General features: G+C 37.6%; 1 protein-coding gene across 1 annotated transcript; it reads right to left on the bottom strand.

Annotated features, from left to right (window-relative positions):
• Nucleotides 1-114074: 114074 nt before the first annotated feature.
• LOC145122671 (trihelix transcription factor DF1-like) lies at nt 114075-117011 on the bottom strand. Its single transcript, XM_079058232.1, has 3 exons — nt 116624-117011; nt 115316-116265; nt 114075-115232 (listed from the first exon to the last, which is right to left on the bottom strand). The coding sequence occupies exons 1-3, from the start codon at nt 116914-116916 to the stop codon at nt 114460-114462; spliced, it is 2016 nt and encodes a 671-aa protein (XP_078914358.1). The 5' UTR covers nt 116917-117011; the 3' UTR covers nt 114075-114459.
• Nucleotides 117012-144179: the final 27168 nt, after the last annotated feature.

Here is a 144179-nt window from a genome sequence, read left to right as displayed (position 1 = left end):
TTCCATCTGTTGATCCAACATCGTACGCACCATTGCCTGCACCCCAGCCATCGTGACTGTCTCAGGCTGCGGGTTATCGTTTCCGAATTCACTTTGCGTACTCGCCATTTCGATCTATACACCAATCGTAGGTGAATTTAGATCTTTATTTTCGATAGATGTTAAATCTTCGTTATTACTCTGAAACGTTTATATGTTAGTTCTAATATCGTAGTCATACGTTTAGAATCCTACACACATAAGGTTCCCAGATCCGGTCGGCAACAGACCATAGATCCGAACAAATAATGGCATATATGACAAACATATAACATTTAGCACATAAAAGCATTTTAGGCATCTTTCCTAAAATAAACTAGTGCTCGTGTCTAAAATATGGTAGACACTAATCTCACAATCATCACTTAGCATTCTAAGTTTAAGTCTAGAAAACCTACAATTTCTTAGTTTGCTTAAACTAATGCTCTGATACCAACTGTGACATCCCCTAATTTCTCGGCCAGAAAAGACCGATTTAATTTATGCTTTTTAAAATAAAATCAGAGTAATCCTTTTAAAAGATGTTGCAGAATTTGTTCCCAAAACAAAACATGATAAAAATTTATCAAAACCTTTCTTTAAGAAATATATATTTTCATTTCATATCAAAACCTCGGAATGTCATGTTCCGATACAGATCAAAAGCATAAACAAGACATTATAAGCCTTACAACAGTTATTTACAACTACTGGCCTATAATCCAAATATCACTCATCATCATCCGACTATGCTCGGGGTCCACTACCTGTAATATAAAAAGCTGAGTGGGTCAGGCTTGGAAGCCTGGTGAGCATATAGGGTTTTCAACCCACAATAAATAAATTTATTATACTTAAACATCAATCAATCAACCAAATTACCCCAACCCCATTATCTTATTTATTTCTTAAGGATTTACCCTAAGATTCAACTATCACTCATTCCTAAGGACTCATCCTAAGGAATAGGCACGAAGTCACATCGTCGCCAGGGTTTATACAACAGGCACTAAGTCCATAGCGGCCAAGGTTTATTCAACATGTGCTAAGTCCATAGCTCTTATTTATCGACAGTATTACTCACGGGAATCCCCCCCTGCAATACATGTCAATGGGTTTTTAGAGTACAACTGATGAACATATAGTTCACACACCCACAGGTTGCGAGCCTGCTAGTGTTCCACAGATCATCTAGAATAATCCATGATTGTCATCCATACTCTGCTGAATGACGGAGGCCAACGTTTGGGTAAGGACTTTTCTCATATTTCACCACTCACCCTCAACTCATGATCTATATCACTGATCATCTCATTTATCCAACTCACCTTTCATCACACACCCACTATTTCATCTACCCATGTTTTACCCAACATTTTTGTAGATAAAAATACATAAAGTTTAAATTATTTAAAAACCTGTATAAATCATTCCTTCAACATCCACCTCAAATAAACAAACAATATATATTCACACAGCACGTATTTTATATAAAATACTTCATATCTATGTGTAAGGTGAAAGTAACTACACACTCACATGATTTAATGATAATCGGGCAACACTTCGTTTCCTAAAACGATCGTTTCTAATAAAACCGAGAGTTTTATTGAGAAACCGGGCTCTGCAAGGGTCGGGCTTCGAAACCGAAAAGATAATTTTCTCGGGCTTCTCGGGCACTTCGGGACATGTTTTGGGTGCTATAATTGATACCGGGGCTTCGGGAGATGTCAAGATAGTAAAAATATTGAAAAAGGGGTGAAAAGAGACAATTTTCCAAAATTACCCGGGAGGTCTCGCACCCTTCTATTTATAGGTGCGAGGCTCCTGATCGGACAGCTGGGAGGAAGCCACGCGGCAGCAGATGCGAAGAGAAGTCATGTGGGTTGCGCCTGCGAGGGTCCTGCTGGAGACTTCTGATTGGACCGAAGTCTAGGGTCCGAGGAGGGGGTTCGTGGCACACCTACGAGGCTCGGACACGTCAGGAGGAGGCACGCGTCGGACTCCCATTGGACCGAAGTTCGGATGCGAGGGAAGGCGACACATCTCGCCAGGTGGCCTCGGGTGACTCAGCAGTTCGGACACGTGGCACGTTTTGAGCGAGGGTGACGTGGCTTTTCCGGGTGAAGCTTATCTATGCGAAATTTCTCGAATTTTGTGCCAAAATCTTCTAAAATTCATAACTTTCGCATACGAGCTCCGGTTTTGACGTTATTTATATGCACGCGTAGGTAAAATTACGCTCTACAACTTTCGTTTAGACTTCGTCGGCTAATTTTGAATTTAATTTTTATATTATTATTTTTAACAGATCGGGACAGGAAATCCGCTAAAAATTCATAACTTCTTCATCCGACGTCCGTTTTCGTCTGTCTTTTTACCGTTGTACTACTATTTACGAGATCTTCAATTGTCGTTTAGGTTGTATCGGCTAAAAATCACTCGATCTAAAATTCGAGTTTTTAGCTGTCTACTGCTAAGTCGAAACTTAGAAAAATCATAACTTCCTCATACGAAGTCAGATTTGGACGTTCTTTTTATACATACTCTCGGTTTAACGAACACTACGACTTTAGTTTAGATTACTAATGCTAAAAAGTAGTTTATAAAAAACTCACTTTTTACGACATTCGGCACCGTTCCGGTTTTGTCGCGAAACTTCGACAGGTCATAACTTCTTCGTTATAACTTGGATTCGACATTCTTTATATATCCGTAATCCTGTCACAACCACTACAACTTTCTTAATAAATATCGGCTTTATCTAATATTTATTTTCGACGCTCATTTTTACTCTTAATTAATTAAATCCTAACAATTAAGCATAAAACACATAATTCACATAATAATCACATAATTCCTATTCATTTCTTCAAAATGAGTTACAAATGTTAACCTAGACTATTATGTCAACATTAATGCCTAGCCTAGAAACACGGGCGTTACAAAATCAAACTCTTTGTAGTCAATATTGATTTCGAAATAAGAAGAGTGTTGAGAAGAATTAATTTCGATATGAACTATCAATTTTGGTTTGGAATTGGATCATGGTTATGAACGTAATTAGACTGATGTTGGCTTGAGAACGAAGGTGTGGATTCATGGCCAACAGAACAATTTTGGAGTCGATATTTGTTGTTTGGGGTTGTTGAAATTGAAGTCGGTTTGGACTTGTGGACTTGGAAAAAATTTGGAAACGAAATGGTTTTTGAATCATTGATGTCGAATCATTCCAGACCATTTCGATGTTGAACAAAGTGAATTCGCTTTTGGGGTCAAAGTCGTATTTTGATTTGGAGGTTAAAGTCGAATCGTCTTGGGTTGCTCAATTTTGAGGTCAAAATCAGTTCTTACATAAAGTCACTTTTGGATTGCGTTCGCATCTGTGGTCTCGATTTGATTGTGTTCGCTATATGTGGTCTCATTTGGAGTTTAAAGGTCGAACAAGCATCAATTTTGGTTGAAGAGTCGAAACTTGGGACTGTGTTGGAGTCATTCGATGCATTGGGATCGATTGACCTTCGCTATTGGTCACGATGCATTTTGGACTTCGATATGATTGTGTTGGGATAGTTTGCATCTACCATCGTGATTTGAATGTTCTTTATGGGAGATCAATTTTGACTTTGCTATGGTCAACACACTCATCATTCGTTATCTGGGTAACGCAGTGGGGAAGAAAGAAAACGTTTCATTTCGTATCCCTCAACTTTCAGCAAATGGACAATTTCTACACAGTTTCGTAATGGAGATAGAATTTTGTGAAGAATGTAGAATTTTTGTTTCGCATTTCTGAAGTTTCAAAAAATTGGCAGAAATTACCCAGTTTCGATATTGGGGTAATTTTCTGTGACATGGGAAGATTTTTCGAGTTCATTCTCTGCAGTTAATGTGAATTGACTCTTTATGCCCAGTTTCGCATTTGGGGTAAAGTTTCGCATTTGAAAGCTGTTTTGGCACAACGGGTCCTGGCAGAATTTGCAAAGTTGACACTTTATACCCATTTTTTGAAATTCTTGCAACCTTCACCCAATAGTCGAAAATTTTCATAAAATTTGGAAAATTTTCTTGACTGTTCGTGATTGTTTTCCGTGCAAGTTTTTCACGGTTGCATTTTTGGCACATATCGAGGGGGAGATTTGACAAGTTTATTCCTCGAGCGCTTCTCGTCCTTTGTGGTTTTTATAATCACTTGTTGATTATAAAAAGGCGGAGAATGAAGAAATGGTATTCGAAGCTTCTCGGGTATACGTTTGCGGATTTGAAGACCGGTGTTACTTCGAGGGGGAGTTGGTCTTGATCGCACGAGCTCGTTTGGAAACTGAATCTGGGACATCCAATCCTAAATTTGACGGGGAAAATGTTAGGGTGCAAAGTTCTCCTTGGATGTGGATTGTAGGATTACCCTCTTGTATTGTGTAATGAGTTGTCTTTCCTATAAATAGGAAGTGAGTGACACTCATTTATGTAATAAACTTTGGAGAGATTAGATTAGTGAGAGCATTTTTACATTACTCACTTTATAATGCTCACTTGATCTAATGAGAACTTAACTGTATATTTACAGCTTGTGTTCATATTTCTGTAATGATTCACTTGATCTTTATAATTCCGTACATGACATCATAATTAGGATCACTACATTAGGGACCAAAAATGCAATATAATAAAATTATAGAGTCCAAAATTAGAAGTACCTTAACATCGGGATGTTACACTAATACTAGAATGATAGTTGTTTTTGTAAGAAAACTCAAGTAAGGGAAGGTAGGAGTCCCAACTCCCACCGAAATCGATGACACAAGTCCTTAGCATATCCTTGAGCGTCTGGATGGTCTGCTCACTTTAACCATCAGTTTTAGGGTGATAAGCAGTGTTGAAATGTAGTCTCGTATCCAAATCCTCATGAAATCTCTGCCAAAACCAAGAAGTAAATCGTACATCACGATTAAATATGATAAAAACCGGTACACCGTGGCGAGCAACAATCTCGTGCACATACACATCAAACAATTTATTGGCCAATGAACTCTCTCGCATGGCAAGAAAATGTGCACTCTTGGTCAGGTGATCAGAAATAACCCAAATGGTATCAAATCCCTTCGATGTCCGTGAAAACTTGGCGATGAAATCCATAGTGATCTGCTCCCATTTCAACATGGGTACCTCCAAAGGATGTAGTTTTGCATGTGGCCTTTGGTGCCCTCCCTTGACCATCCAACAGGTCAAGCATCACTCCACATACCATGCTACCTCTCTCTTCACGCATGGCCACCAATAGCTTCATCTCAAGTCTCGATGCATATTCATGGATCCGGGGTGAATCGAGAACCTGGACTTATACGCCTCCTCCATCAATGTCTGTCGGGCCCCACCAGAAACTGGTAGCCAAACCCGACCACACTGGGTCATAAGCTCGTGACTATCCGTGGAAAATCTACCAGTCTGATCCCTGATCTTTTCCTTCTTCTAATTCCTCCTCCCGATTTCCTCGGGCAGAGCCTTCCTGATCAAATCCATAAGCGGTGAGTCGATGGTGATCCTCAAACAGAGCCCTCGAACAAAAGCACCAGCCGCCTTGCGGCTCAAGGTGTCGGCAACCACATTGGCCTTCCCTGGATGATAAAGAATCTCGCAATCATAATCATTGACCTCGTCAAGCTACCTGCCCTGCCTCATGTTCGGATGAAGCTAATCCATAAGATATCTCAAACTCTTTTGATCCGTGAAGATGGTACAACAGACCCCATAGAGATAGTGTTGCCAAACCTTGTGGGCAAGTACAACAACCCTCAAATCTAAGTCATGTGTCGGATACCTAACCTCATGAGGTTTCAGCTGCATGGATGCATACGCAATGAACATGACCCACTGCATGAGTACCGCCCCCAAACCCATGATCGACGCATCATAATATACCACAAAATTCTCAACACCCTCAGGAAGGGTTAATATTAGGGCCTCACATAAATTCTATCTTAGAGTCTCAAATGCGGCATGCTGCTCAGGCCCCCACCGAAAATCCACACTCTTCTTCGTCAAGCGAGTCAGAGGAACAAAAATCTTGGAAAAATCCTTAATAAACCTTCGATAATAACTTGCTAACCCTAGAAAACTCCTAATCTCAGATGGAGACTTTGGGACCTCCCACCGCATAACTGCCTCCATCTTGGCCGGATCGAATAGAATCCTATTTTGATTGTCGAGGTGTCCCAAGAACTAGACCTCCTTTAACCAAAACTAACACTTGAAGAACTTGGCATAAATCCTCTCCCGCCTCAGTACCCCAAGTAACTCCCGAATATGCTCCTCATGGATCCCTAGTCTTGGAGTAGACCAAAATATCATGAATGAAAACAATAACAAACAGTTCGAGCATTAGCTTGCATACCTAGTTCATCAAATCCATAAATGATATCGGTGCGTTGGTGAGCCCAAACGGCATCACCACGAACTCATAATGACCATAATGAGTTCGAAACATGGTCTTCTCCATATCCTCCACCCTGACCCTCATTTTATTGTATCATGACCTTAGATCAATCTTTGAGAACCAAGATGCACCCTGCAACTGATCGAAGAGATCATCTACCGTAGGAAGTGGGTAACGACAGATTCTTCATTGTCAACTTATTCAACCCCCGATAATCTATACACATACGGTGAGACCCATCTTCTTCTTCACAAATAGAATCAGTGCTCCCAGGGTGAATTGTTTGGTCAGATGAACTGCTTGCCCAACCGCTCCTGAAGCTGGGAGGACAACTCCTACATCTCTGGTGGTACGAGGCGATACGAGATACTAGCAATCAAGGCCGTACCGGGGATCAGATCGATCCAAAACTCCACCTGCCTCATAGGAGGCACACCGCGTAAATCCTTTGGGAAAACATCTGAAAACTCTCTAACTAATGGAACATCTAAACCGAAACCCTCCCCTCATCTCGAGTGTCAACCACATATGCGAGTGTCAGTCACATATATTCGTTTTTGTATACTGTTTAGTGTATACTTTTTTTGTGATCCATTCATTACATTGCTGTTGCAAAGAATACGATGACAATAAATAAAAATTATGATTAAGTATAATTATTTAGGGATAGTGAATATGTTCCTATCCTTATTATGTGAGATTTTTCTATGTTATGAACTTCTCACGAAGAAATGTTAGTCGATTGTGAGGCTCGAGGAAAAGTGTTAATAATCGAAAGGAAGTTTAAAATGAGATGTAGAAATTTGATGGTAACTGATAGCTCATAACAGTTTAGTATTGAAAATGGTTATCATTGTTGATAAATATATATGTGTATTGTAGTATAATTGTATGGGGCATTTATGCTAATATTGTGATAGTATAATGTACAACCATGCATTTTTATGCAATTATAATGGAGAATGTAATTCAATAGTTCTTCTTGGAAGGAATATAAGTTAATGGAATTCTTGATTATAGCACAAGACTTCAGGAGATTCCGGGGATGTAATCTTTTGAAGGGGGGAAGACTTGTGACACCCGGTTTTTCATAACAAGTATTATTTTATGAAATATAGATGTTATGAAAGGGGTAGGTGAAATAAACCCTAGAAAGGGTTAATTTTTAGAAATATTATTGAAGAATATTGTAGTTCGTGCGATGACGATTCCGTGGATATAAAGTTTGCTGAAAACGGAGTCCGTATGAGAAAGTTATGCTATTTGAAGTTGAGATGAAAGTAGGATGCTATTATGAGAAAGTCAACGGAAGTCAAGTCAATGGTCAACCTTTCATCACCATGACGTGAATCATGAGTGTCACTACGTGACGTTTGACTCCCACGACGTGACCAAGTGATTCTCACGACGTGAGATGCGATGAATCAACAAGAAACGTGGCGGGAGAGTGCGACGCGTTGCAGGACCAGGTCTAGACACTGCTCACGACGTGAGCTTATAATGCTCACAACGTGAGAGCCTACAGAGTATAAAAACGAGTGTTTTTGTGTCATTTGGAGGATTTTGACACATTTGAGCGGAGATGCTGCCCGAGAGTCGTTTACGTGATATTATACAAGTGGAGTTATACCGATATACGTGTCATATGGGCCGAGTTATGAGACCGTGGAGGTATAATTTACCCCGTTATTATGTAATTGTTTTATACAACATTATTGTTGGGATTGGATAGATTTGATTATATGTTATGTATATATACTTGTATCCGTGATATGGTGTTGTTACGAACCTGTTGGTGAGATTTGTAAGTAAATCTCACGGTAAAATAATTAGTTGGGACTGTCAGAGTTATAAACCCTAATCTATTGAAATGACCCGATATGGTAGATTTGGTTATTGGCTTATGGGGTTAAGCCTAGTATTAATATATTATTGTATTTAATGAGATTGGTGGCAAATAGTCACGGGGTGTAGTTAAGGGTAAATTATAACAAGTTCTAAGGAACTTGGAAATTGTTGGTTAGGTACCGGTTTGTGACGGACGGGAAAGCTGTATAGGTCAAGGATCGAAGTAGTGTGTCAACCAAGTGATCAGGTGAGTAACACTACTCTAACATCCATTGTTGTTGGTACCTGCACATTTTGGTATATGTGTATTGGTCATTATTATGACATTATATGGTACCTTAGGATGGTATAATTATTTGAATATGTTATCTCGGATATAGGAGATATGGTACTTGATTAGTTAAATTGGTTGTAATGAAATATTGATATATTGGTTTATATTTATCTCGGATTGGAGATGAAATATTGATATATATTGGGTTATATTTATCTTAGATTGGAGATAGTATCATTTGACAGGTTTGGGCTTAGTGCTTTACTAAGCATGGGATTATTATGCAAAAAGATTTATGTTGGATCTCTTAGGAGATATTGTGAATATATCTGCCTGATGGATTATTTGTTATTTGGATTATGTGTTTATGTTATTGTAGTTGTTATTCACTAATCCGTGAGACATACGTTTTTTGTTTGTAAATGTTTTGCAGCTTAAAGATTGTAGCGCCCGGCTCGATCCTGCGCTTGCTGCCAGCATGATCCTTGTGGTAGCTTCTTGTGCTCCAATATGCCAGTGTATACCAAAATGTTTTGTAAAATTTTTATAATTATGGAAAGTATTTTGGGGTATACCTGGTGTGAAAAATCTGGGCGTTACAAGATGGTATTAGAGCCGTGGTTTAAGTGAATTAGGTGATTATAGTAAATACCTAAACTTAAACCCTAAGGTGGAAAATTTTATTTGATTATACATGGTAGAAATAACTTGAAACAGTTGTATATATGATATATATATATATATATATATATATATATATATATATATATATATATATATATATATATATGCATATTGCGAGAAGAATTTTGGTGCACGATATGGTATCTGTGCTATGCACGACGTAATGGGTGTTGCGATTCGTGATGTGATTTGAATTAACTTATATGGTGAGATATTAGTAATAAAATTGTTTGAATAGTTAGAATTTTTGCAAAATATCAATTTGTAATTGTCGGGACCTTTTTCCCTATCAATTAAAATCGATCGCCATTGGGAGGCTGGACATTGGATGATATCGTGTACGAGAAGATGAGCGGTATTGCAGCAGACGACACGGTGTACATGGTATGTTGCGATGTACGGTTGTGAGGCCTACATCGGGATGTGAGGTGTGACGATTTGAAGTATCTGGTGCAGCGATTGCGATGTGTGATATAGTCGAAATGAAGAATAGCAACATACTTTGAACTCACGACGTGAGCATGGTGTTATCACGACGTGAGCATTAAGTAGACTGTTATAATTAAATTGTATAGATCACGACGTGATGAATGTAGATCACGACGTGAGGAATGTAGATCATGACGTGAGGAAGGTAAGGTCACGATGTGGCAGATGTAAGACCACGACATGAGAGTCACAAGGTGGAGAATGATCACGGTCACAACGTGATTTTAGATGGATCGAAATTTAAGTATTAAATTTTTTCTAGGGATGGTTTTCAGCTAAATGATTGGTTTTGGATGATAGGTCATGAAATTACTATGTAGGGTTGATTGATGTTTAGTATCTATCTTTCAACTATGTGAGCTGATAACTATTGACCGTGTTTGTGATACGATATTAGAGCCACAATGTGGCTGGAAATTATGAAGTTAAAAGTGTGCTCTGGATTGAAAGCATGATACTTAATATTAGTCATGATGAATTTGGGAGACGTGAGGAGAAATATTTTTGGGATATGAACCCGATAGAAGAAATTGATACTTCAGATATGAATTTTGGAGGTAGTAACATTTCTGAGATGAGTGGTGAAAATGAGTAAACTTTGTTTTACTTACAAAATTTGGATTCATATATTTGTCATAAAGTGGCAATGACATAAAAATGTTGGTGTTTGAAGTATCCTGAGAAAAATATGGAAATGAATGTAAGGATAACTTTAGTATTAGAGTTATCATGCGAATTGAAAGGAATTATAGTGTTATCTCGGATTGGAGATACCACAGAAACGGAAATACATACACATACCTACATAATTTTGATTTGGTGGTTATCTTGGTTTGGAGATACCACTGGTATAGGTATGATTTGGTGGTTATCTTGGTTTGGAGATACCACTGGTATAGGTATGATTTGGTGGTTATCTTTGTTTGGAGATACCACTGGTATGTGTATGATTTGGTGGTTATCTTGGTTTGGAGATGCCACTTGTACAGGTACGATATGGTGGATATCCTGGATTGGAAATGCCACTGGAACGTGACAGGTATGAAAAAATAGTTATCCTGGATTGGGGATACCAATGGAATGTGACATGTATGACATGATAGTTATCCAGTATTAGGGATACTATTGGAACATGAAACGATATGGTGGTAATCTCGAATTGGAGATACCACAGGAATTGAAAATATATGTATGTGTATAAGTGTATGTATGGTAATCTTTGTATCAGAGTTACCATGAGAACAAGGATGAATTATTAATGTCACTGGTTGACATGATGCCAGAAAGGTTGACTTTGAAATGTCACATATTGACAGCATAGTAAAAGGTTGCTAGGGTGAGAATGAAATGACAACTTCATAGTGTGAAGATATTGAGGAATAGGTGTTTGATTGACCTATTGGATGTATAGAAGATACCAGTATGGGTGGATTCACTATGTATCTGATTTACATTATGGTATTAAAGTCCATAATGGATTGGGTGAATTCGAGAAATTTTAATGTAATAAATTTATGTGAGTGATGAGATGTGAAAATGTGGTATTCACCGATATGATATTGGGTAATAATTGATAATTAACGGTATGTGTGATCTCGGATTGGAGATCATGGTGTGTAGTTAATTGATTTGGTAATAGTGAAATACTCGTAACTTGAAAGTAATCGTAAATCGAGTATCTGGTGATAGTTGAGAATGGTAAATAGAAATAGTTGATTTTAATTAAGTAGTAAGTGATTACTACTTGTTGCAAAGAATACGATGACAATAATAAAAATTAGGATTAAGTAGAATTATTTAGGGATAGTGAATATGTTCCTATCCTTATTATGTGAGATTTTTCTTTGTTATGAACTTCTCACGAAGAAATGTTAGTCGATTGTGAGGCTCGAGGAAAAGTGTTAATAATCGAAAGGAAGTTTAAAATGAGATGTAGAAATTTGATGGTAATTGATAGCTCATAACCATTTAGTATTGAAAATGGTTAACATTGTTGATAAAGATATATGTGTATTGTAGTGTAAATGTATGGGGCATTTATGCTAATATTGTGATAGTATAATGTACAACCATGCATTTTTATGCAATTGTAGTAGAGAATGTGATTCAATAGTTCAGGACTATAAGTTAATGGAATTCTTGATTATAGCACGAGACTTCAGGAGATTCCGGGGACAAAATCTTTTAAAGGGGGGAAGACTTGTGACACCCGGTTTTTCATAACAAGTGTTATTTTATGAAATATAGATATTATGAAAGGTGTAGGTGAAATAAACCCTAGAAAGGGTTAATTTTTAGAAATATTAATTATTAAAATATTATTGAAGAATATTGTAGTTCGTGTGATAATGATTCCGTGGATATAAAGTTTGCTGAAAACGGAGTCCGTACGAGAAAGTTATGGCTATTTGAAGTTGAGATGAAAGTTCAATGCTATTATGAGAAAGTCAGCGGAAGTCAAGTCAAAGGTCAAACTTTGACCACCACGACGTTAATTATGAGTGTCACGACGTGATGTTTGACTCTCACGACGTGACCAAGTGATTCTCACAACATAAGATGCGATGAATCAACAAGACACGTGGCGGGAGAGTGCGATGTGTGGCAGGACGCCAGGACCATGTCTGGACACTACTCACAATGTGAGCTTATAATGCTCACAATGTGAGAGCCTGCAGAGTTTAAAAACGAGTGTTTTGATGTCATTTGGACGATTTTGACACATTTGACCGGAGATGATGCCTGGGAGTCGTTTACGTGATATTATACCGGTAGAGTTAAACCGATATACGTGTGATATGGGCCGAGTTATGAGACCGTGGAGGTATAATTTACCCTGTTATTATGTAATTGTTTTATACAACATTATTGTTGGGATTGGATAGATTTGAGTATATGTTATGTACATATACTTGTATCCGTGATATGGTGTTGTTATAGACCTGTTGGTTAGATTTTTAAGTAAATCTCACAGTAAAATAATTAGTTGGGACTGTCAGGGTTATAAACCCTAATCTATTGAAATGACCCGATATGGTAGATTTGGTTATTGGCTTATAGGGCTAAGCCTAGTATTGATATATTATTGTATTTAATGAGATTGGTGACAAATAGTCACGGGGTGTAGTTAAGGGTAAATTACAACAGGTTCTAAGGAACCTGGAAATTGTTGGTTAGGTACCGGTTTGTGACGGACGGGAAAGCTGTATAGGTCAAGGACCGAAGTAGTGTGTCAACCAAGTGATCAGGTGAGTAACACTAATCTAAAATTCGTTGTTGTTGGTACCTGCACATTTTGGTATATGTGTATTGGTGATTATTATGACATTATATGGTACCTTAGGATGATATAATTATTTGAATATGTTATCTTGGATAAGAGATGTTAGCGCCAGGATCCTCGAAATATTCCGGATCCTCAAATGTCTAGGATCCTCAGCTACCTTAGGATCCCGATTATCACCGTTATTATTTTTATTAATATTTATAACGGTCATATTTTGTCCATAAGTAACACGTGTGCAAAAGTAGTCAAGGGAAGACCAATTCTCAACGAAGAATCATCTCAACTATGCTAAAGACCCAGAATACTTGGTCAAATAACGTTCGTGAAGCTGGTCATAGAGGATCCCGGAAATATCGTACATCTTGTTGGCTAGTTTAGACTATAAATTGACACTTGTATTTTGCACACAACATACTGTTTTTTACTAGAAGCTTACTCTACGAAATTAATCAATTGTTCATACTCAAATATTCTCTTTAAACATCATTTTACATTAATAAAATCATCAAGGCAGATGGTCATTATTACCTCCCATGGTTTTGTGTCGGAGATCCTAGCAAGGATCAAGGGATTTCCTTGTAAACCATTGCGTCACTTTCTTTTATCATTTACTATTACACAATCTGAACATCATAGCCTCTCATTCAATTTGGTTGATTAGTACTTGTGTAATTTTTGACCAAAACAATTTGGCGCCCACCGTGGGGCCGTGGTGTTCAAAATCCTCGAAAAAATCATGTCTACACAACCGGTCCTCTCTTCGTCCTCTGCTCCTTCCATTCCAACCAAAAACCTACCACCTCCTCCGAGTTGGCCCCCTACTCAGAGGAAAACGCCTGACACTTCCAAGAAAAGTACCCCCTCGATCGCTAATCCAGGAAGTTTAGGATCCTCAGGGATCCAAGATCTGACTGGCTCAGTCACTATTGCAGAGCTTTTCACTACGATAAGGAAAATGACGTAATAGGTGACCCAACATCAGGAGGAGAATAGAGCACTGCTCAAAGAAGTGGAGAGGATGAAGGCGGAATTTCAGAAATCCCAGGAAACAACGCCCACAGTTGTGCAACCAAGGATCCTGGACCTCGATAATGCAGGATCCTCAAAAAATCGCCTGGAGAACACGACTCCTACCACTGTGGCGTCACCCTGGGGGACAACTATGGACAACCGAGATCTATGATCAATGATCTCAATGAGCCTTTCAACACTCCTAGAAATCTTGATTCTAGTAACTTCTTAAGCAACAATACTATTAATACTAACTATACTAACGTTGATGTAGGAATAAACCCAAACATGGCCAAGGAACTTCAGCAGTTGAGACAAATGATCTCAAGCGTACCCGGGGTGGTCCAACCCATACCGGAAGCGTCTCCAACAAGTCACAAGATCTCGAGATTCTCTCCCGCAATAGCCGATACCGAAGTTCCTAACCGCTTCCAAACTCCTAGCATGAAGCTATACAATGGAACTACGGATCCTGAGGAGCACATAGCGTAATACCGAGAAAGGATGGAGATCATTCCCATCCCATGGCACTTGAAGGAAGCTTGCCTATGAAAAGGATTTGGCTCAAACCTTACAGGATCAGCTCTTAAATGGCTGCTAAACATTCCCCCATACTCTATTACTTCTTTTGCACACTTAGTCTATATCTTCAATAACCAGTTTTCTTGCAGCAAAACCTTCGAGAAGATCACTAGTGATCTTTATCGAGTGGTCCAGGATCCTAAGGAAAGACTTCGGGATTTCATTAACAGGTTTGGCAGGGAAGCTCTGAGCATCCCCAACATCGACATGGCTACTGCTGTAGAGGCCTTCAAGATGGGACTAAGGAAGAACTCACCCTTCTACGAAGACCTTGTGATGACCCCATGCAAAAGATTAGACGAAGTCAGGTGCCGAGATTTAAGGTTCATAAGGCTTGAAGAGGAAAAATAAATACAGAAGAGAAGCAACCCCTCAAGTCAATATGAGAACCCCAACAGGAAGGCCGAATCCTTGACCCAAAGATCCTAGAAATCGAAGCCCTATTCCAAACCGGATCATCACAGGGTTAATGCCTTTGAAGATGTAGGAGAAGAAGAGGAGCTTCCTAAGATCATGGACTATTGTTTTTCTGTGGATGTTTCAGGTATAATTCATGCTATGTAGGATCTTGGAGACAAAGCGAGATGGACAAAGAGGGACAACAAGTCCACCACTTGGAAAGACAAGTCCAAATGGTGTGCTGACCACAAAGACTTTGGCCACATGACGGAGGACTGCATAGTCGTAAGAAAAGAAATCAACTACCTCCTTAGTAAGGGACACCTGAAAGAGATCCTCAGGAGAAAAAGGGAAAAATCCAAGGAGAACAGCCAGGATGGTCACATGATCCTAGAGAAACCAGGATCTCCACCATCTGATGCTAAGATAATTAACGTTATCTCAGGCGGATCTAACATTTGTGGTACTTCTTATTCTCAGGCTAAAAGGCACGCCAAGGTCTCTAAAATAGAAAAGGAAGATAGACCACGAAAGAATACCATGATTCGTAGTAAAAAAGAAATCACATTTGACGAGACAGACAGGGAAGGAATTCAGGATCCTCACCATGACGGACCCGTGATAACATTGTACATGGCCAACAATTTCATCAGAAGGATCCTTGTTGATGGAGGATCCTCGGTCAATATCATACTCCTAGGCGCACTAAAAAGGATGAACATTCCATAATAAGAAATAATCAAGAGATCCTCGGTCCTCGTAGGATTTAGCGGGGAAATGAAACACATGATTAGGGAAATAAAGCTACCAATATACATAGAAGGAGTAAACTCTATACAAAATTTCTGTGTTATTAACACATTATGTTCTTATAATGTGATACTAGGTAGACCATGGATCCACGAGATGAAAGCGGTTAACATACCATTAGTGTGTAAAATTGCCTACTCCATGGGGAACAGTGAAGATTATGGCAGATCAACAAGAATCAAAAGAATTTTATAAGACCTCTCTAAAATCTACGACCAAACCTCAACAAGCATAGAAATTAAGGCAGGGGCACAACATGTCCTGGAAATAAAGGAACAAGATGTGAAGGAAGTGCCCCTGGGCATCGAGGATCCTGACGCTAAAATCCTCATAGGATCCTCAATGCCTGAGCAGATCGAGCAGGATTTATTGAATTTCCTAAGAACCAGAAGCAAGACATTCGCATGGAAACACGAATATATGACAGGTATAAACAAAAGTATATGTTGGATTAGGTGTCTAAGCCATAACTATATTTGGTATGTACTTGACCCGGTTGTAGAATGGTCCTTTTGGGTTGCCTTCACCAGAGCAACTTGACTGGATGAATAATGGAGAAAGAGGTTATTATGGTTCTATAATATATTATATGAATAATATGTTAAAAGAGAAATCATATTATTAACATTGGTCAAGAATTAATTTAGAATTAATTTTGTGGTCAAAAGAGGTTAATTGAATTAAGGGGACTTAACTTGTAATTATAAGATAATTTCATTTTGGGCTGAGGAACCCTTGGAAAGGGGTAGGACGAAATTGTATGGTAGCCCATAAGGATTTCGTCCAAGGGGCTTGATTCTGGAAGATTCTTCTAGGCTGCTTAGAGACTAAGCAACCAGATGAGGTCTTTGACTGAAATCCTAATTCCTCAGCTATATAAGGAACCCCCTGGCTCCCCAATTCGACTACCACTGGAACCATAGAGATCATAGAGCCGATTTTAGCCTTCCCCTCTCTCTCTCCAAGATCATCAAATTGCTTTTGGTGTTTGTGATTCATTAGAGGCATCGCATTTGAGGTGCTAGGTTTCTCAAAAGTTCAAGATCTTCAAGCAACAATCAAATGTAACTTTCTAACTTGTTTATTAGATGTTAATTTCGTTTTGTTGTATGCTAGATTAGGGTTTGCAAGTCTTGGACAATTGTTGCATGTACAAATAGAAAAACTAGATCCAAGAATTAGGGTTTGCATGAACACCATAGGAATGTTGTTTTGCTCATAACCCAACAATATTAACACTCACAAACTTAATATTGATCCTTCTTTCAGATCAATACATCGAAAGAGAAGGAAGTTAACACCTGAAAGGAATCAGATCATCCAAGAAGAAGTAGAGAAGCTCCTCAAGACATGAATGATCAAGGAAATGAAGTTCCCAAGGTGGCTAGCTAACGTGGTTGTCGTACAAAAGAAAAACAGCAAAAGGCGAGTGTTTGTAGACTACACAGATCTTAACAAGGCTTGTGCTAAGGATCCTTTTCCTCTATCGCATATTGACTCTATGATAGATGCGACGGCTGGCCATGAACTCCTGACCTTCATGGATGCTTCAACATGATTCCAACAAATCCAGATGGAACCATCACACCAAGAAGATACATCGTTCATAACACCAACATGTATATATTGTTACACCGTAATGCCTTTTGTTCTTAAAAATGCAGGTGCAACATATCAAAGATTGGTGAATCGGATGTTTAAGGACAAGCTGGGGGACACCATGGAAGTCTATATCGATGACGTGGCGGTGAAGTCAATGAAAGCTGAAGATCATCTCAAGGATCTTAAAGAAGCATTTGACATCCTAGATGAATATAATATGAAGTTAAATCCACTCAAATGCCACTTTGGGGTGAAGTGGGGCAAGTTCCTCGGATATATGGTAACCAAGAGAGGAATTAAAGCAAGCCCAGAATAGATCAAAGCAATCATCGAGCTGAAATGTCCATCTTCAACAAAAGACATCCAAAGGCTAACCGGAATGCTAGAGCCACTCAACAGGTTTATTTCAAGATCCCCAGAAAGATGTTGAAATAAAAGGTTTGAATGGACTGAAGATCATGAAAAAGCCTTTCAGGAGCTCAAAAAATACTTGAGTTCTGCACCGTTACTGCTAAAGCCCATAGACGGGGAACCACTCCTCCTCTACCTCTCAGTATCCTCAAACACAATAAGTGCTGTCTTGGCCAAGGGTCTTAACGGAGACCAACATCCTATCTACTATGTAAGTAAAAGTCTCATGGATCCTGAAACCAGGTACTCTCACCTCGAAAAATTAATTCTTGCCTTAGTAACTGCTTCTACTAAATTAAGACATTATTTCGAAACACACACTATACATGTAAAAACTAATTATGCTATTAAGAATGTCATGAGAAAACCAGAAATGTCAGGAAGGATGGCAAAATGGTCGATGAAGTTAAGCACGTTTGACATCAGATATGAACCAAGATCCGCCATAAAATCACAAGCATTGGCAGACTTTGTGTCTGACTTTAGTGATGATCTACAAAACGAAGTAGACATGGAAGCCAAGCAACTCTTAGAAGATGAACACCTGGGAAAATGGACACTGTTCATAGATGGAGATTCAAATAAAAAAGGAACATGGCTAGGGATCATACTAAAGTCGCCACAGGGGGACATCATACCCCAGGCAGTTAGTTGTGAATTCAACACTACCAACAACAAAGAGAATACGAAGCACTCATCATGGGACTAAAATTGGCTAAGGATATTCAAATTAGGGATCTTCAGGTATTTGTTGATTATTTATTACTAACCAATCACTTCAATGGATCTTATGCAGTGAAAGGTGAAAGATTAGCATTATATCTAGAGATCCTCAAAAAATTAGCTTCTGATTTCAAAAACTTTAGCCTAACCCAAGTTCCCAGAGAAGAAAACACAGAACCAGATGCATTAGCCAATTTAGGATCCTCCCTTAGGATCCCCCCCAGAGATGAAGATTCCTATAACCCATATAATAACCCCAACCATAGAAACCCTCTCCGACAAATCAGAAGATCCTAAACATCCGACCCGCGTAGCAGTTATTGAAGATCCTGACCCTAAGATCCTTCCTCAAAGGGACCCCGACGAATAGGATCCTCGAAGAAGTCCGCAATCATGGACCCAACCCATTATGGAGTATCTCCAAAATGTCACGATTCCGATAAAAGAAAAAAGCGAAAGAGCATTCAGGACAAGAGTCTCAAGATTCGTATTAAGAGCTACGATTGCTAGTCAGGTTGTGGAGTCGTACTTGCAATAATAGTTATTAGACTTATCCAAGTGGGAGACTGTTGGATTAGTGTCCAAGTCCATAACTATAATTGGTATGTACTTGACCCGAGAGTAGCATGGTCCATTTGGGTTGCATATCACCAGGACAATTTGATAGGATGGACTTTTGAGAAGAGGTTATTTATGATTTGTTAATATATTATAAGTTCTAATATATTAATATGAAATCATATTATTTAATTGGTATTGATCAAGAATTAATTTGGAATTAATTTTGTGATCAAAAGAGACTAATTAAATATAAGGGGTTGATTGGTAAATCATTCATTCTTATGGTGTGGGCCAATGATCCATGATTCCTTAGGTTGGGCTAAACCCATGTGACAACCCATGGATGATCCATGGAGGTTTAAAACCCATGGATCCTAAGGAATATGGAATGTCATGGCCATTAAGGCTTACATGGTGTAACCCTAATCATGCCGCACTATATAAGAAGCCTCATGGCTACCAAAATGGCACTTAAGTGGAATACTAGAGGCTGACCGATTTTGGTGCATGAAGATACTCTCTCAAAAGTCTCTTTTTTCCAAAGGTGTGTTGTGATTCCATTTGAGGTGCAACACTTGGGGCACTAAGTTCTTAAAGGTCCAAGGCTTCCAACTACAACAAAAGGTATGTCATCTAACTAGAATTTTTAGTAAAGATACTCCATTGTATGCTAGTTAGGATGATGCTTTGGAAATATAAAAGTTTGCATGTATATTAGAGAAATCATAGGTACAAAGCATCTAGGGTTGCATGTACACCATAGGAGTGTTAGAATGCTCAAAAATCCAACAGTTGTATCAGGGACTAGGGTTGTTTTCCTGTATACTTGATGCTAAATGCTTTAAAATGCTTTAAAAGTCGAATTTGTGCTGTCTAGACAGTAGACTCACTGAGTCCACTGGGGGACTCGCCGAGTCACCTCACAAATGTAACCAACTCTCCGAGTCAGTTCATGCACTCGACGAGTTGGTGCCCCTGACAGCAGTTTTTCGAGTTTTAAAGTTGGAATTGGACTAGGATCATTACCCTAAACTGTTTTTGAACTTATAAACCTCTTTTTGATGTGGTAATGATCATGCTTATCCAATTTATAAGATAATTGTCAAAGTTTCATGTTTTGTATTAGTTTATATGGTTAGGCTAATTACATGAATTTTTTTTTATATGAATTGTCCTGTTCTTATGAGTTTAATTTAGATCATTGACAAATTGTTTGATTTTGTAAGTTACATTAGTTGATCTAAATGTTTTTGATTAATTCCATAACTTGTCCTCAATTTATGGGAAAATGAAAAGTTTTCTTTTAGTGAGATCATTAAACTTATAGGGTATGAACTTGAAGAGTGTTTTTCCATAAATGTTTTTATGAACTCCATAACTTGTCATCAAGTTATGGATTTTCAAGAGTCTTTTCATTAAAACCTATATTAAACTCATAAGTTATGGATTCCAAAAGTTTTTGAATAGTTCAAAACGTGCCCTTAAGTTTTGGAATTTGTAAATGCAAAGTCTAACTTTTGAAACATTTAATTCCAAACCTTAGAATTCTAATGTTTAAAATTCTACCCTTATACTATTATAATATTATAGGTTTAATATCTATATATATGTATAAGAAAAAAGTCAGTCTTACCGTTAGTAGGCCTCATTCACGAAGCCGGTCTACAAGGGCGGTATAAGGTTAGTGCCTATAAAATGGTAGTTTAATGGGTGTCCACTCTCACCCACCGCTTCCTTGACTGGTGGAGGGTCGTTAGCCGAACGGGTAGGATAGGACTCTAATTCTCCCTTCATTAAAAGTATAATGATAAATATAAAGTAACTAAACACTTATAAATTCCCAAATCTTACTTACTTAGGAAAATGTGAATATGGTGCTAACCCATGAAATTGCACTTTGCACCTTTTTTAAGTCGTTAGTGAAGCATGTGTGGTTAACCGACTCACTAATCTGGACTGACAGTACGTGGAAAAGGATAGCTTGATGTTAATCATAGATCAATGGAGCGTGTGTGGTTAACCGACACATTGATTAGGTGGTTGTAACATTGGGTGTACCAAGCTAACTTGCATGGTTATTCACACCTTGTTTGTGATCCTCGACATCCCAGTCACAAACTTGAAGGGCACAATCGAGATTTAAACATGCCATTGAAAGTTTCAATGAATCTCAAAGGATCTAGGAATTTCAATTCACTTAAAATCCTAAAATTCTTTTTCGTTTTTCGTGATGGAAATTGGTAAATCGTGATTTACCTACCTTCAAATATTTTGCAATTGGATTACGGCATCCCTTTTCCAAATTGTAAAATATTGTGTTGCGTCCTAGCCTTAATATTTCATTTGGGTGTTATATTAAGGACTTAAATCAACTAACTTGAATTTCTCCCATTGTAGATGTCTAGTTCAGACAACTATGGTCTTCCCAAATCTTTTGGAACAAGCTTTCCTCTTAAAGATGATGTCCCGCATTTGGATCGTGGAAGTCATACTTCACTTCCTCCACCTCCTCCAATATTTCTCCCTAACCCACAAGTTCAGAGACTTGAAAAATTCAAGGTAACTCAAGCCCTACTTGCAATGAAACATCAAGATGGAAAGCCTGTATGTACTCACGTCTTGGAGATGAAGTCACAAATTGACAGGCTGAGAGTATTGGGTGTCGTTGTCTCGAGGAAGTTGGTGGTTAACTGGGTTCTTCAATCACTTCCCGAGTCATATAGTGAGTTCATTAAGGACTACTATGTGACAGACCACGACATGACCCTTATTGATCTTACCTATTTGCTTGTTGCTGCTGAATCAGCAATGATTTGGCGCACTGGAAAAGAAAATTTGATTGGAAGATCTACTCCCCAAACTTCCATGGACATTGACAATAGAAACATTGGAAGTCCAGAAAAGATTCCTCTTTCCAAGGGAAAGATAAAGGCTAAGTCTGAGATTGTCACGTGTACCATTGCCAAAGAGTCTATATGTTTCTATTACCAAGAGAAGGGGCATTGGTTGCGAAGCTGCCTGTAAAAAGGTAGAATCGAAAAGTTTGACTCTGCTTCGGGTTAGTCTATTGTCAAACTCTATTAAGTTCCTAATTGTTGATTCTTAATACATGATGTAACAAGGTTGCATTTTGATGTTTTGTAGGATCATGCAAAGGGAAGGAAGCTTAAAGGAAGAGTATGCTGAATCTGGTCGCGAATATGGATTTCAATCGCATGGTTCGATGATCGGATTTTTGAGCTGCTGCTTAGGAGTTATGATAGATTGCTAGGAAATATGTGATAACATAGTTTTCATTTGTAATTGCATTGTAAAGAAAAGTTTTTTCCGCATTTTATAAATAAATAAAATTTTGTTTTTATTTTCTTTTATTATATCTCCTTGCAATGGCATTTGTGAAAATTGATGTTTGTATGTTTCTGTGTTAGCAATATGAATTTGATTCTTTCGTTTGTGGTAGTGTCGAGTATTTGCCAAATAAGGAAAGATTCTCATCACCCAAGTTTCAATTGGACAAAAACTTGGAATCATGCAAGTTGTATTGTATGATGAATGAGAATTTTCATCTTTGGTAAATTAAGGCTAATTCCTTGTTCACATGTATATGTGAGTCAAGTGAAGGACTAGGGGATCGGGTACACTGGGTGTGCGCTGGTGAAGATCTACCACAAAGATCAATAAGACTATTCGTCATGATTTACTAAAGTTTAGTAAACATGGTTATGCTTACAAGTTTAAGTATAATTCTGAAACATTGGAAAATGTTCAATGTATGATAGAACGAATGAGAAGAATCAAATTAGGCAGAAAGATAAAAGTTTCTCCAATCTGAAAAGATGGGAGAGTACTTTAGTATCGTGTTTTATGATCATGTTAATGTTTATGGGAAAACCATATCACAGTTGATCCTCTAAAGACATCTTAGTGCATTTGTATTGCTAAGAAAAGGAATCGTGAATTGTTGAAATAGTTTAAATCAAGAAGATGAGTCATACTTCGTTCCCAAAACAAGTCTTAGAGTCATACTCCAAGATTGTAGCCTTGAGTGACATAATCTTAAGAAAGGTTTAAAAAACTTATCAAATGTAGAGTAAAAGTTTTCTACTCTTGTACATTTGAAATTGGTAAGTTGTGATGTTTTGGATAAAACAAAGACCAACTAAAGGCCAATTGTGTGAAGTGTTTGTCTTGATAAGAATCCGCAGTAACTTTTGAATATTTGTTTTGTCAAGGAATGATTCATGACAAGAGAATCTTATATGTCAAGAGGGCAGTGGGAGTCTTAAAGATCTTGGAAAAGCTTCAAGAACTAACCAAGAATAAACCTATTGTTAATCACTAGCACACGACTTGAGGTTTGTAACCTATCGTCTTAGCATATTCTTATTTCTATGCCAATTCCAGTTAAAGTTGACTATGTATGTGAGTTCTATGAGTTCTCAATTGTTTGCATAACAACTTAGAAGTAATGGTAGGCCCTTGTGCTGCCAAGTGGAAAGAAATTAAGATTGAACAAGTTCAGTTCATATATTTTGGATATGTCACTAACCTTGTCTTGTGATTATGGTCATGACAAATTCACATGGATAGGAACACATATACCATAAAATCTAAGTGTCATAAGGTTTCTCTCCGCTTCAAGAAAATGATCGTGAGGAAACGCTTTCGCTAAGTAGATTTTAAGGAGATAGAAATTGTGATATTTGCATTCTCAAATTCGATTATGATTACGACATCCCTCTTCATAATTCGAATTGTGAGAAATGGAAAAGGTCTAAACATTTCAGACTTATGGTTGTAAGTTCTAAAATTGTTAAGACACACATGTGAGCTATCTGAGGAAAGGTGTATGATTTTGAGAAGCCTAGATAAGGTCTTATCGAAGCATCAGAAATCTGAAATTTGGTAATGAAAGTCAATAAGTATTGATTTCTAGAAGTCCAACTGATTTCTAAATACATGTCAAAGCTAGTGGGAGCATAAGTGTTATGCTAATAATAATTATTATGCTAGTGGGAGCATAATTATTATGGTAAGTGTTGCAAGTTAGCAATGTTAATTATAGAAAACAAAGGTTTCAAGTCGCAGGGTTTAAAAAGTTGTTTTGCTATAATTAAGGGAGAGGAATTTATACTTCATTTCAATTCTAAAAGCTTAGATTGAGATTTTAATCAAACTTCGTCAAATATATATGAATGTTATGTTGGAATGGTTCAACATAAGGAAATTCTATATATGGAAATGTTAATTGTGTTCTCAAATTTGATTATGATTACGACATCCCTCTTCATAATCAAAATTATGAGAACATGGCAAATAGAAATATTATAGCAAAAGACTGATTGAGTATCATGTCTTTATGTTAGACATTATGAATCGTGTCCCATATACTTCGGGTATAGGATCAATTCATATACTATAATATTCTCGTATTCTAATTTTCCGAATGCCTAGGGCATTTAGAGGGAAAAAGGAATAGAACCGAATATGACTAAAGTGGTTAAACAACTGTTAAGGACAATCTAAGGCTCGCCAAAGATTGGTCGCTTAAGGACAGTTGGAAGTATAGTAATGGATGAACCATATTGACATTATTATGAATAGACAGGAGTCTATTAATAATGAGTTGTCATATGGAAAATATGGAATGTTTTCATATTGGGAGTTGAAGAATAGATGAAAAAGTTAGAAACTTTTATGCAAGAAGGATGTTCAAAGGAATGTACTTTGAATTTACGACTTCATTTCCATGGAATTGTCTTGTAAAAATCTCCAAAGTAATATTTTGTAATATCATTGGTCAAGTCTCTGTGACTTTGGGCACCTAGACATTACAAAAGAATCATTGCATGATAGTTTAGAATCTAACACTTTCTAGCAGTGACAAGAATTTGAAATTGTTACACTTGCAATAAGGATTTGGAATTTTGAAATGAGCATCATTGAAATGTTTTTCAATTGATCTATTTCACAAAGTAAGGACCATATGTAACACCGTAAATTTTCAAACAAATTTATCATTTTTAATTTCATATAAATGACATCAACACTTTTTACAAAATCTCAATATATCAATTGTCAAAACACGTGTTCACAGATATTTGAATAAAATCCAGGATCCTCAAAGCATAACTCTTTCTCTGGTGTGTACAATCAAGCCAGCACCTTCCGGCGATCCTAAGAGAACCTGAAATACATATCACATAACACGGTAAGCACGAAGCTTAGTGAGTTCCCCAAAATACCACATACAACACATACGCCACTCGAGGCTACAGTACGACCCTCCGGTCGATGTGTCTCAGCGGGACACTCCAGTCCCGTAGCTCGTTGGATTCTCTGGTCCGGTCATAGCTTGTTGGACCCTTCGGTTCGGTCTGTATCGTTGGACCCTTCGGTCCGGTCTATATCGTTGGACCCTTCGGTCCGGTCTATAACGTTGGACCCTTCGATCCGTTCTATAACGTTGGACCCTCCGGTCCGGTCTATACAACACATATCATACATATATCACAATGCACATAATCTCATACATACACATAGCACACAAGACCCTCCGGTCTACACATATATACCACTCTAGGTAATGTATAGTGAGAAGACTCACCTCGGATGGCGAACAGATCCTATAAATGCTGCTGCTATACTCCGGCTTCTATCACTAAGCCAAACCCACAAATAACCCCATTAGGATATAAGACAAACCTTCACCTTATTAGGTCTAAATATGGTCCACCAATCCGGTCCATAAATAATCCAAGCCCAATGGGCCCACCAAGGCCCAATACCAAATGGGTTCACAAAAAGTCCTCTAATGGCCCAACTATGGAAAATTGGGCCCAAACCCTCACATGGGCCTTAACCTAAACCCATCTAAATATTCTAGTCTACATGACTGCTCTTGGATGGCTCATCGATGACCCAAACACCAAAGCCCAATAAAAAGGCCCAACTCAAGGCCTAAGCAAAATTAGGGTTTTCACATAAAATGACAATTAGGGTTAAGTGTTCTCAGTTAACCCGTTAAGGACTTAGCCCATTAAGTCCATTATTCCACTAATCCATCATACAACTGAATCGGCATGAGTCATAACTTCAGTCCACTAGTCCAAACGTGGGTCCTAATACGCCCAAACCAACAGACCCAAAATTAGGGTTTATAGTCCAATAACCATCCAACAAGCCCAGATCAAGCATTTGGGCAGATTAGGGTTCACTATGCCAAGCACCACCCACTACCACCTCAGGTAGTGGTGGTCAGCGGCGGCCACCACCTCACGGTGGTGGTGGTGGGTTTTCCGGCCACAAAACACGCATACAGTCTCCAAAATGCCGGAAACAATGAAAACACTAAAACATACACCCATTACCATGCCCACAGCCACCACCCATGGCGGCTGGTGGTGGCGGAGGGTGGCAGAAAACAATAGTGGATGGCAGCCACCACCTGACGGTGGTGGTGGCGGCAGATTCTTTTGAATTCCAGCCGTGCAAACCCACGAGTACACATAGATACGATCCGAACACACAAACACATCCAACAAAGCCTCAAAGGCGGCAGACGACAAATAAAGGCGTAAAAGCGGCGGCCTAAGGCCACCGGCGACCCCAACCACTGTGTCCGACATGCTTTCACAACCAGAACAAAAGAGAGAGGAGGTGAGTGGCGTTTAGACTTACCGACAGCTTCCTCTTCGCACATGCCCAACACAGCGACGAATCAAAGTTTCACACTCGGTCTCGGTGGTTCTCCGGTTACGCACAACACCTCCGGCAGCAGGCGTCTCGATGGCGTCATTCGTCGGCACTGAAGCGGCGGCGACGGCTCTTGGCATAGCAACGGCGGCAGATGGCACTCCCATGGTGGCGGCTGAAGTATCGTGCCCTAGGGTTAGGGTATTCAATGTACCAGGGCGATGAACAAGCATCGAGTATAACCCGCGTCCTCCCTTCAAACTTTTGAACTTGTACAAGATCAGCCCCTCCTCACTAGATCTTCTTTAACTTTAATCCAGAATTTCCGTTTTAACCCCTCATTCCCTAAATTCATTACCATTTAGGTCCAAAACTTACCAAATACACCCTGACTTCTGAAACCCTTTTCAACTTAAATCCCGAACTTACACATTTAACCCCCAAAATCCAAAATTATATAAATTGGCTCCCCAATACCAACACCCCGCTAAATAATATTTATTTTAGGGCTATTATTCATTAATATATCTTTATCTACTTATTTATTTAATTAAATGGGATGTTACAATTCTCCCCCACTTAACTTCAATTTCGTCCTCGAAATCTTTCCTTACCATCCCCTACACACACGACAACTCGAACGACATGGCCACAAGCCCGAGCATAAACCCAACCGTCCAATCCGACAGAGCTATCTCAACCAACCACATGACCAAGCAACCACTATGTTCGCTTTACTCTAAGCTATATCACAACTGCTCCGTAGTCACGCCCCATTTCCGATCTCTGTCGTCTAATACCCACTAACTCCATGCGTGTTGCGGTCCTGCTCAACCCAAACGAACCACCCCTCCCAGGTCTAGATCATCAGATGCAAACCATAACCACTCAAAATGAAATCCATTAGTAATCTAGAATCTCAACTCATCTATCCTATACGCAAATAGGGCCAAACCCCAACTCATGAGTCTTATTCGACAGCATAATTAGAATAACTCATATCCAATCTGATACTCAACCTACGACCCGTGATCTGCGAATCTACGCGTACATTACTCTCAAATTCGTTCCGAATTACGACAACCTCTTCCCAATTCGAGATATAACGGATCCCGACCATCATGGAGACCCCAGTATCGCTCCTGGTCCGGCCACCAGGTTCCCAACGACTCAGTCGTCAAGGCTACTTAAGCCTAAGAACTCCTCTGTGTCATGCTCTGACTAGGGAATACTACGGATTCCCGTAGTCTTACGATACTCTCACACTGGCTCGTGAATGCTACAGCTCCCTGCAGGCTAACATCACTTACTCACTCATCCTTGAATGCTACGGCTCCCCGCAGGCTTACATCACTTACTCACTCACTCGTGAATGTTACGGCTCCCCGTAGGCTTACATCACTTACTCACCCACTCATAAATGCTACGGCTCCCCGCAGGCTTACATCACTCTCTCACTCGCCATGGGCTCTCCCCATGGTTTTTCCCTGATATTACAAAGTGATTACTCTCACCTGGATCCTTCCACTCTCTTACCACCCCACAATTTCACTATTAGGCCATTACCATATTGCGCTCATTGAACTCATGCTCCGTGCTCCATCATGGACAGGTGCACCCACCCTTTCCTGACGACAATTGTCGCAACAACGCACTTTCTCTCGATACAATTCACATTCCTGAACCATCCCTGACCGATGACAATTAGTTGATGGGTTCCCACTGGAACAATAGCCATTCGATACTCCACCTATCATATCATAAACTCGAGTCTCAAAATAATCCAACAACTTAGGGCATCATACTCGGACACCCCGATACACAATCACAGAATCTCACAGTGACTAGCTACAACCATTTATCTTCTTCTCGCACAACTCATAACCTCGGAATACTCTACTTACAAGTTAAAACACGGAGAAATCGTCAAGGACTGAGACACGTTAACGATCATCCGAAACCCCATCCTATTACTGATCAAAACCCATGCGAAGCTACTCATAATAACTCTGAAACTAATTGACAAATCAAGTGCTGCTCCTCCCGGAGTGTAGATACAATCTATACATCAAACTACCAAATCTCAACAATCGAAACTGGACCTCGACGAACCAACCGCCTCGAACTCAACCATTGCAACCCTGAAGAGTCCTTGACCACAATAAGATCCCTGAATAACGGCTACTCGCCGTGGATACACTCGTTCTTTCCTAGACATGTACCACATGCTCTATCTCGCTCTGTACCTCGTCTTGAGCACCAATAACCCTGGTCTCAGGAATCCGCATCGCAGGTCTCTATATCTAGTTCTCTAACCACTCTTGAACAAATCTCCGATCTCCTCAAAGAGTATCCGGTTCTCCCCCACTCAGGGTTCGAACCCTCACCAATTAGTTTACCAATAATCTATACCACTGACAACCTGCTCATGCTATAACCTTACTTCGCGGCAGACGTACTGCCCAGATACTCCGATGAAAGATCGTAACCAAAGCTACTCCACTGGTCTCACCCCCCAACCTCGAAAACCGAAAATCCCAATACTTATCCGGTTTCCCACATGAACAGAAATAGCACTACTCAGGTCACAGAAAATGACATCTCCACTATCGGCCGGTCGCTCAGCCCAGATCGTATTCTCCCATAACGCACCGTCCCTACTCATCCCTGAGTCTTGCGACTCCAACTGGCATCTCACCAACAATCCCTCGGAGCTAACTCGATTTCCCTCTCAAGGGATGTTCCACTAAAACTCGTTCATCATGGCCCTCTGGCCCCATACTCTTTCACATCTGATCTCAGTCTAGACAATCACCACGGAATAACCGGTAAAACCAGAAGCACTAACCGCCACGTGTCATGGTATTCAAACCATGTGACCACCTCTCGATCTGCTATGAATCATGGTACCCGAACCATGTTATCTCCTCTTAATCTTCTACGAATCACCGTGTTCTCTTTTCTCAATCCGCCTCAAATCATGGTGCTCGAACCATGACATCACCTCTCGATCTGCTACAAATCATGGTACCCGAACCATGACATCACCTCTCGATCTGCTACAAATCATGGTACTCGAACCACGACATCACCTCTCGATTTGCTACAAATCATGGTACTTGAACCATGACATCACCTCTCGATCTGCTACAAATCATGGTACTCGAACCATGACATCACCTCTTGATCTGCTACAAATCATGGTACTCGAACCATGACATCACCTCTCGATCTGCTACAAATCATGGTACTCGAACCATGACATCACCTCTCGATCTGCTACAAATCATGGTACTCGAACCATGACATCACCTCTCGATCTGCTACAAATCATGGTACTCGAACCATGACATCACCTCTCGATCTGCTACTTAGATCCTCCGGTATACTCCCTACATCGAGTATGGGTCCTCTGCTTTCAGTAGTACGGGCCCATACTACCTGCCACATCTACCCATACTCTCTACACGGACCATCCCAGAGTCCCTAAGTAGCTGTTCAACCTTCACAATCACCAATCCCGACACACGTGATCGCTTCCCAACGAAATGCTCTACTCTGTCAACGTACTCATCTAACTAAGGTCACTTCCTAGGCTCCTCCTAGGTTCTCACACTTCTCCGCCATCAGCTGCTGAGAAACTCCTTATGGTGCCAGTCATCTACCTCCTGAATATCGTCACATTCACTTGGTAGTTGACTCCCACCATCGGGAGTTCCACAAAGCACGAAGCAAGCAGCATTCGAGCATCGAATAAACACGCAAAACCCACTCTAGGTGATAACTCCACTTGCTCTACTCATACTCAAAAGATATCACCGAACTCAGCAACTCTACCCCTCGTGGGTAGCTAACTACTCTCTCAGTAGGTCCCACAAATGCTCATCTAGGTATCTCTCCTAGATTACTCCTCTACTCAAATCCCTCTCTAAAAGGATTCCTGCTGGATACTCCTACTCAGTACATACTCGAAAGCTCATCACAGATAACAGCAACTCCTAGGCTAAGGCATCACAAATCAGGCCACTCTAGTCCTAAAATATGAAATACCTAGGCAATCTCTAGCATGCATAATACCTCATAACATATCTCATAATACAAAAGTAAGGTTATTTTGGGAAATCACCGTTCGGGCTCTGGCTGATTGTACACACTGCTATTCCTTGTTTTCTCTTAGAAACTCTTGTTCACTCTAGGAAAAATCATTTCTTTGAAAAATTTTCTCAAATCCTCAGTTTGCGTCTAGATTTACCCGAAGGTGCATCCGAATCCCTCAAACCAAGGCTCTGATACCAACTTGTAACACCGTAAATTTTCAAACAAATTTATCATTTTTAATTTCATATAAATGACATCAACACTTTTTACAAAATCTCAATATATCAATTGTCAAAACACGTGTTCACAATTATTTGAATAAAATCCAGGATCCTCAAAGCATAACTCTTTCTCTGGTGTGTACAATCAAGCCAGCGCCTTCCGGCGATCCTGAGAGAACCTGAAACACATATCACATAACACGGTAAACATGAAGCTTAGTGAGTTCCCCAAAATACCACATACAACACATACGCAACTCGAGGCTACAGTACGACCCTCCGGTCGATGTGTCTCAGCGGGACACTCCAGTCCCGTAGCTCGTTGGACCCTCTGGTCCGGTCATAGCTTGTTGGACCCTTCAGTTCGGTCTGTATCGTTGGACCCTTCGGTCCGGTCTATATCGTTGGACCCTTCGGTCCGATCTATAACGTTGGACCCTTCGGTCCGGCCTATAACGTTGGACCCTCCGGTCCGGTCTATACAACACATATCATACATATATCACAATGCACATAATCTCATACATACACATAGCACACAAGACCCTCCGGTCTACACATAGATACCACTCTAGGTAATGTATAGTGAGAAGACTCACCTCGGATGGCGAACAGATCCTATAAATGCTGCTGCTATACTCCGGCTTCTATCACTAAGCCAAACCCATAAATAACCCCATTAGGATATAAGACAAACCTTCACCTTATTAGGTCTAAATATGGTCCACCAATCCGGTCCATAAATAATCCAAGCCCAATGGGCCCACCAAGGCCCAATACCAAATGGGTTCACAAAAAGTCCTCTAATGGCCCAACTACGGCCCAATTTTCCAAATTGGGCCCAAACCCTCACATGGGCCTTACCCTAAACCCATCTAAATATTCTAGTCTACATGACTGCTCTTGGATGGCTCATCGATGACCCAAACACCAAAGCCCAATAAAAAGGCCCAACTCAAGGCCTAAGCAAAATTAGGGTTTTCACATAAAATGACAATTAGGGTTAAGTGTTCTCACTTAACCCGTTAAGGACTTAGCCCATTAAGTCCATTATTCCACTAATCCATCATACAACTGAATCGGCATGAGTCATAACTTCAGTCCACTAGTCCAAACGTGGGTCCCAATACGCCCAAACCAACAGACCTAAAATTAGGGTTTATAGTCCAATAACCATCCAACAAGCCCAGATCAAGCATTTGGGCAGATTAGGGTTCACTATGCCAAGCACCACCCACTACCACCTCAGGTAGTGGTGGTCAGCGGCAGCCACCACCTCACGGTGGCGGTGGTGGGTTTTCCAGCCACAAAACACGCATACAATCTCCAAAATGCCGGAAACAATGAAAACACTAAAACATACACCCATCACCATGCCCAAAGCCACCACTCATGGCGGCTGGTGGTGGCAGAAAACAATAGTGGATGGCAGCCACCACCTCACGGTGGTGGTGGCGGCGGATTCTTTTGATTTCCAGTCGTGCAAACCCACGAGTACACACACAGATACGATCCGAACACACAAACACATCCAACACAGCCTCAAAGGCGGCAGACGACAAATAAATGCGTAAAAGCGGCGGCCTAAGGCCACCGGCGACCCCAACCACTGTGCCCGACGTGCTTTCACAACCAGAACAAAAGAGAGAGGAGGTGAGTGGCGTTTAGACTTACCGACAGCTTCCCCTTCGTACATGCCCAACACAGCGACGAATCAAAGTTTCACACTCGGTCTCGGTGGTTCTCCGGTTACGCATAGCACCTCCAGCAGCAGGCGTCTCGATGGCGTCATTCGTCGGCACTGAAGCGGCGGCGACGGCTCTTGGCATAGCAACGTCGGCAGATGGCACTCCCATGGTGGCGGCTGAAGTATCGTGCCCTAGGGTTAGGGTATTCAATGTAACAGGGCGATGAACAAGCATCGAGTATAACCCGCATCCTCCCTTCAAACTTTTGAACTTGTACAAGATCAGCCCCTCCTCACTAGATCTTCTTCAACTTTAATCCAGAATTTCCCTTTTAACCCCTCATTCCCTAAATTCATTACCATTTAGGTCCAAAACTTACCAAATACACCCTGACTTCTGAAACCCTTTTCAACTTAAATCCCGAACTTACACATTTAACCCCCAAAATCCAAAATTATATAAATTGGCTCCCCAATACCAACACCCCGCTAAATATTATTTATTTTAGGGCTATTATTCATTAATATATCTTTATCTACTTATTTATTTAATTAAATGGGATGTTACACCATAGACAAACATAGTGTGCATGCTTGGAGCATGGCATAACTATTGTTTAGACAAACACAGTGTCCATGCTTGGAGCATGACATAACTATTGTTTTAATTCAAGTATTAAGTTGATTATTCAAAACATTATACAATGAATAATGAGTAATCAATATGACTCAAAAGTTTTTTGGGCCATATAGGATTAGTATTATTCTTGTGTTTCACTTTGTATGTTTTGACTTCCCGAATAAATAGGTTATTCAAACCATCCACAGTCGATCATACTTTGGAAGTAGTTATTGAGGCAAGACTGTCATGAATGGGTCTGTAGAGGTGTTTTAGTCATAGCACAAGTTTGCTACAGTGTTCATGAGTGCTCCTGGAATAAGATTCGAGTATTGGATACAACCCACGCTCATTTGAATCACTTCATGGATTTTATGTCGAGTGATCATGAGACGATAATATCTTATATTCTTGAAACAGAGACATGTGAGTTCTAGTTGCGAGTCGGTTGCACATTGACATATGTAAACGCACCAGTAACTTGGTGTTATAAAACATATCGTTGTGTGTGATTTGATGAGTAAGTACAAGCGAGCATTTGAGTCGAAGTTTATCTGTTCCTTTTACCTCATGTGGATAAAAGCGATATCTGTGGGCCCCTCGATGATTTAGTGATGGCACCAGGCCTGGACTGATTTGATTTGTTCAATTAGCCAATCGTCATAAATCGAAAATCGGGAAAAAACAGATGGATAGAGAGAATGATTATAATCCATATCTCAGTCCATATGATATATAGAATGGAGGAATATATGATCCCTTATCTAATGGATGCGTCATTGACTAGGTCAGAGTTCGACAACGGCTTTTAAGAGCTACGATTGCTAGTCAGGTTGCGGAGTCGTACTTGCAATAATAGTTATTAGACTTATCCAAGTGGGAGACTGTTAGATTAGTGTCTAAGTCCATAACTATAATTGGTATGTACTTGACCCGCGAGTTGCATGGTCCATTTGGGTTGCATATCACTAGGACAATTTGATAGGATGGACTTTTGAGAAGAGGTTATTTATGATTTGTTAATATATTATAAGCTCTAATATATTAATATGAAATCATATTATTTAATTGGTATTGATCAAGAATTAATTTGGAATTAATTTTGTGATCACAAGAGACTAATTAAATATACGGGGTTGATTGGTAAATCATTCATTCTTATGGTGTGGGCCAATAATCCATGATTCCTTAGGTTAGGCTAAACCCATGTGACAACCCATGGATGATCCATGGAGGTTTAAACCCATGGATCCTAAGGAATATGGAAGGTCATGGCCATTAAGGCTTACATGGTGTAACCCTAATCTTGTCACACTATATAAGAAGCCTCATGGCTACTAAAATGACACTTAAGTTGAATATTAGAGGGCTGGCCGATTTTGGTGCATGAAGATACTCTCTCAAAATTCTCTTTTGTCCAAAGGTGCAACACTTGGGGCACTAAGTTCTTAAAGGTCCAAGGCTTCCAACTATAACAAAAGGCATGTCATCTAACTAGAATTTGTAGTAAAGATACTGCATTGTATGCTAGTTAGGATGATCCTTTGGAAATATAAAAGTTTGCATGTATATTAGAGAAAACATAGATCCAAAGCATATAGGGTTGCATGTACACCATAGGCGTGTTAGAATGCTCAAAACCCAACAGTCCATACCTTAGATGCTTGGAAGATCCTGAAGCTGCAGAAGTCTTAAAGGACATACATGAAGGAGATTGTGGCAATCACACCGGGGGCAGATCCTTATACTCCAAAATACTAAGAACAGGATACTACTAGCTAACCATGAAGAAAGATTCCTTTCTACATGCTCAAAAGTGTGATGCTTTCCAAAGACACAACAACATCCTACATCAACCCGCAGAACCTCTACATCATATTATCTCCCCATGGCCATTCATGAAATGGAGGATGGATATAGTAGGAAAATTACCAGTGGCCCCAAGAGGAAAAGTCTTCATGCGGGTGATGATTGATTACTTCCCCAAATGGATCGAAGCTGAAGCCTTCATTCAGGTAAGAGACAAAGAGGTAGTATCATTTATTAAACGTAATATCTTGACCATGTTCGGGATCCCTGCTGAAATCATATACAACAATGGATCCCAATTTATAAGCAAAAGGACAAGAGAATTTTGCACAAGTTGGGGAATCAAAATGATAATGTTCACTCCTATTCATCCCCAAGCTAATAGTCAAGCGGAATCTAGCAACAAAATCATAGTAAACAATTTGAAGAAAAGGTTGGACAAAAAGAAGGGAAGATGGGCAGAAGAGCTTCCTTTCGTTTTGTGGGCAGATAGGACCACTTCAAAAGTGGCCACATGTCAGACCCCCTATTCTTTGGTGTTTAGGATAGAAGCAGTAATCCCTACTGAAGTAGTGATCCCGACGACAAGATACTTGCTTCAAGACCAAGAGAATAACGACATGATCCTAGCACAGGATCTTGACACTATTGACGAGCTTAGGGATCTTTCCAAAATACACATTGCTAATCATCAACAAAGAATCAGCAAAGTTTACAATAGGAACATAAGAGTCATAAGGTTTCAAATAGGAGACTTGGTATTAAGGAAAACATTCCAAAACACCAAGGATCCTAGTGCATGAAAATTAGCTCCTAAATGGGTAGGACCATATCTTATATATGCTGAAGCAGGAAAAGGAGCATATTGGCTAGCAACACTCGAAGGAGACGTTATGCTAAGATCCTGGAATGCTATACACCTCAAAGCATACTACATGTAAGTAGGGTCGACTGATCCATAACAAAACCAAGGTACATATGTTCTTTACCTTAAAATTTTCATCGTTACTTATTTTCTCCTCGAATAAATTACTAACTTAAGCATCGGAGGGGCGTTGGATAAACTAACGCCCACCCCTAGCTAACGTTTTCTATGCAGAACAATGTACAGTTAAGGGTCCTCAATATTGAAGATTCGTAAACATAAGGATCCTCAAGGTTAAAGACCCTGAAACATAAGGATCTTGACACATGAAGATCTTAACGCCATATTACTTGATAAACTCCGTTATATTTAACAATGTAATCTTTAAACTATCATATACACAAGCTAGAGATTGATCATCTCTCCTACGCTTAAGGGTACTTAATCCCCTCTAAGGTTTAAATAGCTAATTACCTCTTTCAGACGAACTAAGGTTTATACACCTCGATTGGACGCTTGATATCTGACTGTGGGATACGGGTAAGGGGATCATTTCACGATTCAGTGGCTTGGAAACCCTCTTATCTTTGAACATAAGTTGAAATCCTTAAGGTTTATAACATTTTCATGTTATCCAAAAATCAGGATCCTACCCTAGTGATTACTCAAGGTTTATAACATTTTCATGTTATCAAAGATTGGGATCTTGCCCCAGAAACTACATAAGATCTATAACATCTTCATGTTCTCACACGTGGGGAATTTGTCCCAAAGAATACAATCGAATCATAACATTTTCATGTTATCATAAGTAAAGATCTTTCCCATGAGTTATATCACAAGTCGGGATCCTCCCCGCTATATAACATAAACATGTTATCCATCGAACCTACGGTGTTACACAAGAATTTTGTCAAAATCTATAACTTATACAGGTTATCGTAAGGAGAAATTTCCCATATGTGGTCTGAGATCCTCATCTTCAAGGATCTTCGACAGTAAGGATCCTTTCCCTTAAGGATCCTCATCAACCCTCATTGGTAAAGAGCCTCATTATTAGCAGTGAACCGAAGTTCTCTCCTAAGCTGAGATTTATCATCAGCAAATTTCAAAGCGTAAGAAAAAACTTGGAGATAATCAGGTTCCATCTATCCTTATTCTCAAAGAGCTTTAGATAAAGTTTAAGGATCATGAAATTTCCAGGGTCCTAAACTAAAATCATCTAATTACCAAATTTCAAATATGCCAGAAATGACCTGCTAAAGAAATTCTGTTTCAGGATTACTTGCAGGAACCGAGCTTTCCAAGATCCTAATTATTTAAGGATTTTAATATCATAACAGTCGTGCAGAAAAATCATGAGAGGGATATAAAAGGAAGATGCTACCATGTCATTCAAAAGAAGAAAGGGTTGCATATCAACCCAGCCAAAAGGTTAATTGTCTTACATCACTGACAAAAACAAAAACTATTCAAACCAATTTTTTGAAGGCCTAGACCTTAGTCTGGTCATCATTGGCCACGTACTTCTTCTCCCCTCCTTCGGTCAACAACAACATAGGATCCTAATTGGCGAAAAAAGGCTTATCGATCAGTTTAGCAAATTCCTCGCGCCATCCGTCCACGTCCCGGGAACTTGCATTTTCCACATCATCAGCCAGCTTAATCTTAGCATGCAGAATAGCTATCGCAACGCTTGTCTTTGCATCAGCAATCACCTCCTCGAGATTCGCGAGATGCTCTTCCTCCTTTTCGACTTTTTGTTTACTCAACAACTCCATCCTCTGGAGAAGATCCTCATTGGTGACTGTTGAGAGAAAAACTTAGAGACACACTTGAACAAACGTTAGAACAAGTAGTATTGCGGAATAGTTAATCTCGAAGGATCTAAAAGCTCAACAATAATATTAATAAGTTAGAGAGTTAGTTACGGAAAAGTAAAGTAATAGAAATGACAGCAATGATTATATCAAGTATACACTTAAGTTGATTCATAACATGGAATGCATTCAAACCAAGTTAATAAGGAAGATCAAACTTAGTGATTAAGTCACAGAAGACTTGCTCCGGAGAGAGGTTATAATCAGTTATGGTCTAGTAAGAATTGAGAGTAAGAAGTGATGCGTAGATAGAGGGATAGAAAAGATAACTTCAGAGAAATGTATTCAGAATAGATAGATACGTGTTTTTTTTAATACAAAGAGAATGAGCTCTATTTATAGAGACTTCATAACCTAAGTTCAGGAAAGTTGGTTGCACCTAAGGATCTTTCTTCATAACCTTCGGTAGGCATCGGTGCAGGATCGAGAGGTAGTAGATCAAACTTCTTGGCAATAGTGGGATAGATGTCTGCGTCGATTTTGGCAAAATCGCAGACAGTTTCCTTCAAAAAGGTATTGGCCCTTTCAAGCGCAATCTTCATTTTCGGGTGCTTTTCTGACTTGTTCTGAAACACCTTAGCAATGAGAAAGACTTCTTCTGGATTCATGCAAGGGAAGTTAGCTTGGGTGCGGACGTAGTCATGTTCTCTTCTGGTAAGGGTGTACTGGATGAAGTCAGCCTTCATGAACTTCCGAAGTTTGTAGTTCTTGACTGCGGATGGTCTATCGTTAGACCATATTTTCTCAATGGGAGAGGCATCCTTAGCATAGAAAAGACTAAGTCTCTCGAATTCCATTGGCAGTCTCTTGTGGTCTGGAAGGCTGCGGTCGAATGGCTCGAAAACTATGAAGTACTTAGCATTTGGGGAGATTGGAACATCAGTAGCCATCCGAAGGAGGTTCAGCATATGTGAGGTGAGGTCTGTAATCTTCATCCAGCAGTCTGCGGTGAGGTTTGATCCAAGAGTTGATCAAGGATTCGTCCATGATCGTGTCAAAACCGCATTCTCTCCATATTAGCTCAGCCAGTTTGGCTGCCTTCCAATCTTTCTTCCTTTGGGTGGTGGCAGGAGAGTCAGTTGAGCTTGGAGAGGACATATGCTCCACCAGATTTTTAAAGTGAGGAGGGGTCTCTGGCTTGTTAGGAGTGTTCTCCTTTTGTGGTGAAGTATGAGGAGGTGGAGTATGGTGAGATGGTTGCGGTGAGGGTTGCGGTGTACGAATTTTTTCTGTGATGATGGGGGGGGGGGGGGGGGCTCTGATGTTGAGAGATTGATTGATCGAAGTGATGGACTTCTTCTTCTTCACTTCCCCCTCTTGAGGAATGCAACGGAGGAGCTTCCTCAAGCCATTGTTTAAGGCCATCAACCTTGGCATAAACTTCTTGAAATTAAGCTTTGAGGGCTTCTGCCAATTGTTGATTGTTGGGGATGGAGGGGTTGAAGAGCAGCCTGTGAATCTCTTTGGTGAGTTGAAAGATTTCAGGACCGTGGAAGTTGGAGGACAGGGATCGTTGCAGTCTGTTTATGGTGGCTTGAAGAACTGAGATAGTGGACTCATACGCAGTGTGAGTCTCATCTATCAGTTTTTGAGACTGAGTGGCTTGATCCGCAATGGCTGCTTGGAGATCTTTCTTGATTGAGGTCACCTCAGAGATGAGGCGTTCCGCAGCAGCCATAAAGTCCTTGTGATCTGCTTTGCGGTTGTTGTCAAGGGACCGGATCCCCATTTCAACTTTGAGAGAAATTCTCTCAGCAGCCAAGCGCTCACGCGTTTCCAAGCGCTCTATTCGTTCGATCAGAGACTGCAGCCCTGGAGTGTCTTCTGGTTCCGGTTGAGTTGGCTTGACCACAGCTAAGATTTGATCGACTTTTGCTTGTAAGCTCAGAAACTCCTTTCTCGTGACCACATTCTTCTTCTTTTTCTTCTTTTCTTTGGGTTTAGAAGTTGAATGGTGAGAGCCACTGGATTCCTCATCTTTATCGAACATCATGAGGTCATCATCAGAAGGGCTGGGCTTATTTACCTCCTGAATGTCTTCATCATCAAGACCGAAGGTGGGAGCAGAACTGACCTCTATTGCGGTTCCTTCGTCTTGTGATTGATGAACTGTTGGAGTTGGAATTGGATTTGGAGTTGAAGTTACTCTGGAGGTACCTGCACCTTCACCAGTTGCTTGAGCTTTGAGGACTGTCTCAATCATCTCGGTCATCCAGTCTTGAACTTTGAGAATGGTGGCTACGGTATTGGCATTATCTATTGCATCTGCCCAATACTTAGCCACTGACTAGATTTCTTGCTCCTTCTGTTGCTGTTGCTTGATCTATTGCTCCTTGCGGGCTTGGAATGCCCTTCTGAAAGCGACATATTTCTTTATTTCTGACTCGGTTACCGGAGTGTAGCGTAACCATGAGTCGTTTGATTCATCGCCGTCAAATCCATGAAATCGCACCGAAGTGTCCTTCGGCTCCACGGATCCTTGCACGCTTGTGCTCACCGTGCCTAAACCACCTGCTGCGGATGTAAGCAGAGTAGGATTTCCTGAGCTTCCTTGGTCTCCTTGACTCGTGGTCAAGTTTGGCCTCGGCTCAGTTCTGGCATGGGCGGAAGAAGTGCCCTGCGGTTGGGAAGGTGTTTGTAGTGTATGGGTGACATTCAAAAGGATGGAGTGCAACTCCTCAGGGGAAAAGAAATGCAGTCGGGAAGCCCTGGAGACCTTAGGGCGTGCACCAGTGTCATCCTCTTGGGAGTGAACTGGGGGGAGTCTCCACGATGTTGTGAATCAGACTCATTTTCTGAGTCTGATTGGAAAATGTTGGTAGTGATGAATGGGTCTGCGGCCACCCCAAGGACTACCGGAGCCTTCTAAGAGGCTTCAGTATCGGTCCGGTCACGCATTTGGCTAGAGGTATCTGTTTTTCTTTTCTTAAGGATAGCAATTTGTTGCCTATCCTCATCAGAATCACTATCAGGTGTGGTTGCGGTGGGTTTGGTTTTCCGTTTCTTGGTGGGTGCGGTTCGTTTGGGAGCATCCTTCTTGGGAGTTCTTTGTTTCTTCTTGGTGGCCAATTTCTTTCTTCTTTGAGAAAGATTGGAGAGAGTAGTGGAAGAAGGGATTGCGGTACCTTCAGGGTTAATGATTGCGGATGGGTTCTGAAGAGGCGGGGTAGGAGGGTATTGGGCAATACCTTCCGTAGCCTCAATATGGTCTGAGACATCAGCAGTCTCAAGACCCAGAGTAGAAAGAATATGGGTGGGAAGTCTTCTAATTGGTCCAAAAAGAGATTGATCAGAAGATGGATTGTACCTTTTAAGATCCTTAGTGACAAAGAAATTGATGTCACTACCCATGTCGATTCCTGCATCCGCATGAAGATCTGAGATGCAGAGTGACCAGAACCTTGCAAAGGTGAGCTCGGTTGGGTTTTCCCTTGGGTTCTCCTTGGGAATGTATTGTAGAAAGTCGTCCCATAGGATCTGCCCGTAGTTTACATCGTGTCCTGTGAATATGCTCCATACCAACTCTAGAAGCTTCAGTCCCATATTGTCTGTGCCTCCGGTTCTGCCGGATAGACTGCGGATGACGAAGTGGCAAACGAATTGCCACACCGCAGGCAATTGGTTTTTCTTGAATTCCCCAATCCCCTTAATCTTCTTCTGGTATCCCATTTGATAAAGAGCATAAGTGACGTCTGTCATGGAGGGGGTGAAAATCTTGATGGAGGGATGAACAAGGAGATTTATGGCAGAAAGAAACTTTTCCTTGGACAGAATGACCAAAGAATCATTAACTAGGTTAAGATGAACGTCTTGGGGGTTTTCGGTTGGGCGATAAGCAGAGAATGCACATTTGAAAAGGGTTGAGATTGGGACAACATCTGTGAAAGCATCAAAGGGGCCAAACAGGGGGTGATTCTTCAAGAACTTGATCATCAGCTTGATCGGGGCATTGTAGGAGGGATGATCTTCGAACACTGCTCTGAAGTTGCTTGACGCGATCGTGGGTGTGAGTTGTCGTGAAGCAGATTCTGAACCAGTGGGGTTCACTGATCCAGATGCCTTTGACTGTTTCTTGGAGACACCAGATTTCACCATTGTTGAAGATTGAGAGAATGAGTAGAGAAACAGAGTTCTTGAAGGATTTGAGAGAAAAGATTCAATGTTTAGAAAGTGTAAAGTGATTTTGGGGAAGACGAAGGGTTTATATAGGTGGTGAATTGGAACGGTAACTGTTTTTACCCTAGGTAAAAAGAAAGGATAATGTAAATGGTCGTTTGGGGGGAATCTTTTGAATTGGCAAATAAATCTCAGCCACATAATTATGAAACGGTTTAAAAAGGTTTTTGAGATTTTACCAAAAAGGGATTTGCATTTAATGAAATGTCAGACGTGCATCAACACGTCAGGTGATAGAGTGGTGAGGGGAAAGGAAGTTGTAACGGATGGGACGTTCTGGGTAAGCGGAAAAGACAAATTAAGGATGTGATTATGGAAAAACGTTCTTTTTGTCATCATACCTAAAAATAGGTCTGACACAAGGTTTATTCAGAAAGAGAATGAGACAGTTTCTCAAGGGAATGTTTTTTTTGTTATTTAATATTTTATTTAATGAAGGATCATTAAATAGCACACAAAGATTCAAGGGTAGATGAAACAGTTGAGAAATTATCAACGTGATTGCGGATGGAAACTTTATTGCGGATGACCAGGTGTCATTGCGGATGAACAAATGTCGTTGCGGATGGGTATATTTATGAATGTAGTAGAAGAAACTGAGGAGAGCAGTTGTACAAAAGGTTAGTAATAACAAACACTAAGGACCCATGAAAAATAAGTATGATATATGGTTGCGGTACCTAGACTGCGGTACCAAAACCATCTATCATAAGTAACTTTCAGTTAGAACCGCAACGGAGACCAAGGATGGTCTGCGGTATCTATCAATTCAAGAAGAATTGCGGGTCGGGATTCGTCATTCCTAACATTTGCAGGAGGGTGTTAAGTTTTGTGGAGTCAAGCGCTTTTGTGAACACATCAGCAATATCTTCATGAGTATGGACAAAGATGAGTTCAATGTTACCTTTCAAGATGTGGTCTTTGATGAAATGATACCGTAGTTCAATATACTTAGTCTTTGAGTGCTGAATAGGATTATGAGAAATAGCAATAGCACTTTCAGAGTCACAATATATTTGTATCCGCAACATTCTGTATCCGTAGTCCATAAGTTGTGTCTTCATCCATAGGACTTGTGAACAACAGCTGGCTGCGGCCACATATTCAGCTTCTGCGGTAGACAGAGATACACAACTTTGTTTCCTTGAAGACCTGCTGACGAGTCTTCCACCCAAAAATTGACATCCTCCTGAGGTACTTTTGTGGTCTAATCTGCATCCGGCGTGATCCGCATCTGTGAAAGCTTGCAAGCTGAAGTCATTGCCTGCGGGGTACCACAGACCAAGAGATTTGCTTCCTTTCAGGTACCGTAGTATCTGTTTGGTTGCGGTCATATGTGACACTTTCGGGTCAGCCTGATACCTTGCACATACACCAGTTGCAAAGACAATGTCTGGTCGGCTTGTGGTGAGGTACATTAGAGAGCCAATGATACCTCTATAAGTCTTGTGATCCACAAGTTCTCCTGAAGGATCAGCAGAGATCTTATAACCGAAGGCCATGGGGACCTTAGCCGAAGAACAATTGTCCATTGAATATTTCTTTAACAGTTCGGTGGTGTATTTCTCTTGATGAATGAATATCCCTTGCGGAACTTGTTTCACTTGAAGCCCTAGAAAGAAGTTAATCTCTCTATTCATGCTCATTTTGAACTTGTTGGTCATGAGCTTAGCAAATTCATTCACCATTTCTTGATCAGTTGATCCAAAGATGATGTCTTCCACATATAATTGAACGAGCATAAGGTGGTTACCATTTGCTTTTCTAAATAACGTGGGGTCTGTTGGATTAATGTCTAAGTCCATAACTATATTTGGTATGTACTTGACCCGACCCGGCATGGTCCATTTGGGTTGCACTTCACCGGCACAATTTATATTGATAGTCTTTTGAGAATAGTATATTTATAATTTATATTAATATATTATAAGTTCTAATATATTAATATGGAATCATATTATTTAATTAGTATTGATCAAGAATTAATTTAGAATTAATTAAGTGATCAAAAAGAACTAATTAAATATGGACTCTTATATATATGGAATGGGCCAAGTTCATTTAGGTTGGGCTAAGCTTTCATGGATGGTCCATGGAGCTTTTAACCCATGGATCCTATGTAAATGAAAGGTCATGGGTATTAGGGTTTACATGGATGTAACCCTAATCCTCCATAATATATAAAAGGGTCCTTGGCTCACAAAATTGGCACAAGTGTGTGAAAATAAGAGTGGGCCGATTTTAGTGTGCATACATATTCTCTAAAGTTCTTCCAAGGTATTTTGGTGATTTGTGATTCCATTTGAGGCTTCCACACTATTGGGGCTAAGCTCTTAAAGCTTGAAGACATCAAGCTACATCAAAAGGTATGTCATCTAACTAGAACTTTGTAGTATAGGTGCTTCATAATATCCTAGTTAGGATGAAACCTTGGAATAGTTAATATTTGCATGTATAATAGAGAAAACATAGATCCAAGGTTTATAGGGTTGCATGTACACCATAGGAGTGTTAGAATCCTCAAATCCCAACAGTGGTATCAGAGACATGGGTTGTTTTCTGTTATATTGATGCAAATGTTTTATTTTCAAGTTGGAAAAAAAAGGAAAAAAAATATGACGTTTGTCAAATTTTAAGATAATTACTTGTTTTGTGAAAAACGAATTATTTGTAAAATTTGAATCATTTGTTATATGAGTTGAATTAGGTCAAATTTAATAAAAGATAAAATGATATGATTATTTTATTAGTTTTAAAAGTTTGATCTAAATGTTTTAAGGAGTTACAAATTTTGTCATAAAATTTTGGAGGTCAAAAGTTTTTTTTAAAGTTGTGATCTTAAGGGTTTTTGAAACTTCCATAAGTTATGGATATGAAAGTTTTTTTTAAAAAAAAAAATTTGATTCAAAGTTTTTATGGAGTTACAAAATTTGGTGTTAATGTTTTAAAGAATTCCATAACTTGTTCTTAAGTTATGGAACATGGAAAGTTTCATCATAAAACACCATTAATTCCATAAGTTATTGAATCCAAAGGTTTTCAAGAATTACAAAACTTGCCCTCAAGTTTTAGAATTTGAGAAAAGTTTTTTATGAAAAAAAGAATTGAATTCTAAAACTCTTGGGTTCATAACTTAAACAATTAATTAAATGGTTTTAATTTTGAGTTTAATAATTGGAATTATGATGTTTTGTTGAATAGTTCAAATTAACTCTTATGGACTTTATTAATAGTTAATTAAAGCGTTTAATTAAAAGAGTATTATTAAATCCATAAATATATGGTTTGAGTTTAATTAAATTAAAATTTTAGTTTAATTAATAGATTAAACCACCAAGTATTTTAAATGTCTAAAATACACCCTTATACTATTATAATATTAAAAGTTTAATATATTATATGTATAAGAGCAAGTCGACTTACCATTAGTAGGCCTCATTCACAAAGCCGGTGTATAAGGGGGGTATAATGTTACTGCCTATAAAATGACAGTTTAATGGGTGTCCACTCTCACTCACCGCTTCCTTGACCGGTGGAGGGTCGTTAGCCGAACAGGTAGGACAAGGACTATAATTCTCCCTTCATTATAAGTATAATGATAAATAGTACGTAACTAAACACTTATAAATTCCCAATCTTAGTTACTTAGGAAAATGTGAATAAGGTGCTAATCCATGAAATTACATTTTGCACTTTGTTTAAGCTGTTAGTGGAGTGTGTGTGGTTAACCGGCACACTAACCTGGACTTAACAAGGTATGCAAAGGGTAACTTAATGTTTATCATAGTATCATTGGAGCGTGTGAGGTTAACCGACACATCGATTGAGGGGTAAATATTAAGGGTACCAAGTATATTTGCATGGTTACTTCACACCTTGTTTTGTGATCCTCGGCATCACAGTCACAAAACCTGAAGGGCACACTCGAGATTGAAACATGCCATTGAAAAGTTCAATGAATCTCAAAAGAATCTAGGAGTTTCAAAACCAATTAAAACCTAATAATACTTTTCGTTTATCTTGGTGGAAATTGGTGAATCGTCATTCACCTACCTTCAAGTATTTTATAGCTTGGATTACGGCATCCCTCTTCCAAGTTATAAAATAGTTTGTTGGGTCCTAGCCTTAATATATCATATTGGGTGTTATATTAAGGACTTAAATCAACTTTACGTAAATTTCTCCCATTGTTGATGTCTGGTTTAGACAACAATGATCTTCCCAAACCAAGCTTTCCTAATGAATATGAATTCCCGAGTTTGGCTCATGGAAGTCATACTTCTCTTCCTCCACCTCCTCCAATTATTCTCCCTAACCCACAAGTTCAAGGTCACTCAAGCCCTAATGGCAAGCAAGGTCTATGTGTGATCACATCTTAGAGATGAAGTCACATATTGACAAGCCGGGAGAGTTGGGTGTCAAAGTCTTGAGAAAGTTGGATGTTCAATCACTTTCTAAGTCACATAGTGAGTTCCTTTAGGACTACTATGAAACAGACTATGACATGAACCTTAATGATCATATCTATTTGCTTGGTGCTGCTGAATCAGCAATGATTTGGAACGACAGTGAAGCAAATTTGATTAGAAGATCAACTTCCCAAAAACTTTATGGACAGTGACAATGGTGACACTGGAAATCCAGAAAAAGCATTCTCTTCCCAATGGAAAGGGATTGGCCATAGTCAACCCGGTTGACCAAATGGTAAAGAGAAAGGCTAAGTCTGAGATAGTCCCATTACCAAAGGGTCCATATGTTTATTTTGCCAAAGGAAGGGGCGTTGATTGCAAAGCTGCCAAATTTACCTAAGGATGTTAAAGTCAATAAGTTTGACTCTACATCAGGTAGAGCCCATTATCTAACTATGTTAAGTTCTATTCTGAGATCCTCATTACATGATGTGACTGGGTCACATGTTGATGTTTTAAGAATCAAAGAATAGAGAGAAATCTTAAAGGAAGTATATGCTGATTCTAATCGCGAAGGTGGATTTCGATCGCATCAGAATTTTGAGCAGTTGCTTAAGAAGTTATGATATATTGCTAAGGAATAGATAACGACAATTTTCCATGTGGATTGTAAGGATAAGTTTTTCCGCAAAGTTTTAAAATAAAAGAAAATTGTTTAATTTTGTTTATTTGAAGTATCCTTACAATGGCATTTGTGGAAAATTGTTGCTTATATGATTCCACTGACAGCAATATTGGAAAATGGATTTGATTCTTTCATTTGTGGTAGTGTCTAAATTTACCAAATCAGGAAAGTTCGTCATCACCCAAGTTTCAATTGGACCGAAACTTGGAATCATGCAAGTTGAATAGTATGATGAATGAGAACTTTCAAGCATTGGAAAATCAAGACTAATTACTTGTTCACATGGATGTGTGAGTCAAGTGAAGGACTAAAGGGATCGAGTACACATTCTTGTGCACTGGTCATGTCCACCACAAAGCTCGTTAAGACTATTTGATTTACTAAAGTTTAGTAAATATGGTTATACTTACAAGTTTAAGTATAATTCTGAAACATTGGAAAAGTCTCAATGTATGGCAGAACGAATGGGAAGAATCAAATTATGCAGAAAGATAAAAGTTTCTCAAATCAGAAAAGATGGGAGAGTACTTTAGTATCATGTTTGTGATCATCTTAATGATTTAGAAATCATATCATAATTAGTCCTCTAAAGGTCATCTTAGTGCATTATTATGACTAAGAAGAGGAGTCATGAATTGTTGAAATGGTTAGATCAGGAAGATGAGTCATACTCCGTTCCAAAACAATTCTTAGAGTCATACTCCAAGATTGTAACTTGAGTGACATATCTTAAAGAAAGGTTTAAAACACTTGTCAAATGTAAGAGTAAAAGTGTCCTACTCTTGTACATTTGAAATTGGTAAGTTGTGATGTTTTGGATAAAACAAAGACCAACTAAGGCCAATTGTGTGAAGTGTTTGTCTTGATAAAGAATCTGCACTATCTCTTGAATATTTGGCAAGATAGTCTTATATGTCAAGAGGACAGTGGGAGTCTTAAAGATCCTAAAAAGAATTTCAAGAACTAATCAAGAATAAAACCTGAGGTTCTTCACTAGCACACGACTTGAGGTTTATAACCTATCGTATTGACATATTCTGTGACCATTCCAGTTAAAGTTGGCTTTGCATAGGAGTTCTAAAAGTTCTCAATTGGTTGCATAACAACTTGGAATCAATGGCAGGCCCTGTACTGCCAGGTGGCAAGAAGTTAAGATTGCATAAGTTCAGTCCATATGAGTTTGGATTTGTCATTATCCTTGTCTTGTGACTATGGTTTTGACGATTCACATGGATAAGAACACATACACCATAAAATCTAAGGGTCATAAGGTTTCTCTCCGATTCATGAAAATGATGGTGAGGAAACACTTCCACCAAGTAGATTTGAAGCAGATGGCAAAAGGTCTAAACAATTGAGACTATGATTATGACATCCATTTTCATAGTTCTGAAATTGTTTAGACACACATGCATGCTATCTAAGGAAAGGTGTATGATTTTGATAAAGTTTTATCAAAGCATCTCGTATCAGAAATATGAACTTTGGTAAGAAAGTCAATAAAGTATTGATTTGTAGAAGTCCAGCTGATTTCTGAGTACATGTCAAAGCTAGTGGGAGCATAAGTGTTATGCTAATAATCATCATGTTAGTGGGAGCATGATAATTATTGTTAGTGTTGCAAGTTAGCAATGTTAATTATAGAAAACAAAAGTTTCAATTCGTGAGGCTGCAGGGATTGAAAAAGTTGTTTTGCTATAATTAAGGGAGAGGATATACTTCATTTCAGTTCTAAAGGCTTAGATTGAGACCTTAATCATCTTTAGTCAAGAATATATATATGAATTTCATGATGGATTGGTTCAACTTAAGGAAATTCTATATATTGCGTTCTCAAAATTCGATTATGATTACGGCATCCCTCTTCATAGTCAAATTTTGAAAACATGGCAAATAAAAATATTGTAGCAAAAGACTGGTCTAGAATCATGTCTTTATGTGAGACATCATGAATCGTGTACCATTTGCTTTGGATACAGGATCGATTGCATGTGCTATAATATTTGTCATTTCTAAATTTTTCCAAATGCCCAGAGGCATTAAGAAGGGAAAAGGTCTAGAATTGGATATGACTAAAATGATTAAGCAATTGTCGAGGACAATGTGAGGTTTACCAAAGATTCGTTGCTCAGGGACAGTTGGAAGTATAGTGCTAATTTTGGAAGGACCATATTGACATATTCTGAAAAGAGGCATCTCTTATTCAGAAGTGATAGTCAAAATGAGACTATGGAGTTGTCTCCATAGGTGGAAGTTATCTGTGTAAGATTAGAAAACTTAATGCAAGAAGCATGTCCAAAGCAATGTACTTTGAATATGAGACTTAGTTTCCATGGAGTTGATCTCCATTGGAATACCTTATAATGACTGTTGACAAGTCTTTGTGACTTTGTACATATTCATTACAGGAGGGTCAGTGCATATAAGTTTAAAATCTAAACAGATTTCGATAAATGATAGGAATTTGAAATTCTCATATTTTTCGATAAGGATTTGGGAGTGTGAAATTAGAATCATTGAAATTATGTTCAATTGGTTTATTTCACAAAGTAAGGATCATAGACAAACATAGAGTGCATACTTGGTGTATGGCAAAGCTATTGTTTAAGAAAAACATAGTGTACATGCTTGGAGCATGGGACAACTAGTGTTTTTAATTCAAGTATAAAGTTGATAAAACCGAAACAATGAATAATGAGTAATCAGTATGGTGATAAATAAAAGTGTTTATTTATATTCATAGGGTTTGATACCATATTTGATTCATTTATTATTGTGTTTCACTTTGCATGTTTTGACTTCCAGAATAACTAAGTCGCTCTTCCTGAATGATTAAGTTATTCAAACCATCCACAGTCGGTCATATGTTGGAAGTAGATATGAATCAAGACTGTCATGGGTTGGTTTGTAGAGGTCCAAGTTGGTGGACAAAGTGGTGCTACAACCCTCATGAGTGCTCATAAGTTCTAAGTATTGGATTCAACCCGCGCTCATTTGAATCATTTCATGGATTTTATCACGAGTGATCATGAGACGATAATATCTTATATTCTTCAAACCTAGAGATATGAGTTGTTACTATGAGTTGGTTATACATTGATTGCACGAAAACGCATTTGGTAACTCGATGTTATAAAACGTGCCTTTGTGTATGATTCAACAAGTAGTAGAACAAGCCATATGAGTCGAAGTTTATCAATTCCTTTTACCTTCGGGATAAAAGCGATATCTGTGGGCCCCTCGATGATTTAGCGATGACACATGTGAGTGCTTGGCCAAGCCAGGATTGATTTGATTTGTTCAATCAGTCAGTCATCATAAATCGAAAATCGGGAAACAACAAATGGACAGAGAGAATGATTATAATCCATGTCTCAGTCCATATGATATCTAGAATGGAGGAATATATGATCCCTTATCTAATGGACAAGTCATTGACAAGGTCAGAGTTCGACAGCGGCTTTAAGAGCTATGATTGCCAGTTAGGTTTTGAAGTCATACTCAATAATAGTTTTAGACTTATCCAAGTGGGAGACTTTTGGATTAATGTCTAAGTCCATAACTATATTTGGTATGTACTTGACCCGACCCGGTATGGTCCATTTGGGTTGCACTTCACCGGCACAATTTATATGGATAGTCTTTTGAGAATAGTATATTTATGATTTATATTAATATATTATAAGTTCTAATATATTAATATGGAATCATATTATTTAATTAGTATTGATCAAGAATTAATTTAGAATTAATTAAGTGATCAAAAAAGAACTAATTAAATATGGACTCTTATATATATGGAATGGGCCAAGTTCATTTAGGTTGGGCTAAGCTTTCACGGATGGTCCATGGAGCTTTTAACCCATGGATCCTATGTAAATGAAAGGTCATGGGTATTAGGGTTTACATGGATGTAACCCTAATCCTCCATAATATATAAAGGGGTCCTTGGCTCACAAAATTGGCACACGTGTGTGAAAATAAGAGTGGGCCGATTTTAGTGTGCATACATATTCTCTCAAGTTCTTCCAAGGTATTTTGGTGATTTGTGATTCCATTTGAGGCTTCCACACTATTGGGGCTAAGCTCTTAAAGCTTGAAGACATCAAGCTACATCAAAAGGTATGTCATCTAACTAGAACTTTGTAGTATAGGTGCTTCATAATATGCTAGTTAGGATGAAACCTTGGAATAGTTAATATTTGCATGTATAATAGAGAAAACATAGATCCAAGGTTTATAGGGTTGCATGTACACCATAGGAGTGTTAGAATGCTCAAAACCCAACAGGGTCAATCAGTCCTCTCTTGTACCCGGATGAGACAAGGAATTCAGAATGAGTCTCATACCATGCTCTTGGGGCTTGCTTCAGACCGTAGACTGCTTTTTCAAGCTTGTAGCAGTGGTCTGGGAATTCAACGTTTTCAAAACCTGGAGGTTGCTGAAGGTAAACCTCTTCTTTTAATTCCCCATTGAGAAAGGCACTCTTAACGTCCATTTGGTGTACCTTGACGTTCTTGTGGGCTGCGTATGCTAGGAAGATCCGGATAGCTTCCATGCGTGCTACCCGAGCATACGTTTCATCGTAGTCAATGCCTTCAAGTTGACTATACCCCTTTGCAACTAGCCTTGCCTTGTTTCTGACTACTGCACCAGATTCATCCAGCTTGTTTTTGAACACCCATCTAGTGCCAACAATGGTGTGACCACGTGGCTTCGGAACGAGCTGCCAAACTTTGTTTCTTTGAAATTCTTCTAGCTCTTCTTGCATTGCAGCTATCCAGTCCGGTTCGAGCAATGCTTCTTTGATCGTTCTGGGCTCTACCGAGGACATAAATGTTGCGTAGTGGCAGTGGTCAGATAGGTCCTTGGAAGATCGAGTCTGGATACCTGCGGATGGGTTGCCAATGATTTGACCTGGTGGGTGGTCCTTCGTCCATACGTGTAGACGGGGCTGCGGTAGAGGGAATATTTTGAATATCAGAAGAATCTGCGGTTGGAGATGGCAGTTCCCCCTGGACTTGAGAACATTCTGCTGAGTCATCTTGGTTTGTTGGAACGAGAATGGAATTTTCTTGAGCAGTTGGAAGAAGTTCCCCTGGATTGCGGATGGGAGTTCCTCTGGAACCTGAGAAGGTTCCCCCTGGACTGCAGATGGGAGAGTGATAATCCTTGGATCGGTTCTCGTGTCAATGTTCTCTATGAGTTCATCATCCGAATCGGAAGATACGTTTGATGGTAATGATTCTCTCCGGATAGGAACTTGAGTAGCATCAAGTACTGGAACCTCGACGGTTGTTGCTAGATCCGGAGTAGAGCTTTCCCCCTCAACCGGAGAGGTAAAAGTATTGAGAGATGCTACTTTAGATAGAGATGGTCCAGAAACATCAGCGTGTTGTTGTTGAGCTGCGGGTGACACAAGAACTTCGGATAGTTTCGCCGTTTCAACAAGATCGAAAAGATCGTCATAATTGACTTCAACTATATTTAAAGGACCTGAAGAGGCAGGAATATCGCTTTCCATGATTGCGGTGGTTTCATTGGATGGAGGGGCGTTGCTGATGTGAGAATCATCAAATTTCACATCTAAGCTTTCAATGATCAGCCTTGCACGTCTGATGAGCACTCAATAAGCAACCTTGTTAGTGGAATAACCAAGGAAAATGCCTTCATCAGACTTCGGTGCAAACTTGTTAAGCTGATCTATGTTGTTGATCAAGAAACATCTACACCCAAAGATATGAAAGAAGCGAACATTTGGCTTGTGGTTGTTAAGGCCCTCATATGGTGTTTTATTGAGATGTTTGCACACAATGCTTTGGTTTTGAACAAAGCATGCGGTGGCTACGGCTTCAGCCCAGAAGTAGAGAGGAAGGTGTGCGAAGTTGAGCATAGATCTGGCTGCTTCTACTAGAGTGCAGTTCCTTCTCTCTACTACCCCATTTTGTTGCGGTGTGTAGGGAGCTGAGAAGTTCTGAGAGATGCCCTTGGACACCAAGAAACTGTTGAGGAGATGATTAGTAAACTCGGTTCCATTATCACTGCGGATCCTTCTTACTGGAAGCTTGATCTGAAGTTCGATCTCTTTGATGAAGTTGATGAAAATCTGCGGTGTTTCTGACTTGAGTCTGAGGAAGAAGACCCATGTGAAGTGTGTAAACTCATCTACAATAACCAATATGTATTTTTTATGATGGAGACTGGCTACGGTAGATGGACCGCAGATATCAATGTGCAATAGCTCCAGTGGTTCAGAAATTGAAGAGTCCATTACCAGAGGGTGACTTGCTTTGGACTGTTTACCACATTCACAAGCCGGACAAAGAGTATCGTTGCTGAATTTGAGAATAGGGAGACCTCTGACTAGTTCTCCTGTGACCAAGTTGTTGATGTACCTGAAATTGAGATGAGCTAGCTTGCGGTGTCATAGCCAGCTGACTTCGGATACAGCTTTGGACAGGAAACACAACTGCGGTCTGCCAATGATCATAGAGACATCCAAAGGATACATGGTACCTTCGGATCTGGATTTGATCAGACAGGTGTTTCTGTCACTAGTCATTACATAGCAGAACTGATCATCAAATTCAACCCGATGTCCTGCCTTACATAGTTGGCCTACACTGATGAGATTGTGTTTAAGGCTTTCTACATAGGCAACCTTCTGAATAGAGAAATTCCCCGTAGTGAGAACATCGTAACCTCGGATGACCCCATTCGCATTGTTCCCGAATGTGACATTTCCACCATTGCATATAGGCCTGAAATCCCGAATGTATTCTAACCTTCCGGTCATGTGCAAGGAGCAGGCACTGTCAATTAACCATTCTTCTTCTTGTTCCTCCTTGCACAAAGCCTGAGAATTATACGGTTAGTTTAGGCATCCAAACTAGTTTGGAGCCTGGGGCAATTGGTGAATTGCAGAATGATGCATGGACCAAGGTTGCAGGGACGGGTCTCTTGTCAACTTTTAATCCTAGTCCTGGATGTTTGTGCAGAATTAGAGTGTTGTGAGTTTTCGAAAAAGGATGAGGTTTCTGACTCCGACTAGATTTGACATAGGATGAATCCTTTTGACAACTATACTGACATTTACAAAAAGAGATTTTGTCTTTTGATCTGACACTATGCTTGGTCAGCGGTCTATAGGATGAATTGGACTTGTTACCGGTCCTAGGATGGTAATCCCTGACATGAAAGTTGTTGGATTTTGAAAAAGTTTGTTTTTGAAAAGGTTTAGCACGTGCAAATCTTTGAGTCCTTTTTGGTGGATTTGGTAGAATACCCTTCCATTTGTTGAAATTGTGACGTGACTTTGAAAGTGTTGGAGTGGGTAAAATCCCTTTCCATTTAGGATCATTTGAGGAATAGACCTGAAAACCATTGTTTTGAAAAGACTGAACACCCTTTTGGGTTGTGTCAGATGAAGTAGGAATGACTTTTGAAGCTGGACTTTCCCTTTTGTTTCTTTTCTTGGTGGGAGAGTTTTTTGAAAAGTAGTGTGAGAAAACAAATTTTTCTGGACTCTTAGACTTTGGAATTCTGACATGCTTCTTATTTTTTGAAAAAGTGTGTCTATTTGTGCCTCGAGATCTAATTTTCTCTTTGAAGGCCTTTTTTGCCAAGGATTTTGGTGAACCGCAGTCATTGTTGTTCAACTGCGGTTTCCTGGAATTCTTAGAATGATTTTGAAAACGCGGGCTTGAGTCATCCGAACTTGAAGATTATGGGGTCTGTGAGCATTGACCCACTTCAAAGTTCTCTATAGGTACTTCATGATGAATCGCCTGAAGGGTCACAGTTCCTTTTACTGAGGACTGCGGTAGTGAAGATTTGACTACTGCAGAGTAAGTCTTAGTTGGGACTTCAGTGGGACTCTTGAGGGATTTTTGACTATAGTGTGAGACACTGCGGTCTGAGGGCAGAGATGGAAAGTCTTTTGAGACTTCGGGGCCCTCAATGACAAATTCTTCATCAACTACGGATGAGGTTTGAGAATTTAGATAAATGGTGCCACAGATAGGAATTTGATCACTTGTGTGACCCAAAACCTCAGGCATAATTTCCTCAATGACACAATTATTGCTTAGATTATGGAGTCTACCGAAGTGAGTTTTGATGTCTCCGGGGAAGGTCTTGTCATTGACTGGGAAATGAAATTCTCGGTCTGGAGGGACATACAGTCTGTCTTTGTTGAACCGGGGTGAGGAATCCATTGCGGTAGGATATCCATTTGACCAACCCCAATTGTATGTATTGTCCACAGTGCCATTATTTACCAAATTTTCAATAGCTTCACTTTCATTGAACAATTTTTCGATTAAAAGATTTAAGCGTACAATTTCACTATGAGCTAAATTTTTCTGGTTCAAAGCTATCTCTAATTGTGTTTCACTCAGCATTCTTGCATCTTTCTCTAACTCTAAGTCTTTTTCTAACATAGCCATTTTGAGTCTTTTGTTATCCAGGCGTCCTCTCACATGGAACATTTCTTGGGACGCAATGTTCTTCTCATCTAAGGCTTTGTTATAGTCTGTAAGGACGGCAGCACAAGTGTCATTAAGATCATCTATGTATGGTTGACAGTCATGCATGCTATAGTTTAGAGTTTGGATCATGAGTTTTACCTGTTCGACGATGCTTAGAGTTCCATCCTTTGCCATGTAGCAGTAGTTCTTTTCCAGCTTTGTAGACTCATCATCATCCGTAATTGCCAGCATGCAGATTTTCCCTTTTCCTTTGACACTGCTGATGGCTTCATCTTCATCTCCAGATGACCAAACTTGATGGTCTCTTTTGACATGGGCTATGTATGCCCTTGCCTTTTCCTTATCTTCCAACTCTTGAGTCATTCTAAGATAGAATGCTCTGACTTTTACTACATTGGCCTTACAATCTCTTGCAAAGTGATTCTCTTTGTTGTATTTGTGACAAATCACAATATCAGTCTTGTCTTTAGAGGTAGTACCAGAGTCAGTGGTTGGAGTAGACTGCGGTACCTCCTTTAGTTGAGAATTTTGAGATTGCGGTGGTGGATGAGAACCTTTTGGATAACGAGAATGATTATTCTGTGGACTGAAGTTACGGTTGAATGGAGGTTTGTTGAAATGTTGATTCTTGCGGTAGGAAGGAGGTGGTAGACGGTTGAACTGTTGGCTAACCAGAGCGATAGCCTTCTGAAATTCTTCTTCATCGTCATACTCTGAATCTGCTTCGTATGACTGCGGTGGAGTGTCATACGAGGAAGAGTAGGATGATTGCGGTGGGGTTTGTGCTATGAGAGCAAGTGGTCCTTCGAAGTCAGCACAGTCTTTGAGTACGGTGGATTCTTGCGCTTGCAACTCTCCATAGAGCTTGTAGAGTGACAAAGAGTGAATCTTTCTATCGCCCTGGACTATCATCTTATCTGTAGTCCAATGTCTTCCCAAACCATTAAGAAACTGAAGATTTGTTTCATGGTTACTGCGGATGGTGCCCGCATTGGATAACTTGGTGACTATCAGGTTGAACCTTTTGAAAGAATCTTCCAAGCTTTCTCTGGTATGAGCTTTGAAGTTGTTGAACTCATTGAGTGCGGTAGTAAGTTTCTTGTCTTGTGCTTGTTCTGAGCCTTCGTACAGATTCTTGAGAACTTCCCAGATCTCTTTTGCTGATTTGCAATTTATGATAATATCGAAGTTGTCAGGAGCAACTCCACAGGAGATTTCATAAAAAGCAACAACATCATTTTCCATTTTATCGAGATCATCCTTGGTGGGACGGCTCATTACTGGTTGTCCTCCTCCTAGTCTAGTTGTAGCGCCGTCAGTTTGGACTGGTGTAAGGATTGGGACATGAGGTCCTTCTTCTACGGATCGCCATACATCTCTACCAAGTCTCCTTAAGTATCTTTCCATTCTTTGTGACCAGTGATGATATTCATTTGCTACCAGTATTGGGGCTCGGTTAGAACCACCAACACTGTTGGAAACGTTCAGAGATAACAATTGTGCCATTTGAAATTGTTTTTTTTTTGAAGAAATAAGCTTTAGTGGTATAGAAGGCCTTTTGAAAATCAGAGTTCCCTTTTCAAAAAGCAACCACTATGGCTCTGATACCAATTGTTGAGAGAAAAACTTAGAGACACACTTGAACAAACGTTAGAACAAGTAGTATTGCGGAATAGTTAATCTCGAAGGATCTAAAAGCTCAACAATAATATTAATAAGTTAGAGAGTTAGTTGCGGAAATGTAAAGTAATAGAAATGACAGCAATGATTATATCAAGTATACACTTAAGTTGATTCATAACATGGAATGCATTCAAACCAAGTTAATAAGGAAGATCAAACTTAGTGATTAAGTCACAGAAGACTTGCTCCGGAGAGAGGTTATAACCAGTTATGGTCTCGTAAGAATTGAGAGTAAGAAGTGATGCGTAGATAGAGGGATAGAAAAGATAACTTCAGAGAAGTGTATTCAAAATAGATAGATGCGTGTTTTTTTTAATACAAAGAGAATGAGCTCTATTTATAAAGACTCACGATGTACACTAGATTACCTCTCTAAGAGTGGCCATGCAAGGCATACTGGACAAAAGAGAGTGTTACAATAAAAGACAAGTAAAGTAATCTAGTTAAGTGACTGCGGTAGGAAGAGACTCCAGTTGCGGTTGCTGATGAAGAAGTTGATTGCGGGTGCTGGATGGATGCGGTAGCTGAAGAGGTTGCGGTAGCTGTAGTTCAAGAGGGTCACTTTTTATGATTCAACAGTGACCCTCCACGTCTTCTCCTGATCTTTTAGAACAAACTCGGCTTTATCGACACGGACCTGAGGTCGTTGGTGACGTGGGAAACGTGAGGGGAGACCTGGAAGAAACATAAACATCAGCATGAAAAAGAACAGGTATGAAAGATTAATATAAATAATGCCTATGCACAGAATACTTACAACTTGGGAAAATGAGGACAACTTCCCAAGAGCATCCTCGATGCTGAGGTTATCTAGGCTGAAGTCTACAGCCTCATAAGTCTTTCGTTTTTGGGATCCTGAAGCCTTAACCGTAACATCTATATGAGATCTCTTGGGAAGAGGAAGAATGGCACCTTTTTCCTGCTTGACTTTGATCGAACCACTGGTCATATCATCTTCAAGATCTGCCAAACCAAAGCGGGCCTTAGACCGGGTAGCCTTAGAACCTGCCAGAGATCCCTGTCAAATCAGAATCCTCTAAAAGGCATATCCAAGAAAAATAATATTACCAGTGGCCATAGAAGCAGTAGTGGAGGAACCCTCTTGAAGACTGGAATGTTCAAGCTTGAACGACCTCTCAAGTGCAGGAAGTGTAAGAAATTTAGAAATCTTATCCTCAGAGTCACCAGCGGCAGGAATAAGCTCCTCAAACCTGAACGTTGCATCAAAACAAACAAAATAAGGGAAGTAAATTTCAAGATCCTTGAAATCTAAATTTGTTTCATACCCTTTTTAATCCATGTTTTTGGCAGGGAATCCCCCACAGGAATCGAGTTGCGTCTCACGAAGAAATATTTTTCTTTCCAATCGCCATCATTTTGTTTAGATTTCAGAATGAGGTGGGGTTTGTTTGTCTTAACTCTTAACAGGAAACGAGGAGAACCGAAAGTAGAAAGATCATAGATGAAGTCCAACTCAGGTAATCCAGTGTCCATATTCTTTGACTGATTTAGGGGATTGATCCAAAAGAGGATCCTCCAAACCACAGACATAGTTTGGATATAGGAGATTTAGGTATACAGAAATAAATCACGAATAATACTAGTAAAAGGATAAGTTAAACCTAGAGTGAATGGGTATTCAGGAAAACAAACCCACGTTGGAGACACGAAACCAGGTTGAACGATAGCCTCAAAAGGACGGAAAACCACATCAGAAGGGAAAGCCCCGATGGCTTTCAACAATTACATGTCTTCATTATCGAAGGAGCAAACCTCGTCATAGGTTAAGATTGTCTGATCACTAAAATAGTTCTCGGAGGGAATGACAACGCTGGCTCGAGAGCGACTAGTTTTCTTAGCCATGACAAGGAAATTCGAAATAACAGAAGAACAAATAAAAGGAAAAAGGATTACCTTCACAATGAGATGATGGCGACTTAGGAGACTAAAAAGAGGAGTTACCGGAAGCTCTCATTTATAGCCAGGAAAAGATAACAGAGATGATTTGACCATTTCTCGATTATCTCGATAAAGATAAGACCTATCCATTAAGGACTAATTTTAAATTCCTCTTTTAAATTTAGTTTAAGTAATTTTTCAACATTTCCAAAATTAACTCTTACATTTTCAAGAATAACTTTGGGGCAATTGTTAGGGCAGCATCCTCGAAATATTCAGGATCCTCAAATGTCCAGGATCCTCAGCTACCTCAGGATCCCGATTATCACCGTTATTATTTTTATTAATATTTATAACGGTCATATTTGTCCATAACTAACACGTGTGCAGAAGTAGTCAAGGGAAGACCAATTCTCAACGAAGAATCATCTCAACTATGCTAAAGACCCGGAATACTTGGTCAAATAACGTCCGTGAAGCTGGTTATAGAGGATCCCGGAAATATCGAACATCTTGTTGGCTAGTTTAGACTATAAATTGACACTTGTATTCTACACACGACACACTGTTTTTTACTAGAAGCTTACTCTACTAAATTAATCACTTGTTCATAGTCAAATATTCTCTGTAAACATCATTTTACATTAATAAAATCATCAAGGCAGGTGATCATTATCACCTTCCAAGGTTTTGTGTCGGAAATCCTAGCAATGATCAAGGGCTTTCCTTGTAAACCATTGTGTCACTTTCTTTATCATTTGCTATTACACAATCTGAACATCACAACCTCTCATTCAATTTGGTTGATTAGTACTTGTGTAATTTTTGACCAAAACATGAGATATGGTACTTGATTAGTTAAATTGGTTATAATGAAATATTGATATATTGGTTTATATTTATCTCGGATTGGAGATGAAATATTGATATATATTGGGTTATATTAATCTCTGATTGGAGATAGTATCATTTGACATGTTTGGGCTTAGTGCTTTACTAAGCATGGGATTATTATGCAAAAAGATTTATGTTAGATCTCTTAGGAGATATTGTGAATATATCTGCCTGATGGATTATTTGTTATTTGGATTATGTGTTTATGTTATTCTAGTTGTTATTCACTAAGCCATGAGGCTTACATTGTTTGTTTGTAAATGTTTTGCAGGTTAAAGATTGTAGCGCCCGACTCGATCCTGTGCTTGCTGCCAACACGATCCTTATGGTAGCTTCTTGTGCTCCAGTATGCCGGTGTATACCAAAATGTTTTCTAAAACTTTTATAATTATGGAATGTATTTTGGGGTATACCTGGTGTGAAAAATCTGGGCATTACACTTAGCTATAATGAAGTGGTATTTCCGTTAGGATCTACGACTATAACTTAGGGCAAGAACTTTGTTTAGGTTTAATCAACCTACAAATAATTAAATATTATTAAATAATAATATGTGATAAAGATAAGATGTAGAGTTTTGTGTATAAACTAAACTATATGATTAAGAATATTTACCCTAATATAAGAACAAACTTAAAACTCAGATTTTAGATCAAATACCAACTAAGTTTTATAGTTCATAGGTTGTGCCATAGCTCAACCTAGTTTGCACACAATGTTTTATTATGGACCGGCTGCATGTACTGTTTAACTTAAGTGTGGTAGTTGATTGACTAAAACCCTTGGCGGTTTTAAGGACAAATCGTAACTAAAACACAATTTAAAATACATGAATGCCTGGATTTGTACAATATATATGTGTGTGATTTAAACAAATGACAACACATGATACTAATAAAAATTTAAAATATTTGTATAAATGGTTGAGTGGATGAACCTCGAGGGAAACACGGTCCCTGTTCCATTTTTACCCGGTGACCCCTACTACCCTGAGTACTTGACAAGGTACCATCATGTGTCATCAGATGGGGGAGCTCCCATGCCCGTTGAGGACAAGGAGTCGGAAGAGGAACCCTCCAAGGAGGAGGATCCCGAGGAGGAGTATGAGCTACCAGAAGAGGTCGAGCCAGCTAAGGATATCGAGCCAATAGAGGGGGAGGATGTGATCAGCACACCTCGACCCTCATTGCTCAGTCCCTATCGGCACATCTCGAGAGTGAGGAAATATAGTCTGACCACTCGCAAGTCCATTCCTATTACAGGAAGGATCCATAAGCATCACCATGGATTGCCTATAGATATGAATCGATTTCTGGAAGATCTGAATTGGCTTCCGACATTTGTGGAGGATAGGGTGTCAGATAGGAAGTTCACTAATAGGTACAAGATCGGCCAACCATCATGAGCACATCCTCCAGCCTACTAACATGGAGACTTTGGCATAACTGTTTAAGTGGAATCTCGGGCTAGAGAAGAAACTACTGAGTATGAGCGGTGAGATGAGAACTATGGAGGGAAACATATCCCTTGTATTAGGATGAATGAACAAGATTGAAGGGAACCTTACACAAAATTAGGAAACGATGATGGATATGAACTACATGCTTGATTATGCATTATCTAAGAGGACCACACATGACATTGGGATGACAGAAGTGGAACTCCAAGTACATAAGGCTATTCTTCAAGCCGGGAATAACGAGGAGCTGGTTATGAACATGGATCAGAGGGCTAGAGCACTGTAAAACCAGGCGATAGAGATCACCAACACTTTAGGGAAGTATTTGTAATTTTGGTGAACCGAGAGAAACAAGACATGGGAAGATGTAATTACATGTATGGATGGTTAGATATATAGGAGAGAGTATATCATAACTCACCGAGTTGTTATGTTGAAGTTCAAGTAGGACTAATCGCAGTAGACGATGATAGAGTCGAGGGAAAGTAGTGACCTGGGTTGCTGAAATTGGGAGAAATTCAGGTAGCAAGAGTATAATATTTCTTGCTAATTTTGGGCCTTCGGGGTGATGTAAAATTCATGTAGGACTTTTATGCCCAAAATCTTGAGCATCTTTTGTAATAATTATTGTAACAGAATGTTGTGGAATATATCAAAGAATATATTATATTGATTTTTGAACTTGTTGAAAAATTGTGTGAACTAAGAGCTTAACAAAAATCTTCATAAAAATTGAGAAACTTTTATGAACTGAACAAGTCATTTAGCATTATACTTTAATGACTAACAAAGAAATACAAACTTAATATTCTTTTGGTAACTATAATAGGATGTCTAACATGCCTCCATGAAAGAGAATGTAACATCCCAAAAATATAGACCAAAAATTTTGTTTTTATTTAGTAATAAAAACCATCAATATCAGCAATCACATAAACATACTAGTCATGTATCTCAAAAACATCATCAAAACTGTCAATGTATCAAATCATATATCATAAATCATAGTGAATCCTCCCAGGCTAAAAATAGTTGTGTGTGCTATGCAGTCATCCCATGCTCTTCCCCTTACTCGCGGAAGTACCTGAAACCAAAACTGAAAACTGTAAGTATGAAGCTTAGTGAGTCTCCCCAACTACCACATACCATACACATAACACATAAGCATATCTTGGGCCCCGCCCCTGCTACATCGAGTCAAGCTCGGCATCGGCTTTCCTGGCATCAGGCCCACGCCCGACATCGAACATTATTCGGCATCGGGCCCCGCCCGGCATCGAACCTCGCCCGGCATCGAGAAATTCTCGGAATACATAAGAGCATAATCAGTAATACACATAAACCTAAGTACATAACATTAACACTTAAACGTTCCGCGGCCCCCGCCCGATATCGGTCCGTAATCCGGTAACATACTAACATTCCTCGGGACCGCCCCGACATCAGACCGAAGTTCGGAAAAGCATATAAACCCACATCGGGCCCCGCCCGACATCACATCATAGTTCGAAACTACTAGTAGCTAAACCGGCCGACCTTGGTCCCTTAGACCCGTTCCTAGTGGAGGAAAATCACCTCGAATGGTAGCTGTGAAATCTCGTGTGAGGAATCTCTGACGGCTGCTCCAACGACTCCCCGGCTATCAATTTCACAATAGCACTTAATCAAAACCTGATAATCCTTCTTAGGGTAAAATGACCATTTTACCCCTGGTCAAAGTCAACATCCTGGTCAAACTCAAAGTCGAGGTCAACTTCCAGTCAACCTAACTCGTCGAGTTATCTCCTAACTCGGTGAGTTCCTGTACTACTCAGCCTCGTGATCAACCGAGTCAACTCGTCGAGTCCCTTCACAGACTCGTCGAGTTCTACCTGGCATGCAATCGGGACAACCTGACTTCAACTCGTCGAGTCCCTTACTGGACTCGCCGAGTTCCCCTGTCTGTTTGGCTATCTTAATAGATTAAGCCCCTACACTTTAGATCCAAGCTTCATACTTCACATAAACCCTGAAAATGTCCTTTTAAGGGTAAAGTTTCTAACTTTACCCCTTAATACCACTTCTTAAAGGGTTTAGCTCAAACTCTAATTCCTTGGGACCTAGAACTTGGTCCTTAAGCACTCCTTACACCAAACTCAAGCTCACAACCTCAGATCTAAACCCATAACACTACTTGGACACGTAAAGTTCCCACCTTTCTCCACATGCATGGCCTTTTGGGGCTAAAATGGCCAATATGACACTCTAAGGCTTGCATGCGGGCTCCAATGGCATAAAGTTTGCCCCTTTATGTCATAACATCCCCTCTAGGTACTAGATCTGGAATAATACCCACTTGGGTCGACCATTTCCAAAAAGCTACCAATCTTGAACCAAAAACCCACATAAAGAGGACATATAGAGATCTAATTAAATAATGGCCAAGATAGAAACTTGATTACCAGAAAATGTGGCAAATGGAATGTAGCTTCTGGATCTACTCTTTCCTTCTTGAGTCCTTTGTCTTCTTCTTCTTCCACAAGCTTCAAAAGAACACAAGATCACTTAAAATGGCTCACACACTCAAAGAAAGCTCTAGGGTTTCGTGGATTAGGGTTTGGAACAAGGAGGCTGGAAATGAGGCCAAGGGGTGGTGGTTAAGGAGCTTAAATAGGGTGAAAAACCCCGAGATTAGGGTTTCATTCTGGCCGATCTACTCGCCGAGTCGAGGGCTCATGACTCGTCGAGGGCTCATGAATCGTCGAGTAGATAACTTAATTTGCCCCCTACTCGACGAGTTAGGGCCACCAACTCGTCGAGTTCCTCTTTCGAAATAAATAAATAATTGATTTAAATGCATACCAAGGACCAGGCGTTACAGAGAATCATGAGGTTACATCCTAATGGAATGCCCACTTCAGGACCAAGAGGTGGACGACCCAAGAGAGGCCGCCCAAGACTGATAGTAACTCTAGAAGCTGAAACACCAATTTCCAATGCGTCACCTGAAGCCGGTCTACCAAAGAGCACAACAAAACTACAACAAATAATCTTTGAACGTCACACAATTGCATTGGAAAACATAAGAACTTTTTATGGTGGAACGTCCATTGAAATAAATGAAGGAACTGGAAATATACGTGGTAACACTTCTAACCTAGATCCTTAAGAGCCCCGAAGAACTTGTTCGTACAAGGACTTCATGAACTGTAAACCCAAAAACTTTTATGGAAAGGAAGGAGTGTTGGCTCTTGACCTAGTGGATAGAAAATATGGAAGTTGTGTTTGAAATAAGCTATTGTTCTGAAGGCAGCAAAATATGATTTGCCATTTTCACCTTAATGGATGTCGCTTTGGTATGGTGGAACAACCATGTGAAAACAATGGGTGTGGTTGCCTCCAACTCCATGTCATGGGATGATATGAAGGCACTACTAGTGGAAGAATATTGTCCTTGCGACGAGGTGCAAAACTTAGAGCATAAGCTGTGGAACTTAAAAATGAAGGGGTCAAACATTAAAGCTTACACAACTAGGTTCAACGAGCTTGCTCTTTTATGTATGGGAATGGTGAGTCTGGAGCACAAAAAATTGGAGTGCTACCTTTAGGATGTGGCGCCACAGATAAAAGGGATGGTCATTGCATCAAGACCTACCATCTACGGTAGTGGTAAATGCCTATCACTCCGATTGAATAAAAATGAAGTCAATCAGGGAACGATAGAATCCAAAGTTGAGACCCCTAAGATTAGCCGCCACAAGCGACAATGAAATGAAGGTAACCTATGCCAATAAAATAAACAACAGGCCAAGAAAGTTTATGCAGCGACAGCACCAACAGTGAATCCAACACAAACACAAGAGAGGAATTATGTAGGGAAGTATCCTTTATGTAATACTTGCAAACGACATCACAATGGTGAATGCTTACATTGCACTAAGCGCAACAAAAAGCAACATATTGTTAATTTTTGTAAAAGCTCAATACATGCTGGAGGAAACCAAAGTGGTGGTACGAGATTAGGTAATGGAGGAAGAAGAGTGTGTTATGAGTGTGGGGAGACACTGTATTTCAGACGTGATTGCCGAAAACTGAAGAATAGGGATGAAAATGCTCATAGGCATGCATTTGTGATTGGAAATGGGGATGCTATTTAGGATCCTTTGGTGGTTACTGGTACGTTCCTTGTCAATTAATTATATGCTACAATACTTTTTCACTCGGGTGCTGATAGAATTTTTGTAACTCCAACATTAATTTTTTTTTAAATCATGAGTCTAGTAAGTTAGATGTACTGTATGAAGTAGAAGTAGACAACGGCCAGATAGAAAGCACCGCCGAAATTTTAAGGAATTGCCTACTAACCCTAAACGACCAGAATTTCCATGTATATCTCATTCCAATGCCCATAAGAAGATTTGACATTATAATAGGTATAGATTGGTTGTCTCGTCACCATGTTAAGATCAAGTTCTACAAGAAAGTTGTACAACTAAAACTACCAAACAAAGAAACCTTGATTATTTACAGTGACAAGTTAGGGCAAAACCTAAAAACTCATTTCTTGCGCAAAGTCCCAGAATTATCTACACAATAAATGCTACGCTTTCTTGGCTCACATTGTATATAAGAAGAGAAAATAAAAAGAAATCATGTACATACCATAGGTATGTGACTACTCTGATGTTTGCTCGGAATATCTTCCGAAGCTACCACCGAGCCGACAAGTCGAGTTTCAAGTTGACTTAATCCCAGTTGCAGCACCAGTGGATAAATCTCCGTAAAAGTTGGCACCATCCGATATGCAAAAACTTTCAAGCCAACTGCAGGAACTTCTTGACAAAGGCTTCATTAGACCAATTTTCTCACCTTGGGGAGCACCAGTTTTGTTTGTTAAAAAGAAGGATGGATCTTTCAAGATGTGTATCAGTTATCGGGAGTTGAACAAGCTATCAATCAAGAACCATTACCCCCTTCCAAAAATCGATAAACTGTTTGATCAACTACAATGGTACAAGTACTAGTCAAAGATAGATATAAGATCTGGGTATCAACAACTCAGAGTACTAGAATAGGATGTTCACAAGACAACATTCATGACTCATTACGGTCATTATGAGTTCTTGGTTATTGCATTCGGATTAGCAAATGCCCTAGCGGTATGCATGGATCTCATGAACCATTCTTACAAGCCATACTTAGACAAACTCGTGATTGTATTCATTGATGACATTTTGATATACTCATGAATTAAGGAAGAACATGGCCAACATTTGCAGCTAATATTGGAACTATCGAGAAAAGAGAAACTATATGCAAAATTTTCCAAATGTGAATCTTCGATCAGGGAAGTGCATTTCTTAGGGCATGCGATGAGTGATAAAGAAACGCATGTGGATCCCTCTAAAATCGAAGCTATCAAGAATTGGGAAGCACCAAATACACCAACATAAGTGCGTCAATTTCTAGGCCTTGCTGGTTATTACTGTAGATTCATTGAGAACTTCTCCAAGATATCCAAACCGCTAACTGCATTGACCTAGAAGGAAACAAAGTTGAAACGGGAAGAGAAACAAGAAGTTGCATTCCAAAAGTTGAAACATATGTTGTGTAGCACAACGATCCTATCTCTTCTAGATGGAACTAAAGACTTTGTCGTATACTTTGATGTGTCTCATCAAGGATTGGGTTGCATGTTAATTCAAGAGACAAGGTGATTTCTTACGCGTATCGATAAATTAAAGTGCACGAAATCAATTACACGGTTCATGATCTTGAGTTAGGAGTAGTAATGTTTTCCCTGAAAATCTGGAGGCACTACTTGTATGGTACGAAATGTACTATCTTAACGGACCACATGAGTCTCCATCATATCTTCGACTAGAAGGAATTGAACATGAGACAACGAGGGTGGGTTGAGCTACTGAATGATTATGAATGTGAAATTCCTTATCACCCTGAAAAAGCAAACATTGTGGCAAGCTCCTTGAGTCATAAAGAGCATGTGAAAACCTAACAATCCAATCCAATATTAATGCACAAATACTAGAAGTGCAGCTCCAAGGTCAAGGTTGAACACCAGAAGCCCTCAAGTCTACTCCAACAAATAGAGATACTTTAGTGGAAGTGGGGAAAATCATGATAGACTTTATCACTAAATTGCCCAAGACGCTTGGTGGTTATGATACAATCTAGGTAGTAGTTGAAAGACTAACAAAGTCCGCCCACTTCCTGCCGATCAAAAAATGGACAAGATGGACAAGCTGACAAGAACATACCTCAATGAGATCGTCAAATTACATGGTGTGCCAATTTCCATCATATCAGACAAAGATAGCAGATTCATTTCACGATTTAGGCAATCATTGCTGAAATCCTTGAGTATGCGCTTAGACATGAGCACATCTTACCATCCAAAAACTGATGGTTAGAGTGAACGAACCATCCAAACTTTGCAAGATATGATCCGAGCCTATGTGATATATTTTGGAAAGTATTTGGTACTTATTTATCGTTGATTGAGTTTTCCTATAATAATAGTTATCACACGATCATTAAAGTCGCACCATTTGAGACTCTATATGGAGGAAAGTTTCGATCACTGATATGATGAGCAAAGGTCGGAGATACCCAATTGGCCAAGAAGAACACAAATAATACACTATGCACTACACAAAAGATAATTAATGAAACCACTGAAAAGATCGTGCAAATCAAAGACCGACTAAAGGCCGCGCATGATCGTTAGAAAAGTTATGATGATGTGAGACGTAAGCCTCTGGAGTTCTAGGTTAGAGACATAGTTATGTTGAAACTCTCATCTTGGAACAGAATGATTCAAATTGGAAAGTGAGGAAAGTTTAATCCCCGATTCATAGGGCCTTTTGAGATTCTTGACAGAATCAGTCTTGTTGTGTATCGGTTGAAGCTGCCTCAAGAACTGAACAAGGTGCACAATGTTTTTCATGTCTCGAACCTCAAAAAGTGTCTACCTGACGACATTCATGTGATCCCTCTCTATGAGACTCAACTGAAAACAAAACTCCACTTTGTCGCAGAACTCGTGGAGATTATGGATCATGAAGTTAAACGCTTAAAGCAAAGTCGTATCCCTATCGTAAAGGTGCGCTAGAACTCTCAGCGGGGACCAAAAATAACCTTGGAATGGGAAGATCAAATGGAACACAAGTAACTACAATTGTTTAATGATGTTCCATCTACAAGTTGAATTTCAGAACGAATTTCCTTTTAGCGGGGGGATACTGTAATAATTGGTAAAAATAGGTCAAAGTTCGTCGGTCAAACCACCACAAACCACACTATATTAGGACCTATTGTATGTTGCTCTATTGTTTGGAATTCAAGGGAAGTTTTGTTACTCATAATTGCACATGAGTTAGTTGAAATTCCTTGAAAAGTGAACAATTGTTAACAGACAGAAAACAATTCACAAAATAATTATTATTAATGCACTAAAAATAAAACCTTTGCAATTAGTATACTTGGGAGCTATAAATGAAAATTTTGGATAGAATATGTTATAATGACTGCGTGGATATAAAGAACGTCTAAAATGGAGATCATACGAAGAAGTTATGTCCTTTTTAAGGTGCAAAACCAATATTTAATTGATCTTCCCGGAAACCAACACTGCATTGCTTCGTTTGGGATAGCTAGACTGTTCGTAAATTCTTTATGACCATCTTTTTGAATTCAGACTTAGGTCTAATATTTGATTCCATTTTATGATATTTTTATCCCGAAGTTAAATCAGTTTCGCGAAAACTGTCGAACTAGAGCCTTTTAAACATGAATCTTTCAACGACGTTTCACATATTTCTGTATATCGGATTCGAATTTCGTTTGCACTTTTTAAATCACCGCGTCTAAGACTATCAACAGGAACTTTCAAAATATTTTTACGAAGTCGGGATTGTTGGCATGCGGAATGAGGCAACGGGTGATGACATCATCACCAATCATGAAAGTACCTTGCATGTACATGTAAGTCTTGGAAATATTCAAAATTGATCCATTATCTTCCTACAAATATGATTTTGTACAATAGAAGATTAGTCAATCTCTCATTCCCCCTCTCTCTCTCTCTCTTCCCCTCACTTCTGGCGAATAAAAGGTTGTTGTCCACCACCATTTCAACCCCTCTACCACCTCCTTCACTGCCCTATGCCACCTCCAACCTTCCCTTAACAGACTTGCTCCCTTCTGTCATCGAAATCAACCCCCATCAAGGCCTAAATTAGTCGCGCGTGCCGCCATGAGCCGACGCACCGCCGTAGTCGGCATTTTCCGTTAACCCCCTTCGGTGCTTTGGTTTTCGTGAAAAGTGCTTTTCTGAGTTCCCTTTGTGTTGAACTATAACCATGTGTGCTCGAGTTATCCAAAAGGTATTCCAAGGAAAAGTATTAAAATTTAAAAAACGACCCAATCTTTTAATGGACTTACCACACACTTCGAGTGTGAGTTTCTACAACCCATCTTTCATGTTTTTATGATTTTAGGGGTGAATACTTGTGAAACCATGTTTTGTTTACGTAAAATGGTTTAACTAACTTAAATTTTACAGGATTAACGTTCTGCTTAAAATGTTAAAACCAACAAAATGACATGATTTGATTTTCATGCAAAAGATGATCAAAAATATACATAGATCTACTTATATGTGTTTATTTCATATATATATATATATATATATATATATATATATATATATATATATATATATAATCTTGAATATGGGATTACATTATATACATTATATTTTTATATTAAATATAAAAATATGACCATTGTATACTCATTTACGAGGTAAATGTATGGCAGAGATATACGTTGAAAAGTTTGTTTTAAGTAAAATGCTTTGCTTTAACGATTGTATAAATTTGTTATATTTATTGGAATTGTTGGTTTCCCGTTGGATCAAACCTGGTTTTTTTTATCAAAAAGCATTCGTTATGTTCCCGATTTTGGTCAAAGTTATTTATGATTATAAACATTGTTAAGAAATTATTCCTTTTATATCAGCTCAGATACCGATTGCTGGAAATATAAAAATCTGATCACCACAACAAAAGGCTCGGTTACCAGTTACTGTGTGACAGATATATGAGTTAAAGGTATAAGATATAGATATATATATATAAAGAATAATAATTGCGGAATAAGTACAAATATGAAAGCTATAAATGACTGAAAGCTATAATAATATAAATGACTGTATTTAAATGACGTAAAGCTATAAATAATATAAATGACTGTATTTAAATGACATAAAGCTATAATAAAGTATATAAGTATATAAATATATATCAAGTAGGTTCGTCAATAAATTGACTGAACTGGACTGATGGAACGACTGGTCGATATTTAAACTCTTGGAATGACTGGTCGATATTGGGACTCTTGGAGCGACTGGTCTATATTGGGACTCTTTGAACGACTAATCGATATTGGGACTCTTGGAACGACTGGTCGATATTTGTTCAAAGATCAATTCGGTGTTTGATAAGTAACAAAGAGTTCATTCAAAGCTCGGTTTTATGTAAAACAAGTTGTTTACAAAAGGGTACAAAATACATGAGTTTATGTATTTGTATTTGAGGTATTTTGGGTAAAAACATGCACACGGGTCGTGTATGATAAGGCATAAGTGACACGGGTCGTGTAGGAAGGTTTAGGAGAGTTTTGGAGGGTTTTCTTGATGATGATGTTGAACACGGGGCGTGTTGATTTTAGGCTTGTTTTTAACACGGGGCGTGTTGATGTACAGATGCAAACAGAGGGGTACACGGGGCGTGTCTGATATAAGGCATGCTGAACACGGGGCGTGTTCACGCAGCTGTCAATTTCGGGATTTTTGTGATATGAAGGTAAGTTTTTTTGTGATGTTTTGGCTAAGGTAATGGTGTTATGGTGTTTTGAGGATGTTTTCAAGGTTGTTTGGAGGTTGGAAGGAGGTTGATATAAGGTGGTGATGGTGGTGAAATTTCTATGAAGATGATGATGAATAGTGATGGGTTTTGTGGTTGATCTTGATGCAGAAGGTTTTGGGGTGTTTTATGGTTGTGTTTGTGTGTTTTGATGTAAGGAAAGTGTTTGGTGGTGTATGGTGTGATAAACAAAGGTAGTGAAGATGAAGAACCTTGAGTTTCAATGAAGAAGATGAAGATGGTTGATGGTGTTCTTCATTTCATTGTTGATGATCTTGATGTTCTTCACTTCATTGTTGTTTGATCTTGGTGTTCTTCATTTTCTCCAGGGATTTGTCTTTGTTCTTAAAGAATATGAAGATTGGTGATGTTCTTGGGAGTAATTGGTGTTTGTAAGAAGTGTTAGAAGATTACAAATGAACACACACTATCATACATACAAACTCACGTATACATATATGAGTAAGAAATATCTTCATGCACTTGAGTTTAAGTGAAAGAGTTGGCTGCAAGTTGTGGTAGAGTAGGAGGCAAAAACGTGGGTGTGGGTTTTGCTTCACATTTCCATTGCTTTGTTGACTATTCCTTGTTGACTACTTCCACATTGTTGACTTTTTAACATACAACATACATATATACATATATACATAGTACATATATATGTACATATGTGTGTGTGTGTATATATATATATATATATATATATATATATATATATATATATATATTGTTGAAACTGTTTAGTGGCACAGCTAAATTTTCTCGTTTATGCGTTTTCCGTCTTTCGCACGTTTTCGTATTTTCCTTTTTCATCACGCATTCATGCAACCTGAAATAACTGATAATATTTGTTAGATAATACAAAAACAGTTCGTCTTATTTCAATGATGGTCACATACAAGGTCACATACAAAAACATTTTTCAACAATTTCCCCCTATGTGATCATTGCTGAAATAAGGACAGGTATGATATAATCACATTGACAATTTAACTTTTGAAGATTCGAGATAAAATATTTGTCAATAGATAAGATATATATAAAACCATAGTAATTGATTTGAAAGTTTATGACGTGGTTTAACATATCTTATGTAAATGATTTTCAGAAATTTGTTTCCGAATCAAAGTCTCGGGTTCGGTTATCAAAGGGTAGCCATATATGTATATAAAGAAATTTCCTAATATTTTATAGCATTGTTAATGACGACAAGTGGTCTAACAGGTCGATTCAGATGAACGCTCATAGGTATAGCTCACACTTCACTTGGGTGTCTGGTTGTTCTGGCAGCAGAACAGGTTAATGATCACTAAAAATGAGTGATATCTCTCTCTAACGACTCACACTCATATTGGAGGTGTTCAGCTATGCTTTTCCTGAAAGGTCACTTAGTCTCATTATTAGATAATCAATCACATAAGACTGGTTTCGGCATTACTCAGCGGGTTTCTTCATTTATGCCATTAACTTTCACTCTCTCTCCATCGGGAAATACATGTAGAGGGGTTTCAATTTTCATAGTGCAGTTTGCATCTAAGAATTTTCAGTGATGAAGGCTACAGTATCCCGGGAAATCCAATGTTTTTGTAGCTTCTTCTTTGATGGTATTCTGTTTGTTGATCAATATCGATTTTTGCAAAAAGATATTTTGTTTTAGCATTGAGAACTTGCTACATTTGAGAAAATTGGGTTTTTGAGAGTATCTGTCTTGCGGGATTAAGATATCTTCTTTTGTGAAAATTGGTTAAAAACAGATCAAGGATCTTTTGATGTTTGTTTTGAAATAACCATTTGGTTGAAAAGTTTGTTTGAAAATACCAAATGTAGAGTATTTTTGTTTTGTTTGGTATTTCTTCGGTGAATTATTTGGCTTTCTTGTTGATTCGTCTTTATCTAGAGTTGTCTTTGAAGATTGGATGTGGATAGATCTTTGTTTTTCTTTGATAAGTGATTGTTGAAATCCTTTTTGTTTCGTCTTTTCTTGTTGATGGATCACGGGATCTCAAGAGTTCATTTTTGGTTGGCTTATATCTAGGTGGAGATTGGTGGCATAAAAGACAGTTTGTCTAGTATGTAAGAAATGAATGTATCGTCCCTGATCATTTTGATATCTAAGCAAAAATGAGACCGTGACAAGGTATAATCGGGTATACCTTATAAGCAATAGTGACACACCTAAGCTCACAAGAAATGAATTCCACAGTGTTACAGATTGACGAGGCACAAATTCTCACATGGGTTTTTGTTTTCATCTGAACCTCCTAACCTTATGTCCCTTGATTGTTTAAAATCGTCAATAATGAAATAAAATCGAAGGAAATAAAGTTATATACAATATGAAAAGTAGGAGATTTGAACCTTCACTCTAATTGAGAATCAATATGACTTAAAATCTTCATCGAGCATAAGCATCTGAAAATTAAGTCAAGAGACGATTAATCACAAGGTTCTATAAAAGCTTATTATGGTAAGTCTTTTATTATCTTTTGGAAGATTTGTTTATCTGGATGTTTTTGGAAGTATTGGTTATTTGAATGTTTTTGGTTTTTTTTTTTTTGAAAAGAAGCAATTTTTAATTGTTTTTGAATTTTCTTTTTGAATGAAAGTAAACAAACTTTTGTACAAACAAAAAGTAAAAGTTTAAGGATGGATGTTATCTGGATTTAACATTCCTAGACGGCCTAGGAAGTATTGAAACTTTGTTTCATCGAGAGCCTTAGTGAAGACATCGGCAATTTGATCTTCGGAGTTAATGAAGTGTAGTTCGATATGACCCTTTTGAATGTTGTCTTTGATAAAGTGATATCGAATGTCGATGTGCTTTGTCATGGAATGGTGAACGGGATTGTGAGAAATGGAAATTGCACTGGTTGAGTCACAAAATATGGGAATTTGTGAGATTTTGAAGCCATAGTCACGCAGTTGAGTTTGCATCCATATGACTTGTGAACAACAGCTGGCGGCAGCGACGTATTCAGCTTCTGCTGTTGATGTGGATACACAAGTATGTTTCTTTGAAGTCCAACTCACTAGTCCACCTCCTAGGAATTGACATCTACCAGATGTACTCTTTCTATCTAGCTTGCATCCTCCATAGTCTGAGTCGGTGAAAGCGTTCAGCTGAAAATCAGATTTAGCTGGATACCAAAGGCCAAGTTTGGGAGTGGCTTTAAGGTATTTGAAGATGCGTTTCACAGCAACTACATGGGATTCCATAGGATTTGCCTGGTATCTGGCACACACACATGTAGAAAACATGATGTCAGGTCTGCTGGCAATGAGGTATAAGAGTGATCCGATCATTCCACAATATCTTTTCTGGTCAACGGGTTTGCCATTTAAGTCTGCATCAATTTTGTATCCAAAAGCCATTGGGGTTTTTGCGGTATTGGTTTTGTCCATTGAAAAGCGAGTGAGTAGGTTTTTGACATAATTCTCTTGGTTGATGAAAATGCCATCAGTTGACTGTTTGATTTGAAGTCCGAGAAAAGTAGTCATCTCCCCAATCATGCTCATTTCAAATTTGCTCTTCATTAGATCCGCAAACTTAACACTTATAGATTCATCAGTAGAACCGAAAATAATGTCATCAACATATATTTGTACGATTAACAGATGTTTATTAAATATTTTACGAAAGAGGGTTTGATCGATTGAACCTCTTTTAAAACCTGATTCTTAGAGAAAGGTTGACAACGTTGCATACCAAGCTCGGGGTGCTTGTTTCAAGCCATAGACAGCTTTCTGCAATTTAAAGCTGTGATCTGGAAATTTGGGATCTTCGAAACCTGGTGGTTGTTGGATGTATACTTCGCGATCTATCTCTCCATGTAAGAATGCACATTTAACGTCCATTTGGAATACTTTGAAATTCTTATGTGCAGCATATGCAAGAAAAATGTGGATTGCTTCAATTCTGGCAACTGGAGCATATGTTTCATCGTAGTCGATTCCTTCTTGTTGTGAATATCCTTTGACTACAAGACGTGCCTTGTTTCGACAAATGATTCCTTGATCGTCAGTCTTGTTTCTGTATACCCATCTTGAACCTATAACAGTAACATCGGGTGGAGTAGGAACAAGATTCCATATGTCGTTTCTTTCAAATTCTGCTAGCTCTTCTTGAATAGCTTTTACCCAGTATGGATCTTTTATAGCAGAATGTATGGTTTTGGGTTCAGTCATGGATAAGAAGGCTCCAAATAAACATTCATTTGTGGATGCGGCTCTAGTCTGAATGCCTGAGTTGGGATCTCCGATGATTTGGTCTGTAGGATGATTTCTGGTCCACTTTATTAAGTGATTCTCTTCCGCTATAATAATTGGAGTTTCAGTATCCCATTGTTCTTCTCCGGGTGTTTCATCTTGGAATAAGTTTGAAGGTTCCCCCATAAATGATGCATCGGGATTGTTTTGGCTATTTAGGGATGGGGTGGATGGGGTGTTCAAAGGAGGATTTGGTGTTTGTTCTAGAGAGGAAGTATGTGTTGGTGGTTCCCCCTCGAATTGATCTGCATCATTTTGGTTTGTTTGTGGAATAACTTCACTGGGTGTTCCTGTAGGGTCAATTGAAGTAGTTAGAAGTTCAGAATTGTAAGCAGTTTTTGGTTGTTCAAAAAGTAAATCAAGATCGATTTCGATGTCTATGTCAGGAGAAGGTGTTTGTTGAATTGGATTTTGAAAAATATTTTCAATCATTTTAGAACCAAAATGTTCACGATCCAATTTCCTGATATAAAATTCATCAAAATGAACATCGGTACTTTCTTCAATTACTCTAGTACGTTTGTTCAGTACTCGATAAGCAGCTGAAGAAAACGAGTAACCAAGGAAAATTCCTTCGTCCGACCTTGATTCAAATTTTGAAAGGTGATATTTATTGTTCTTTACGAAGCATCGACAACCAAAAATATGAAAAAAATTAATGTTTTGGTTTTCGGTTGTTAATGACTTCATATGGTGTTTTATGAAGATGTTTATGGATTAAGGAATGATTTTGAGTGTAGCAAGTTGTGGCTATTGATTCTGCCCAGAAGTATTGTGGCAGATCAGTGAAGATAAGCATTGATCTTGCAGCTTCACATAAAGTTCGGTTCCTTCTTTCGACAACACCGTTCTGTTGTGGAGTGTATGGGGCTGAGAAGTTATGTTAAATTCCTTTGTCTTTGAGAAATGAATCTAGAGTCTTGTTTTTGAACTCTAAACCATTATCACTTCGGATTCTTCGAACAGGTCGTTTGAGCTTCAGTTCGATTTGTTTGATGAAGTTGATCATCTCTTCAGGTGCTTCTAATTTTAGTCTTAGGAAAAAGACCCAAGTAAAGTGCGAGAAACCATCAACGACAACAAGAATGTACTTCTTCCCTTGTATGGTTTGGGTTTTGGCAGGGCCACAAAGGTCTATGTGCAGCAATTCTAATGGTTCGGATACACTAGATTCTGAGATGCTTTTGTGAGTGGATTTGGAAAGTTTTCCTTTTTCACATGCGGCACAAAGAGTTTCGTTATCAAGCTTCAGAAGTGGTATCCCTCGAATAAGATCATCGCCGATCAGTTTGTTGATGTACCCAAAGTTTAGATGGGAAAGGCGGCGGTGCCATAACCAACTAATATGTGTTGGGGCCTTAGATAACAGACATATATCAGGTTTACCATAGATAAGATCCATGTCAAGTGGATACATATTTCCGGCACGGTCAGAATTAACTATAACATCTTTGGTTTTGGCGTCCATGATCAAGCTTCGTTGTTTGGTGAACAGAATTTCAAGATTGTTATCACACAGTTGAGAAACACTTATGAGGTTGTGTTTCAAGTCATCGACGAAGGCAACTTTATTTATGGTGAAATTATCATTTGTTATGTTTCCATAACCCTTGATTTTTGTTGTCATGTTGTTGCCGAAGGTAACATCTTGATTGGTTTGTATAGGTTTGAAGTCACGTAAGTAGTTCCGGTTTCCTGTCATATGCTTGGAGCAGCCACTATCAATATACCATGTATCATCATTGGGTTCTCCATCATTAAGTACCTGCAATCAGACAGAAGGTTTAGGTACCCAAATCTGAATGGGTCCTGGTTTGTCAGTTGTAATTTTTCTTAATGAATTTCTATTAGCATTTAACTTCGTGTTGTTGTAAGAGTTTGGTTTATGAGGATGGAATGGTTGAGGTTTGATTTGATTTATCAAGTTTACCCAAAATGTGATTTGTTTTTGAAAACCTGTGGGTTGATAAGATCTGTGATTTGGTGAAAGATATCCTAGATGTGAAGGTTTGTTTGAAAAGTTTTCTTCATAACTGGGATGTGATGAGCGGTTTTGAAAAGCTTTTTGATGATGATGGTTTGAAACTTTCTGATGTGATGGTTTTTGAAAGTTCCTTGAACATTGAAAAGTGCTTTCTTGAAAGCGGTTTTCGAAAGGTTTTCGAAAAGGCTTTGGTTTTTCTTTGGAAACCTGTTTATGAGGTATGACGTAGGGTTTAACTGGTTTCTTTGGTTGGTTTTCAAAAACGTTTGGCTTGACAAGTGGGGTTTTGGTGTGGATTTTTTGCTTGTTTGTTGTTTCTTGGAGTATTTTTGTCCCAGACTAGTTTTTCCAACAATTGATGAAGTCATTGTAGGAAAAGCAGTTGGTACATAAGTACTACCATCCTCATAAGAGGAATTTTCTCCATTCAAAAAGTATTTGAGTTTAGTGGTTCCGTCGGTATGTTTGATTTGGTGAGTTACAGAACTTGCAGAGTCTGTTTCAGAATTTACAACTCTTTTGAAAGATTTTTTGAAAACAGTGAAAGCAGTATCATCTGGGCTACAGTTGATAACTGTTTCATCATCTAAATCTTCCTCATTAACAGATGTGAAAAGATCTGGTAGAGTGGATTCAGAGTTTTCACAATTCGTCATGTTTTCCTGTTTTGCTTGTTCAATTTCAAAGGATTCTCTTCCAGTTCCTGGTCTATAATTCGTATCAATTTTGCCAGTTCCTAAGGTGTTTGCCTTGGTGAAAATATCATCACTTAGTTTTCTAGCAACTTTGATAGAATCCATATTCCATATCAGTCTTTTATTCTCAGTTTCAAGAGAATTGATTTGTTTTAAAGAATCAGTCAGTTTTTCATTTAAAATATTGTATTTTTCAATTGATTCTTGAAAGTCTTGTTTCAACTGAAGGATTTCCATTTCTAAAACATCTTTTATTTCAGAAGAAATGACTGACTGATTTTTTTGTTCCAAATCCCTTTTCTGAATTAGTGTCTGATTTAATTGTTCCAAGACGTGATTATAATCTTCCGATTTTCTTTCAACATCTCTTTCCAATTTGCTTTTTGTTCTTGTTGATTCTCCAAATTTGAGTTGCAAGGTGTGTAACTCAGATTTGCAAATATCAAAATTGACCATTGTGTCATGCTATGTTTTGAGATCAGCTTCCAGACTAGTCTCAATTTTGGTTATGTGGGACTCAAAAATTGTTTTGGAAAAACCAAGTTCAGAGATCATAGACCATACCTGTTCTATGACGTTGGGAGCTCTTCAAGGTATATCAACACCAGCTACGAAGCAGAAGTTTGATTGTGCTTGTTCATTGTCAGCTTCGTCATCAGAAGTTGGCCAGTATTCCACGCTTGGTTCATGGATTGCCATCAATGCTCTTTGGTTTTCTTGGTTTTCCAGTTTCTTCAGTTCATCGGCTCTTTGAGCATAGTATGCCGAGTGTTTGATTTTGTTTTGTTTTTGGCTCGGCATTCTCTGGCATAGTGATTTGTTCCTTTGCAGTTGTGACAAATGATCACTTCTTCATCACTGTCATCCTTTTGTCTCTTAATCGGAAGTCTTTCAGGTGCTTGAGTTTGGGTTTGTTGGGAAGGTTGAGTATGGTTTTGTTGGAATCCAAAATTTTGGTTGTTTTGAAAACCATTGTTTTGATTGTTGTAACCTTGATTTTGGAAACCTCTGTTTTGATTTTGAAAACTGTTGTTTGGATTCTGATTATGACTTGAGTTGGGATCGTTTTGAAATCCCTGGTTTTGAAAACCTTGGTTTGAGTTATTTTGGAAGGCAGGTCTTTGAGAATTTTGTCCAAACTAAGGTCTAGGTTGAAAACCTGAGTTGTTTTGTCCAAAGGATGGTCTTGGTTAAAAACCTGAGTTATTTTGTCCAAAAGATGGTCTGTTTTGAAAGTTTGGTCTAAAATTTGATTGACCATGATTTGGGAGAAATCTCTGGAGATTTGTGTTTGCAACCAACGCACACAATTTTTGATAGTCTGCTTCATCATTCGAATCAGACTGGAATGCTTGGTTTTGAAAAGATGTAGCCTGATTAAAATGATTAAAGTTTTGATCATTGAAAGGTGTTTGGTTTTGAGAAACTGTGGACACAAGAGCAAGTGGTCCTCCAAAAGCTGCAGTGATTGGTGGGTCAATCGAGGATTCATACGATTGAAGTTCTCCATACAAGTTGTACAAAGTTTCAGTATGAATAGCTGGATTTCCCTGAATAATGAGTTTAACCATTTTCCAACTTTCGAAAAGATTGTTTAAAAATTTCAGATTTATCTCATGTTGTGTCTTTTTGATACTCAAATTGTTCATTTTGACCATAATAAGATTGAACCAATCGTGAGCATCATGGATGGTTTCTGATGAAAGCATTTTGAAATTATCAAATTCATTTAAAACGGATGTTCTTTTGTTTCCGATAATTCTTTTATTTCCACAAAAACGATTTTGCAAATTCTCCCAAATTTGATTTGCGGTTAACAGTATAATGTCATCCATTTGACTTAGAATACTGTGAGGTATTCCAGAAACAAGTTCCTTTTTGGCTTGGAGTTCCAATTTTTTTTTTGATTTCAGCTTGAGTGGCTTCATTTGTAGCAAGAGTATTCATATTTTCTGGAGTAACATATGTTCCTTCTGCACACTTCCAAACATCTTCATTTATAGCGTTAAGATGAAGATTTATACGGCCAACCCACGAATTATACTCTTCAGGAATAAGTATGGGTGCCCGTGAACCAGATCCTAAGCTATTTGCAATGGAGACGGAGTTCATGTTGGAGTAATTAGCCAAAGACATTTTTTTTTGAAATTTTTGAAAGGATTTTGAACAAGTGATATTAAAATGAAATATTTAAAGAAAAGCTTATGGAAGGTTTATAAACGCTATAACCAAAAGTTTTTCAACAAAAATTTCAAGGTAAATCACACAAGCTCTGATACCAATTGTTCAGAAATTATTCCTTTTATATCAGCTCAGATACCGATTGTTGGAAATATAAAAATCTGATCACCACAACAAAAGGCTCGGTTACCAGTTACTGTGTGACAGATATATGAGTTAAAGGTATAAGATATATATATATATATATATATATATATATATATATATATATATATATATATATATATATATATATATATATATAAGAATAATAATTGCGGAATAAGTATAAATATGAAAGCTATAAATGAATGAAAGCTATAATAATATAAATGACTGTATTTAAATGACGTAAAGCTATAAATAATATAAATGACTGTATTTAAATGACATAAAGCTATAATAAAGTACATAAGTATATAAATATATATCAAGTAGGTTCGTCAATAAATTGACTGAACTGGACTGATGGAACGACTGGTCGATATTTGAACTCTTGGAATGACTGGTCGATATTGGGACTCTTGGAGCGACTGGTCTATATTGGGACTCTTTGAACGACTAATCGATATTGGGACTCTTGGAACGACTGGTCGATATTTGTTCAAAGATCAATTTGGTGTTTGATAAGTAACAAAGAGTTCATTCAAAGCTCGGTTTTATGTAAAACAAGTTGTTTACAAAAGGGTACAAAATACATGAGTTTATGTATTTGTATTTGAGGTATTTTTGGGTAAAAGCATGCACACGGGTCGTGTATGATAAGGCATAAGTGACACGGGTCGTGTAGGAAGGTTTAGGAGAGTTTTGGAGGGTTTTCTTGATGATGATGCTGAACACGGGGCGTGTTGATTTTAGGCTTGATTGTAAAACGGGGCGTGTTGATGTACAGATGCAAACAGAGGGGTACACGGGGCGTGTCTGATATAAGGCATGCTGAACACGGGGCGTGTTCACGAAGCTGTCAATTTCGGGATTTTTGTGATTTGAAGGTAAGTTTTGTTTGTGATGTTTTGGCTAAGGTAATGGTGTTATGGTGTTTTGAGGATGTTTTCAAGGTTGTTTAGAGGTTGGAAGGAGGTTGATATAAGGTGGTGATGGTGGTGAAATTTCTATGAAGATGATGATGAATAGTGATGGGTTTTGTGGTTGATCTTGATGCAGAAGGTTTTGGGGTGTTTCATGGTTGTGTTTTGGTATTTTGATGTAAGGAAAGTGTTTGGTGGTGTATGGTGTGATAAACAAAGGTAGTGAAGATGAAGAACCTTGAGTTTCAATGAAGAAGATGAAGATGGTTGATGGTGTTCTTCATTTCATTGTTGATGATCTTGATGTTCTTCACTTCATTGTTGTTTGATCTTGGTGTTCTTCATTTTCTCCAGGGATTTGTCTTTGTTCTTGAAGAAGATGAAGATTGTTGATGTTCTTGGGAGTAATTGGTGTTTGTAAGAAGTGTTACAATATTACAAACGAACACACACTATCATACATACAAACTCACGTATACATATATGAGTAAGAAATATCTTTATGCACTTGAGTTTAAGTGAAAGAGTTGGCTGCAAGTTGTGGTAGAGTAGGAGGCAAAAACGTGGGTGTGGGTTTTGCTTCACATTTCCATTCCTTTGTTGACTATTCCTTGTTGACTACTTCCACATTGTTGACTTTTTAACATACAACATACATATATACATATATATACATAGTACATATATATGTACATATATATATGTGTGTGTGTATATATATATATATATATATATATATATATATATATATATATATATATGTATATATATATATATATATATATTGTTGAAACTGTTTAGTCGCACAGCTAAATTTTCTCGTTTATGCGTTTTCCGTCTTTCGCACGTTTTCGTATTTTCCGTTTTCATCACGCATTCATGCAACCTGAAATAACTGATAATATTTGTTAGATAATACAAAAACAGTTCGTCTTATTTCAGTGATGGTCACATACAAGGTCACATACAAAAACATTTTTCAACAAACATTATGTTTGGAAAACTAGTAACTTAAGTTTTAAGACTAAAACTTCCAAGTTTGAACGACTTGAAAAAATAAAGAGTTTAGTAAACTTTTAACCAAAGTTTAAGACTAAATTACACGCTCTCACTGTTGAACTACTAAACTTGGGTTTCTCTTTATGAGATGTGCTCTTCATCCTCTAAGAATGTAAAACTTAGTAAAATCCCCTATGTTATTATTGTTAATCTGCAAGGAACGAGGAACTTTTTGGTATAGATCTATACGGGTTGACTACTCTGCATGTGGTTGCTAGCTACAACATACGTCTGACGAGTCGAAACATGAGTAAAGGTTCAGTCTCTTATTCTTTCCAACTTCGATGAAGCGTCGATCATATTTTTAACACGCCACTTATAGTGGTTGTTTAGAGGTTTCTGAGTTCGCAGTTCGGTTATAGGCTCATTATGTACACTATATTTTTTTTATTGCACATATATAATTGAAATAGGATATATATATATATATATATATATATATATATATATATATATATATATATATATATCTATATATATATATATATATATATATATATATATATATATATATATATATATATATATATATATATATATATACGTGGTTTGTACACTCATACGAGTTAAAATAAGATTGTATGTAGTGGGAATTCTTTTGATGAAATGAATAAGTGTTAGATAATGCATTAACTCAAATATTACTTAATAAACACATTTGAAACGACTTTATATTGTTTATAAACTTACAACTAAAAAGTTATCTACACAAATAAACATTTTTACTTGCATGAGATTGCAAGGGGATAAGCGATTTATTTTATACGTTTTGGTTTGGAAAAAGTACCTTTTATTTTATATAAATGGATATTAAATATATATTTAAATAAAATACATTTTTTGTCACAAAAGTACATAGTGTCAAAACCTATAGAACTCACAAACAATTTTTTGGACGTATCTTTTAAGAATGTATTCTCAAGTAACTAAAGAGCTACAGTTTCATCTCCAGATATTATGGATTCCCTATTTTTTTACTTTTGATGTTGATCACGTTTTATCATGTAACGACTCGAAAATCACAACAAATTTAAACTTTTAAAAACAACCCATAGTCATAAAATGTTTATAAAATCATTGTTTCCAAACTGTTTATCAATATCAGAATATTCCAAATCATAAGCCACAAAATAGAGGATGTGTACGGTCACGCCTTCGCCTTCCCACGATCATCAGAAGTACCTGAAATAATAAACTAACAACCGTAAGCATAAGCTTAGTGAGTTCCCTAAATATACCACCACATAGCTCACATATCATAAACGAACAAGCATGTTGGGTCCAATCGGTCCTCGGACTTGAATACCTCCGGGTCCACAACCATCTTTCTGGATTACCCCTGGCTCATTCAGTCATCGGACTGGAATGCTTATACATTTCGGTCCACTCAGCCATCAGACTGGAATACCCTCAGGCCCTATGTACGAGTCTGGCTCACCAACCGGCCCTGACTCGTATCGGCAATGCTCCCGAGCCCTCAGTATGAGTCTGGCATGCCAATCGACCCTCCTCTCATATCTGGAATGCTATCGGGTTTGTTGGCTAAAGCACAAGGCAGTACAACCTCAACCCAACACAATATATCGACATATAATAGATAACAAACATAATCAACAGATAGATAATCATGCAGTCAGAAATCACAAGTAATCCTACAGAACTACCGGTCTACGCATATCAGCAACTAGCATATAATCATACAGATCTATCCCATACTCAACATATCAATGTATAGCAGGATATCAATCCAATGGGCCGACCTTGGTGCCTTCGACACGTAAGTACAGTGAGGAAAACTCACCTTACAGCCTGACAAAAAACTGATCAATACTCTGGTCTCGAATACCGGCTCCACCCAAGTCCTAAATGTCCAAACATTTCCCATTAACAAAATAATCATAATTTTCCTGAATTACCCTTGATCAAACTTGGTCAGAACTAATATGTCAACTGAGTCAACCCAGTCGAATCAACTCAGTCGAGTCAACACAGAGCGCGTACGTGGGGCGTACTCCATAGGTACGCGGGCCGTACTCTAGCTTTATTGTGATCGAGGTGGTTGACCGAGTATGCTTGGCGTACACATAGGTATGCACGACGTACTCACAGAACTTCTCATTTCACATTAAGAGCTTAATACTTCGACTTAATGCGTGCAATTGCAGATCCAAGGCCAAAATATCACTAAGAGTCATAAAGTTTCCAACTTTCCGACTTTACATGTCCAATAAGTGCTTAATACACAAAAACTCCACATCTTAATGAATTAAGACCTTCTAAAGAATGCATGGAGCAAAACCAACCATCAAGACTGCATTTTTATGACTTAAGACCCTTCTTAGGGTCTGAAAGGAAGACTTAATGGGTCAAGAACATGCCATGCTCAAGAAGCACCATTTCGGGAAAAAAAAAGTAACTTAATGGAATGAAATGTCTAGATCTACATGATGGAATAATAAAGTTGCAAGCTTTATACCTCCTGAAGGTTGCAAACAAGGAGGGAATCTCAGATCTAAAATGCTTCCAAGCTCCAAGCTCTTCTCATCACCTTCTTCTTCTTCTTCAAGCACACCTCTAAAACACTCCTATAGCTCAAAAATGGAATTTTCTCCCTTAGGGTTGCTTGAAGACGTTTTGCATAGAAGGAGGCTACTAAGGATATGAGGCATGAAGTTATAATGGTGTTTATATATGGCCAAAACCCTAAAAATTAGGGTTTAGACATCCTGCGCGTACGCCCTGCGTATGAGATGTACCCCCGCGTACTAGTGTCCGCCCTAGTACGCTCGATGTACGCATCGTACGCCCAACGTACTAACTTCAAGTCCAAAAATTACCACAAAACCACTATGGCCGAATCTTGCAATCTTTTCAACTTTAGGGGGGCCAAAATGCAATATATTCAAATATATGGTCAAATTAGAAGTACCTAATCTTTAGGATGTTACAATTCTCCCCTACTTGAAGTAGACTTCGTCCTCGAAGTCGGATGCAGAGAATAAATCAGGATAATGCTCCCGCATCTTAGCCTCCGGCTCCCAGGTCCAGTCGGAGCCTCTTCGATGTCGCCATTGAACTTTTACCAAAGGTTTCTCCTTGTTGCACAAGACCTTCATCTTTCTTTCCAAAATAGCCATCGGCCTCTCAATATAATTCAGGCGTTCATCGACCTGAATATCATCTAAACGAATCATTGTCTCATTGACCAACACATACTTTCGCAACTGATAGACATGGAAAGTGTTGTGGATCTGACTAAGCTCACTCGACAAATCCAACTGGTAAGCCACCCTTCCTACCCTGGCGATCACACGGAAAGGTACAATATATCAGGGACCGAATTTCCCCCTTTTCTTGAAGCGTATTACACCCTTACAGGGCGATACCTTCATTAATACCATATCGCCGACCTGAAATTCCAACTCTGATTGCCACCGGTCGGCATAAACCATCTGCCGACTCTGAGCTGTCTGCAGTCTCTGCTTGATCTACTAAATAAACTCTGTGGTTTGAACGACCACTTTGGTCCTTCCCATGGCCCTATGACCAACCTCTCCCAAACATACCAGGGTACGACATCTTCGACCATACAAGAGCTCAAAAGGTGGGGCACCAATGATGGAGTGATATCTGTTGTTGTAGGAAAACTCCACAAGAGGTAGGTAGGTATCCCAACTCCCACCGAAATCTATGACACAAGCCCGCAACATATCCTCAAGGGTCTGGAAGGTTCGCACACTCTGACCGTCGGGCTAAGGGTGAAAAGTCATGTTGAAATGTAGTCTTGTGCCTAGTTCCTCGAGGAACTTCTGCAAGAAACGGAAAGTGAACCGAACTCTCGGTCTAAAACAATGGAGACCGGAACCCCATTACGAGCAACAATCTCCCAGACATACACATCGGCTAACTTTTTAGCCGAAGAGCTCTCCCGGATGGCCAAAAAGTAGGCACTCTTGGTCAATCGATCCACGATTACCCATATAGCATCAAAAGCCTTGAAAGTCTTCGGCAATTTGGTGATGAAATCCATTGTGATCTGTTCCCACTTCCACATGGGAACCTCCAAAGGTTGCAGCTTGCCATGCAGCCTCTGACGCTCGGCCTTGACCATCCTACAGATCAAGTACCTCTCAATGTATCAGGCTATCTCCCTCTTCATACATGGCCTCCAATAACTCAATCTCAAATCCTGATACATCTTGGTGGCTCCTGGGTGTATAGAAAAACAATCAGAGGGGCCACAAGAGGTCCCAGTGTTCGAGTTTGGGAGCAGCAGGGAAGGTGGCGGCACCCGCCCCTACTACATTGAGGATTATAGACGGCCGTCAGGTCCATACCGAGGCGCCAGTGGCGAAGAACAGAGCCTTCCACTTGACAGCAGAGGAGGCACGAGTAGCTCCTGATGTCGTTACGGTTATGTATCTTCTCCTTATCTCTTTATTTATCTTGATTATTGCTTATGTTTATGTGTTTGTTATAGGATCGTTCCTAGTGAACGGTATATCAGCCTTGGTACTGTTTGATTCGGGGGCAACCCGATCTTTTGTGTCGCCCGCGCTCAGCAAGCGATTTAGTAGGAGCTCCGGGGGAGCTAGATTTCCCACTTGATGTGGAGATAGCAGATGACAGGACCGTTAGGGTTGCGAGGGTTCACAGAGGTTGTACACTAAAGTTATTCGACGATCAGTTTTTAGTGGATCTGGTCCCTATTCCTCTGCGAGGTAATAAGGTTATAGTGGGTATGGATTGGTTGAGCCCCAATGGAGATCGACTACGGGCAGTAGCTAGTGAGGATCCGGACTCCTAGTGAGGGAGGGTTAGTGATACAGGGTGAGAGGTCGCAGGGTGGATTGACTCTATGCTCAGCAGCGAAGGCGAGGTGCCACCTTCAGCAGGGTTGAGCGGGTTATGTCGCCTACGTTATTGATACCCGGGATAAGGGTAAGGCGATAGTGGATGATGTACTGGTAGTGCGAGAGTACCCAGACGTATTCCTGGAGGATTTACGTGAGATACCTCCAGAGAGACAGGTCGAGTTCAGGATTGATTTAGTCCCTGGTGTGGCTCCGATAGCCAAGGCACCGTATCGGTTGGCTCCTCCCGAGATGCAGGAGTTGTCTACACACCTACAAGAGCTGCTAGATAAGGGATTTATCAGACCGAGTGGATGATTTAGCGATTGTGCCCTTTAAGGATATTCAGGTTGACGACAGCCTGAATTATATAGAGAGACCGGTGGCAATTCTGGATCATGAGACGAAGACCTTGAGGAACAAGGTTGTTCAGCTAGTGAAGGTGCAGTGGCAGCACCGCAAGGGATCAGAGTGAACGTGTGAGCCCGAGGAGGAAATGAGGGAGCACTACCCAGAGTTATTCGAGACAGCAAACTTTGAGGACGAAGTCTAAGACAAGTGGGGGAGAATTGTAACGCTCAGATCCCTGGTATGCATTATTTATTTATTTACTCATTTTTACAAGGCAACTCGACGAGTTGGTAGCCCCAAACGCGTCGAGTAGAGATCGAGAAGGACGCGGGTTTTGATGTCTACTCGCCGAGTTGGGAAGCCCCGACTCGACGAGTAGGACTGCCAGAAGGAAACCCTAATTTTAAGGGTTTGGCCCCCTATTTAAGGAACATAACACCCCTTGTGGCCTCCCTCATCGTCCTCCATTGTCCAGAAAACCCTAATCAGTGAGCTTGAGCTTTGTGTGAGTGTGTGAACCATTTTTGAGTGTTTTAGTGTGATTTGAAGCTTGTGAGAAGAAGAAGAAGCTAAAGTACTCCAAGAAAAGGTTGTAGATCCAGGAGCAACATCACTTTTCCTTCACTTTCTGGTACTCAAGTCTACACCTTGATCATTTGTTTTCTAGATCTTTGTATGGGGTAGTTTAGGGCTTTTTGAGTGCATTTTGGAACCATTCATGGATGCAAGCGTGATTTGGTGTATCAACTGCAGATCTAGAGTCTTTGAGGGACTCCATGGCATAAAGGCGACAACTTTATGGCCATGGGAGTCCCATGCACCTTATGAGACACCTTTTTGGACCTTGTTAGCTAAAAACCCCATGTATGCACGTAAAGTTGGAAACTTTACGTGACATAAGGACCTTAGGGGTCCAGATCTATGTTTTGGAGGCAATGAACCCAACTGAAATCGACTAAATAGATCAAGATCATGGGGGACTCAACGAGTTGTTCATGCAACTCGGTGAGTCGGGTTGTGGTTCCCCAATTCTTCTCTTAACGAGTGAACTCATTGAGTGTAGGAGATGACTCAGTGAGCTGGACATAGTTTTAGATTTGAGGGTTTAGGAACTCGACGAGTCCAAGTAGGGACTCGACGAGTTGAGTCGGGGTGTCCCTATTTTATGACAGACAGAACTCGGCGAGTTTGTGAAGGGACTCGCCGAGTTGACTTGGTTGACTACGAGTCTGAGTAGTATAGGAACTCGTCGAGTTGGGAGATAACTCGACGAGTTGGGTTGACTGGGAGTCGACCTTGACTTTGACTTTAACCCAGCGTTGAATTTGACCAGGGGTAAAATGGTCATTTTACCCTAGGAAGGATTATCAGATTTTGATTAAGTGTTATTATGAAATTGATAGTCGGAGAGTTGCCGGAGCATCAGTCAGAGACCCTTCACTCGAGTTTTCAGCAGTCAGCCTTACGAGGTGAGTTTTCTTCCAGTAGGACGGGTCTAAGGCACCAAGGTCAGCCCGTATATGCAGGTTTAGTAGCCGAGTGTGGGCGAGGCCCGTATCTCCCAGTTAGCCGAGTGTGGGCGGGGCCCGTATCTCATAGCTTAGTTTGATTATGGATATATGCCTGATTGATAGATGTAGTTATACTTGCTGTCTGTGTGATAATCGTATGTATGATTAGTAGCCGAGTGTGGGCGGGGCCCGTATCTCGTAGCAGCTGAGTGTGGGAGGGGCCCATATCTCATAGTAGCCGAGTGTGGGTGGGGCCCTTATCTTGTAGTAGTTGAGTGTGGGCGGGGCTCATATCTCAGAGTTAGCAGAGTGTGGGTAGGGTCCGTATCTCCATGAGTGTGGGCAGGGCCCGTATCTCTTAGTTATATGTTATATGTGTATGGTATGTGGTAGTTTGGGGGACTCACTAAGCTTCGTGCTTACAGTTTTCAGTTTTGGTTTCATGTACTTCCACTAGGAAGGGAAAGGGCTCGGGATGATCGCATGGCACACACCACAGTTTTAGCCTGGGATGTTTAGACTCTAATATTTTTCTCATATGATTTTGATACAGTATTTGACATGATGTTTTGAGATACATGATTCTTGATTTTCTTTATGATGATGGATGATTTATGGTTTAATATAAGTTTTAAAATGAAATTTTTGGACTGTATTTTTGGGGTGTTACAACAGCGATGATAAAAATGAAGATGTTTTGAAAGAAACAACAATTCCAACGGTTGTAGTTGATCAAGTTTTTGACGAAACAAAGAAATTCGACACAATTATGAAGGAAAAAGGTTATCATTATCTTGAAATAAGCGTAGTTGTGTATCAGAATTTCAAATGCTCTGATGAAATTATTTTTCCAAATCAGGTTTTTGTCACAAAAGGAAATAATGATAAGATTAAACCTGAGATGCATAAATTGGTTGAAGAAGATAACAAGAAAGCATCAAAAGAAGGATTTTTTTCAAACCAAAGTACTGTCGAAAACATCTTAACAAAGAATTCCTATACTTTTCAAAGACAAAAACCACAACGAGTTTGGGTTGAGAAATCTGAAAAATCAACAGATGTTTCAAAGAAAGATGAAAATGTTTCTCAAAATGTCAAAATTAATTCTCAAGAGTTTAAGGAACAATTTGAAAAGATTTCGAAAGAAAGTGGTATTTCAAAGAGACAAGCACGAAACAAAGTTTTTTGGCAAAACATTGAGTCTCGAAAGAAATTAACTGAACAGAAAAAGTCTAAAACGGTTCAGACTTCCTTTCAAAAGAAAGTTGAAAATAAGAAAAATTCCGTTCTAAATCAAAAAGATTTGTCTTCAAACAAACCACAAAATAATTTTTAGAAGTCTAAATCACAAGAGTCAAAAACCTACACAAAACCTAATACTCAAACATCAGATGAAAAGCAATTCACAAATCATCAATCTTCAAGGAATTTCAATTCAAATCAACAAACAAAGTTTTCACCAAATCATTTTTCAAGACAAAATCTATTTTTGAATAAACCAACGAATGTTCAAAATCGTTTTTCCTCTCAAACGAAACCAGGATTTTCAAATAAAGTTCGATAAAATCCATGCAAAAAGTAATGTACCTTTCAAACCAACTCAACCACATTTTACCAATCCTCCTACGAAACATATTCCTAAAGTTTCGTATGTCAATGGCAAATCCGATGTGAAAAACATTAACCATTGGCTTGAAGGAAAAGGGAAATTATTTCAGTCAGGAAAGTTTTCTCAACAACAAATCAAGGATGCATATGAACAATACTTGAATGAATCTTCGAATGGAAGTTCTTCATCCAAAGAATCAAATCCTCCTGTCAAACAATGGAGAGCCATTCCGAAAGAAAAGGTTACTGAGAAACGAACTAAGAAGCTAAAGGCAAAAGTCAGTGAAAATTCTAAACCAGAGAATACTTACTTTTCTGTGCCTTTACCTAACGAAGTTGATGTTATTGATAGTCTCAAATCTAAAGTTCGTAATTGGATTTAAGGATCTTCATTTCACAATGTTTTTCAATCTAATAACCAAGGACCCAAACAGCCTTGGGGACCTAAATTCTTTCATTGATTGCAGGTGTTGAGTGACGAGCAATATGATGACAAATGGTATATCGATAGTGGTTGCTCTCGTCACATGACTAGAAAGAAAGAAAACTTGCGTGATTATCGAAGTCTTGATAATGCTGGAGTGGTGAAGTTTGGCAACAATAACAAGTGTCAAGTCAAAGGTTATGGCAAAGTAAAGAATGGAAAATTCACGGTGAATAGGGTAGCTTATGTCGAAGGTCTTCAACATAACTTGATAAGTGTTTCGCAACTTGTTGTGGGTACTGGTAATCAAGTGGTGTTTAATGAAGAAGGCAGTGTCATTTCGAACATTGACACAAAAGAAATATTGCTCAAATCCAAAAGAAAAGGCAATATGCTCATGCTCGACATAAAACCAATTGTTGGTGTTCCCTCAGTATGTTTACTTTCGAAAGCTTCCTCCGATATCAGCTGGCTTTGGCATCGAATACTTTCTCATTTGAACTTTCGAAATCTCAATAAATTGGTGGTAAATAATCTTGTACGTAGTTTACCTGTCTTAAAGTTTGATAATGATTCTTTATGTGCAACTTGTGAGCAGGGCAAAAAACATAGACAAGGTCATCCAATTGTCATTGATTCGAAGATTGTTGAAGCACTGGAACTCCTTCATATTGACCTCTGTGAACCATTGACTGTTGAAACAATAAAAAAGAAACGGTACATTTTGGTTATTGTTGATGATTTCTCACGGTTTACTTGGGAATATTTTCTCAGGTTGAAATCTGAAACTGCTCAAGCAATGATCAACTTTATCAAACATATTGAAACAAGCTTAAAGAAAAAGGTTCGAAAGATCAAGAGTGACAACGGATCAGAATTTAACAACACTATTCTTCATTCATTTTTAACTGACAAAGGAATTTCGCATAATTTTTCTTCGCCATACATGCCTCAACAGAATGGTGTTGTCGAAAGGCGAAATCGTTCACTTTGCGAAGCTGCAAGAACAATGCTAACATATGCGAATTTTTCTCAATATTTTTGGGCTGAAGCAGTCTCAACTGCATGTTTTACTCAAAATAGATCGTTTATTCATCGTCGTTTCAACATCACTCCTTATGAAATCATAAATAACCGTAAACCTAATGTGAAATTTTTTCATGTTTTTGGATGCAGGCGTTTCATTATAAATCTCAAGGATAATCTTTCGAAATTTCAGTCTAAGGCTGATGAAGGAATATTTTTGGGCTATTCACATAATTCGTTTGCATACAGGGTGTTGAATAAATGAACACGAAAAATTAAAGAAACGTTCAATCTTACTTTTGATGACTATCATGTTAAAAGAGTTGAAAAATCTTTCGAACAAAAGCCAATTCTTAATGAATCAAATGATGAATCTCAAAGTTTGAATTTTTTAGATTTTAATTATATGATTTAATATTTGTTGTTCCTTACAGGGCTGTTGATGTTGAACTTCATGCTGATGATAATCAAGTTCCTGAAGCATCAAAGCATACTGATGATTTGACAATTACTCAGGATGAGGCAGATTTAAACTCAAAAACAAATTTTCCAGTTAATAACGAAAGTCTGCCAGTTCTACAAACTGATCTAGTGGAGAGGGAGCACTTGAATTCGACTACTCATGTTGAGTGGAAGCATACTTTCGAGGGGGAGAATGGGAGAATGAATGCTGATGTCAAGGAGGAGCATCCAGAAGATAATTTTGTCGAGGGGGAGCAAAATGAAAATCAACCAAATATTTCAAATAATCAAACCAAAATTTTTCATGATACAACTGATAATGTTTCTATTGCAGGTTTAGAGAATGATGAAACATTCGATGATGCAACATTAGTGTTTGATCCTGCATATCCACCATTGGAAAAATGGACACGAAATCATCCAAAGGAACAAGTTCTTGGTGATCCTCATGAAGGAGTGTTAACACGAGCTCAACTTCGTGCAAAAAATGAGGTACTTAATGTACATCAAGAATTTTGCATGTTCAATGTTTTTATTTCAAAAATTGAACCTAAATCAGTCAAGGCTGCTATGGATCATCCTGATTGGGTTGTTTTTATGCAATCTGAGCTTGCTGAATTCGAAAGAAACAAGGTGTGGAGACTAATTCCCAAACCAAAAGATGTTTCAATTGTGGGCTTTAAATGGATCTTTAAAAATAAAACTGATAAAGATGGTAATGTTGTTCGAAACAAAGCTAGGCTTGTAGTTAAAGGTTATTCACAACAAGAGAGTATAGACTATTAGGAAACCTTCACCCCTTGTGGCAAGACTTGAGGCTGTTCGAATATTTTTAGCCTATGCAGCACACAAGGATTTTGATGTCTACCAGATGGATGTCAAGTGTGTGTTTCTCAACGGTGAACTCGAAGAGACGGTGTATGTTGAACAACCCCCAGGTTTTATTAACGAAGAATTTCCTGATCATTGTTATATTTTAGATGAAGCTGTTTATGGGTTAAAACAAGCACCAAGAGCCTGGTATGCAACTCTTACCAATTTCTTAAATCAATCGAAATTTAAACAAGGGTCAGTTGATCCCACTCTCTTTCGAAAGAAAGTTGGGAATCATCTCATGCTTGTTCAAATTTATGTCGATGATATTATTTTTGGCTCTACTGACCCTGCTTTGTCAAGAGAATTCAAAATTTTAATGAAAAGCCAATTTGAGATGAGCATGATGGGGAAGATAAACAATTTTATGAGATTAAACATTCGTCTGAGCAGAGAAGGAATATTTATCAACCAAGAGAAGTATACAATAAATCTGCTGGAAAAGTTCAGAATGACAAATAGCACAAAGTTGAGAGTACCAATGGTTGTTGGAACAAGGCTTAATCCATCGTTAGATAAACCAATTGTTGATCTCACATTGTATCGAAGCATGATAGGTTTGTTACTTTACTTCACGGCAAGTCGACCTGATATTATGTTTTCTGTGTGCAATTGTGCTAGGTACCAATCGAATCCCAGGGAACCTCATCTAACTGCAGTCAAGAATATATTTCGTTATCTCAAAGGAACAACTTTGTTAGGACTGTGGTATCCTTCGAAGACATGCTTTTTCATACAAGCATTCTCAGATGCTGATTTGGGAGGTTGTAATCTTGATCGCAAAAGCACAAGTGGCGAATGTCAATTATTGGATGGGAAGCTCGTAAGCTGGCAATCGAAAAAGCAAACATGTGTTTCGACTTCCACAACAGAAGCAAAATATGTTGCTACTGTAGCTTGCACTTCGCAAATCATAGGGATACAGAGTCAACTGCGTGATTATGCAATCAACATGAAGAAGATTTCGTTGTATTGTGACTGACAAAGTGCCATTCGCATCTGCCATAACCCTGTGAAACATTCAAAAACTAAATACATTGTTCATCGTTACCATTTTATAAAAGATCACGTTGAAGATGGAAACATAGAAGTTCATTTTGTAAAGACCACTGATCAGCTTGTTGATATTTTTACAAAACCCTTAGATGAAAAATATTTCGTGAGAATTCTGAATGGCTTAGGAATGTTGGATGCGAATTCTGTTTCTGGACATACTTCGTTAGAATGACAAGCCAGCGTGGAGGAAAGATGTCGATTCAACGGTTACTGTTCATGATTCAGCGGTTACTGTTCATAGTCAACGCTTTGACATGCTTCGTTTTCGACATCATGCACAATGGTTAGACAAAAATCTTCGTTACTTGTGTTACTTTTCAAATTTTCGCTAGTCAGGTATTTTTTTTTGCTATTTTTCGTCAAACATCAAAAACAACAAAAAGATTTTCATTTTTTTTGACTTTCTTTTTCAAAACTCAAAAACAACAAAAAGATTTTCATTTTTTGTCTTTCTTTTTCAAAAATCAAAAATACCAAAAAAAAATTTCGTTATTTTTGTTATTTTCTTTCAAAATTCAAAAATATTTTTGTTTGTTTAATTTTTTCTTGTGTAGCTTTTAGCGAAGATTTTTCATGTCTCTTGCTTGCTGCTTTAGGGAAAGGTATACTTTCAAAACTTTGTAATAGTTAAGACATCCCTAGAAGCATGCTGCAGCATGTCGACCCAAGCCTCCATAACGTAATGTGTTTCGAAGCCTTAATGGTTCTCTCATCCTGAGGATTCCTTCCTAATCAGGCTGTATTCACATTCGTTCTTGAGCTACCTTACTCTTCTCATCTGAGTTAAGAGTTAACTGCTTGGTCCATATATAGCAGAGGTACATTCGATTCTTAAACCAATCTTTTTCATCTCAAAGTTCTTTCACAGTCACACAAACCAACATATACCCAAGACATCTCTGGTATAAACCAACTGGGTTATAGGTATGTAAACATTTTGTGTTAATGATCTGGATTCATGAAACCGTGATGAAAGTGAAACCCAAAATTTTTGAAACCTATAAGGAATTGACGGGGAACTTTGTTCCAGAATTTAACGAAACATTTGTTTTTGTACTAATTTTCGATACTCCAAATCATATTCTTTCTCTTTGCCTGGTCTTGCTAAAATGTTCGAAACCCACGACATTATTACCCAACAAGATCCAGGAATATTTTTGATTTGTAGCATATGATTTCAGTGTGGGTATCTTTCTAATTACTTGTTACTTGATAAATTTTTCCAAAGCATACTTGTCACTGACTCCACTGGTCAAACAGGTAATTTCGCTTACAATTTCTCACACTTATGTTCTGTTGTGACATGTAACAAAATTTTCAACCACCCATGAAGCCTTATAAAAAGATGCCCTTCGATACTTCTTAACAAGTATTCGATTGTACTTCACGGGAAACCACACAAACTGTTGATTATCTCTCTTGATGATTAGCAAAGTCAAACAGGTAATTTCGCTTACAATTTCTCACACTTATGTTCTGTTGTGACATGTAACAAAATTTTCAACCACCCATGAAGCCTTATAAAAAGATGCCCTTCGATACTTCTTAACAAGTATTCGATTGTACTTCACGGGAAACCACACAAGTTGTTGATTATCTCTCTTGATGATTAGCAAAGTGATTTTTGCCTTGGATCTAACTACCTTTGTGTTGAAATTTTATTTTTGACATCACAAAATCAAAAAAAAATTATTTTGTTTCTTATCTTTTTCTTTGGCACACATTGCACTCACGAAATCCTTGAGGTTCTGAGTAATATCAACTGAGGCTGAAGATTTCGCAAGTCTGGCACATGACTTCCCTTTTAAACTCAAAAGTGAAAGAGCCCAACCTCCTCGTCGAAGGCTTTTTGGTCCTTATCCACTGGGTACTTTCGAAAAGACATATGATGTGACGGTTTGGTTACTTTGCGATTTTCTAGGCAAAAGTACTCATCACTTTTCCTGACATGGCGTGCTTTATGGCTACTGGTACGATTTTCAAGGAAAAACATGGCAAGCTATTAATGAAAACCATTTGGAATTCAAACTGTGTATACGTATAAAAAGGGAATTAGGGATTTCATTCCAATTTTACGCTCACAATACGATTCTCAGACGATTTGTGATGTTTTTCTCACTATTCTTCAAGTTCTTTCACAAACCCTAACAATGGTTGCTCATCAATCGCAAACCACTGATGATGTTTCTTCTCAACCTCTTATTAAGATCCAAAGCACAAACTTTCAAGTTCAAGGCGATGCCATCCAGAGGGTTTACAGATGCTCATTGTTGCCCTTAAGAGTTCTGTATTGTCGACTACGATGTTCAATTCGTTTGTTGTTCCTCTTTCATGGTTATCTCTTGTTGGATCTACAGCAACATACAGCAAAACAATGCAGATTGTCACGTTTCAACTTGTGAATGATAAGAAATTCAGATTATCGAAGAAACTCTTTGCCCAGATTTTGAACATTCCCAATTCTGAACCTTTTTACAAGGTTACGAATGAACAAGTCATTCATATGTCCAATGAGATGGGTTATCAACCTATTCTCACCAATATTAGCGAGTTCAAGAAATCAGGGTTACCTTGTATCTGGAACTTCCTGTTTGGAATCTATCTTCGGTGTTTGACAGGTCGTAGTGTGGGGTTGGATAAAGCATGTTTGGAGGTTTATGCGATGGTGGCTGGTATCTATTACGATTTACAAGTGGATTATGCTACTCAACTATGGGATGAATTTGTAAACTGTATTGGGAATACGAATGCTAAGGATGGGATTTCCTGTGCTAGATAATGGAATCTAATACTTCATTTTGTTTATGAGAAGGAAGGTATTCAAGTACCTGATAACAAAGAAACTGCTAAGTTTTCTTTGTATCATTTTCCCAAAACAGTTGAAGATGATGTTGATATCTTTCCAACTATTGCTCGAATTCCAGATTCGATGTTGAAAAAGGTTGATCCTTCGAATCATGTTCTGGTGACTTATTTGCAACAGATCAATATGTTTGTTGAGACTGGGGTTTTGTTACCTAAGAAAACAGAAGGTCATTCAAAGAAGTGAAGAGGATCTAAGAAGGATGCTCAGCCTAGTCCTTCGAAAGTCAGTCCAGTTACAAAAGTGGCAAAGTCTCCAAAGAAAGTTGTTGTAGGAGAACAACCTTCAAAGAAAATCTCAAAGCCTATCGTTGAAGAAACTGTTATTCCTTCGAAGGAGGTGGTACCTTCGAAATCGGGAGTATTGAATAGACTCAAGAAAATGGCTCACAAACCTAGCCATTCTCTTGAAAGATCAGCAAGTTTTTCGCCATCTTTCGTTCGTAAACCTCAATTGGGTCGAAAGGGTGTTGTAATTAGAGAAATACCCACACCTGTTTCTCCACAATCGAAGAAAAGGCGTGCTGAGGATATGGCTAAGAAAATCTCCATGAAACAAAAGAAGCAAAGGAAGCTAATTATTCAAGATGATTCCATGGATGAGGAAATTGTTCCTGAATCTCCTTTTGGAGATGATATTTTGGGCAATCCATCACCAACGAGGAATTCTCCAATCAAGTCGAACTTCGAGGAGATTGGAAATTCTGGTGGCTCTGTGAAAGCATCTAATGTGGACACAACCACTAATCAAGGTGATCCTACGAAGAAATCCACTTCTGAGCAGACAACAGTCATACCACCTGAAGTTTCGAAAACCAAGTCAGTTACTGAGGAGGTTCGAACTTCAGGCATCTTTGTGCACATATCTAATATGGACACAAATGCCAGCATGGGTGATGGAGTGTCGAATAGTGAAGCCCAACATAATCAACATCAAGGTACTCAGCATATTATTCTTTCATCATCTTTTGAAACTTCTACCATTGATGCTACCACTTCTTTACCACCATTTCATTCCACTATCTCTACTGCAACTCATTCTCCTACATTTGATAACATCATGTAACAACCAATTACATCTTTGTTTCCATCTTAATCCATCGAAGAACCCAAAATAGTCAATGATGATGAAACTGATGATGGAGGGTTCGTAGGTTCGTTTACTGACATAGAATTTGATCTTAAAGAGGAGAATATTCCCGATCATATGCTGATGTTTCGGAAACAGTTCAAGATTTTGAACCGAAAGCTTAATTCCTTACTCCAACTTCAAGCTGATGCAGGGGGTAAACATTCGGTATATGGTATCGAAGTTGATGTCATACTAAAAGCTCAAGAGCTTCGTATTCAAAGTAAACTTGATCAGGTCGACAAGAACAACGAGTTAAGGCTCAAGGCTCAATCTGAAACCTTTAATGGCGAATTGAAATAGTTGAAAGTTGTTGCGAAGCAACGTCATGTTCTTTTCATTCAAGATGTAAAGACAATTAGAGAAGATGTCAATCGAAAAATTGAAGAGTTACGATCAGACATGGAAAAGGAGATAAAGGATTTGACACAAAACTATTCTTCTCTTCTTACGAAGGTAGATATTATTGTTGGTGCAGTAACGAAAATTGTTGAGTATTACAATTCTATGCTTCAGAAGATAGATGCGAAGGCTGAGGTTGATTTAAAGAATTTTGGGAAGATTGATTCGCTTTTGGTTGACTTGAAAGAAATGGTTTCAAATTCTGGTTCCTCATCTTTGTTCACTCCTGAGTTTTTAACTCAGAAGTTTCGATTGCTTGAGTCGACAATTCGTTCTGAATTGGCTCCACTTTCTAAACTCCTAAACTTACTACCAACTGATGCCCCACCTATTGCCACAGGGGTGCAAGGGGGGGAAAGGAAAAATGTTGGCATAAGAGAAGGTGAAGGAGCATCTGGCAAATCAAGTGAAGATGCGAAAGTTGTGGGAAAATTCTTGACTACTCAAATTCCGACAACTATGCCAAATAAGACTGATCCGATTATTTCAACAACTACAACAACAAGACCTTTGGCAAAATGGATTGTAATTGGTGGTTCCAGCTCTTCTTCGAAACCTAAGCCTACTGAAGCTGATAAAGGCAAAGGAAAGGGTATTAGTGTTGAACAGACGAAGGAAGAAAGAAAATCAGCTATTGAAGCTGAAATGGAAAAACAACGACATATTCAAAGCATTCTTATGCTTCATAAAAATGATCCACCAACAATGAACAAAGGTGATTCAAGGAAACTACATAGCTTTGAGGGCATTGAAGTTATGGTAGTATACGGTGAAATGCATTACTTTGAGAAGAAACCGAAGAAAAGTTATGCAACTGAGAACTCGGATATGAAACAGTTGGACTTTCCTATCACCAAGATGATGTTTATTACTTCTCAATATCAGATTGTTGACAAGTTAGAAGATAAAGAAGAGTACAAGAGGCTAAAGATTCGATTTCATGTTGTACTTGGGAAAGAAGAAGAAGAAGTTTGGTCACTTGTCAAGATAGTTCGAGTTTTGTGTATTTCCAAAGATGTTCTATTTGAGGATGTACTTCAAAATTTTCGATATCATGTGGTCAGAGCAAACAATACCACCTTCAACTTTTTTGTTGCTAATTTCCCTCTTATGAATCTTAATGACTTAATCTATGTCGCAAATATTCTTAAAGTCAATGATAAAACGAAACTTCAGGGTACAAGCAAAGAAGATTATCAGCTGGGTTTTGCTCATATCAATCTATTCATCGACAATTATTACGATTGTTTAGCCTTGACAGATGTCGAATTAGCTTTGACAATGGGTAAACTGATTACTGTTCCTCAATCATTATTGAAGAGTTAAGCTGACTTGAAGCCTTATGATGATGGAGATATTTGTCTGAAGCCATTTGGGATAATCTTTGTTGGTAAAAACAAGAAGGGAAGGAAGACGAAGTTTTTGTTCCAAGCATGCGATGTCGAAAGGTATACTAATGCACAATATATGAACTTGCTTGTTTGTATGAATAACTGTAAGAAGAACAATGATGGAGATAAGGCTGAATTAAAGAAGGTGATGAATTGGTATATGGAGAATCGGAGATCGATGCATCAGGCTATCCAATTGTTAATGACCTAGGTTCGACACTTCTCACAAAGGGGGAGAATGTTAATGTCGAAATTAGTTGTGAGGTGTCGAAGGTCAAGGGATAGTTTCGTTAACATGTAATGTTATTAAAGGGTACTTTAGTGTCGAAGCTTTTCAAGTCTAGTCCCTTATATTTTTTGTGTACTTTCTAGTCCCCTATAAATAGGTGTTCGGTACTAGAGTTAGATAAGAACTTTCATGTAATTGTCTAAAACACTCTGTACTCATTGAAAGCATAAATCGAGCCAAACAGACGTTATTTAGATCTTGTGTTCATCATTTTTATATCATTCTGATTCTATAATTCATACTCGATTACGTAACCACTACACGACCTCCTTCAGTACTTCATCTGTCAAGTTCAATAGAATCGTACTATGTGCCTTTGTCAGAATGTCCACCTTATTCTCATCCTCCATGCCCTTTGGCAGTTTTGCCTATCCTTCCAGTGCCGCTGCACACCCTTGTTGAACCAGAAGAGCCTTCATCTTCACCTTCCACAAGGTGAAGTCATTTGAACCATTGAATTTCTCCAAATCAAACTTGTGAGTAGACATCTTCAATCACATGAATACAAACCGCAACTCTGATACCAGTTGTTAGAAGGTAAAGCGGATAACTAGCAAAGCTATAAGCACACAAGACATAGTATTTACGTGGTTCGGTCAAGGTGACCTACGTCCATGGGCAGGAGGGGAGTATTCTTTTATTTTAGAGCTCTCAAATAAAGGTTACAAGTACAATTACAGAGAGATTCGCCTATCACTCTAGAATTCAAGATAAAAAATAACCTAGCATGCATCCCTATTTATACTTGAGGGATCAGACCTAAAACCCTAATGGGCCAAGCACATTGGCCCATAGGCCCATTAATGAAGGCAACCAGTCATATTCCACCATGCATCATCTTCTGGAATATTCTTGAGCATCATAGAGGACTTCATAGCATACTTGGCTCATCAAGGACCAAGATGGTCCAAGTTGCACCATGATGGCGCAATAATTGTATGGATGGCACAATAATTGTATGGATTGCGCAACAGGCTTCAAGTGTGGCACAAGAACATCAAGATTGAAGCAAGAACACCACTAGGAACATACACAGCACAACAAGGCCATGCATGGAGCAAGAGCATACTTCATAGCTCAACAGGAGTACGCCATGGCGTAAGAGGGAGCATAATGGCGCAAGAAGGAATGTCCTTGGTGCAACATCATCCTTCTTAGCCTATCCCTTCAACATATTGTGCAAAAAGGTTCCCTTGTTGCTCCATATCACTCCCAAGTGCTCCAAACCTCTTCCAGGTGCTCCAAACCCCCTTCTGTACGATCCATTCCTTTGGCACTTGATCCGTTCCTTTGTCAGACGATCCATTCATTTCTTAGATGATCTGTTCCTTTGTTACATGCTCCATGAACCCTAAGTGCTCCATCGAGTTCCAAGTGCTTCAAATGCTCCATGAACATGATCCAAATGCTCGATTCACATTTAACACTCTCAAAAATGGACTCTTCTCACTTAGGGTTGCTTGAAGACATTTTTCATAGAAGGATGCTACTGAGGATATGAGGCATGAAGTTATAATGGTGTTTATATATGGCCAAAACCATAAAAATTAGGGTTTGGACATCTATCGCGTATGCCCTACGTATGAGATGTATGCCCAGCGTACTAGAGTTCGCCCTAGTACGCTCAACGTACACATCGTACGCCCAACGTACTAACTTCAAGTCCAAAAAGTACCACAAAGCCATTATGGGCCAATCTTGCAATCTTTTAGACTTTAGGGGGCCAAAATGCTATATTATTCAAATATAGGGTCAAAATTAGAAGTACCTCATAATTGGGATGTTACATATCACAACTGTTTTTATCACTGAGGATATACAACGACTTTTGTAATGATGTAAGAAACGTTTATCTGGTATTGTAACATATTCTTGTTTCTATATAGTTTAATGTATGCTTTGTCTGTGATCCATTCATTATGTCGTTACCCTGATGCTTCTACCACCGGCTGGGGGTGTGATACAAATGGTGTTACCTTTCAGAGAATAAAAAAGTGGTAGGGCCAAATGTGTCAAGTATACAAAGTTGTGAGCTAGTTAGGTGGATTTCTCCCCTATTTGAATGAAGAAAACTATTAGGGAGAATGGGAGAGTGTCCATGGTGATTTTTGAAGAGGAATATAGATATATGGCTAACTCTTGATCATAAAATTTATTGTGAAGCTAGGGAACCAAACATCAAGCTCTAAGGTATAAATTCTTCCCCCCTATGGCTTAAATTCAGAAATAGGTTTGGGTTTGAGCCCCAAACCGATGATTGTAATTATATTGATGAATAATTAATGTATCCATGAATTTTTAGGTATTTCAACTATATATCTTCATTATACGAAACCTTAAATGATTTTGATGGGGATTTGGTTAAGATCTAGAACTTCAAGATCCATTAACAAAGGAAAACTCCTTATGCCTTGATTTTAAAGTGTTTATATAATTGGATTTGTTTTTCTCTAACCTAGGATCAAATATCAACATGAATCCATCACCTAACATTAAGAGTTCTATGTATATGAATCCACCACTTGTGTTGGAATTGGGAATTAAGGTTCTAATGAAGATCCATGAGACTTTCGATCAAGGCCGTGATGATTTTATATGTTTAGTATGAGAATTGTAATAAGTTGAATTTATAGTTTATGAATTAAGTGCTTGGAGTTTTGATGATTGATTTATCAAAGAGGATCTAAACGTTATTTGAAGTAAAATTATGGAATCAAGCTTTTTAGTAATTTTCAACTAAGGAACCATCAATTCTAACCCTTTGAATGTATGGATTTGATTAGTTCAATGTGTTTTAAGATGTTTATGAATGATATATGGATGGAATAAGTGGCTAATATGAATCGTTATTGATAAAAGGATCATTAAGAGTTTATGATCTTTGATGGTATCACAATTTTCACATAAGCCTCCCTAAAGCTACTATGGCATCTAAGGTCTTAATCATTAAATCATGGGGAGAATAACACTTAATTAAGATAAAATAATGTTAATAACACTTATTAAGGTTATTATGATCCTATGCTAAAGTTTGGTGAAGAATGAAAGCATGGGTGACTAATTACATTGCCCAAAGTGGAAAATTCATCACATGTGTGTATGTTGGGCATTACGTAGGTATGAAAATATTACATGCCCGTTTAATGATAATGAGATGATAGGAGTTGAAGATTGCAAGGTCACGTAATCTATAGATAATATATTACATGATCGTGTGGGTACCTAATAAGGGCGTGAAATACTAACTTGACCTTGGCTTATTCATTTAGCATTCTTATGCTTCCAACACTTTGACATAAGTGTGTATACTATTAAAACAATAAAACAATTTGACAAATCTTCTAGGGGTATTTTGTTCGATTTGTAACCAAATATTGGTGATTTTAATAGGTGGTGTATGAAGTGAAGCGAAATGTAAGATGTATAGAGGAATGGAGGATAACTTGGTTTAGATTAAGGTGTGAACTATCAAATTTATGTCCTATAAAACAAAACTAAGATGTTTTCAAAATGAGATAGTGCTTAAGATTTTTTATGAACTAAATTTTATGTGTTTATCTATGTGTGCATTTCATAAAAAAAATCGATTTTCCAAAGTCCATGGTAAACGAGACTAAATAGACCAAAGAGTATTGTGGTATTCTAAACATGCCTCACATGTGCATGTAGGGAAAGTAGGGTACCTACCTCATGCATGAGATAGATGATTGATAGCTCACTAATACCCATAAAGATACTAAAAGTAAAAAAGAGATGTTGTGATGTAGGGTTCTTTATGCTAACTATGCCATAGTCTTCATTGTTATCGAAATGAGAAAATTGTGAGTGGGAAAAAGAGATGAACGGGGATGAATGTAGTTGCATGTTGCATTGCATAATTTCCATTTATGTTTTATATGAATGGTTATACATTTTAAATTTTTAAATAACAATAGAGTAAAGCGTTAAATCAAAGAGTTTTAATATTTTTAAGTGTTTCAAAGTGTTTTCAAAGTGCAATGAGAAGTGAGTTTATTAAAAGAGGTTTAAGTTTTCAAACTGTTTTTAGAGAGAAGAAATGAAAAAAATTTAATTAAGAGAAATAAGATTTGGGAAATTTTTTATTAAAAGAGTTATAAGATTTCAAAGTGTTTTTCAAAAAGAGTAAAGAGTGAAAATTTTATCTAAACAAAGAGTTATATGAGTTATATTTGGACTATAAATGTGACAAAATCCCAATATTACTCACAGGACATTCTCAATGCCTAACCTACTATTTTTACATATATTCTGGTGCGAGTAGTGGTTGAGGCTTAGAGGATTCAGGATATTTTGAAGGCAACTGTTATGTAGTGGTAGCTTATCTTATTTAAAAATATTCTAAGTTGATGTCCCTTATCTTAAACCTCTTTGAAACTAAACCTTTTTTAGACTTTAAAGGCTTTAGGACCAAATTTTGCAAAGAGACATTTTATTATTCTTAAAATAATTCAATATGATTTATAAATCATTAAGCAAAAGAGGGGTTTTCATACTATCGTTGCTGATGCTACAACCTCATGGGGTATGCCCTCCATCCTTTACGCTAAACATGTTTTTTTATGGAATGGGTTTGCAAAGTAGATCCCAAAGCATTGTGCTTTAATAAGACGTTTATCCGTCATATATTACAGGATACTTGATTTGTGGGAATTTCACACATTCATAAGTCCATAAATTTTTAGTTCACACAGGCTCTCAAAACTCATCCTACATGCAATGAAAAAGTAAGGATACTCCAAAATCACATTTCTAAACCATACATCATTTCTCAAACCAAAATAAGTTCTAAGATATATTTCCATGCCATGTGTACATATGCCATAAGGCCATATAAAATTTAAGGTTATTTAAATATTGGTAATACTTCAAAATATTTCCAAGTATGGTAATATGGGACATGTACTATGGGTATGTACTCACCTTAGTCAAATTTGAGGCTTCTAATACCTCCTTCTTTCTATAAGAATTGGTTAATCATTCAAGTGTCACCTCAACTTCTTTCTACAATAACTCCTCCTTATTTAGAATTCTTCTATAATAACAAAATTATTCTACCCCCAACATGTCATGTAATTCTATGAAATATGTGATGTTTCTTACACATCATATATCAAGTGAATTTTCCTTTAACAGCCAACATACTCATCCACAAGTTCCACACTTCTTTCTAATCTACTTTAATACCTTCAAATTACTTCCTAAAATGCATTTAACATATTTCATAACTTCATAATTCATTTCAAGCGTTGTATTCAATAATTTCCTTAATAGGAATCACCAATTCAATTTCTATGTTGATTTACAAGTAAAACTTGCTTATAACATTATAGATCACTTTGGATCATGAGATTTTCCATACAAAATAATTATATTCATAAGCTTGTACTACAAATATGCTTCTCATGAGTTATTCATTTGAAATTAAACATCCACAACTCATATCAAAGCCTAAATCTAAACATCAAAAGCAATAGAGTATATATTCACAATTGCCCATAATCTCTTTTTGATGCAAAAATTGCATTATATATTGCCATTTCCTCCTTCTTCACTTTATCACTAATTCGAAAAATTCTTTTAACAAACAGTGACTTTCCATATACAACTATTTTGGGTCCTCTTTTCCCCTTTTTCCCTTCTCATTGTCTTCAGCAGCATCAATAATCTCCTTGCATACATTTCTTTGTTTATCTGCACTATCTCCTTCCATTGTTTCCAATATTTCTTTTCCTTTTTTCTTTTCCCAACTATAACTACTCAACAAAGCCTCATCTATCATTTGTATGGATTTTTCCAACACCTCAGGATGCTATAAAAACTGTAAACAAGTTAGATAGTCTGTGTTATAAATATTTTCTACAATAGGAGTATTATAACTTCAACCATCCTGCATTTTATCCCCATAAACTGCCAAATCTCTAACTGGAGTAATTCCTCCTTCATTACCACCATCTTCTGCTCATTTGTTTACATCAACATCAAAATCATGTTGTTTGTCATACATTCCTTCATTTCCTTCATTGTTACCTACACTGAATAAATAAATTATATGTATTCTATAAGAATTTTGATTAAATATCACAATGTTCATTAAATATCACAATGTTCATTAAAATAAATAAATTATATGTATTCTATAAGAATTTTGATCTCAACTATATGCATCTACTAGAATGATTTTGAATAAAGTATATTTTTTATTATAAAACTCATGCTTGCCTTCTCATCCCCATAATCTCGCTTGAGACCCTCGAACATTTCATCTTCATCCATCATTTCATCATCAACACAAACATCTTCAAATTCCTCCTGTAGTAGCCTTCCAAACCCTCCCATTTTCATTTCCAACTTCTATATTTTTTTCTAGATCGTCACCCTTAACATGTCTAACAAACGGTAGCCTTTTGACCAACTTCAGGTTTGAAAACTTCATGTTATCCACATACACCAACTACAACACCAAAAAAAACATCAAATTGTTAATTCAACATAATAACATTACCGTCAAAACTAGTATAAGTCCAGTGTAATAGCATGTTTTATCATCCCTTCTCCATATCTCTTTTCTACTAACCAAACATTCTAAAATATACTTGCACCAATCAATCTTTGAAAAGCCATTCACTAGCACAAACTTATTAACCACATTGATTTGATTTGTACCACTCAATGTTGATTCTACAAATATGTTAATGAACAGTGTAAGGAAATTGAGCCTAAACATCAGATTACCTTGTTTTGTTTTTTTGATCTTCTTTAGATATTCTTCACCATTAAACCCTTTTTTCATATTGATCATTCTATTCTTTCAGAATAGCCTTTCCTTTTTCACATCTTGGCATCAACATGAAGTCATCCCCATCATTTGGCAACCCCAACATATCATGCACCGTGTCTTTGGTAATTATAATCACAACATTCTCTAGAACTAGACGGCTAATTTCTGGATCGTAGGGATCTAAGAAATAGTAGTTAAGTAACCCCGAAGTATTGTCCATGTCAATATTCAGTAGTGATCCAAATCCCATACATACAATCCCATTTTTTTGTGTAGGGGACATCACTTTCACAGCCGCACTAATCCTTCCAGGATTCATTCTAGTTAGAAGTCTTCTTAATCCTATTGGATACTCCTTACTCACTTTTCTAACCTTATCATCAATCTTTTTTACATTCACATTCTTATACTCCTTATTCCCCTTTATCTATTTGGAGATTTCTTTGACTGAAGATCATTGGTAACTTGTTCACCTTTACCATCATCTTCCTTCACTTCCATATTCGTAACAATTTCTACCTTTTAATTTTTTCTCTTCGATCCTAGATCTCTCTCCATAAACAATTCCTTTAAACATTTTTTCTTTTTTCTTATGATGACTTGCTCCTACAGAATTCTTCTTCTCATTTTCAGGTGTTGCTCTTGCAGAATATTTCCTTTTTACCTTTTTTACACTTGTACTAATAATATTAATCGGCTCCTATTCAGCTTGGGCAACAACTGCTCAATCACACAAACCCAGTTACTAACTAATATAATCCAAATTATACTATAATTAACACATTATATTACATTATATTCTAATATCATATATGTTTCATAATACAACCACATATATGAATATGTATGTATTGATTCTAACAGAATATTATTTCAACATTCATTCTTACATAATACCGGTATTTCCATCACCCCTATAACAAAATATAATATACAGTTATGCTTCACCATTCTTATACAACACTTAATCGCATACTAATTCTGAAAGAATTACATATACTAAAATCACAACACATTCTTACAAAATTCGTTTTTAATACACTACATATTGCAAATAACATATGTACTTCCTTTTAATACAACACATATACGTTTTTATTATCGAACACAAATTTCATATTCAAGTAATAAAGCCCAAAAAACCTCTATCTTCTCCATATATTCTAACAACTTTATGTTATTCACCTTAACAAAACCACAAATAACTCATACATTATTCAATCATTGGAACATAATTTCCATATTCAATTAACAAAACCTTAAAAAAAAAACCCCTCAAACTTCTTCATATATTGTAACAAGTTTATGTTATTCAACTTAACAAAACCAACATTAAATCCTACATTATTCAAACATTCCAGCATAATTTTAAGTATTCAACCCCAAAACCAAAAAAAATTTAAACAAAAAAAAGTACCTTTAGCTTGAGAAACGAAAGCATCATCGTCGTCATCAAGATTCAAGATTGTTGCAACTATGTTCTTGAATTTTGACTTGAAACCACTCGACCTTGTACTCCTCATGCTTCGTGAATCTTTGGTATCCGAAATCTCCCAATGCAACTTCAATAATCAGATCTATAATAATCGATCGTTATATACAAAAGATTAACAGAATCATCCGATTTTAGGGTTGATTCTACTAAATTTTGTATGTGCTCCGATAAAAATGATAATTGTATTGGGGTATGTGCGATAAATTTGGGATTATGATATTAGTTTAAGAAAAACTTTTTTTTCCTATCTTAATGGCAATGACAAATGTACACAATTACCCTTTTACAGTCGTTGACATTTAATAAAATGATTTTTATTTTCTTTAACTTAATTGAATAATATAATCATTTTTTTAAATTAATAAAATTTGATTGACCCACAATAATTTTTACATTCACACAATACTTAGTTAGAATATAATAAGACTTTGAACATAAAGTATATATATATATATATATATATATATATATATATATATATATATATATATATATATATATATATATATATATATATATATATATATATAGGGAAGGGTTATTTGGAAAACAAAAATACCCTAAAAAGAATAAAAATGTATAAAAAAAATACTTAAAGATTACAAAAAAAAATTTAAAATTTTTTTATAAAAAAATCCCAGATTTTTTAATAAATTCGCTGAAAAAAAAAATCAATTTTAAAAAAAAAATTTAAAATATCAAAAAAAAATCAACGAATTTATTTAAAAACATGCGATTTTTTCATAAAAAAATTCAAAAAAAAGTTTTGTGATCTCTAAGTATTTTTTTATGCATTTTTATGATTTTTAGGGTTTTTTGTTTTCCATAGAACCTAAACCTATATATATGTTCTATGGAAAACAAAAAACCCTAAAAATCATAAAAATGTATAAAAAAATACTTAGAGATCACAAAACTTTTATTTGAATTTTTTTTATAAAAAGTCGCAACCTTTTATTAAAATTCGCTGAAAAAAAAAATAAAAAATCAGTTTTTTTTTATAAAATTTTTTTTTTCAAAATTTTTTTCAACGAATTTCTTTAAAAACCTGCGATTTTTTTATAAAAAATGTCAAATTTTTTTTTTGTGATCTCTAGGTATTTTTTTATGCGTTTTTATGGTTTTTTGTTTTCCAAATAGCAAATATATATATATATATATATATATATATATATATATATATATATATATATATATATATATATATATATATATATATATATATATATATAATAACTTTGAACATAAAGTAAATTTTAATTAAAAAAATAATTAATTGAAACCATGTCTTCTTGTTGCTAAAAAGAAATTTTACAATTCGGTTATATTTTCTTAATGTTAAGATTATAAATAAAGATAAAATTTAGTTCATAATTTTATATGTTATACCGTTTTTTCAATTATCGCTTTTACAATTATGGTTTGTTGAAAAAATCATTATGAAAAAGTACTAACAACAAATAGTAATTCTAGTCATTTTTTTTTTGCCATGAGCTATGCCACCAAAATATATTTTTTCTAAACAATATGCTTTATATATATATATATATATATATATATATATATATATATATATATATATATATATATATATATATATATATATATATATATATATATAATATTTTTTCATCAAATTTACATCTTAACCGTAAAACATTTTTCATATCATACTTAATTCAATTTTCATATACAACATAAAGTATTATCAAAGATTATTATATTAACGTATACAATATAACGATATAACGGATTGAAATCTCTTATCAATTTTACTAAAATACAATTAAATATTTTTATACATAAAAAGTTTATTTGTAAAAGTTAACAGTAGATTTAATATATATATATATATATATATATATATATATATATATATATATATATATATATATATATATATATATAGAAAAGTTCAATAGAAAACCATAATTATTGGTTGTTCAAGAAACCAAATCTTTTTTTTCAATTTTAGAGCTTATTCTTTGTCGAAAAAAAAAATCTAAAAATATCTAAATTCATATATTAACATTGTGAATTTTCATAGATTCACATTGTGAATTTGACGTAAAAAAAAATCGAATTTGATATCATTGGAAAAATGATAAAAAGTTATGAATTTCTGTATTTTTAGTTTTTTTTTTGTTAAAAAATAAGTTCTAAAAATTGAAAAAAAGATTGGTTGCTTGGTTACTTGGTTAATTATGGTTCTCTATTGAACCTCACCCTATATATATATATATATATATATATATATATATATATATATATATATATATATATATATATATATATATATATATATATATATATATATATATATATATACTATTAAATGAATTTACTTATATAGTTTTTTATCTTCTAAAGTAAAACATTTTCTCTTCCATGTTTAATATGAATGCCTCCACCCTAAAATAGAGCTTTATATGTTCTTATTTCGTTATTTTCTCTGTTATTGAATTCATTTTTTTTCTCTCATTTCTAAATCCTAACATCCTTAACTATGTTTTTGTAAACTATTTTTATATGATATTACAAATAACGTTTAATATCTATATGTTAAAAAATCTCTTCAAGTTGTATTGAGTAATTAGTTTTCAGTTAGAAGTACTTTCAAATTATAGTGGAAGTTTTAAATGAACATGGTGTAAGAACAATGACCATTATTATATTATAATATATAATATAGATATAGACTTGAACTTGTGATTAAGTAAATCACATAATTATTACCGTTTCCAATATATGTTATATGTTAGAAGATATGTGAATTCATTATTAATTAGAAAGAACTTATAAATGACTACAACAATTAGATAACAAGTACTTTTAGTAGAGAAAATTAGGCAAGGTAGGAACAACCTTTCTAGAGATATCATTTATTGTGATAACAATTGCCAACTTAATTCAACATATCGAGATTTCTTTGATTATATGCCAATACTGAGAAGGCCAAGTGTAGGGACTAAAGAGTGCCCTTTATGTACGACAATCAATTGCATCACATCTATAATCTTACTTTGTAATTTGAATCGTATATCCTTTCAAGTGAGCTTTAAAACAACACCACTGGATGGCATTGAGAGACAATGAATGAGTAACCTCTACGGTGTTAATGTCATAAATGAATAAGAAATAATTTGTTATTTAGTTATGACATTAAATTAACCTAGATGAAGCAATATAGTAATCTTTATCTAAAACTGGTTTGAATATGAATGATAATGTATGTCGTAAAAAACTATCCTAAAATAAAAATGAGGAAGTACATTACCAAAAGGTAAAATTAAATACACAATCAAAAACCTTTAGAAGATGCCCAAAACTAAAGCAACTAGGTGAATAGACTAACAATTTTATATTTTAAACCCATGTGACTGCATGAAATCTACAATAACTTCTTGGGACACCAATGGGCCTATGAACCATAGTAATGAATAGTGATATACGGTCACTCATGTTGGACCTGTCCTAGCAAAATGGTTACATGTGAATTTGATATGAATGGTGTACAAATAACAAATATAAAAGATATAAAGTGATCAAAGTACGTGCCAAAAGTAATCGGATTAACTGCATGAGTACAATACGAAATTTGAAAAAAAAAATCCGCTAGAATGAAAATGATTCAGTAACACTTTATTCATAGCTTTAATAAAAATGGTTTATAATATAAGAAAATCACCGTATTTTTTTTACATAAATTATGGTGTTATAAATAATATTATTTCAAATTTGAAGTATCTGAAGTTGAAGTTGACTTCTCATATTTGTCATTTTAAGTTTGAATCTATGTATACCTATACTTTTTTTTAAAGTTATTTCAATTTTAAGCTTTTATATTTTAAATTATTTATTTATGTTTTTAATATGACTATCGTGACAAATATATTTAATTTTTTTTAAAGAATTTATAAAATATAACAAACTCGTAAGTAACACTATCCATTTAATTCAGCAATATTTTTTCTTTAATAAGTTTTTTTTAACAATATATATATATATATATATATATATATATATATATATATATATATATATATATATATATATATATATATATATATATATATATAGAAGATGTATTTATTAAAATCTTATATTCAGAAAAATAAATATATAATTAAAATATTCTTTTTGAGATAAAGATATGTAAAAACAAATACATTAATACAGTTGAAGATCAATTATTATTAGCATTATTATTTTTTCATTAAATTTTTTCATTTATTTGAATGAAGTAGGGTTGGATATGGTATCAAGCAAGATGGGGATTTGATCATTTGATTTCTCAAAAAAAAATCAAATATATGTAAATTATATATATATATATATATATATATATATATATATATATATATATATATATATATATATATATATATATATATATATATATATATATAACATTATTTTGTTTCCGTTGATTATATCTATTTTCAGTTTTTGTAATAATAAAATCTAAAGTGAACCCAAGAATTTGGAAACAATATCTCTTTTTCCTTACAGTTATTGTCGGTTTCCGTTTTTCTGCATAACCATACAATCATATATAATTTGATTAATAAATATGTTTTAAAAAGATAATTAAATCACAGACACAAGTCATAGCCACGATATAAATAAAAATCTTATGCATAAAATAAAATGCTGGTAGATGATATAAAAGAAAAACGAAAAAAAGAACCTTTCAATGAACTCATTTCATTAACATTTACACCCCCCATTGACAAAAATATAAAATTACAAAATACTTTTCTTATTGGTTTATTCCATTCTATCTCTCCCCTCATTATTTTATTTTTCTTGCAAATAATAAATAAATCATAAAATAAACCCACAATATACCACTGTAAATAAAAACTTACAATGTTACACTTACACCCCCTGACTCCCACTTCCCCACCCCCATGTGTTTTGTGTTTCAAGCTTCAATAATCAACCCGCAACCCGACCCGCGCACCCATCTGACATCTTCTGCAACTCATGACCCACATTTGCAGTGCACCCCAAATGCTTGTTCGATTTCCACTGTCTATAAATTTCCATCATTCAACTGCAGCCATTGATGATGTCTTGTTTGGAACAATCTCGTACTCACCACCTTCGCCTTCGCCTTCGCCTTCACCTTCTTCCTCATCGTCGTCTTCATCTTCTTCGTCGTAATCGTCATCGTCATCCGCATGCTGGTGATCTTCAATCCCTGTAGATTCATTCGTCTTCATCTGCTGATTATGTCGTTGTTGCTGTTGATGTTGTTGTTGCTGCTGCTGTTGGTGGTGATGTTGTTGGAGGTGGTGTTGTTGTTCTTGAACCACCGCCGGAAGTGGCCATTGCTGTTCCGGTCTAGCCATGATCGGAGCCATCTGGTTTTCCGGTTTAACGGCGAACCCTGGATTATTACTGTTGTTATTATTATTACTGCTGGTTGCTTTCTCTCTGTAAATGGCGTCGAGCTGGTGGAAATACGGGCAAGTTTTCGAATCCTCCGGTCGTTTCTTGCTGCTTTCTTTAACCTTCTTGTAGTATTTATTAATGTTCTCCCATTTTTCTTTGCATCGTTTAGCATTCCGGTTGTATCCAAGCTTCTTCATCGCCGACGATATCTCCTCCCATAATGGCCCTTTGGGCCCACTTTCTTGATATTTCGTGTCAAGCGTCGTTCGGAGTTTAATCAGTGCATTAATTTCAGCTTTCGGCCATCTCGACGGACTTGGTTGTAGCATGTTCTCTCCTCCGCCGCCGTTATCGAGATTCCTCACCACAGGCGGTGGCGGAGCGGGTGTTGATAAGGATACCGGTGCCGGTAATGGTACAGCTACTGCATAGTGGCAAAGTCGTAAAATTATATGGAGAGGGGACGAAAAGTTATAGATTTATAAAGAAAAAACGCGGAGACTGCACCTGATATCGGAGAAATTGGCTGTTGTTGTTGTAGTACTTGCGGTGGTGGTGGTGGTCGCGGCTGGGATTGCTGTTGCTGTTGCATTGGTGGCGCCGGTTGTACTGACGATGGTGGTGGAAGCGGCGGAGGCGGTTGGTTTTGTTGTTGTTGTTGGAGTAATTGCATAGCTGGCATTTGTGGGATGACAGTACTCGGGTTTTGTTCCGTGATCTTCTGCAAAAAAGTGATAACCGCCGCATCTTTCGCCGCCACCATGGATCTTTCCTGCACCAACAGATCGTGTTCTCGTTTCATTTTCGCCATTTCTTGAATCCGCCATGCTTCCTCTCTCGCCATCCGATCACGTTCTCGTCTTTCCAACGTATCAAGAAACTTCGATTGTAATTCCTCTTGTTTATCAATCACCTCCTTCATCAACCTCCCGAAAAACTCCTTCCATTTCCGCTTCCTATTCCTCCTCCTCTCCGGTGGCTCATCGTCTGAAGAAGTCGATGAAGAACTCGAATTCGTCGACGCCGACATATTCAGTTGCGAAAAAGGAAACCCACCAACGTGATTAATATTCATCGACGGCATTGCCACCGCCGGCGCCGCAACGGAGATTGGATCCACGTTGTTTTGATGCGACACCGTGATGTTTACAGGAGTTACAACAGATGGAAGAGATGGAAGAATTTGTGTAATTGTTGAAGTATTCGGCATTGTAGAAACTTGTGGTGGTGGTTTGGAGAGAACCGGCTGAGGAGGTGGAAGAGACAGCGGTTGTTGGTGGTGGCTGCTGGCGGCGGGGTTGGCTTCTAAAGCTTGTAATTGATCAAAAAATCTGTAAGTTTTTCCATCGGCTTTTGAAGTTCGACCTTCTTTGGTTCTCTTGTGGTATTTATAAACGTTCTCGAATTTCTCTTTGCATTTTTTGGCACTTCGATGATAGCCAAGCTCAGCTAATTTCCTGAAATAAAAAAATCAAGAACATCAAATTTTGTTTCCACATAAAATATTTAATTATTTAAATCCCGGCGGAGCACTTGCTAGAATCCGGCCATGGATTGAAGTGGTATGAACAAGATAAATCTAAGGAGATGAAGACAAAACTGAAATGGAATTCGAATTCGAATTCGAATTGAAATTGGAATTCAAATTCAATTAGCTCGCCGGAATAGGTAAAGAAAGGAATGGTAATTGGATTCCGATAAACCGGAAAAAAGACACGAGCTTTGTAATTCGCTACATAGATCTCGTTTTCAATGATTGAATCAAACCCAGAAAAGAACACGATTGAATTCATAAGCTAAAAGGAGTAAAATTACCTTGAAACCTCATCCCATAATGGACCTTTCAGACTTGAATCACGAAAAGCAACATCCATATCCGACCGGATTTTAAGCAGAGCTAACGTTTCCTGTCTTGGCCACCTATTTCCACCGGAATTCCGACCACCTTCTTCTATTCTTCCTCTTTCATCTTCGCTAAATCCTCCGCCACCACCACCACTAGCAAGTTCAGCCGCCGCCGCCGCCGTTTCATTGGGTTGAACTGAAACAGGAGTCGCCGCAGCGTCGCCGGAGTTTCCAATTCCTGGAGAAACTCCCTGCAGCATCATATGATGGAGAAGACACTGTTGAAAGAGAAGCAAATTACTAGAGATGAATTAAAAAAACAAAAAAGATGGTGAATTCTTGAGGGTTTTATGTAAGATTGGATGTATGGTGAATTTATTAATTTATTTCGGTGGGGATCTGATCTGCCTGTCAATCTCACACCCAAAAAAAGAAAAAATGAAAAAAGATTAAAAAAAAATGATAATAATAATTTCTTTTAAAAAGCCAACGAGAGAGAGAAAGAAGGGGTGGTAGAAGTAGTGGCAGTAAAGATGGAAATTATTAAATTAAAAATAAAAATAATAAATAAAAAACTTTATATAGCTGGGGGAATCTTTTGGTATTATTATTATTTTCTTCCCCTTTATCTGCTTGTTTAAGAAAAGTTTCAGAGACCACCACAAGGGTCACTTTGGTTTATCTGTCAGCAAATGGCACAGATAGATAACTCCCTTATTATTATAACATTATTTTTATTCAAATAAAAACAACTTAATAAGTAGGTAATTTCTTAAATATAACCTAATTATGATTATATATATAGGTAACTAATTCATGTATTATGTATTTATATATATAATTAAAGGTATATAAAAAATATAATAATATAAGAATGGAGGTAATGACGGTAATGATTTAAGAGGGTAATATATATTTTTTTATACGTATTTGGTTATTGAGTTTTTTTTTATAAAACTATAAAAATAATTCATGTCGTATGCATTTTTTTTTGTGGGAGTTGGTCCAAACTATAACTTTTTTTATTGCTGATTATTTTGACAACGTTTGTACGTAGTTTTAGTCCCTCTTAAAATTAAAATGACTATTATATCATTTTTTTTTTACATTTTTAATATTTATTTTAACATTTTAGTAATTAAAAAAATAAAAGAGTACCCACATCCCCCCCCCCCCCAAGCACAAGTTTTCTTTCTTAAAATTAAAATGGCTATTATACCATTTTATTTTTATTTTTACATTTTTAATATTAATTTAACATTTTAGTAATTAAAAGAATAAAAGAGGACCTACATCCTCTCTCTCTCTCGAATTTGAAAACGTATTCATACCAACAATTAGCCGTTGGGGAAATGGGGTTGTACAGTTCTTTATTTTATATAAGAAAATACATATATGATTAAATCAATAAAAAAATCATATAATTCACCTAACACATATATCAAGTAATACAGATAATAGACACGCATAGTATTTAATCATCTAGATATTTTATATCTATGTGTAAGTTGAAAATAACTATGCACTGATGACTGAAAAGTTGGGCAACGCTTCATTTTAGCACTTAGCCTTTCCTTTGACGTGACCTAGGTTCAATAATCACTAAGTCTTAGTTTAGTATTTCTTATGACTAATGATAGTCTAGATTTCTTAACAGTCTCACTGTCTACATCAAGATCTATCAAGCAATGATCAACCAGGTAAGATCATATCGGAGGTATGGTCTGTTTGGTATACACTGTTTGGAAATCTCACTTTAAACACATCACTAAATCTAGCCTAGACATCACCCCCATAAGTAGATCAATTAGTATAATGACTTGGAATCACTAATAAATTTTATTTATAAATTCATAACAACGACTATGAATATAAATATAAGTTACCCTAAAAGCAATATAAGTGTAGATTAACTTACAGAGATTTTCCTGAGGAAAGTCCAAAAATTACACTAGCAGAACTCCGAGTGGATAGCTACTAATGTTGGGTACTCAGGGACCTTATAGCTTCGCTAAAATCTTAAAAACTAAAGAATTTTTTAGCAAAAATGTAGAGAAAATCGAGACAGAAATATAGGAAGGTGTAGGGAAGTGAATGAGTAGTTGAAACATATTTATAGGATGGAAAATCAATGTATGTGTCGCGCCCCGACCAGGTGCGCACCGTGCCCTGGCTTGCTCGGCCCTCCCAACATGTGACACGTGTCGTTCGTTCTCTAGTGCAACATGACCCTTCTAGAATGTAACGTCCCAAAAATTAGAACCAAAAATTTTGTTTTTGTAATAATAAAACCATCAACCAAACATTATTTATAGAAACCATAAAGAAAATCAGAGTATATCAACAATCATCCAAAAATACATCAGAGTCAAGTAGAGCGGAAAATCATGGTGTATGCATTACGATCATCCTGAGCTCTTCCCCTTCGAACCGGAAGTACCTGAAACATAATTTGAAAACCGTAAGCACAAAGCTTAGTGAGTTCCCCTAAAATACTGCATACCATACATATACGTTAGCTCAAGGCTGTATCGGGTCTATTTCACCTCCGAGTCTATTTCAACTCATATGTCAGCACAAGGCTGTACTGGGTCTATTTCACCCCCGAGTCTATTTCAACTCATATGTCAGCACAAGGCTGTACCGGGTCTATTTCACCCCCGAGTCTATTTCAACTCATATGTCAGCACAAGGCTGTACCGGGTCTATTTCACCCCCGAGTCTATTTCAACTCAATTAGTATTTTTCAACTGTATGGGTCAATTTCACCCCACATACATATAGCAAACAGGCACACATGCATACATGCATACAACAGGAGTCACAAAGACTACAAGCACATAAAATCCCTAGTCTCCTACAGTATAGTGAGCAAACTCACCCCGATTCGTAGCTAAACAAATAGATGCTCGGGTTACTGAACTGGAGAATCCCCGTGCTAACCAATCAAATACAACCTTAATTAATAATTAGGTCACCATAATCGGGACATTAATTCACTAACCCTAACTCCTAGGGTAAAAGACCATTTTGCCCTTCCCTTTAATTGGCCCAATTAACCGTGGCCCAAACCCAAAAACACTCGAAGCCCAAAATGGCCCAAATCCATAAAGGCCTAAGGCCTAACAATGGCCCGGATCAATAAAACTTTTGTCCCAACAAGAGCCCAAAACCTAGAGTCCAAAAGTTGCCCAAATCCAAAAGCCCAAAATGGCCCCCTGATGAGTACGCTCAGCGTACTACCTGGGTACGCCCAACGTACTACCTGGGTATGCCCAGCGTACAGCTCCGTGGTAGTTGTATACACTCATCGTACATTGGAGTACGCCCGACGTACGCCCCTACTTGCCAAAACTTCATTAAGAACTTAATGCTTTAAGTCCAAACGTCCATTTTTCAGATCCAGACCTTGGCGAATGTCTTAAACGATAAAGTTACCAACTTGATGCCTTTTCATGGCTTAAAGAGACTCAAACCCTAGATTTAGCATTCTACTTTCACCAAATGAGCATTAAGCCTTGCATGGTTGATCTACAACCATCAAGATGCAAACTTTATGGACTAGGGACCTCAGAAACATCAAGAGGAGCAGCTCAAAACTTCTGGAGTGACATTTACTCACAAGAACTCATTCATGGGACCAAAATATGTCCAAAACTCCACTAGATCTAGATCTAAGATTAGAATAACCAAGGTCAAGACTTTATACCTCTATGAAGCTGAGGAAGGTGAGTAAACTCTAGATCTACAAGCTCCAACTTGATCAATGCTCCTTCCTTAAGCTTCTTCTTCTTCAAGATTCACCAAACACCCACCAAAACACACACACAAGGGTCAAATCTCTCTAAAATGGGTTGGGGTTTCAAAATGACGCTTAAAGGGGCAATTAAGTATAGTAATGAGAGAACCTTGGGGCTTAAAGTTGTTTAAATAGGGTCCAACCTAAAAATTAGGGTTTAACCCCTGACCATGTATGCCCAGCGTACTAGACGTATACCCAGCGTACGCACACATCCTCCAAATTTTCATTTAATGCCATAAGAGACCAATTTTGCAAACATTTATCATTCCAAGGGTCAAAATGTAAAATACCTTGAATCGAGTTTTACAATTCTCCCCCACTTAAATTAGATTTCGTCCTCAAAGTCCGCTGCCGCAAATAACTCCGGATAATTCTCCCTTATCTCATCCTCAGGCTTGCACATCCACATTGAACCTTTTTGGTGCTGCCACTGCACCTTCACGAGATCCACAACCTTGTTTCGTAGAGTCTTCTTCCTCTTGTCAAGGGTCGCTATTGGTTTCTCTATATAATTCAAGCGATTATCCACCTAAATGTCCTCCAATGGAACTACTACTAAATTGTCGACCAAGCATTTTCGCAACTAGGAAACATGAAATGTGTTGTGAATCTGACCGAGTTCCTCGGGTAGATCGAAACGATATGCAACCCTGCCCACCCAGGCTAAAAACCTGAAAGGACCAATATACCTAGGGCCCAGCTTACACTGCTTCCTGAATTGGATGACACATTTCCAAGGTGACACCTTCAAGAGTACCATGTTCCCAACTTGGAACTCTATGTTTAACCGACGCCTATCAGCATAGCTCTTCTGTCGACTCTGCGATTTCTGAAGTTTGCCGCGAATCTGTTGAATCAGTTCCATCGTTTTGAGTACCGCCTCCGTAATCCCCATAACCCGCTGACAGACCTCACCCCAACATATCGGGGTCCTACACTTCCTCTCATAGAGCATCTCCAAAGGAGGCCGATCAATGTTAGCGTGATAACTATTGTTATACGAAAACTCCACCAAAGGGAGATACGTATTCCAACTCCCGCAAAATCCAATACACATGCCCGAAGCATGTTCTCCAATGTTTGGATAGTCCGTTCGCTCTGACCATCAGTCTGCGGGTGGGAAGTCGTGGTGAAATGCAAACGACTGCCCAACTCCTCATGAAATCTCGTCCAGAACCTGGAAGTAAACTGAACATCCCAATCAGAAACCACCGAAACCGGCACGCCATGTCGTGCCACAACCTCCCGAATGTAGATGTCGGCTAGCTTCTCGGTCGAGATACTCTCCTGGATCAGAATAAAGTGTGCACTTTTGGTCAATCGATCCACGATGACCCATATCGAATCCACTTCGCACGTCGTCCGTGGTAACTTCATGATAAAATCCATCGTAATCTCTTCCCATTAACAAACGGGAACACCCAACGACTCCATTTTTCCGTGTGGTCGCTGATGCTCGGCCTTGAATTTCCTACAACTCAAGCACATCTCCACATACAAGGCCACACCCCGCTTCATGCATGGCTACCAATAGTCAGATCTGAGATCTCTGTACGTCTTTGATGCCCTTGGATGGATAGAAAACCTCGACTTATGTGCTTCTCCCATCAAGACCTTCCGCACACCCCCACAATATGGAACCCAGACCCTCCAATGAAGGGTCAATAATCCATGACTATCATAATCAAAAGAAGCCACCTAACCCACTACGTTCTCACACTTCTAGTGTTCTTCCTTCATAGCCTTAACCTGAGCCTCTCGAATATGCTCTAAGAGCGGGGTAAGCACGGTCATCCTCAAACACACATCCCTGATCGGGGCAGTAACAGCCTTGCAGCTGAGAGCATCGACCACCATGTTGGCCTTCCCCGAGTGATAAAGGATCTCACAATCATAATCCTTCACCACATCCAACCATCTACACTGCCTCATGTTCAAATTTGGTTGATCCATATGATACCTTAGACTCTTGTGGTCTATGTAAATAGTACAACAAACCTCATATAGGTAATGTCACGATTTCTTGAGGGCAAAGAGCATAACCTCTAACTCCATATCATGCGTAGGGTAGTTCGCCTCATGAGGCTTCAGCTGCCTCGAAGTGTAAGCGATTACATGACCCCGCTGCATCAAAACTGCACCCAAACTTGGGATTGACGCATCACAATATACCAAAAAATCCTCAACACCCTCAGGCAGGGTTAGAATCGGTGCCTCACATAATTTCTGCCTCAGAGTCTCAAAATCTGCCTGCTACTCAGGCCGCCAACGGAAGGTGACTGTCTTCTTTGTCAACTGGGCCAAAGGAACCGCTATCTTGGAGAAATACTGAATGAATCTCTGATAGTAACCCTCCAATCCAAGGAAACTCCGAATCTCGGATGGAGACCTCGGAACCTCCCACCTCATCACTGCCTCAACCTTGGCCGGATCGACAAGGATACCATTCTGGTTGACAATGTGTCCCAGAAACTACACCTCACACAACCAAAACTCACACTTGGAGAACTTCACATACAACTTCTCCCTCCTCAAAGTCTCCAAAACCTCTCTCAGATGCTCCTCATGATGTTCCTGAATCTTGGAATAGACCAGGGTGTCATCAATAAATGCGATCACAGACTGGTCCAACATAGGCTTGTATATGCAATTCATGAGATCCATGAATGCGGATGGAGCATTGGTGAGCCCGAAGGGCATCACCACGAACTCGTAATAACCATAATGAATTTGGAAGACCGTCTTATGTGTATCCTCTTCTCTGAACCTCTTCTGGTGATAGTCTGAACCCAAATCAATCTTGGAAAACCAAGATGCGCCCTGAAGTTGGCCAAATAACTCGTTGATCCTAAGGAATGGGTAACAGTTCTTCACCGTTAGCTTATTCAGCTCCCGGTAGTCAATACACATCCGATGCGACCCATCTTTTTTCTTTACAAACAAGGTCGGTGCTCCCCATGGTGAACTACTCGACCGAGTAAATCCCTTGTCTAACAGCTCCTACAACCATGTAGATAACTCCTGCATCTCTGGAGCTGCTAACCAATAAGGTGCTTCGACTATTGGATCCGCACCAGGAACCAAGTCAATCTAAAACTCCACCTGCCTCTCCGGAGGCACTCCGGGCAAATCCTCCAGAAAAACTTCCGGGTATTCCCGAACAATCGGTACATCATCCACGGTCACCTTATCATCCTCCCGGGTATCCATCACATAAGCCACAAATCCGGAACAACCCTGATGAAGATAACATCTGGCCCTTGCTGCCAAACAGCGAGTCGGTCCATGATGAACACCCTCGCCCTGAATCACCAACTCTCCCCCACTTGGGGTCCGAATACGTACCAACTGATGCTCGTAATCAATCATTTCCCCATTGGGGCTCAACCAATCCATCCCCACAATAACCTTACTCTCACGCAGGGGAATGGGAACCGAATCGATCGGGTACCACTCGCTGAACAACTCCAAGGTGCATCCCTGATGAACCCTTGATACTCGCACGAGATGATCGTCAGCAATCTCACCTCTAATGGGAAATCCAGCTCCCCCACCCCCACCCAGCATCAATAAACCTCATGCTGAGCGCAAGAGATACAAAGGAGCGGGTAGTCCCCGAATCAAACAAAACCAGAGTGGAGATATCATTCACAAGGAACAACCCTAAAAGCAAAACACAAATATTAGCAGGAAAATCAAAATAAATAAAGAGATAAGGACAAGATACATACCCGTCACCACTTATGGTGTTGCACGAGCCTCCTCGAATGTCAACTGAAAAACCCTGTTCCTTACAACAGGCGCCTCTGGCTTGCCCTGGCCGCCATATGTGATCATCAAGGTCGCCAGAGCAGGCACTGCAACTTGTCCCGCCGCTGCTAAACTCAGACAATCAGACTTTTTATGGCCCTCTGATTGCAATGAAAGCAAATCGGACTCGATCCCTAGGTGATGGCAGTTCAATCAATGCTAAAGTGCCCAGTCTTGTCGCACTTGTAGTAGCCCGAACCACCCACCCTGCAAGTTCCATAGTGTGTCTTGCCGCACTTGCCACAACGACCCCGACCCTACTGGCTCCTCGATCTCGAATCAAAAACCTTGGGCCTCTTTCCCGAACCCTCTCAACTCTGAACCTAATCCGACTTCCTCTTCTTCTCCATCTCTAGATCAATCTCCCTCTCTCTGGCGCTCACTACCATATCATCCAGTGTCATGTAACCGGATATGCTCACAAATTGTCTGATATTGCTTCTCAACATATCATGATATCTCTCCTTCTTCATATCCTCGTCCTCCACATACTGTGGAACCAATAAATCCCTCTCCCGAAACATGGCAGTGATCTCGGCCACCATCTTAGTAGTCTGGCGAAGGTCCTGAAACTCCATCGCCAGTTGCTAGACCTCAATCACAGGTGCAAACTTAACTCGAAACCTCGTTACGAAATCCTACCAAGTCATTGAATCAACTGCCTAGCCTCCCAAGGCGTGACCGACCTCCTCTCACCAGTCATGAGCTCTATCTTTCAGAAGACATGATGTAAGTCTAAACTTTAACCCCTCAAGGTATCAGCTAGTATGGAAGGTGTTCGTGACATCCACTAACCAACGCTTGCTCACAATAGGGTCCTTCTTCCCAAAGAACTTCGGAGCCCCACATGCCCAAAACTCTCGGAAAGTCAAAAAGAGAGCTCCCACCATCGGCTCCATCTCGGAATGAAAAGCGCCCAAGCGCTCATCCAGAATCTCCATGATATCCTCCTTGGTCGTACCGAAGATCACAAGAGTCTGCTCCAGAATACTGTAGGTAATCTCTGATGAAATGAACTCCCGCATCTGTTCATCCATATGTACGACCCCAGAGTTAGACCCCGAACCATCGCCAGCACCAAAACCATCACCGATACCCATACCTCTACCAGAACTTCCTCGAGTGACAACCATGCTGAAAAAAAATAAACCATACAAACCATCAGAACACACTCGAAGAATCCCACATTCTACAAGCTCCCTGGTATTATCATGACTTTCTTTGAATTGAGTACGGATCCTCTACTTCCAGTAGTACGGGCCCAATACTATCTTCCACATCTTTCCGTAATTTCCTTAAGGATCTCTCCGAATCCCCTAAGTTACTTCCTAGGACTACCATCACAACACTCTCTGCCATCAGTTGCATAAGAAAATCCCTCTAACACATTCTAACTAGCTTACGAACACAATTACATATCACTGACACCTGATAATTCTTCGACTAAAAGGTCTCACACTACAACGGTTGGACTCAAACAAGAGCTACGGAATAGGGTTAAACCTATCCTTATAAAATTATCTAATCTCAATAATATATAAATTAACACATTTGCTTACTGGTTAGCTGATATTAATGAGAACTCCTAAAAGCTCAAAGCAAGCAATATTCGAGCATTGAGTAATCTGAATCAAAGCATAACCTAAACATGTCATCATATCAACTGACTGATCCAGTACTAGCATACAAGTCTATAAGCTCATACAGTAAGCATATAAAGGCATCTCTCCTAGCATTCTATTATGCAATCCTAAGCAGATCCTTAGCCCTAATCTAGCATGCGATTCACAAATTCACAATTTAAAGCATATCACATAGAACATGTATTGGTATCTTGGGAAAACATACTTCAGCTCAGTCGATTACACGCACCACACCCCTTTCTTTTATTAGAAAATCCTTTAATAAAACATTTCTTTTTATGAAAAATATACCAAACCCTCAGTTTGAGTTCAAACACACCCAAGAGTATGCTCGAATCCCTCAAACCATGGCTCTAATAACAACTTGTAACGTCCCAAAAATTAGAACCAAAAACTTTGTTTTTGTAATAATAAAACCATCAACAAAACATTGTTTATAGAAACCGTAAAGGAAATAAGAGTATATCAACAATCATCCAAAAATACATTAGAGTAAAGTAGAGCAGAAAATTATGGTGTGTGCATTGAGATCATCCCGAGCTCTTCCCCTTCCAACTGGAAGTACCTGAAACATAAACTGAAAACCGAAAGCAAAAATCTTAGTGAGTTCCCCAAAATACCGCATATCATACATATACGTCAACTCAAGGCTATATTGGGTCTATTTCTACCCCGGGTCTATTTCATCCTCGAGTCTATTTCAACTCGTATGTCAACACCAGTCTGTACCGGGTCTATTTCACCCCTGGGTCTATTTCACCCTCGAGCCTATTTCAACTTAATCGGTATTTTTCAACCGTACGAGTCTATTTCTCCCCCGGGTCTATTTCAACCCACATACATATAGCAAACAGGCACACATGCATACATACATACAACATGAGTCACAAAGACTACAAGCACAAATAATCCCTAGTGTCCTACAGTATAGTGAGCAAACTCACCTCGATCCGCTGCGAAACAAATAGATGCTCGGGTTACTGAACCGGATAATCCCCGCTCTAACCAATCAAATTCAACCTTAATTAATAACTAGGCCATAAACCATAATCGTGACTTTAATTCACTAACCCCGACTCCTAGGGTAAAAGGCCATTTTACCCGTCCCCTTAATTGTCCCAATTAATCGTGGCCCAAACCCAAAAACACCTGAAGCCCAAAATGGCCTAAATCCATAAAGGCCTAAGGCCTAAAAATAGCTCAACTCAATACAAATTTTGGCCCAACAAGAGCCCAAAACCTAGAGTCCAAAAGTTGCCCAAAACCAAAAGCCCAAACAGGCCCCATGATGAGTACGCTCAACGAACTACCTGGGTATGCCTAACATACAACTTCGTGACCAAGGACTTACGGGGCCTCAGATGCATATGCCTAGCGTACGCTGGAGTACGCACGACGTATGCCACTACTTTCCAAAACTTCATTAAGCACTTAACGCTTTAAGTCCAAACATCCATTTTCCAGATCTAGACATTATGGAATGTCTTAAACGATAAAGTTACCAACTTGATGCCTTTGCATGGCTCATAGAGACTCAACACATAGATTTAGCATTCTACTTTAACCAAATGAGCATTAACCCATGCATGGTTGATCTATAACCATCAAGATGCAAACTTTATGGACTAGGGACCTCAGAAACATCAAGAGGAGCAACTCAAAACCTCTGGAGTGACATTTACTCACAAGAACTCATTCATGGGACCAAAATATGTCCAAAACTCCACTAGATCCAGATCTAAGATTAGAATAACCAAGTTCAAGACTTTATACCTCTATGAGACTGAGGAAGGTGAGTAAACTCTGGATCTACAAGCTCCAACTTGATCAATGCTCCTTCACCAAGCTTCTTCTTCTTCAACATTCACCAAACACCCACCAAAACACACGCAAAAGGGTCAAATCTCTCTGAAATGGGTTTGGATTTCGAAATGAGGCTTAAAGGGGCAAAGAAGGCTGGTAATGAGAGAACCTTGGGGCTTAAGGTTGTTTAAATAGGGTCCAAACCCTAAAAATTAGGGTTTGATCCCTGACCACGTACGCACACAACCTTCAAATTTTCATTTAATGCCATATGGGACCAATTTTGCAAACAATTATCATTGCAAGAGTCAAAATATAAAATACATTGAATCGAGTGTTACATAGAAGCTTGCGCGCCATGCCTTTTTTATACGTGGCGCACCCGGGAAAACTTCAAAAAATCGTAACTTCTTTATACAAACTCTGTTTTTGTCATTCTATATATCCACGCGTAGCTATCAACGAGATCTACAACTTTAATTTAGATTCTGTCGGCTAATTTTTGCTTTATTTTTTATTTTTTATTTTAGAATGCTTAGACTGCTAATCTCCGCTTAAAATTCATATATTTTTCATACGACGTCGATTCTTGACTGTGTTTATATCGACATACTCCTATTAGTGAGATAGTCGACTCTCTTTTAGATTATTTCGGCTAAAAATCAATCAATCTAATTTTTATTTATGTGCTAACATAGCCGCGCATAAACTAAAAAAATAATAATTTCCTCATATGAAGTCAGACTTAGATGTTCTCTATATGCACACTCTTGGATTTATGATTACTATGAATTTTGTTTAGATCACTTACGCTAATAAGCAACTTATCCAAAATTTACATTTTATGACACACTTTGTCGTATCGGGCTGAAAGCGAAACTTCAAACGATCATAACTTCTACATACGAATTTAGATTTTAGCGTTCCTTATATCCCCAGAATCCTCATTACGACTACTTCAACTTTTATCAAGGCTATTTACCCTAATTAATATTTTATTTTAATATCTGTTTTAGCCCTATTTATTAAGTTTTCGCCTAATATTATATACACATAGTATAAGCACATAAGTCACATAGATTCAAACAATTTCCTTTTATTTATTCATCAATTGATTACAATTGTTGACCAATGTCAATTACACATGATATTAATGCCTATCAGGGAAAGGCGAACATTACAATTATCTCTCCCTTAGGATGATTCTGTCCCAGAATCATGCATTAGCAAATCGATGTGGATAGCGACTCCTCATTTCTATTTTTGTCTCCCGGGTGAGGTTCGGCCCTGTCGTATGTTTCCATCGCACAAACACTAATTTCACTATCTTATGTCACAACTTTTTCTTCTTCCGATCAACAATCACTTTGGGCTCTTCAATTAACCTCTTGTTTTCATCGATCCTCATCTCCGAAAGTGGAATCACATCGGAAACTTCTCCCGTGAACTTCCTTAAATAACATACATCAAAGGTGTTATGAATACCTTCTCGTTCCTCTGGTATCTCTAACTTATAAGCTTGGTTACCAATTCTCTGTAGAACCTTGAATGGTCTAATGAACCTTGGACTCAACTTTACTAACTTTCCGAATCTTATAAGTCCCTTCCATGGAGAGAATTTAAGAAACACTTGGTCTCTGATTTCAAAAGTAATCGACTTTCACTTCTTATCTTCATAACTCTTCTGTTGGTTTTGAGATGCTAACATCAGTTCTCTGATTACTTTCAGTTTCTCGGCAGTCTAATGAACAATTTTAGGACCCATAAATTTCTTTTCTCTAGCTTCAAGCCAACAACACGACACACGCCACTTCTGTCCATACAGTTCTTGATAAGGTGCCATCTTAATGCTTGAGAGGTAACTATTGTTGTAAGAAAATTCCACCAATGGTAGATGCTCATCCCAGTTACCCATAAACTCCAAAGTATAAGCTCTTAACATATCTTCCATTGTTTGAATTGTTATTTTGCTTTGACCATCAGTTTGTGGATGGTAATGTGTACTCAAATACAACTTTGTACCTATCTCTTCATGTAAACTCCTCCAAAATCGAGAAGTAAAAAGACTGTCACGGTCTGACACAATTATGAAGGGAACACCGTGAGCTTTCACTATATCGTTCACATAAATGTTTTCAAGCTTTTCCATAGACCATCTCTCAATGGTTTCTATGAAATGCGCACTTTTCGTCAATCGGCCAATGATTACCCAAATCATGTCGTGACCTTCCTTCGTTCTAGGTAATTTGGTCACAAAATACATGGTGATATCCTCTCACTTACCCATGGGTACTGGTAAATGTTCCAAATTCTCATATGGTTTCTGATGTTGTTCTTTGACTCTTGTGCATGTCACACACTCTGCCACATACTTAGTAATATCAAGTTTCATCTTCGGCCACCAGTAGTATGGTTTTAAATCTATATACATCTTGGTGTTGCCAGGGTGAATAGAGTACATGGTTTTTTTGAGACTCTTCCATGAGAAGATCCCTTATTCCTCCCAACTTTGGCAACCAAATTATGTTTGGAAATACCCTTAATCCTTGGTTGTTTGTACCAAATACTAATATTTTGGCCAAATGTTCTTTCTTCCGGTTATCTCCTTCTAATGCTTCAATATGAGCTTTCCTGATATTTTCCACAATTATCGAGACAATTTCAATCCTCAACATTCTTGGCCTTTTCCCTTACAGGTTTACTGATATAAATGAATGATGAGCCATGTATTAGACACCCCATTAAATATTGTCCTGCGTAGGATGCCGTAAGCAAAATTTGAAGAAACCGATCATAAGGACTAAATACAAAAACATTAAAGACTAAATGTGTACAAACTAAAAATTATATTACCCTATTAAGTCATTTTCCGATATAATCTGGAGTTGCCGGTTATAAAAACTAAATGTGGATTCAAAAACACGTTAAATGGTTAAATATGGACAAAAAACATTCAATAACCAAATATATACAAATTAAAAAATATATTATTCTTTTAAATCATTATCTATATAATAGTATGAAACAAAGGGTTTTTAACGTAATTGCATGAGATGTTTTTGTTTGATGATGGGTTAAGAATCCATCATATGTAAAATTAAAAGTTAGTTTAAAAATAATTTAAATTCGTCGATAAAAAAACAGTTTACTGACAATTTTTTATCACTTTGTAGTTAATCTAAGTTTTGGGATAATTGCGTATAAAACTATAAATATCATGAGAAACAAATTACGTCGATTTGAAATACAAGTTTATATGCAATAGACTTTTGAATTAGAATAAGTCAATAGTTCCAATATAAATACGACGAAATGACTTTTTTTTCAACTTTTATAAAATTTTAAGTAAAGACTAACAATTAAAATATTGTAAAAGAAAAAGAAACATGATGGTTTACAAAAATAAACATTTTGAATAATCTATAAAATGTAGATACAAACCAAAATAGTTTTTCTTTAAAATAATTTATTTATTATAAAATTAGGTTTAAACCTTTCCACGATTGATAAAGTAAAATAATATAGAATTTAAAATACAAAAATAATTTCGTTTGTCCAGTATAATAAGATTTCAAAACTTTCAAAAATATGAAGATTAGTCTATTTTTATTAAAATTTATTAACATTTTGATTTTTAGGTGATAAGTATAATAAAAAAACAAACCTTGAATTGGGAGTTGTAGTTTTTGCAATGAGAAGTTGGAGACACACAATTGGCCAGAGAACATATAGGTGATACTTTATGTGCCGAGCCATAAATAATCCACGAGACAACTCAAAAGATCGTGCAAATTAAGGATCGATTAAAGGCAACACGTGATCGTCAGAAGAGCTATGCCGACGTAAGACGTAAGCCTTTGGAATTCCAAGTTTGAGATAGAGTAATGTTAAAGGTCTCTCCTTGGAAAGCCGTAATTCGATTCGGGAAACAAGGCAAACTAAACCCACGATATATAGGACCTTTTGAAATTATAGCAAGAATTGGTTTTGTCGCATACCAAATCAAGTTACCTCAAGAGCTAAGCAATGTACACGATGTTTTTCACGTGTCAAATCTCAAAAGATGTCTATCCGATGACACTCTTGTTGTACCTCTCGACGAGATACAAGTCAATACCAAACTCAACTTTGTAGAAGAACCTGTCAAAATCATGGATCGAGAAGCCAAACGATTAAAACAAAGCCGTATTCCCATAGTGAAAGTTCGGTGGAACTCTTTACGAGGACCTGCATTTACTTGGGAATGTGAAGACCAGATGAAACAAAAATACCCCCAACTATTTAACAAAACCCCATCCAAAAGATAAATTTCGGGACGAAATTATTCTAACGGGGGGAGAATGTAACACCAGTCAAAATAGGTCAATAGCAATCACATGTGATTATGTCAATCAAGTAATGTGATTTTGTTAAACTAGTAATATGATAAACTTACTATAAATTCTCATACAAGTGTGAACTTTCATACATAATTTATGATACAACTCAAAGTATACGTCCATACGATTTCAAAAGTATAGAGAACGTCTAAATATGACTTCGCGTGAAGACGTTATGATAAACCATAACACTATAAATCTCTATAAATAAGAGGAATTTAAAATAGACTTAGAATTAGCTATTGAGTCTAAAATAGAGTTGTAGTACTCGTAAATACCTACGCGTGGATATAAAGAACGTCAAAAACGGAGCTCGTATGCAAAAGTTATGACCTTCCGAAGATGCAGTTGTCTAAGGACATGACACGTGGAAGAAACCCTAGCCGCCTTAAGTCACGACGTGAACATGAAGTTCACGATGTGAAACGTGTCAGGGACACTAATCGGGGCTAGAAAACACGTGTTAAAGCTACGGGGTGACTCATGGATGTTCACGACGTGACCCAAGGTATGTCACGACGTGAAATGGCCCAGAACAGCCTATAAATAGCGATCAAAGCTCATTCATTCCTTACACCTTTTCCTTTCATTCTCTTTCGTTTCCGAAGGCCGTTTCCCTTCCCGAGCCTGACAAAGACGAGCCTCTGACCGTTTAGATTCTATATATCATGCTACTAGGGTGAGTTTCACGGCCCCACTTTTTAATGTTTTCGGGGGAAAACGTATGCTAAATATTGAATACAAGTTAATTATATATTTATATGATAGTATGTTCGTTAATCAGGATATAATTATTTTGTATCTATACAACTATCGTAAACTTGTTAGCATGTTATTGTTATAGTAGTATAATAATGTAGATCTTGAGTTATACTTAGGATTCTATATATATTTCGTGTGCGATATAGTTCCAGAGTTATACTCGGAAGTTCTATATGTTAATTGATATGTACGTTGTTATTGTTGGTTTTATGTCAAGATAAAACTAGGAACGTTATATGTTGTTATTATTGGTTTTATGTCAAGATAAAACCAGGAACGTTATATGTTGTTATTATTGGTTTTATGTCAAGATAAAACCAGGAACGTTATATGTTGTTATTATTGGTTTTATGTTAAGATAAAACCTGGTTTTAACTCAAATTATAGCTGTTGTACTGCCTAAGTATTATAAATATTAGGAGTAATGGTTAAAGCATAGTCTAATAACTTAGGGTTTTAGAAACGAATATGCTTTTACTACTAGAACTAACGGAACTCGACAAGTCTACATGAGTTATTGTATTCATCAACTAAGATTGGAAATCTTAGGGAAAATCCTCTGACCTGTAATCGTTAATCCCGTGTGAGCGAGGAAGTCGTGTATGAATAAGATACGGGTTGACAACCCCACTCGTGGTTGCTAGCTATAACACAACGGTTTGCGAGTGACGAACTATCCTTTTATTTGTTTATTGTTCCGACGTTGATGAAGCGTGTGGAACTTATCTTAAGATGCGAAACTTGTAGCATCAAGCAGAGGTTTGAAACTAGTCATATAGCCGCGGTTACGGACTCATGGTAGCAAATTGTTAGAAGCATTATACTTTGTCGTTATACAAGTATTAATGTTAAGTATAAGTTTCCCAAACACTTATACTCTAAGTACAAGAAACTGGTAGGTATACTACTTGTATATTAAGTAGATAATTATACCTAGCACACATACTCGTATAGAATTGAAATAGATTTATACGTAGCGGTTTTACTCGTATAGAATTGAAATAGATTTATATATAGCGGTTTTTACTCGTATAGAATTGAAATAAGATTTATACGTAGCAACTTTTGTTTGTATGGAATTACAAACACTTATATTCATAGTATATGAGACTTATAGGTAAACTACTTATTTGGTAAGTAAACTTTTATACCTAGGATATATATTAAACATTGGAGAGTCAAAATGATACTTTCAAAACTATACTTTTGAACTTGAGAAAAAATGTTATCTTATATGGAGTCAAAACCTGTGGACTCACCAACTTTATGTTGACGTATTTTAAAATGCATGTGTTTTCAGGAAGTTGATAACTATGATACAAGAAATGACGTTACACTGCCCGGTGTTCCCGCCGACGGCCGGGGTGTGACAGATTGGTATCATAAATACTAAAGTTCACTAAAAAAATATGTAATTATTTTCAGTTTTAGTTATACAGAAACCTTTGTTATTAACGCGTGCACTACACAGTTGACAGATTAAAATAATTTCGATAATAAAAAGTATAGCCTTTAATAATAATTTTTCAAACATTTCTTTGTATTTATAATAGATTTGTTGGTAAATTTATGATTATAAATTGGTGATGCATATATACATCAACTTTCAATCCTATAAATTGGTAGATTATTCAAATACATTATCTTAATAAGAAAAATACTGAAAATGCAATGATATAATTAGGGTGATTTTTCAAAGCACAACGGTTTAATAAGAATTTTTTTATGAAAAACATCATAAATACATAAAATTTTCAAATTACAACATTCTAATAGAAACTTGTGTAACATTGGCACAATTCAAATGAAAACTCCATTAAGTGTAGGGTTTAATATCCGAATTTGCAAACACGTTCAATTTGTTCCAAAAGTATCGTGGCTTCAACAAGTTCTTTCTTTAATCTTGCAATTACCATGCAGATGACAACCCGAATCACGCTACCAATACGAAATACAAAATTATGAACAATTTAAACATAAGACACAAATATGATTAAAAATTGTAAAAAAACTACCAGGGGCACCTATTATAAAAAATGACTATGCTCTTGTTGTATATAGTTGTTGCTCTAATGCTAAAGTAGATAACACGAAGGCATCATATTCTTGAATATGAGTACGATTGAGGTTTAAAAAGAAGATTGGTATTATTTTTGTGAAATACATATGATGGAGGTTTATTTATATAATATTTTTAAAAGTAAGATAGAGGTTAAAAATTATCATAATTTTATATGTCATCTCAATGATGGGATTTGATTGCTAATTTATCCGAATTTGATTTTCAAAATCAAATTTAACTTATAGCTCTTAATTTATTAAAGGAATTTAGAAAAGGAAACCACAATCGATAGGATAAAATCAGAACAAAAATAAATAAAACTTACATGATGATGATTTGTCATCGTTCTTGACAATATTCTCTCTCCTCTTCATACGCCTTTAAAATTTTCCACGAAATACAGTCACAGATGTCGTTAGTCTCCTATAAATCTAATCAAAATAAACATTAATAAACCTTATAAACCTCAATCCCCAAATCAAGGATCAAATGAAATGACATGAATTTGATTTTTTATTAATACCTCATCAACATAAACAATCCAATGTAAGGATCTCATATGTTTTTTCAATTTCTTTCATAATAGTTTTTTCACATTCTTCAATTTCTTTGAAGCATCTTGACTATTCTGATATATTCTCTTTACCTAGTTTTAATATATAGGTATACACCAAAAGCAATGTGTGTTATTACTCAATCAAAAACCATTTCTATACAAATCAGTTTGTATCAAGATACTTGAATAATTTTGTACACAAAAATACGAATGAAATCACATATTCTGTTAAAAGACGAAATCATTGCTGAAAATCTTAGACCACCACACCCTTGTGCCTGCCACCCACCTTGAAAAGTAAAAATGTAGCATGGAAAAGTCCTTAAAACAAAAAAGCTCCACTTCTAATGATGTGTTTCAAAGGATCGAGTGTTGTATCATGCCAACATCTTCCTAAAGGGTATTCTCATTCCAACCGTTTTTGTGCCTGTGTACACAAACCCATCAATTATTAAACCCAAAACAATTTTTTAAATATAAAAAATAGAATACCAAATGTTAAATGATTTTAAAAACTCAAAGGTACAAAATCATGCCTATTTGTATGCTCACATTCAAGGGATAGAATACAAACCGTTACATGCATGATCTTCCACCATAGGGTAAGCCAGAAAGTTAAACATTCTTCTCAGACCTAAAGAATACATGGACTGTTGTATACCTTTGCTTCTTCTGAATTTCCAATAATCCATTGACAGTTCCCTTTATATGCTACATCACCAACAACCATATAGCGGTTCACATTAACTTTCATCACCACCAACAGAATAATCACCTAAAACCAAAATCATGTTAGAACTTATTTAAATTTGGATTAAACATCACCCTGATTTCACTAATCTGAAATGGACCTTATCGAGTTGGTCCTTGTTCTCATTTATCATATTTATCTACTATTAAGTATATCAATTCTCATGGACATTTTATCAAACACCTAGAATGCAGTATCAAAAACTCATCAAAAAAACTTAATTCATAGCATATCAATTCTTAAAACTAAACAACCAAAAAAATAAATATAAAGTAACGTACTCACCACTTGTGGACATCTCGTTGTCTGCTATGGATATAGATGAAACTTGTTGTCAGGATGTTCTTTTGTAGTGGAAGTGCAAATTCATTTAGCGTCTTCCTTAATTATTTTGTTTGGGAAGTGCAAATTTGAGTTGGGAGGAAGCAATCACAAGAATCTCGTTGTCTACTATAGATATAGATGGAACCGAAGACAAAGACATTTTCTGTTTGGAGAAAACTTGGACACCAATATTATTTGACCGATTCGTGAATTAGGTTACGAATATAAGTGAAGGAAGAGCCATGTAGGAGAACACCCCATTAATGATTGTCATACGTAGGATGTCGTAAGCAAAATTTGAAGAAACCGGTCACACGGACTAAGTACGAAAACATTAAGGACTAAATGTGTACAAACTAAAAATTATGTTACCCTATTAAGTCATTTTTCTGACTTAACCTGGAGTAGCCGGTTATAAGGACTAAATGTGGATTGAAAAACAAGTTAAATGGTTAAATGTGGACAAAAAATAAATCCAGTAACCAAATCTATACAAATTAAAAGGTATATTACCCTTTTAAGTCATTATCCCTATAAAAATATATTATGAACCAAAGGGTTTCTATCCTAATTGTATAAGATGTTGTCCTCTTTGTTTGATGAATGTTTAAGAATCCAACATATGTAAAATCAAAAGTTAGTTTTAAATTAATTTAATTTTTTCGGTAAAAAGATCATTTCACACTTTAGTGACTTGGCAACCCTCTTACTTATGAACATATGTTAAGATCCTAAAGTTTAATCTATGGTTTATAACATTGTCATATTTTCTTAGGAAATGGGATCTTCATCAGTTAAATCTAAGTTGGTCTCTTCTCTAGTTAATTCTAAAGTTGGGATCTTCCTCAGTTAAAATCTAAGTTGGTATCTAGTGAATTCTAAGTTGGGATCTATCCCAATGAACTCTTAAGTTGAAATTTTTCTGAGAAGTTAAAAGGACTCTCCTCAGTTCGAGCCTCAGGAATGAAAAATACTTCTCCTAGATCAGAATCCTAAAGGGAGGTTTAAAGAAATAACTAAAAATCTAATGGAAATCCAAAGAAGAAGCTCTCACCAGGTTCTATTTATCCTTATCTTCTAATGAAAATTTAAGGATTTCCTACTTTCAAATCAAAACTTATCTTTTTTAAATCACAGGATCCTGACTATTTCAAGATCCTGATCAAATAGCTATTTGCCTTAAATATTTAGGATCCCAAAGAATTTGTGTAAACCCTAAAACTCTTAGGATCCTAATCATCTGAAAATCCTTAGAAGAACCTTCTTTAACCCCATTCTCTACAACAACGTCAACCACACAAGAGAATATATGCGCAACCAAAGCATTTAAATAAAAGGGTTGCCCTCCAACCCAACAAAAAAGGGAAATATTGTCTTACAAACCAAAATAATTTTTTAAAAGTTTATCAAACCTAATTCAAGGCTTGATAACCCCTAGATGGGGTCTTCTATATCTCCTTCCTCTTCTTCTCGTCCTCCTTTTTCTTCTTTTTCTCTGCAAGATCCTGACCGGCATCAACAAGCTTTCCAGTAAGGTTAGCTAGCCCTTTACACCAGCCGACCACATTCTAGGACCCTGCATTCTCCACATCCTCCGCCATCTTGATCTTCGCCTCCCATATGGCTTCAACGACGCTACTCTTAACCTCAGTAATCACCTCTTCTATCTTGAGCGCATGTTCCTCCTCTTTCTCTGCTTTCTGCTTGCTCAACTTCTCCACCCTCTACAAAATCTCCCTGTTGATCCCCTCTTTCTCTTTCAAGGCATGTTCTGCCCGGTCAAGCTTAACCTTGAGATCCTCAATGGATTGAGAGACGTGATCAACAACTTGTAAAAGACTAGGATAAGTAAATTGAAGTAAAAAAGAAAAAGGTACGAAGGTACTTACCGATTGTGAGAAAGAGATCATCTACCTCAGCGCCTCGTCCACCCCAAGGTTCTCTAAATCCAAGGATTTAGTTGACTTCGTCTTCCAGGATCCTGGAGTCTTTACATTTAGATCAATCTAGGCTCTCTTCGAAAGAAGAGAAGATAAGGCTTTCTCCTTCTTCACCGCCAGCTGGCCACTAGACATGGTCGTATCAAGATTAGAAAGGGAGAAACAGGTGCTAGAGTATGTAACCTTGGATCCTGAAAATTATGAAGAGTCTTCATCAGTGTAGGATCCTTAAAATAAAATAAACAGACAAGAGATCCTTACCAGTCAACATTGGGACTGTAGCGTTGGAACTCTCTTAGATGCTAGGTTGTACAAGCTTGAAGGATCTCTCAGTCTCGGGAAAAGCAAGGAAACTCCCAATCTTCTCCTCTGTATCCTCAGCGGTAGGGACGAGATCCTTGAATTTGAAAGCTGCATCAAAACAAATAAAATAACGAAGTGTGAATTCGAGGATCCTTAATATAACAAAATAAGATCCTACCCTTTTTAATACATGTTTTTAGCAGGAGATCCTCATGGAGGATAGAGTCACGCCTCACAAAGAAATATGTTTTTCCAAGTGCCGTCATTGTGTTTCGATTTCAGAATAAGAGGTAATTTATTAACTTTAACTTTGAGCAGGAAACGAGAATTCCCAAAAGTTGAAAGCTAATAGACATGGGACAACTCAGCTAGACCTATGTCTTGATCATTATATTGATTCAATCGATCAACCCAGGACAGGATCCTCCAAATTACAGGCATGGCTTGGAGGTACGAAATTTTGGTGACTTTGAAGAACTTAGAAATGATGCCAAAAAAGGGGGTATGAAAAACCCAAAGAAAATGGGTATTCTGGAAAGCAAGCCCAGGAAGGAGACACAAAGTCTGGTTAAGCCTTGCATCAAAAGGCTTGAAAATAACATAGGCTAGAAAAACCCAACTGATTTCAAAGACTCGATATCGTCATCATCAAAATAACAAGTCTCATCGTAAGACAATATCTTTTGATTGATGAAGTCTTCATCAGAAGGAGAAATAATGCTAGCACGAGAACGGAGTGCCTTCTTGCCCATGATCAAAGAGAAATAAAATTAAGAAGAAAAGAGAAGGAAGAATACCTTTAAAGATAACTGATAACGTATGAAAGAGAGCTAGAAGAAGTAAAGAAGAATCAGGAACCCAAGTGGCCTATTTATGCGAAGATCACAGAAGAGAGAGAAATGATTTGATAGATAATCATGCCTACATTAACGGTTAGAATTATGTCCGTTAGAATTTAAATTTCTCTATCCGTTAGAATTTGGGAATCCTTACTTTTATTTTTATTTTGATTATAAGATAAAATTATACTCTTTCAAATATCCAAAATTAATCTGAAATATTTTGTGATGAGTGTTAGATATAATGTTTGAATCAATCGAATATATGAAAGCGATAAAGAAAACCGAGATCTAAATATGATCTGTTTAGCTCCGATTATGTCTGGAAATAGTACAAAGGTTTAGAGTACAAAGAGTAATCAGAGAGTGTTGTTTACCCTATAACTAAGCACTTACCCTATTTATAGGGTACATCATACGTACAAAAAATATAAGGACTTGACCATACATATCGAAACCTGTAGTTGCCTTATAAATAGCTTAGATAACGAAAGTATTTAAATTTCGTTATTTACAGGCACAAAACCTAAAGATATAGCTTTCGTCTCTCACTACAAATTCCGACTCTACAATCTCCCCCTTAGTAAGAATAGTTGAAACTTCAAGCTATAATCTTCATTATCTGTAACAGCTCTCTCCAAATCTCTATATACCAAAGAATGATTTTTCGAATCTCTGCTTTGTCTTCCTTGTCATTCCTCTTGCAGTTATTCATACGGATTAAAAGATTCGAAAAATGAGAGTTTGTTTATCTCTCAATATCATTCATTTGGAACAAAGTTTTTTCAACTTGTCGTTCTTGTTCTTTCCTTGGAAAACAACGCCAAAAGGTTGATGAATAATCTCACCATCTTCAAATTTATCAATGTTCATCCTTCCCTTCAATAAAAATTGAGGCACCTTTGAAGTATTATCGATTTCCAAGACAAGATCTATGTCTGTAATTGCCAAATACTCACAGTAACAATCAAGAAATGCCTTGATGTGACCATATCCAAGAATAACCGCATCTCTATTCACCTCTGCCACTTTCAAAACGTCAACATTGCATAAAATATTTGATATAGTGATGAGATCATTCAGATTCATCAAAGGAAATTCTACAATTGTGAACTCAAATGCCACATTATTTTCCCTTACAACAGAATATTGGAAGTACTGCAGCAATCCCTCGAATAACACATCAGGCACTATCGACATCACTTTAGCTATCTTTACCAATAACCAAACCTCGTCTTCGTTTTTTCCCAAGATTGCATGAAAGCAATGTTCAATATCTTGTATTCGTCTTTGACGTTGAAGTTGTCAGCTATTTTGAACTAAGAAGACGTAAATAACAGATGATTGATTGGGAAATCAAGTTGATTGGGAAATCAAGTTGATTGGATTATGAGTTCTCGGCATCATACTTTTCTTAGGCCTTTTTCAAGAATTCATCATTCTTACCAAGTACAACAATCTTAATTGTTTCGTAACACCAATTCTTGTTAGGATCACCCTTGTTCAAGCCTAGTGGATCATTCACCCTTTGACTCAGAATGCTATTTATTTTCCTTTATCTTTCAATCTTTATTGCTTGTAATCTCTTCTTCTTCTCGGCAGTTTGTTCAACTTGAATGCTTTTCCCTTTGTCTTCGGGATCAACATTTGAGGTTGATTTGACAAGAGCAGAACTCAAACCTCCAGCTCCTTCATTAATCGAAATCCCTTAGTTCTGAACTTTCGACTGATCAACATTTCCTTGTGAAAGATTCCCTGTTGTAGTGGTTGTTGTTGATGATGTGATAATGGGGTTCATTGGAATTGTTGTTGGATTTTTCATAGATGTAACTTTCCCCACAACCGCTCTTGTATCTTCACCAGATCCCTTAGATGAACCAACACTAACACCTCTATCTCCCCCTTGCGAGACGTGCATTGGACATGGAGCATTTGTTGGTAGTCGAAGTACCAAATTTAGGATTGGAGCCAATTCTGGCTTGATACTTGACTCGATGTTCAAAATCATAGCAGAAATGGAATCTTGAGAAATAGAAGATTGAGTCGAAAGATCAACTTTCGATAATGTTTCTTTAAAATCAGATAAAAAGTATTCAACTTTCTCAAACACCTTGTCATCCTTCTCAATCTTAAGTTTGAGATCTTTTGAATAATCTTTGTTGAAGGCAGTAATATCTTCTATCAGGCGCGTTGTTGCATTTTCCACGACATCAACCTTTTTATGAAGCAAATTGTAGTTATCATCTAACTTTTTAACCTCTTTAGCCATCAAGGTTCAAAGCTCATTAACCTAAAGCTCAAGAGAAGCTTTTGTTTCAGACACTTGTTTCACAAAGAGTTCATGCCGCTCTTTCGCAACATCACAAAGTTTAGAAGTTTCATGATTAAAATTTCAAGACTGAGTTGCCATCCTCTATTCATATCGCCTATCAACATTTCCAATGAAGGTTTTCATTCGAGATTCTTGGGATTTGAAAAAATGTTCAACTTCAACTCCAGTATCAGCCAAAAATTAAAGAATAGAATTCGTTTTGGAGTTAAGAATCATGAACTGTTTACCTGAAATGAACTCATTAGGTATATCTTCTTCTTTAGGGTTGAACTGCAACTCAGTGAACGGAACCATAACATCATCATCATCTGCTTCAGCTGCATGAATGGTCTTCTCAGGTTCGGTTGATTGAAATGAGAAAAGAGTAGCAATAGGTTCTTGCATTACTCCAGTAAAATTAGGAGAAAATGTTGTAGTAGATGATGGTGGAGTAAGAGATGTAGGTGGTGGAGAAGTAGGTTCTGATGGTGAAACAACAGTTGTTTCGATTGTTGTTGTAACCATTGTTGTTTCGACTGTTGTTGTTTTTGTTGTTGTTGTTGTTTCGACAATGTGCATCCCTTAAATCATATTGACATATGTATCCTTATCAGATAAGTTCATAGTGATGTCTGTAATTTCGACCTCCGCCATAATAGACTCAATATTCGAAACCCCGGGTGGTATGAATTTCGTCTGCTTAGGGATTGTTGTGTTCTGATGTGCACCAGAATTGATGTTTATATCTGTATTAGATATGTTTGCATTGACATCAGGATTACTTGTCACCTTCATAGTCGATTTGATAGAGGTATCCTTTCATGGTGACACATGAAATGAACCTTCTATTTCTATATCTGTTCCATTACTGTCATGTTCTGATTGCACAATAACATTGGCTATTTTATCCTGAACAGGAGTTAGCTTTCGCTTCTTTAACTTTTGTACCGCCTCTAGTACCTTCGTCTTTCTTGATGTAGGAGAACTAGGAGACGAAAACTCTCTAATCACAAATCCTCTTCGTGTAAACTGTAGCTTCTTAACCCTCTTGGAAACACCCTTTTTTGCAGCAGGTTTTCCTTCTTGTGTAAGTGTTTCTGCAATAGGAGCAGGATTCTCCGTAGGAACTTTCTCAGCTATCGGCTCAAAATTTTCGACTAGAGGCTCTTTTATGGGTTTCGTGGTTTCAAAGTCAGATGGTTTCTTAGCAGGTTTCTGTGTTCTTTTGATTACCCCTTTTACTGTCTTTGTGGGTACAGTTTCTTTAACCACTTCTTCTTCTACTTCTTTGGACTTCTCTTCTTGTTTCTTTTTCTTTTCACCCTTAGATGATTTTGATGAACCTTCAACTCCTTTAGATGTTGGTTTTGGTGAAAGAATACCAGTTTGAGTGGAATCCATTGAAGCTCGATATTGAATCAACAATTGATGCGTACGATTGATTAACTTGAGCATCGAATCAGAAATCCTAAAAACCATTGGGAATATCGTAACATCATCCACCACAACTTTTGGAACCGTCATTGAGGGAAACTCAGCTATATCAACATCAGTAGGAAAAAGAACATTTTTTGGAGTATACGCTTCCCTCAAAATTAATCCCCAAAACTTAGTACTCGAAACTCCAGTTGCTAGTTTTGAATGAGAAATTGAATTACCGAATTCTTCCCACAACAAGGATGCATAATCAACGTCTAGTCTATAATACAACCCATCCATAATTGAGTAAACTTCAAGCTTCACCTTGTCTAACCCTGAACTTGGTCTTGTTAAGCACCTTAGAATAATGCCAAAGAAGAAACTCCAAATACATGTTAAGTTGGGCTTCTTGAAATGACTAATAACGGATAAAGTGGGTTGATGACCCATCTCATTAAACATATGAATAACTTGTTTAGTGGTCACATCATAAAATGTACCTGTAGAAGGTAACTTCAAGATTTGGGCAAATTGCTTTTTGGTAAGTTTCTTTGTTTTATTGGACATCAATTGAAATGTAACAACCTTCGTGGTTTTTTTTGTAAACGGCAGTAGAAGCAGCCAAAGACAACCATTGCATCGAAATTGCAAATGACGATGACAAAGCATGATTAATAAAAAAGTTGTTCAAAACCAAGACGATCATTCGTAGTTCTTCAGGATAAGCATCAAGCAAGGGATTAAGCCAGATCTTGGTGTGTTGAATCTTCATCATCAGTTGTGAAACCTCTTTGTCATTGGTATTGAATTGATCAATGATGT

The sequence above is a fragment of the Lactuca virosa genome, chromosome 6 (genome assembly GCF_052849685.1).
Source record: "Lactuca virosa cultivar CGN04683 chromosome 6, Lactuca_virosa_CGN04683_v6, whole genome shotgun sequence".
NCBI classification, from domain to species: domain Eukaryota; kingdom Viridiplantae; phylum Streptophyta; class Magnoliopsida; order Asterales; family Asteraceae; genus Lactuca; species Lactuca virosa.
The sequence above is the reverse complement of the archived record's forward strand: the minus strand, read 5'-3'. Positions and strand labels throughout refer to the sequence as shown.

Bases quoted from the DNA above. Each gene is read 5' to 3' on its own strand.
- LOC145122671 (XM_079058232.1), bottom strand. From the start codon at position 116,916: ATGATGCTGCAGGGAGTTTCTCCAGGAATTGGAAACTCCGGCGACGCT. The intron at 116,266-116,623 runs GTAATTTTACTC...TTTTTATTTCAG, and splicing joins TTATGGGATGAGGTTTCAAG to GAAATTAGCTGAGCTTGGCT. The intron at 115,233-115,315 runs GTGCAGTCTCCG...GCCACTATGCAG, and splicing joins GCCAATTTCTCCGATATCAG to TAGCTGTACCATTACCGGCA.